The sequence below is a fragment of the Macaca mulatta genome, chromosome 11 (genome assembly GCF_049350105.2).
Source record: "Macaca mulatta isolate MMU2019108-1 chromosome 11, T2T-MMU8v2.0, whole genome shotgun sequence".
Taxonomy (NCBI): domain Eukaryota; kingdom Metazoa; phylum Chordata; class Mammalia; order Primates; family Cercopithecidae; genus Macaca; species Macaca mulatta.
The window spans coordinates 76,321,026-76,438,914 of NC_133416.1; the positions used below are offsets into that span (position 1 = coordinate 76,321,026).

The window sequence follows — 117,889 nt, forward strand, 5'->3', positions numbered from 1 at the left end:
CCACACAGGAAGCTGAAAAACTGCTGGAGCACCAGGGTTTCACCTTTTGCTGGAACTCAGAGGTACAGTCGATGCTTAACGGACCAATGCTTTGTGACTGAGCTCCTCTCTACCCTGAATACAGGAGACCCTAATAGTTAGGCAGGAATATCATCGCTCCTATTCAGCATGAAGAAGTTGCAGAAGACGGACCTTCATCCTTCTGCAACCCTTAGGATTAAAGGTCCTCTTGTGAAAGGGAAGGGGGAAATATGTAAGACGCATTCAAACCAGAGCAACTCCATTTTGAATAAGGCCTAAGAAAAATGAAGCTGGATCACCAACTGGCAATTAAGGGCTACACAGCCTGCAATTGCCTTGCTCAATTAATTCAAAAACAAAAAGGAGATGTTGGAGGCTGCACAAATGTTTCTTATGATTAGGCATAATTGAAGCCTGTCTGTAACAATATGAACCTGTGATCAATTATGCAGCTGACCAATCGTTGCCTCCTCCTTGCTCTTGTTACCCAATAAATACAAAGGGCTATAGACGCTCAGGGGCTGCCTTTGCTCACTAGAAGCAGGGAGCTCTCTTCTTCTCCATGCTAGCCTTTCCTTAAAATAGTTACTTTTGTTTTTTATCATTTCTACTTTCGTCCCTTCGTTCAGTCCTGTAATGATGGTCTCAAGCAGTAACAGTAGTAACCGTGGGAGTTGGCCACACAGGTTCATCACAGTTTTATTCATATTAGCCAAAGTGGAAACAACTCAATGCCCATCAGCAGAATAGATACATTCATCATGGTATATTCATAAAATGAAATACTACATGGCAATCAATAGAACAAACTACTGACATAAGCAACAATGTGAATGACTCTCAGAGATATTAAGTGAGTGAAAGAAGCCAAATTTAAAAGAATACGTACTGTATGACTTCACTCATACATAGTTCAAAAATAGGTTAAACTACTTGATGATAGAAGTTGGAATAATGATTACTTCCCCATGGGGTTGGGATACAGACCAAGAAGCAGCAAGAGGAAACCTTTTTAGGTGATGGGAATTTTCAATAACTTGATTTGTGTGGTGATGACATAAGTGTATACACATGCAATAATTCATGAAGTTATTAGGATTGGTGCTTTGGGTGTATGTGTATTATCCATCTAGAAACAAAAAAAAATTACACATGAAACTTATTAGGTAAGCAAGGAACAGTATTTGTGACACCCACTTCAGGGGGGCCTGAGAACTCAGGATCTTAGTCTTCCTATACTATCTACCTTTGGTGCCTGTCCCACTGACCCTCTGAAGGAGAAGGATCTACAGAGCATGTTCTCAGGACATCTACCCATGAGGCTGGTGGGACTCTTGTGATTGCTACTTGAATTGGAATAATTGGAATGGCCACATGTAAAAGGAATGCAGAAGGACCAGACAGATCTCTTCAAATTTAAGCCTATGACTTAAAATTCAATTTCATGAGCACCGTGGGAGACCTGAGTTTTTAACTGCTGGAGTGAAGATAGATCTGGAAATGTAATTATCTATGGTAAGCACAAACAATCAGAATTTTGGTTGACAACTGGGAGGCCTCCTTTCCTTCCTGCTATCGTCATCCTAAGTCTACATTGAAGTATGTGGTTCCTAAGGTCTTCACTGGTTGGAACCGAGAAATATCTTCTCATGCATTTTATTTGGTTAGCAGGCTTAATTTAAAGCAGCAGGTGAAGACTTTCTCCTATGAAACGTATTCAAAGCCTCTTCTAAATGACTTCCTCCAAAATACAGACCCATCTGTTTGTTAAACACTTCATTTAAACTTAATGCCTATTTCTCCCTAAAAATGTCAGATTGAGGATTTCTGGGTCAGTATTTTACACAAGACTCAATAGAGTCGCAAGTCCTGATACTTCATTATTCCCTAATGGAAAAATGTATCAGGGATAATAGATTGTTAGTTGCTTCACTTTTTTCTTGAAATTAAATGGGCATAACTTTAAAAAACTTAACTAAGAGAATTAGAGTTGGTTTTTCCTGTTTGTTTTTAACTTACCTCTCTTCTGCCTTTAACTCTGGACAAGAATGACTCTAGGGTAAGCTGCCTGAGCGCAGTATTAACTTCCAGTTGGTTCTTCATTTTTTATTTTGAGACAGAGTCTTGCTCTGTCACCCAAGCTGGAGTGCTGTGGTGCAATCTTGGCTCACTGCAAACCCCCTGCAACCTCCTGAGTTTAACCAGTTCTGAGCAATTTTCCTGCCTCAGCCTCCAGAGTCACTGGGATTACAGGTGTCTACCACTGTGCCCAGCAAATTTTTGTATTTTTAGTAGAGGCGGGGTTTCACCTTGTTGGCCAGACTGGTCTTGAACTCCTGACCTTAAGTGATTTTTGCTTGCCTCCGCCTCCCAAAGTGCCTCCCAAAGTGCTGAGATTACAGGCATGAGCCACCGCGCCTGACCTGGTTCTTGTACAAAATCTGCATTTTAACATTTTAGCAAGAGTCAATATCTGCATTCTTAATAATCTGCCTTCTAGTAAACCAGGTAGCTAGATTGAAGGCCCTGAAGCAGAACTGTGAGTCTGACTCCCACATTTTTTCTGATTTTTTTTTTTTTTTTTTTTTGAGACGGAGTCTCGCTCTATCACCCAGGCTGGAGTGCAGTGGCCAGATCTCGGCTCACTGCAAGCTCCGCCTCCTGGGTTCACGCCATTCTCCTGCCTCAGCCTCCCAAGTAGCTGGGACTACAGGCGCCCGCTACCTCGCCCGGCTAGTTTTTTGTATTTTTTAGTAGAGACGGGGTTTCACCGGGTTAGCCAGGATGGTCTCGATCTTCTGACCTCATGATCCGCCCGTCTCGGCCTCCCAAAGTGCTGGGATTACAGGCTTGAGCCACCGCGCCCGGCCGCTGATTTTTTTTTTAATGGTAAAAACACATAACATTAAATTTACTATCTTAACCATTTTAAGTGTACAGTTCAGTAGTGTTAACTATATTCACATTGTTACGCCACAGATCTCTGGAATGTTTTCATCTTGCAACACGGAAACTCTATACCCATTAGACACAAATTCCCCCTCCCCGCCTCCAGCCATTGGTAATCACCTTTCTACTTTCTGTTTCTATTATTTTGACTACTTTGTTTTGTTTTGAGACAGTCTCACTCTGTCACCCAGGCTGGAGTGCAGTGGTGTGATCTTGGCTCACTGCAACCTCCAACTCCCGGGTTCAAGTGATTCTCCTGCCTCAGCCTCCCAAGTAGCTGGGATTATAGGCATGACCCACTGTGCCTGGCCTTGATTTTGACTACTTTGGATACTTCATGAGTGGAATCGTATAATATTTGTCTTTTTATGACTAGTTTATTTTGCTTAGCCTATGTCCTCAAGCTTTGTCCATGTCCCCACACTTTCTTTTTCACCACTCTTTGAATGGTAGAAAACTGTTGAATAACCTGGGTTCATTTCCCTCTGCTGGAGGCATGAACTAGGAATGGTTTTAATGTTGCTCAAAGTTGAACTGTTCACAATTGGAAGCATTTTGTGGCTTTTTCTATCTGTCATGAGTGATTGGTAAAAATTTCTTTGAAAATCTTCCATGCGAAGTCACCTCATTCATGCTCTAAAATGAAAAACTAGGGGGACTTGAATTTGTTCAGTTATGGAAGGCCCAGAATAGGCCTTTAAGAATGATCATCCCTTGATTATAGGAACTCTCTCAGTGTACCTTTTAAATGAGGTAGATTGTATTTTACAAAAATGGCTGCAACAGTATTTCTAGCCCTACATGCTCTTCTTAACCCTGCCACTTCCCCATCAACACTTGGAATTACATCCCCTTTCCTTGAACCTGGGCAGGCATTTGTGCATGCCTCAATGAACAGAATGTAGTATGAATGCATTACTTCCAAGGATGGGTCATAAAAGATAATATAACTTCTATCTGATTCCCTCTCTATCTCTCTCGGACATGCACCTTTAGAGTCCTGAGCCACCTTGTAGGAAGTCCGCTATCCCAAAGTCAGACTGCTGGAGAGATCACATGCAAAGACTACATAGAAGTGGAGTTGTCCAAGGAGCCAGTTGTTCCAGCCCCCAGCTGATTGAGTATTCCTAACCTGGCAGCAGACATGTGAGTAAGCAAGCCTTCAGATGATGCCAGCCCCAACCACTGTCTGACTGTAACTGCATGAAAAAAAGCTGAGCAAGAACTACCTAGCTGAGCCCTGTCAACCCCCACAACCATGAGAGATAATAATGACCACTGTTGTTTAAGCCACTAGGTTTTAGGGTGGCTTCCTAGGCAGCAATAGATAATGAAAACAGAGCACTAGTCATCCACTTATTCTAAAGAACGTTAGATGACTTATGTTTCATAAAATCTTGTTGTATTAGTCTGTCTTCCCACTGCTGATAAAGACATACCCAAGGTTGGGTAATTTACAAAGAGGTTTAATAGGCCCACAGTTCCACGTGGCTGAGGAGTCCTCACAATCATGGCAGGAAGGCAAAAAGGCACATCTTACATGGCAGCAGGCAAAAAGATAATGAGGCTCAAGCAAAAGGGGTTTCCCCTTATAAAACCACCAGATCTCATGAGATTTATTCATTACCACAAGAACAGTATGGGGGAAACTGCCCCCATGATTCAAATATCTCCCACTGGGTCCCCCCTGCCCACCCCCCACCCCCCCCAACACATGGGAATTATGGCAGCTATGAGATGAGATTTGGGTGGGGACACAGCCAATCCATATCACTTGTAAAAAATCCCATTTGTTAACTAAGATATACACTACCACCTTAAAGCAACAACAAAGAACCACCACCCTTCAAGAGTATAAACTCCAATGATCTGCTCCCAACCCCAATCAAAGGCTGATATGAATTGGCTGTGACCCCACCCAAATCTCATCTTGAATTGTAGTTCCCATAATCCCCACATGTAGGAGGGACCAAGTGGAGATAATTGAATCATAGGGTTGATTTCCCACATCCTGTTCTCGTAATAGTGAGTTCTCACGAAACCTGATGGTTTTATAAGGGGCTTCCCCCTTCACTGGACACTCATTCTTCTTGCTGCTGCCATGTAAAGAAGGACATGTTTGCTCCCCCTTCTGCCATGATTGTAAGTTTCCCAGCCATGCTGAACTCTGAGTCAATTAAACCTCTTTCCTTTATAAATTACCCAGTCTCCGGTATTTCTTCATAGCAGTGTGGGAAGGGACTAACACAAAGGTCTTATTAAGTGAGGTGATCTCTCTGGAGAAGTGTTTGAATGACTTGTACTCCTCTGGATTTTCTAGAAGTATTCTTTGATTTAATGACAATTTTAGAAAGTTTCCGTTTTGAGCCATATTTCCTTGGTCTGTGATAGAACTGCTCTCAGTGAGTTGGGCTGTAGGTTATGCTGCAAGTTTCGTGCTACAAGACAGCTTTAGGAAAGCTCTGTTACATTTGGAACGGGATTTTTTTACAAATATCATTGAGGACACTGTTTACCACATCCGTCAATGTCCCAGATATAAAATTCCATACTAGAAATTTCTTTTAGAGTTAAGTTCCAATAAAAGCTTGAGAAACTAAGGTAGGGAGTGGTGCTCACGCCTGTAATCCCAGCATGTTGGGAGGCCAAGGCAGGTGGATCCCCTGAGGTCAGGAGTTTGAGACCAGCCTGGCCAACATGGGCAAAACCCCATCTCTACTAAAAATATGAAAATTAGTCAGGCATGGTGGTGAGTGCCTGTAATCCCTACTCGAGAGGCTGAGGCAGGAGGATCACTTGAACCCAAGAGGCAGAAGTTGCAATGAGCCAAGATCACGCCACTGTACTATATCCTGGGCAAGAGAGCAAGATTCTGTCTCAAAAAGAAAAAAAAAAAACAAAAAAAACCTTGAGAACTAGAATGTTTTGCCTTTTGCCTTTGTAGTCAATAGAATCACGATTAGCCTTCATTTTCTGCTTTTTCAGCAAAAAACTCACATCCAACTCTGTGGCTCAGCTTTGAAAATTACGTGGAGCCCCATTGCTTGTATATCTCATTTTATTCCATTCACTCGTTGTTTTTTTTTTTTTTTCTAATGTATGTTTCTCATAATCCTGGCTTTATTATTTATATTTTATGTTTGATCAAATGTATTATTTTCAGCTTTTTCAAATCCCTTGTAGAAGAGAACATAATACTAATTTTTTTTAAAGGACAGAATCTCACTGAGATCCAGGCTGGATTGCAGTGGTGCAATCACAGCTCACCACAGTCTCGACGTCTTGAGCTCAAGCAATCCTCCCACCTCAGCCTCCCACGTAGCTGGGACCACAGGCAAGTGCCACCATGCCCAGCTAATCTTTTGATTTTTCTGTACAGATGGGGTCTCCCTATGTTGCCCAGGCTGTTCTTGAACTCCTGGGCTCATGTGATCTTCCCATCATGAGCCATCATGCCTGGCCCATAATAATTATAAAGAGAGATGGATGAAGATATGAATAAGTAAATTACCCTCGTGAGACCTCAGCAAATTATAGGCCTCCCATAGTCTGGTTTAATGATTTAAATGTGGATTAAGACAGGGTGCCATGGCTCACGCCTATAATCCCAGCACTTTGGGAGGCCAAGGCGGGTGGATCACCTGAGGTCAGGAGTTCAAGACCAGCCTGGCCAATATGACGAAATCCCATCTCTACTAAAAATACAAAAAATTAGCTGGGCATCATGGCAGGGGCCTGTAATCCCAACTACTCAGGAGGCTAAGGCAGGAAAATCACTTGAACCCAGGAGGCGGAGCGTGCAGTGAGCCAAGATTGTGCCACTGCACTCTAGCCTGGGCAGCAACAAGAGCAAAACTCCATCTCAAAGAAAAAAAAAAAATGTGGACTAAGCATCTACTTTGAACCAGGCATTATATTAGGGAGAGTCACAGCTGAAAAGATTTTTTTTAATGCACAATTTTTGCTCTCAGGGAAACAGAATGTCTGAGGGTGGTCCAGAAATTTAGCGCTCAGTAGCAGCAGGTAATGATTTCAAACAGTGACATCTTCGAGGTCCCATAGACATCATAAAACCAGATCTCTTAATCTGTCTCATAAATAAGCTGAAGGAAGTAAGTGGGGAGCAGATATTAGATGAATATGATCTTTAGGTTCCTGGCCAGAAACTTCCAGAGGCTACCATCTCAAAAATTCCTCCCAGTTTCAGAGAAATTGTTTAAGTTGTCCCTTTGACCTGGATCACCACTTCTATGCTGACCAATTTGTTTATCCTCTGTGAGGCCAACACTTGTAACTCCCTGGTTTGTGACCTGGCTGCTAGGTTCTACTTGCATACTGATTCTTTGATTCCTACACAGGTCTTCTATAGTCTTCATTTGTATCAATTAGGTAAACTTTTACGCCTGTCTTTTAGGACGCACCAAGGTGTCCTCCAAACTTGGGAACTCTCAGCTTCTCCTCTTGCCAATGGTGACAATAAATCTAATCTTCCTTGCTAACCTTAAGCCTTAGAGTTCTGGCCCATGTCGTTATTGCTAACAGTGTTTCTGTGAAAGTTTCTACTATCCTTCAGGCTCTGTTCTCTTGTCTTTTAAAGTTCTTCCTATTACTTAAGATATTTTGCCCTTTTTCTAAGAGAGCTTTTCCTTACCCACTCTGCAACATTCCTAGAAAATGTATTTATTAATTCCATTATTCTAGAATCTAGATTCCAAAGCAGATGCTTGATTTGCTAATGTAAATATTCATAAATGCTTTGTAATTAAACAAAAAAATCCCTATTGGCTTCTCTAAACACTGGGTTCCAGGCACTCGTAACAAAAATGCAAATAAGCCTGCCCTTCTGTAGGCCGTTGTCTATGGAGTTTTAATAAACTATAGTACTCTCAGCTAAATTTACATAGGTCTACATTACTTTTTTAAAATATTAATATGCTGTCTTCCATCGACCTAATAAGAGATATGTGACCTCAGCTAATTTCCCTGGCAAATCATTTGTCAAAAAGTGTGAATATTCTTCCTGGCAAATAATCTTCATGGTTGTCATTTTTCTAAATGTAACATAAAAAGAGAAAGCATTTCCCCTTCTCATATATAGGAAAATCATTTAGAGGTGACTTTAGCAACTGTTCTTTGACACACCCACATCATCTGCCACTGAGCATTCTGTGCTCAGTGGTTGCTCGAAGTGATTGCTCGAATTGCAGAATAAAACCACATTCAGGTGATGATGGCCCCATGACTTCAACACACCCCAAAGGCTGAGGATACCCCTCTCTAATATGGTATCTTTCATCTGCTCTAGCCTTTCAATAATACCATCTACCCTCCCTTCCCCTAACATTTTGTCAAATTAATATCCAACGTTAAGAACTATCTAAATGACTTTCACTGCTGTTCTGAAGGATACAGTTCAAAAACATAATTTGCATCTTCTTGTCCTCCCAGTTGGTTGTATTAAGAAAATCTTAGACCAAAACCTCCACGCTGTGCTTCTACAGAGAATAATTAGGTCTATCCCATAACCAAAGCAGATTTTATATACAACTCACTGCATTTCTTTAATCGGAACACTCTTTTTCATAGAAACTGTTTCCACATCTGCTTTTCCCCCTTAAGCACCCCTATTACCTCAGCAACAGGCCATTACCCGTAGAAGCCATAAGTCATTAGAGAAAGCCTGCAGGAAATCTCCGGGCAAAGAGCAATACGTGTTAATTGCTACTGAGCACTAAGAAAATATATTCAAGTGGGAAACATCTAGTTATTTTTCTTAAGCAAACATAATTACCCATGATAAAACTGACATGACCAGCACTGGGGTTCCTCAAGGTCTTAAAAAAAATATTGACTTCATAGCCTATTCTATCAGCCAGAACACTTTGTATTGTAAGTGACAGAAAATCCATCTTTTTTTTTGAGACAGGGTCTCACTTTGTCACCCAGGCTGGTGTACAGTGGCACAATCTCGGCTCACTGCAACCTCCATCTCCTGGGTTCAAGCAATTCTTATGCCTCAGCCTCTTGAGTAGCTGGGATTACAGGCACCTGCCATCATGCCTGGCTAATTTTTGTGTTTTTAATAGAGACGGGGTTTCACTATGTTGGCCAGGCTGGTCCCGAACTCCTGACCTCAAGTGATCCACCCACCTCAGCCTCCCAAAGTAATGGGATTACAGACATGAGCTACCATACCCAGTCAGAAAATCCATCTTTAAATGATTTAAATAACAAAGGCAAATTTTTGGCTCATGAAACTCACAGGCTAAGAGCGAGAACTAGTTCTAAAAAGAGGCTTGAGCCTACAGTACAAACCATGTCACCAAGGGCCAGATTTCTCTCTCTCTCCACTCGGTGTGGGCTTCATCCTCCATTTCCACACCACAGCCCTCGGGTGGTTCTAGAATTTTCTTTTTCTTTTTTTTTTTTTTTTGAGACGGAGTCTCGCGCTGTTGCCCAGGCTGGAGTGCAGTGGCCGGATCTCAGCTCACTGCAAGCTCCGCCTCCCGGGTTTACGCCATTCTCCTGCCTCAGCCTCCCGAGTAACTGGGATTACAGGCGCCCGCCAACTCACCCGGCTAGTTTTTTGTATTTTTTAGTGGAGACGGGGTTTCACCGTGTTCGCCAGGATGGTCTCGATCTCCTGACCTCGTGATCCACCCGCCTCGGCCTCCCAAAGTGCTGGGATTACAGGCTTGAGCCACCGCACCCGGCCTGGTTCTAGAATTTTCTTGATAACAAAATGGCTGCAGCAGTTCCAGCACATTCCATCACAGCACACCATCCAGCCAGATGAACGTAGTTTCTGAAGAACTGAGAGGCTCTTCTAGAAGCTCAAGCAGACATTTCGTTGAGCTTCATCAGCTGTATTGAATATGACCATCCCTAAACTAATAACTGGTACCTAGGAAATGAGGTTGGAGCTGAGGGTAGTTGTCCCCAAAGAAAATCAAGATAAGGAATGAATTTGGGGCAGTGGAAACAATGTCTATCAAATCTTCCTACCCTGTGTACATTAACCCTGTTTTCCATAATTTCCTGCTCTACCTGAGAACCCTTGCTCATCTAAACTGATGTAATTTTGCTGTTTTTAACTCAGGGGGCCACTTTCACTAGGTCATCTCATCGACTGCCAAGGCCTTAAATACCATCCATGTGACGAGGCCTCTTAAAGAAGTCCTTTCAGTCCAGACCTTTCTCCTGAATGTAAAACAAGATGTTCTCAACCGTCGGCTAGATACCAACATTTGTTTTTCTCAAAAGCATTTCAAACTATTGTGGGGTTTTGTTTTCTTTTTGCGATAGAGTCTCACTCTTGCTGGAGTGCAATGGCATGACCTTGGCTCACTGCAGCCTCAGCCTCCTGGACTCAAGTGATCCTCCCACCTCAGCCTCCCGAGTAGCTGGGACTACAGGTGTGTGCCACCATGCCAGCTTAATTTTTGTATTTTTTTGGTTGAGACAGGGTTTCACCATGTTTTCTAGGCTGGCCTTGAACTCCTGGGCTCAAACAATCTGCCTGCCTTGGCTTCCCCAAGTGTTGGGATTACAGGTGTCAGCCACCACATCCAGCCACCAAACTATTGTTTTTAAAAAAGAAGCCTTATCTTTTAAAGGTAGATGGTAAAATTTTTACAGAAGAAATGATAATGACAGTTGGGATTTGCTTCAGAATATTTCAGTGGAAGGAGAGGGAGTAGTGTCAGTATGGCTGAACCATTAGATAAATTGTTGAAGCTGAAGGTGAGTACATATGATGTTATTATGCTCTTCTTTGCACTTTTGTGTATATTTGACACTTTTCATAAGAAACCTTTTTAAAGGCACTTTGAACTCAACATGTTTGTGAAAGTTAAGGTATAGATTCAGCCTGACACAGTGGCTCACACCTGTAATCCCAGCAGTTTGGGAGGCCGAGGCAGGTGGATTACCTGAGGTCAGGAGTCGGAGACCAGCCTGGCCAATGTGGCAAAACCTCATCTCTACTAAAAATAACACAAATTAGCTGGGCGTGTTGGCAGGTGCCTGTAATTCTAGCAACTTGGGAGGCTGAGGCAGGAGAATTGCCTGAACCCAGGAAGGGGAGGCTGCAGTGAGCCAAGATCATGCCACTGTACTCCAGCCTGGGCAACAAAAGCAAAATTCCATCTCAAAAAAAAAAAAAAAAAAAACAAAAAAAAGATACAGATTCAGCCACATGAAAAGAGACCTAAAATAATATTACACAGTTTTAGAGGAGAAAAGATCTTTTTCTCTCATGTAAAAGTCTAGTATAGCACTCCCAGGTCAGGGGCCCAAGTTCCTTCTATCTTGTTGCTCCACTATTCCTTTGGTCTTCATGGTCCCACATCACTCAATATCACATTTTGACCAGCAAGAAGGAAAAGACAAAGCAGGCATGCCTTGTTTTGTTTTGTTTTTTTGTTTTTTTGGGTTTTTTTTGAGATGGAGTTTCACTCTTGCTGCCCAGGCTGGAGTGCAATGGTGCAATCTCGGCTCACCACAACCTCTGCCTGCCGGGTTCAAGCAATTCTCCTGCCTCAGCCTCCCGAATAGTTGGGACTACAAGTGCACACCATCATGCCCAGCTAATTTTTGTATTTTTAGTAGAAACGGGGTTTCACCATGTTGGCCAGAATGGTCTCGATCTCTTGACCTCGTGATCTGCCCACCTCAGCCTCCCAATGCGCCCAGCCTGCCACTGTTTTTAGAGCACAACCCAGAAGTTGCAAACATCACTTCCACTCAGATCCTATTGCCTAGAACTTAATCATGTGAGTAATCTAGCTGCAAGGAAGGCTGGAAATACAGTTTTTCTAGGTAGACACATGCCAAGCTAAATACTTCTAATACAGGAAGAGAAGGGATATTGAGAGGCAACTAACAGTCCCCGGCCTATTCTGCCCTTTTAGTCACCCAAATATCCATGTGTACCTTCTTTCCACACATTTATTTCCTCTCTTGGGTCAGAAACTGCCAAACCATCCAGTGTTTGCATCGAGCTCAAAGTTCAGCCTCTGGTTAATTCTGTCCTCTTTCTAATGTCTGTATGCAATTCCTCAAGTAACTGGTAGCCTGTAAACTAAAACATGAGTTACCTGCCCCACACCTTACTTTTATAAATTGTGGAGTAGGAATGGGATCGCTAGTATTTGTTTAAAAAAATTCTTTGAAAAAGAGAAGAATGGGAAACACACAGCAGCCTCAGGTTCATAGCAATCATCAAACCCCACAGAGCAGTAATCACAAAGATTTCCTGCCCTGGTAGCGGAGGAAGCCCCTAGATAATCCCACCTGGCATTTGTTCTTCCTGCTCCCTGGGCAGTGGTAAATGGGGGAAGCTGAGACTTCTCTCATGAATCTTTGTCCTTTCCTTTTCATGGCCCCAGGTTTGTCCTATGGGAAGTTCCTTTTCTCCATTCCTCTCTATGGCTGCATCTGAAGTATGCTTTGTAGAATATACCGTACTTGGGGCTGCCCAGTTTTCAAAAGAGGCTTCTGTGGTACAGGTTTGGGGGCCTTCATGCAACTAATCGCACAGCCAAAGGTTTCCCCTAAACATTTAAAAAACTTTTTAAAATGTTTTATTTTTGTGGGTACATAGGTATACTACACGTTTCTTAAGTCAGAAGACTGATCTTTTATGGAAGAGACATGGAAACAGATTCTCTGAAGGAATACAGTCCTGCCAATGCCTCGATTTTAGGCCAGTGAGATCCATTTCAGACTTCTGACCTGCAGAACTGTAATACATTTGTGTTAAGCTATTAGGTGGCTGGGCGCAGTGGCTCATGCCTGTAATTCCAATACTTTGGGAGGCCAAGGCAGGTGGATAGCTTGAGCTCAGGAGTTGGAAATCAGCCTTAGCAACATGGTAGAAGCCCGTCTCTACCAAAAATACAAAAAATAAGCTGGGCATAGTAGCATGCACTTGTAGTCCCAGCTACTAGGGAGGCTGAGGCAGGAGTGTCACTTGAGCCTGGGAGGCAGAAGTTGCAGTGAGCCAAGATTGCACCACTACACTCCAGCCTGAGCAACACAGACCCCATCTCAAAAAAAAAAAAAAAAGCCATTTGGCTTAGTAATTTGTTACAGCAGTTATAGGAAACTGATACAAGAGCTTTCTATTAGTTAACACATGGAGCTGTGATACTACCAAACCCTTAGAAGGAGGTGAGTTGGAGAGATGAGAAGAGGCATGTTTGTGACAGCTCTGCCCTGGCTCTTTTTTTTTTTTTTTTTTTTTTTGAGGCTGGGTCTTGCACTGTCTCCCAGGCTGAGTGCAGTGGTGCGATCACAGCTCACTGCAGCCTCAACTTCCTGTGTTCAAGCAATTCTCCCACCTCAGCCTCCTGAGTAGCAAGGACTGCATGTGTGCACCACCATGCCCAGCTAATTTTTTAATTATATTTGTAGAGATGGGATCTCACTATGTTGCTCAGGCTGGTCTAGAACTCCTAGGCTCAAACGATCTTCCTCCTCAGCCTCCCAAAGTGTTGGGATTATAGGTATGAGCCACCATGGCTCTTTAAGCATACCTTCTTTTGCCATGTAGAGACAAGCACAATAAGTCCAGCAGTAACAACCTCCTACCAGGTACAATTTGGACAGGCCCAGACTCTGGACTCCTCACTGCATCTATTTATTTTTCTCCACTTTTAGATCTCTGGCGTGTGTGTGTGTGTGTGTGTGTCTGTGTGTGTGTGTGTGTGTTTTGAGACAGGGTCTCGCTCTGTCACCCAGGCTGGAGTGCAGTAGCATGACCATAGTTTACCAAATCCTGTATCTCCCAGGCTCAAGTGATTCTCCTATCTCAGCTTCCCGAGTAGCTGAGACTACATGTGTGTGCTACCATGCCCAACTAAATTTTTTTTTTAAAGACAATGTCTCATTATGTTGCCAGGGCTGGTCTTAAACTCCTGGGCTCAAGCAATCCTCCTGCCTTGGCCTCCCAGGGAGCTGGGATTACAGGTATGACCCACTGTGCCCAGCCTGATTCCTGGCTTTTAAATTCCTGAAACAACTCTCTAATTTCTAACTTTATTTTTTTTAAAGAGATGAGTGTCATGTTTTTGCACAGGCTGGAGCGCAGTGCCACTACCACAGCTCACTGTAGCCTCAAACTCCTGGGCTCAGTTGATACTCCTACCTCAGCCTCCGAAGTAGCTGGGACTACAGGTGTACCACTGCACCTGGCTTTTTTTTTGGAGACAGGGTCTTGTTATGTTGCCCAGGCTGATTTGGAACTCCTGGCCTCAATCTATCCTCCCACCTCGGCCTCCCAAAGCACTGGGATTATAGGTGTGAGCCACCATAATATCTGCCGATGCCACTTGCCCTCAGGTTGCAAAGATCCAGATTTCTCTTCTGCTCACTCAGCTTAGCTCTCCATATAGCTGTGTTTGGCATGTTCCCTTGATTTCTGTGACATTTACAGCTTCAGGCAACAAACCTTCTGCCTCACCATCCTTGGTGCTACAGAACTCCCACCAGCCTGACTCGTCCTTAGGACTAAAGGAAGCAGAAATTCAGGGGAAAATGATGCACTGATTGGGGGACTGTGTTACCAAGGATTTAGCAGGAAAACACACACAGATTTGATCCATGAAATATCCAAAAAGCACATAAACAACTGTAAAAGTCTATGACAACTAAAAATTGTAATATGCTGCTCAAGCCTTATAAAACACAAAAAAATGCCTATCTGCATAGATTTCCTAAGATTGACTGTACTATAAAGATTATAGTCAGGCCGGGCACAGTGGCTCATGCCTATAATCCCAGCATTTTGGGGGGCTGAGATGGGAGGATTGCTTGGGCACAGGAATTCAAGCCCAGCCTGGGCAGCATGGCAAAACCCCGTTTCTACAAAAGTTAGCTGGGTGTGGTGTTGAGCCTATAGTTCCAGTTACTTGGGAGGTCGAGGCAGGAGGATCACTTGAGCCCAAGAAGTTGAGGCTACAGTGAGCCATGATCACACCACTGCACTCAAGCCTGAGTGACAGCGTGAGATCCTGTCTCCAAAAAAAAAAAAAAAAAAAAAAAAAGAATGCAGTCATTGGGAGGCTGAGGCAGGAGGATTGCTTGAGACCAGGAGTTCAAGACCAAACTGGGCAATGTAATGAGACTCCATCTCTACAAATACATTAAAAAATTAGCTGCACATGGTGTCACATACCTGTAGTCCCACCTGTAGTATGGTGTCACATACTTTGAGGTGGGAGGATCACTTAAACCCAGGAGATTGAAGCTGCAATGAGCCATGATCACGCCATTATACTGCAGCTTAGGCAACAGAGCAAGACCCTGTCTCAAAAAAAAAAAAAAAAAAAAAAAAAAAGATGGATATAATCAGCCCATTACTGGATATAATCAACATTACTAAGTCATAAATTTAACTTAAGCAAATATGCTAAGTACATAAATATTAATTACTAGTTAGACATTCAATTAATGCTTTGCTGGTGGCTTTCTTGTATTTAAAGTAATTTTGAGGAAAATCTAGGGGACCCAAGTTTTATTAAAAGTTATTCTCAAAAGTAATTATTGTTGTAGTATCTGTTATGGATTAATGTCCCCACCAAAACTCATGTTGAAATTTGTCAATGTAAAGGTATTTGGAGGTGGGGCCTTTGAGAGGCTCTGACCCCATGAAGAAATTAATGCCAGTGTCCATAGGAGTAGGTTATTTTGCGATTGGGCTTCTGATAAAATAATGGGTTAAACCATGGGATGATCCTTGCCAGATGCCAGCATCGTGCTTTGGACCCAGGCTGTGATATTCTGCTTTAGCAGCAAAATGCAAAGACAGCACCTATAAGTGAAAAATTGTGAACAACCTAAATATCCAACAATAGAACAATGGCTAAGTAAATTTGCATACATATAAAATAAAGTATTTGATCATTCAAATATATCTTTTAAAAAATCTTAAAAAGTGTTTTATAGTAAATGAAGAAAGCAAGATGGAAAATGATACACAGCATTATTTCAACTTTGAAAAATTATGCATGGAGAGTTAGACGCTGTAGCTTGTGCCTGTTAATTCCAACTACTCAGGAGGCTGAGGTGGGAGGTTTACTTGAGGCCAGGAGCTCAAGACTAGTCTGAGCAACATAGAGAGACCCTGTTTCTATTAAAAATTTAAAAATTAGCCTACACGGTGGTTCGTGCCTGAAATCCCAGCAAGAGCATCACTTGATGCCAAAATTTCAAGACTGCAGTGAGCTATGATGACGTCACTGCACTACAGTTTGCAGGATGAACTGAGACCTTGTGTCTAAAAAAAAATACATTGAGAAATATTAGGGTAAATCATAGAATGGATAATATATATACATTAATGTATGTATTAATATTTATATAATATTGATATAGGAAGATGTCTACATTGCATCATTGGGTGAAAAAGGGACATATATTAGGATGCTTTTTTTTTTTCTTGATACAGTGTCTCACTCCTGTCACCCAGGCTGGAATGCAGTGGCACAATCATGGCTCACTGTGGCCTTGACTTACAGGGCTCAGGTGAGTCCCACTTCAGCCTCCTGAGTAGCTGGGACTACAGATGCACACCACCACACATGGCTAATATTTTGTATTTTTAGTAGAGACAGGGTTTAGCCATGTTGCCCAGGCTGGTCTCAAACTCCTGGGCTCAACCAATGTACCTGTTGGGATTACAGGAGTGAAGTGGGGCACCCTACCTATAATGCTATTTTTAAAAAAGAAAGTATATGTATACATGTGCATAGAAATATCTGAAAGGATATACATGAAACATTTATAGGATTATTTCCAGGCATAAGGCTAATTTTTATTTCTTTCTGCTTTCAACATTGTCTAAACTTCTTTATGATTGTCATATATTAATAGATTAGTTTTCTACAGAATTTTAAAAATATATAGTTATTTCTAGTCAGGGGAAAAAAAGCAAAAGAAAATATTGAAACAAAATACCCAACATGTTAACAGTAGTTGTCTCTATACAGTAATTTATTTTCTTTTACCTTATACTTTTATATTATTCATGCCAACATTTCTTTCCTTCTTTTTTCTTTTTGAGGAATGGTCTTGCTCTGTTTCCTAGGCTGGAGTGCAGTGGTACAATCATGGCTCGATCTCCTGGGCTCAAGTGATTCTCCCACCTCAGCCTATCAAGTAGCTGGGACTACAGGTGGACACCACCATGTGGGGCTAATTTTTGTATATTTTGTAGAGATGGGATTTTGCATAATGCCCAGGCTGATCTCAAACTCTTGGACTCGAATGGTCTTCCCACCTAGGCCTCCCAAAATGCTGAGATTACAGGTGTGAGCTACTGTGCCTGTCCAACATTTCTTTAAAGAAGATACATTTAGTTCTTCAATGTAAATATGGTTAAAAAAAAGAGAAAAGAAATATTAATAAAAATGTTATCTTAAATATATTTTTATTAATAATTACTCCTTAAATTTTCATTTATATGATATTACTATGCCTACGTCACCTTCATTTTGGCTGATATTTGCTTCCTACACCCTTTATTTTTAACCCCCTGTGAGCCTTTGTTTGGGCATGTGTCATGTAATTTCAAGATCATATTGATTCTGATCATCTCTGTCTTTTAATTGGTGAGTTTAGCTTGATATGCATTTGCTATGTCCCGATGTTTTCGGACACACTACCATCTTATTTTGTGTTTTCTATTTACATTTTTGTTTTTCTTTTTTTTCTCCTTTTGTGGTTCCTGTTAGGTTAACAAAAAGTTTCCATTAGCCCACATTTTTTTATCCTCACTGATGTCAAAAGCTCTAAGTTATATCTCTGGTTTTGCACGTTACCTTTAATTTTTAAAGAACATATTTAACTTTATATTTTTAAACGATGTCTGACATTATTCAATAGTTCTGTCATACTCCAGAACAGAACCTTAGCACAGACTATTTCTATTGCACTTTCTTTACCATGGTCGCTTTTGCCTAGATGTTTATTGCCTCACAGTTACAATACGGAGGCTATAACTCCTTTAGGTATCAAGTTTACATGCAAGGCAGAAAAAAGGAGAAGAAAGGATAAAAGTCATATCCATCCCATTGATTATGAAAGCAAAAATGTCCTTATATGCTACAAGTAGAATTCCAACTAGGTTGCATTGGTCAGAACCGAATCAAATGGCTACCCTAACTGCAAAGAAGCCTAGGAAAGGAAAGGCAATGAAAGTGTTTGCCAGTAGATTAGAATTCCACTCCCACTGAGTAAAACTTGAAAATGGTGCATAAAGACGGAACAAAATACATCCCTTCTAATGTCTTACAGTAAGTCACCTCCCTCCCTTGTAAAATTAACACATTGGATTAGATTATCTTTGCTGGTGATACATGGTAATGAGGGCCTGGATCAGAATAATAATAGCAGAATAGAACGTATTTGAGAAATACTGAAAGGAAAATTCAACATAAACTGAGTGAACCCAGGCTTTTCAATAATTTGTACCAGCAGTGCTTTACTATCAACCTTTTTAGGATTCAGTTTCCTCTTCTGTGAAAAAAAAAGGGGGGGCTGGGATTATATGTCCTTTTTAGATCTGAAGTTGGTTGATTCTTTTTAACAATTCAATTCAGCCAACATTTATGAAATACTTTATACACCTAAGACATTCTTCCAGATGCTATGGGTGTATAAAGATGGATAGGATATGTACTCTGACCTCAAGGAGTTTACAGTATAATAAGTATGACTTAAAGATTTATCCACATAATCATCAACTATGTTCAGGCCTGCTCACTTCCAAAGCCTATGTGAACATTGTTAGCGCCTAGAGCACAGACATTTTGTAATTTGAACCTAGCTATTTCCATTTCTGCCTCCATGTAATTGAGGTTAAGAGTTTTTTGGAAGAAGAGAGACAGTATACAAAAAAGGAGTGGCAAGATTGCTTCATTTTGATAGAGCCCATGAAAATGCAGTGGAATAGGGGATGCAGTAGCCTGTTAGTTAGAACTCATGCTTCACAATGGCTTACCAAGCAAGCTCTTGAGAAGAAACATTTCTTGGTTCTGAGTGAGAAAGAGACTTTTTGTTTAAACTTGCCTAAGTGCTCCCTGTTTATTGAACAATATAATAACTAAATAGGCCATGTTGAAGGTTTCACCAAAGTTGAATAAACCACTTTAATCACATCACTCCTGAGTTAGAATTTAGAATAGGGCAGGTACTGAGGTAAAGCCCAGCCTGGAATGATCCCTTCTCTGAAGTTCTTAGTCTCCAAAAGCGGATTAAAGCTCCTTGATCCCACAAGTGAACATACATGGGAGGTAACATTTTCTCATTTCTATTTTCTGTGCCAGATATTCTGCTCTGCCTCTCCAGATTCATTTCCCCAGCTTCTCCAGCCTGCTCTCTGCCCCAGGGGGTGATCGTTATAAACTCTATCAATGGTTACCTCGTCCTTTCTGACTTGGGTTCAACCAAGGGGCATGCCTATCAGGAGATCTAAGGTCAAGAGGAAGTAACGTTCAGGTATTTACCTCCCAGGTTCTCCCAACTGTGGGGCTCTACTGAAGGCTGAGGTTGAGTCAGGCATCCTTCTCCTACAGTTACAGTTCTCCTGCTGGGTTTTGGTAACTGATTGTTCCCTTTGTCTCTTCAGGCTCCTGGCCCTTACTTACCCTACAGAGCCTTATCCTCCCTTATTATTTTCTCTTAATCCTGCCCTCATCCTCATAAATGGTTACTCCTTCAAATTCTCCATTTTCCCTCTTCTGTGTGCCATCTGGCTCCTGCCAGGCTCTGACTGATACATTTTCCCAGGGAATTTCAAAGTAGCATCTGTGCTTCCAAGGATCACCAGCTCCCTCATCTCCCACACTACATAGAGTTTGTAACTTGAGTAGGTGCTTGTGAGGCACTTATCTTAGGAGTTGGTAGATATTACTATATACTTGATAATTGTTACCTCCTTTCCATTCCTGTCATCCCCAACCTAATACACGATTTAGGGTATTTATTTGTATTTTTAAATTTTTTGTAGAGATGGGGTCTCACCATGTTGCCCAGACTGGTCTCCAACTCCTTGGCTCAAGCGATCCTCCTGCCTGAGTCTCCCAAAGTGCTGAGATTACAGGTGGGATCCACCGCACCCAGCTGAGGTAGGTATTATTATCCCTATATATATTTTTTAAACAGGTCCCATTGAGGTTAAGTAACGCTTGCCCAAAATGCCCAGGAACAGAGTGACAGAGTTGGATCTGAAACCAAGATCTATCACGTGGACCCTTATCACACCACTTCTCACCACATCATGATGGAATCTTATTTACATTTCTTTCCCTCTGCACTGCCTCCTACAGTGGCCCCCACAGAGTAGCACATTAAAAATATTTGTTGAATAGTGGAATGAATACATTCTGTCATCACTTACACATTTATTTAGTTACTATATATGTTGAGGGAAAAAATAAACAGTATGATTACTAGTTTTGAATCTCATTAGCAAATAAAGGTCAATTGGTGATGTTGAAAAATAGTCCCACTCCTATTAATGTTACTGTGTTTGCTGATGTCCAGCCCTTCACTTGGACTTTACATTCCAATTTCACCTTCAGTAATTTCCAGAAATAAATCATTAAAAACCACAAAGACAAGTATAATTTTACAAAGCACAAAATGACCATTTGTAACAAGCAATATGCTTTAAAGTTATGTTAAGAACTGTTTATTTTTCAAACACATGTTCATACAAGTGCTGAAAAAGTATGGTACAGTACAGAGTAGCTTTCAGATTATTTTATTTTTTAAATCGGGTGTGTGACTTATGATTACAAGTTTTAAATGCCAAGCTCCATCTTAAGTCCAAATGTATGGTTATAATGCATAATAACATACCAAGGCTATGCCTTTTTATTTTAAATAAAGTTACAAAATGTTTAAATTATAAAGTCAATAAATATATATTGTAACAATACTGAAAGCATAGAAATGTGTAAATAAATACAAAAATAAGGCCAGATATGTTGGCTCATGCCTGTAATCCCAGCACTTTGGGAGGCTGAGTCAAGAGATGCCTTGAGGCCAGAAGTTGGAGACCAGCCTGGGTAATACAGTGAGACCCTGTCTCTACGAAAAATTAGCTGAGTGTGGTGGCGAGAGCCTATAGTTCCAGCTACTTGGGAGGCTGAGGTGGGAGGATCCCTTGAGCCCAGGAGTTTGAGGCTGCCCTGAGTTATGATCACACCACTGCAATCCAGCCTGGGTGACAGAGCAAGATCTTATCTCTAAAAAGAATTTTTAAAAAAATAAAAATAATAAGAAAATAAAATACCTATAATCACACTGCCCAAAACTAATACTAACATTTGGATGTATTTTTATTCAATATTTTCTTTATAAGAAAAACTTTTCTTGGCCGGGCACGGTGGCTCAAGCCTGTAATCCCAGCACTTTGGGAGGCCGAGACGGGCGGATCGCAAGGTCAGGAGATCGAGACCATCCTGGCTAACATGGTGAAACCCCGTCTCTACTAAAAAATACAAAAAAAATAGCCGGGCGAGGTGGCGGGCGCCTGTAGTCCCAGCTACTCGGGAGGCTGAGGCAGGAGAATGGCGTAAACCCAGGAGGTGGAGCTTGCAGTGAGCTGAGATCCGGCCACTGCACTCCAGCCTGGTTGACAGAGCGAGACTCCATCTCAAAAAAAAAAAAAAAAAACTTTTCTTTTGGCCAGTATCTGATCACCCTGGTAGTATGTATAAGAGCATGTGATATGGGCTTAATGTGCAGCCTCCAACTTAGAATCTGGAGAGAATGTGTGAAGGAACCAAATTCAGAGTTATATGAAGTGCCTACAGCTGTCAAAGTTGCAGCAGTCTGGCAGTGAGTGACCACAAGTAGTGGAGTACAAAAAAGTGACATCAAGAGTCCAGTGACGTGATACAAGTAGTAGCTTTCTAAGCAGTTTATCTCTGTGGCATGATCTTGACTCTATTATGCCTCATTTAGTTTCTGCCTGTTTTCCAAGCTTGGTTCTCAAGCTGCTTAGTTAATTTTGTGAGTTCACTGATAGTCTCACAATAAATCGCCTTACTGTTTATATCAATTTGAGTCTTGTTTCTTTTACTTGCAGCTGAATGATATATAAAAATATATAATATATAATAATATATGCTTTATTATGTATTATATAAAATGTATTTATATGTAATTATATATTATATAAAATATATAATATATATTTATATAAATTTATATTATATATTTATATATAAATTATATATAAATTTATATAAATATATATTATATAAAATATATAATTGTATATTACATATTATAATGTATATATAATATAATATTACATATAAATATATATTATATAGTATATAGTATATAGTATATAATATAATATATAGTATATATTATATAATATATAATTTTATATAATATTTAATATTTATAATATATAATTACATATTATAAATATTATAATATATAATATATCTAATATATATAAAAATATGTAATATATAACATTTATAATATATAATATATAGTATTATAGTATATATAACATATAAATATATAGTATAATACTTAGATATATTATATTAGATTATAATATATATTAGATATATTATATATTAGATATATATAAGATATATAAATATAATATCTATTAGATATAACATATATTCTATAGAATATAATATATCATTTATAATATAATATGTATTATATAGTATATATTATATATTATATACTATATAAATTATAAATTTATTTTATGTAAATTTATAATTTATATTATATATTATAGTATATAGTATATATAGTATATATTATATATTATATACTATATAAATTTATAATTTATTTATATAATTTATAAATTTTTATATTTATAATATTTATATAATTATATATAAATATATAATTTATTTATAATATATTACATATACTATAGAATATAATATATACTATAATATTATATATTATATATAATATTATAGTATATATATAATATATTATAGTATATATATTATATAAAATATGTTATATATAATAAATATATGTGATATAATATATAGTATATTATACATAATTAATATATATTTATCATATATAATATATCATATATATTTTTTATCAATATATATTTATAATACATTATATATTATATTATATATAATATATATTTACATATATTATATTATATAATATATATTTATATATTATATTATATAATATATATTTATATATTATATTATATAATATATATTTATAATACATATTATATTATATTTAATATATAATAATATGATATATAATATGTATAATATTTAATATGTTAATAATAAAAAGTAGTATGTATAATTATATATAATTATATATAATATATTATTTTATATTATATATTATAAATTATACTATATATTATAAATTATATTATATAGTATAAATTATATTATATATAACATATAATTGTATATTATAAATTATAATATATATAACATATAATTGTATATTATAAATTATAATATATATAACATAATGATATATTATAAATTATAATTACAAATTATAAATTATAGTAATAATATATATAATATATTATATATTATATATTATACATATTATATGTAATTATATATTATATATATGTAAATATATATATAAAAACTGCTCTCTTGGCCAAGCATGGTGGCTCATGCCTATAATCCCAGGACTTTGGGCAGCTGAGGCAGGTGGATCACGAGGTCAGGAGATTGAGACCATCCTGTCTAACATGGTGAAACCCTGTCTCTACTAAAAATACAAAAACCAAATTAGCTGGGCGTGGTGGCGGGTGCCTGCAATCCCAGCTTCTTGGGAGGCTGAGGCAGGAGAATGGCGTGAACCTGGGAGGTGGAGCTCGCAGTGAGCCGAGATCGCGCCACTGCACCCCAGACTGGGTGACAGCGCGAGACTCTGTCTCAAAACCACCAACCAAAAAGCTGCTCTCTCATATGGTTCAACCTAACAGAATTTGGTAACAGGAATTGTAGTGCTTGAAATGTGGGATTGACTGAATCAAGGAGGGTTAGTAGAACATATGATACACTTCTCTGAGCTTAGAATGTTTTTCAAATTTAGCCATAGTAAAATAATTGGTTTAATCAATTGTCTCGAAGTGAGGTATACACATCTATTCATTGGAATAACGAAAGTTACTTGATTATATACTTTTATATTTTTATTTTAAAAATTAAATAATTAGGCCGGGCACGGTGGCTCACGCCTGTAATCCCAGCACTTTGGGAGGCCGAGACGGGCGGATCGCAAGGTCAGGAGATCAAGACCACCCTAACATGGCGAAACCCCTTCTCTACTAAAAATACAAAAAAATTAGCCGGACGTGGTGGCGGGCACCTGTAGTCCCAGCTACTCGGGAGGCTGAGGCAGGACAATGGTGTGAACTCAGGAGGTGGAGCTTGCAGTGAGCTGAGATCGCGCCACTGCACTCCAGCCTGGGTGACAGACCGAGACTCCACCTCAAAAAAAAAATTAAATAATTAATATTTAATATATGAATTGACACTGATGTCCTCACTCACTGATGTCAAATGGTTTCACATTGCTAAGGGATGAGGCAGACATGAATCTAGGTTTTATGGGGCCTAATATTTCTATCCTTTGGGGGCTTTCTTAAAGAAAAATAATTTTTTAAATGAATACAAAATAAGGTATGAATATAAATAGTTATTTTACAAGGAAAAACAGAAATTTCATGTGATTTTATCACAAAGAGGAAAAAAAGTGATTATTTTATGTGCCCCATTATTTAGTGTACTCCCTCCACTAGAGATTTCCATTTTGAGTGGGCATTAATGAAAACCATATCTTCCACTTACAATTTTATGTCTCGTGATTAAACTACTTTTTCACCTAGTAATATCTGGCTCTAGACATTTTCAACTGTTTCTCCTCCACTGCACACATACTTCTAGAGTCTACCATGTTGGACATACTCAGATCACAATACGATCCCTGGCCTTGTATCTTTGTATCACAGAAGCTGTGTAAGTCAGCACAGTGGCAGTAAAAATATTTCTGGGAATTATCACTATACCAAGATGGCTAACAATAACACAGATATTTCCTATTAAACCCAAGTAAATGTATCCCTTATTCAAATTCCACTTAAATACAAAAAGATGCTGCTGCCCCTCCAACTCTACCCTACATGAGAGGATTTATGAAAGAGGAAAGTGGAGTGAAAGGAAACAGTCATCTTAAACAAATTGTGGAAGGTACTCATGAAAGTGAGGAGTTTTAAATCATTAACTACTTTAGCTGCCCAGTAATCCCTCCTCTGGTATTTGCGCAATTACAAGGGAAGAGGAGAAGTTCTACAATGCAGAGGATTCTCAGGTGATTCCCTCACCCAGGCACATAATACACCTCGTTTGCAGTGTAGTATGATACATGGCAGTTTATGAGAGCTCACATACTTAGACTTACAGACCATATTTTCTAGATTACCTAAATTAACCATCCCAAAGTACCCATGCCCAAGTGTCTTATGAAGATTCCTAAAAAACCATGGTTCAAAGCTAATACCAATAATGAAAGTACAAGTGAAAGACAAAAAAATGGCAGGGCCAATGCCTGTGTTATTTCTGGTAAGAATTTTTATGATGTACATAATGAGACGAAAATGATAATGTAATCAGATTTAACAAGATTTGGTCCCAAAACATCAAAAATTTAAGAATATTTGATAGAGTGGCTGAATGTATAAAAAACAAGACCCATTGATCTGTTGCCTAAAAGAGACACACTTCATCTGTAAAGACAGACATAGACTGAAAATAAAGAGATGGAAAAAGATATTCCATGCAAATGGAAACCAAAAAAGAGCAGGCGTAGCTATACTTATATCAGACAGAATAGATTTTACGACAAAAACTATAAGAGACAAGGTCACTATATGTATTAGTCTGTTCTTGCACTGCTATAAAGAAATGCCTGAAAATGGATAATTTATAAGAAAAGAGGTTTAATTGGCTTATGGTTCTGCAGGCTGTACAGGCTTCTGCTTCTGGGAAGGCCTCAGGAAACTTACAATCATGGCAGAAGGCAAAGGGGAAGCAGGCATGTCTTACATGGCCAGAGCAGGAGGAAGAGAGCAAGTGGGGAGGTGTCACACACTTTTAAGCAACCAGATCTCATGAGAACTCACTTATTATGATAACAGCAAGGGGGAAATCCACCCCCATGATCCAATCACCTCACAGCAGGCCCTACCTCCAACATTGGGGATTATAAATTGACATGAGATTTGGGTGGGGACACAAATCCAAACCATATCACTATATAATGGGGCATATAAAGGGGTAAATTCAGCAAGAGGATATACTCATTTTAAATGGATATGCATCCAACACTGGAGCACCAAGATATGTAAATATTATTAGAGCTAAAAAGAGAGACAGACCCCAATACAATAATAGTTGGAGACTTCAACACCCCACTTTCAGCATTGGACAGATATTCAAGACAGAAAATCACCAAAGAAACATTGGACTTAATCTACACTAGAGACCAAATGGATCTAATAGATACTTCCAGAACATTTCATCCAATAGCTGTAGAATGCATATTCCTTTCCTCACCATATGGATCATTCTCAAGGATAGGCCATGTTAGGTCACAAAACAAGTATTAAAACATTCAAAAAATTCAAATAATATCAAGCACCTTCTCTGACCATAATGGAATAAAACTAGAAATTTATAAGAGGAATTTTGGAAATTATTCAAATACAAAAAAATTAAACTATATCCTCCTGAATGACCAGTGGATCAATGAAGAAATTAAAAGGGAAATTGAAAAATTTCTTGAAACAAATGACAACACAAACAACATACCAAAACATATGGGATACAGCAAAACAGTACTAAGAAGTAAGTGTTTTTGTTTTTTTTTTTTTTTTTTTTTTTTTTTTGAGACGGAGTCTCGCTTTGTGGTCCAGGCTGGAGTGCAGTGGCCGGATCTCAGCTCACTGCAAGCTCCGCCTCCCGGGTTCGGGCCATTCTCCTGTCTCAGCCTCCCGAGTAGCTGGGACTACAGGCGCCCGCCACCTCGCCCGGCTAGTTTTTTTTTGTATTTTTTAGTAGAGACGGGGTTTCACCGTGTTAGCCAGGATGGTCTCGATCTCCTGACCTCGTGATCCGCCCGTCTCGGCCTCCCAAAGTGCTGGGATTACAGGCTTGAGCCACCGCGCCCGGCCTAAGAAGTAAGTTTACAGCTATAAGTGCCTACATCAAGAAAGAGGAAAACCTTCAAATAAACAATCTAACAATGCATCTTGAAGAACTAGAAAAGCAAGAGCAAGCTAAACCCAAAATTAGTAGAAAAAAAGAAATAAAGATCAGAACAGAAATAAATGAAAACAATACAAAAGATCAATGAAACAAAAAATTGGTATTTTGAAAAGTTAAACAAAATTGACAAACCTTTAGACTAAGAAAGAAAGAAGATACAAATAAATAAAATCAGAAATGATAAAGGAGATATTAGAGCTGATATGGCAGAAACTCAAAGGATTATCAGTGGCTACTATGAGCAACTCTATGCCAATAAATTGGAAAATCTAGAAGAAATAGACAAATTCCTAGATACATAAAACCTAGCAAGATTGAACCAAGAAGAAATGTAAAACCAGAACATATTAATAACAAATAACAAGATTGAAGCTACAGTAAAAAGACTCCCAGTAATGAAAAGCCCAAGACCTGATGGCTTCATTGCTGAATTCCACCAAACATTTGAGGAATAACTAACAACAATCTTACTCAAATTATTCCAAAAAATAGAGGAGGAGAGAATGCTTCCAAACTCATTCTATGAAGCCAGTATTACCTTGATACCAAAACCAGGTAAACATCAAAAAAAAGAAAAAGAAAACTATAAGCCAATGTCTCTGATGAATATATATGAGATAAACATATATACATAGATATTTTATAAATATATATACACACACACATATATATATTTTATTTTGAGACACAGTCTCACTCTGTTGCCTAGGCTGGAGTGCAATGGTGCAATCTCAGCTTACTGCAAACTCCACCTCCTGAGTTCAAGCAATTCTCCTTCCTCAGCCTCCCAAGTGGCTGGGATTACAGGCATCCACCACTACACCCAGCTAATTTTTGTATTTTTAGTAGATATGGATTTTCACCAGGTTGGCCAAGCTGGTCTCAAACTCCTGACCTCAAGTTGATCTGCCCACCTCAGCCTCACAAAATGCTGGGATTACTGGCATGAGCCACTTTGCCCAACCTCTGATGAACATTAATTCAAAAACCCTCAACAGAATACTAGCAAACCAAATTCAATAATACATTAAAAAGATCATTCATCATGACCAAGTGGGATTTATCCCTGTGATGCAAAGATGGTTCAGCATACACAAATCAATCAATGTGATATATCAACAGAATGAAGGACAAAAAAACATAATCATTTCAATAGTTGCAGGAAAAGTGTTTGTTAAAATTAAATATCCCTTCACAATAAAAACCCTAAAAAAACTGTGTGTAGAAGGAACATACCTCAACATAATAAAGGCCATATATAACAGGCTTACAGCTACTATTATATAGAATGGAGAAAATCTGAAAGCTTTTTCTCTAAGATCTGGGACACAACAAGGATGCCCACTTTCACCACTGTTATTCAACATAGTACTGGAAGTCCTGGCTAGAGCAATCAGCCAAATAAAGGGCATCCAAATTGGCAAGGAAGAAGTAAAAAAATCCTTCTTTGCAGATGGTGTGATCTTATATTTGGAAAAATCTAAAGACTCCACCAAAAAAGTATTAGAATTGATAAACAAGTTCAGTAATTTGCAGGACACAAAATCAACATGTAAAAATCGGTAGCATTTTTTCATGCTAACAGTGAACAATCTGAAAAAGAAATAAAAAAGTAATTCTATTTACAATAGCCACACATAAAATATAGAAAGATCTCCATAGATCTTTCACTTCTTTGGTTAAGTTAATTCCTGGGTATTTAATTAAATAAAACTATAAAAACTATAAAACACTGATGAAAAAAATTAAAGAGGACACCAAAAATATGGAAAAATATTTTATGTTCATGGATTGGCAGAATCAATATTGTTAAAATGTCCATACGATCAAGCGAGTGAATTCTCATGAGATCTGGATGAAAGCATATGGCACTTCCCCCTTTACACTCTTTCTCTCTCCTGCTGCAATGTAATATGTCTCTTGCTTCCCCTTTATCTTTCCACCATGAATGATAAGTTTCCTGAGGCCTTCCCAGACATGCCTCCTGTTTCAGGAATCATGCCACCCATGATTCAATCACCTCCCACCAGGCCCCTCCCTTGACACATGGGGATTACAAGTTGAATGAGATTTGGGTGGAGACACAGAGCCAAACCATATCAGAGGTGATTGGATCATGGGGGAAGATTTCCCCTTGCTGTTCTTATACTTGTGAGTTCTCACAAGATCTGGCTGTTTAAAAGTGTGTAACACTTCCCGCTTTACTCTCTTTGTCTCTTGCCACCATATAAAGACATACTCACTTCCCCTTTGCCTTTCTGCCATGATAGTAAGTTTCCTGAGGCTTTCCCAGCCATGCCTCCTGTACAGCCTGCAGAACTGTGAGTCAATTAAACCTCTTTTCCTCATAAATTACCCAGTACCAGGTAGTTCTTTATAACAAGTGTGAGAACAGACTAATATATGGAAAATCAGTACCAGAGAAGCAGGGCATTGCTATAAAGATACCTGAAAATGTGGGAACAACTTTGGAACTGGGTAATGGGCAGAGGTTGGAACAGTTTGTAGGGCTCAGAAGAAGACAGCAAGATGAGGGAAAGTTTTGAACTTCCTAGAGACTTGCTGAATGGCTGCGACCAAAATACTGATAGTGATATGGACAGTGAAGTTCAGTCTGAGGATGTCTCAGATGGAGATGAATAACTTATTAGGAACGGGAGTAAAAGCTGCTTTTGCTATGCTTGAGCAAAGAGACGGATGGCATTGTGCCCCTGCCCTTGGGATCTGTTGAACTTAGCTTGAGAGAGATAATTTAGGGTATCTGGTGGAAGAAATTTCTAAGCAACGAAGCATTCAAGGTGCCACCTGGCTGCTTCTAACAGCATATGCTCATATGTGTTCACAAAGAGACAGTCTGAAATTAGAACTTATATTTAAAAGGCTTAGAGCATAAAAGTTTGAAAAACTTGCAGCAGCCTGACCATGCAGTAGGAAAAAAAAATTTCTGGAGAGGAATTCAAGGTTGCAGAAATTTGCATAAGTAAAGAGAAGCCAAATTTTAATAGTCAAGACAATGGGGGACATGCTTCCAGGGCATTTCAGAGACCTTTGCAGCAGCCCCTCCCTTCACATGTCTGAAGGCCTAGGAGGGAAAAATGGTTTTGCAGGCCAGGCTCAGGGCCCTGCTGCTCTGTGCAGCCTCAGGATGTGGCACCCTGCGTCCCAGCTGCTCTAGCTCCAGCCATGGCTAACAGGGGTCAAGATACAACTCAGGTCATTGCTTCAGAAGGTGCAAGCCGCAAGCCTTGGCAGCTTCCATGTGTTGTCAGGCTTTTGGGTATGCAGATGCCAAGAGTTGAGGTTTGGGAGCCTCTGCCTAGATTTCAAAGGATGTATGGAAATGCTTGGATGTCCAGGCAGAAGTCTGCTGGAGGGGCAGAGCCCTCATGGAGAACCTCTACTAGGGCAGTGCAGAGGAGAAATGTGGGGTTGGAGCCCCCCCTACACAAAGTCCCCACTGGGCACTGCCTGGTGGAGCTGTGAGAAAAGGGCTACTGTTCTCCAGTCCCCAGAAAGCTTGCACTGTACACCTGGAAAAGCTGTAGGCACTCAACACCAGCCCATGAAAGCAGCCACAGGGGTGGAGCTGCCCAAGACCTTGGGAGCCCACCCCTTGCATCAGTGTGACCTGGATGTGAAACATGAAATCAGACAAGATTATTTTTGAGCTTTAAGATTTAATGACTGACCTGCTGGGTTTTGGACTTGCATGGGGCTCCTTCGTTTTGGCCAATCTCTCCCTTTTGGAATGGGAGCATTTACCCAATGCCTGTACTGCCTTTGTATCTTGGAAGTAAGTAATTAACTTATTTTTATTTTACAGACTCATAGGTGGAAGGGAGTTGCCTTGTGTCAGACGAGACTTTGGACTTGAATTTTGAGTTAATGCTTGAATGAGTTAAGACTCTGGGGGACTATTGGGAAGGCATGTTTGGTTTCGAAATATGAGAAAGACATGAGATTTGGGAGGGGCCAGGGGTGGAATAATATGGTTTGTGTCTGTGTCCTTACCCAAATCTCTTGCTGAATCGTAATCCCCAATGTTGGGGGAGGGACCTGGGAGGTGACTGAATCACTGGTGGGGTCAGATTTCCCCCCTGGTGTTCTCATAATAGTGAGTGAGTTCTCATAAGATCTGGTAGTTTAAAAATGGCACTTCCCCCTTCACTTGCTCTCTCCTGCCACCATGTGAAGACCTGCTTGCTTTCCCTTCACCTTTCTGCCATGACTGTAAGTTTCCTGAGGCCTCCCCAGCAATGCCTCCTGTACAGCCTGTGGAACTGTGAGTCAGTTAAACCTCTTTTTTTCACAAATTACTCAGTCTCAGGTAGTTCTTTATAGCAGTGTGAGAATGGACTAATATAACAACCCACAGAATGGGAGAAAATAGTTGCAAACTACCCATCTCTATTATCCAAGGATTAATAAACAGAATATATAAGGAGCTCAAATAACTCCATAGAAAATATCTAATAATCTGATTTAAAAATGGGCAAAAAGCCTGACTAGACATTTCTCAAAAGAAGAGATACAAATAGCAAACAGGTATATGAAAAATTGCTCAACATCACTGATCATCAGAAAAATGCAAATCAAAACTACAATAAGACATCATCTCAACCCTGTTAAAATGGCTTTTATCTCAAAGACAGGAGATAACAAATGTTGGCAAGGATGTAGAGAAAAGGAGACACTTGTACACTGTTGGTAGGAATATAAATTAGTACAACCACTATGGTCAACAGTTTGGAAGTTCCTCAGAAAACTAAAAATTGAGCTATCATATGATCCAACAATCCCATTGCTGGGTATATACCCAAAAGAAAGGAAATTAGTTTATCAAAGAGGTATCTGCACTCCTATGTTTGTTACAGCACTATTTATAATAGCTAAAATTTAGAAGCAACCTAAGTGTCCATCACTAGATGAATGGATAAAGAAAATGTGATACGTATATACAATGAAGTACTATTCAGCTACAAAAAAAAATGAGATCCTGTCATTTGCAACAGTATGAATGAAACTGGAGATCATTATGTTAAGTGAAATAAGCCAGGTACAGAAAGACAAACATTGCATGTTCTCATTTATTTATGGGATCTAAAAATCAAAACAATCGAACTCATGGATATACAGAATAGAAGGGTGGTAATCAGAGGCTGGGGAGGGTAATGAGGGTTTGGGGGTCAAAAGTGGGTACAGTTAATAGGTACAAAAACATACAAAGAATGAATAAGACTTACTATTTGACTAGGGTGAGTATATAGTCAATAATAACTTAATTGTATATATATAAATGGCTGAAAGAATGTAATCAGATTGTTTTTAACACACAGGATAAATGCTTGACCATTCTCTCCAGGATGTGATTATTTCACATTGCATGCCTATATCAAACATCTCATGTACCCCATAAATATATATGCCTACTATGTACACACAAAAATTAAAAATGTTAAAATGTTAAAAAATCAAAATGAAAACTATTTGAAATATGGATTAAATCCACTAATAATAATCTAAGGCCTTTATGCATGGCAAGATACTAAAAAATCTCATTTCATGATTTAAAATTTTATATTTGTATTGTGTTCATGGTGTTAGCATAAAAAGTTTTAATAAAATAATGTTTACATTTACATATATTATGGCTGCATGTTTTCAAATGTTATACTAATACAGGTATTTTAATTAAATTTTTTTCTTTTTTTTGTTTTTTGAGATGGAGTCTTGCTCTGTCACCCAGGCTGGAGTGCAGTGGTATGATCTCGACTCACTGCAACCTCTGCCTCCCAGGTTTAAGAGATTCTCCTGCCTCAGCCTCATGAGTAGCTGGGATTACAGACATGTGCCACCACGCCTGGTTAATTTTTGTATTTTTAGTAGAGATGGGGTTTTACCATGTCGATCAGGCTTGTCTCGAACTCCTGACCTCGTGATCCGCCTGCCTCAGCCTCCCAAAGTGCTGGGATTACAGGCATGAGCCACCGTACCTGGCCAATTGATTTTTTTTTTTAATTTTTTTTTTCTGTTTTTAGAGAAGAGGTCTCACTTTGTCACCCAGGCTGGAGTGCAATTGTGTGATCACAGCTCACTACAGCCTCAAACTCCTGGGTTCAAGAGATCCTCCTGTCTCAGCCTCCTGAGCAGCTGAGATGACAGGTGCAAACCACTGCGCCTGACTACAGGTAAGTATTTTTTAAAGTTTGGGGACCACTGGGCTAAAATATGGCCCGTAGTATATGGGAATGCAAATCTTGTTCCTATGGATACTATGGCATTGACTTGTTTGGTGTAAATTGGAATTATAGCAAGTGTAAAATATTTATGGATTTGCATTTGTCTTCCCTAACCATGATGACTTTATATATTGTTGTCTAATAAGTAGAATGTGTTAGACATTCTTTGAGATGTCTGTCTGGCTCAAAGCTACCATCTTTTATGGAGAATTCTCCACCATTTCCTGACTTACAGGGTAGGATTTGTCAGCCATGTTTTTACTCTGGACTCCATTCCCTTTAAAAACCTCGATTGGCATGGGAATAGAATCTCATAAAAATTGGGTTAATCAGTTCCTTTTTCCCTAAATTTTTTTTTCCAGCACAGAGAACCTTACTTTGACATTCCTTAGATTTTGTAATTGAAACTAAGACTGCTGAATATTTGCTTAAATAGTGGTTGTTTGAACCCTGGAACTTGCATTGAGGTTTCATCGTTGCATTGCCATGCACACGAAAAAGAAGAGAAAGTTCTTCTGCACAGAGAAAAAGCAGACATATGGAGAACCTTAGAACATTACCTGCCTTCCAACCTCTTTCCTGCTCTTCTTAAATATTTGAGTTTACATTATTTTGATTGCTGGAAGTGAGCCACAGTCAGAATATATAACACATAGCAATCCCAGTGGAATTCCAGATATGGGAATTATCAGAGACCCCAGATTGTAAACCAATGATGCCTACTATATTCAAAGAGATGAAAGCCAAGACTGACAATTTTGGCAAATAATTAGATGCCATAAAAACGAACCTAAGAGATTTTTAGAAGAATCAAGTAGAAATTCTAGAATCGAAAATTATAAAAAACACAAAATTAATGTCTCAGTAGATGAGATTAACACCATAGGAGGAAGAATTAGTAAACTGGAAAATATATCACAAAAATGAGTGAAGCATGGAGACCTACAATGAAGCATGGAGAGACAAATGGATGGAAAACTTTTAAAAAGAGGGTAAGAGAAATAGTGCATAGAATAAAAAGATCTAACATACACACACATATGTATGTATATGTACATTTTATACTAAAATATATATAGCATATATAATATATATTAATATACATAGCATATATATGTGTATATATATATTTTTGAGATGGAGTTTCGCTCTTATTTCCCAGGTTGGAGTGCAATGGTGCTATCTCGGCTCACTGCAACCTCTGCCTCCCAGGTTCAAGTGATTCTCCTGCCTCAGCCTCCTGAGTAGCTGGGATTACAAGCATGCACCACGATGCCTGGCTAATTTTGTATTTTTAGTAGAGATGGGGTTTCGCCATGTTGGTCAGACTGGTCTTGAACTCGTGACCTCAGGCAATCCACCTGCCTTGACTTCCCAAAGTGCTGAGATTACAGGCATGAGCCACTGTGCCCGGCCACATATATTTAACTGGAGTCAGGAAAGGAGAGAAGAGAGTGGGGGCAGAAACAAAATTTGAAGAGATAATGGTTGAGAATTTTCCAGAACTCATGAAACACATCTATATATATTCAAGAGGTTCAGTGAATCCTGAGCATCACAAATAACAAGAAATACACTTCCAAGCACACATGGTAAGAGAACAGAAAACTAAAGTCTAAGAGAAAAATCTTAACAACCAGAAAAAATAGGACCAATTAACTCCAAAGAGGCAATAGTCAATTGACAGCTGACTTTTTACAGACAACAATAGAAGCCAGAGCCTTGAAATAATTTTTTTTTTTTTTTTTTTTTTTTTGAGACAGGGTCTCACTCTGTCACGCAGGCTGGAATGCAGTGGTACAATTATGGCTCACTGCAGCCTCAACCTCCCAGGCTCAAGTGATCCTTCCAACTCAGCCTCCCGAGTAGCTGGGACTACATGTGCACACCATTATGCCTGGCTAATTTTTTTATTTTTTTGTAGAGACAAGGTATCCCTATGTTGCCCAGGCTCGTCCCAAACTCATGGGCTCAAGCAATTTTCCCTCCATGGCGTCCCAAAGTTCTGAGATTACAGGCATGAGCCTCCATGCTGGCTGGAATGGTTTTTAATTGTATTGAAAGAAAATAAACTGCAATAGAAATCTTTGCATCTTCTCTGATTCTACTGCTTCCCTCTCTCACTTCTAAAGACCCTTGCAATTACTTTGAGCCTACTGGGCAATCAAGGTATCCCTATCTCTATCTCAAGATCCTTAACTTCATCATATCTGCAAAGGTAACATATTCACAGATTTCAGGGATAAGAATATGAACATCTATGGTGGGCCATCATTCTACCACACCACCAATCTAGAAAATGCTCTCATCTTTAAACTTCAGTGTCTCTTTTCTTCTATAACGCCCTATGAAAGAAAGTGAATCAGTATTTAAGTACTGATTCTTGGAACAGGACAGGGCACTTTGCATATTAACTCATATTAACTCATTTAAAGTATCACCAACCTTCAACCTTGGTGAGGTAGATATTATTGCCTGGATTTTAAAGATTCTGAGATTGATTATGAGAGTTGAAAACTTGACTGAGGTCATTTAGCTGATAAAATGTCTGATTAGAAATGGGTACCCAGATCTGGTCTCCATGACTGCAACCAAGCTTTTTCCACCATACCAAGTGCAGATTGAGTCTTTTTTATGCAAAATGCTTGGGACTGGAAGTGTTTGGATTTTGGATTTTGGTGGATTTTGGAATATTTGTGTATACATAAGATATCTAGGGGATGGGACCCAAGTCTAAACGAAATTCATTTATGTTTCACATACACCTTATACACATAGCCTGAAGATTATGTCATACAATATTTTTAGTTATTTTGAGTTTTGATTGCATTTTGACTGCAACCTGGCACATAAGATCAGGTGTGGAATTTTTCACTTGCGGCATCATGTCAGTGCACAAAAAGTTTCAGATTTTGGAGCGTTTCAAATTGTTGGATTAGAGATGCCCAACCTTACAGATGTTGTTTGGGTTATTCTATGGATGATTTCTCGCCAGTTTCTCAGGAAACACGCTCTACTATAGTATATTTCTTAATGAGTGAAAAAGAAATAAAGAACGGAGGGGAAAGTTTCAAACTGGAGAGACATCCTTGAGTAAAGTATCGTGGCTGAATGTTCCTACCTTTATTGACCATGTGACCTGGTTAAATCACTTAGGTTCTATTAGGCTTCAGTCTTCTCCTCTGTAAAATGAGATGTTTGGACCTAAGGACACCTTTCCAGTTCCCTTCCCGCTGGGACATTCTAGGATTCTGAGAAAGAAGCCCCTGGCCTCAAGAGACCTCCACTCTCTTGGGTGTGCTCTAAGATGACTGCATTCATTTTAGAAGCATCTGAACTATGCCAGAGACAACCTACTGTAGATCTAAGGAAGAAAAAATGAAGGGCAATGAATGCGAGAAGAAGGGGAGAGGAAAGAAGCCCATGAAGATTAGAGATGGAAATGGCAACATAAACAGCGTGCAAATATAACCACTGACGGGTATCTAGCGTTTACATGCAAATAAAATTCTGCTTGTCTCTGAGGATGCAGAAACAACACATTGTTTTTGGCCTTAAGCCGCTCACAGAATGCCCGGGGGTTACACTTTGTATTTAACCATGAACATATAACTTCCACCTTTAGAAGTCCTGCATGTGTGAAAGGTAAGAAAAACGGATAAATGAAAATATTAACAAAACGTTTGAGTATGGCAGAGGCCACGTGAAAAGACGATGTGTGGAAACAGGTGGGACCCACTGGTAAACTGGATGCGCGAGGAGGACAAAGAAATTGCCCCCCACTCCCGGGCCTCACCCAGACACAAAAGAAACGCCCTCTGCCCTTAGAGGAGCAGCCTTTCCTCAGCCAGCCGAGCGGCTGGGTTGCACAGTCCCCGCCCCCGGCCGGCCCCTGTCGCTCCCGCCTCCATCCCTCGGGCCTCGGAAGTGACGCAAGCGCCCCCCACCGCCGCTAGATCCGCTGCTGCTGCCGCGGCGGGCGGACCTGCAGGAGGAGGCGGCGGCGGCGGCGGCGGTGGCGGCCGAGGCTGAGGGAAGATGGCGGACGGCGTGGACCACATAGACATTTACGCGGATGTGGGCGAAGAGTTCAACCAGGTACGTGAGAGCCCGGGTCCCCGTCGCCCATGCGGGCGGCGCTGCGGCTGGGACGCTGACCCGGGGCCCGCTGCGGCCGCGAGCCGAAGCGACTGCAGACTATGCGCCCTTGCCGCCTCTGGGCCGCGCCGCCGACCCCCGGCGTGGCGGCCCCCCCCCCGCCCTTCGTTCTACCGCGTCGTTTCACGGGCCGCGGGCGCGGCGACCCGTCGCGGGGCCCGGAGCGCGGATGCGGGCGGCTGTGCAGCTGCCGCCGGCTCCTCCCTCGCCGGCGCTGCCTCGCTCCCTATTGTTGGCGGCACCCGGCTGGCGCTTCCCGCCGCGCTAGGCCCGGGCGGTGGGGCCGCGTGTAAGCGGCGGAGAGAACTGGCCACCGCCGCGCCCCCTCCCCCGTCGCCGGCCGGAGGAGGAAGCCCCGGCAGGGCGCGCGCCCGCCGCCGCCGCCCCTTCCCCGCCGCTGCCGCTCGGGCTCAGATTCCTCCCATTGCTCCATTTTGTCTCCCTACCCGCGCACTATCGCCTCATGGAAGGCCGCATTCACGGCCCTTTGTATCCCGCGCGCCCAGTCCCTGGGGCTCTCCTCGGGTTTGCGACAGGTTTCGGCGTGGCGCCTTCCTCCTCCCTTCACACTTTCTGAAGGCGGCTGAGGTGCAGGCTTGTTTGCAACAAGTCATTTGACTTTTGGAGCCACAGATAAAAGTCGGTGCGCTGGTCCTGCCTTGTTAATCCAGGGCTTGCAATGCCTTTGAAGCCCAGTCGTTTTTGGCCTTTGTTATGAAAATACCTGTGAAGATGGGTGGCCGGGGACCTAAAGGAAGATTGGAAGCGCGATGTTTGGATGGAACAAAAAGATGTTAGCTCACCCACAGGTCTCATAGTGATTAAAATGAAAGAACGTTCACCCCAAATCCTATGATGTGGTTTAAAAATAGAGTTGTAGATAAGACCCTGTTTTCGAAAACAAAGTGTTAAATCCCCCGGCCCTGCATTACCTTTTGAAAGGTTGAGCGAAAGTGAGAATGCAAGGTTTTCCTGAACGACGTTGCTTAGAGGTAACGCGGAGCTGTGATGTCTGATAATGGGCATCCTTGCAAAAGATGTCGTTTGTTGCTAGAGTAGTGACGTTTAAGGTTTGAACCTGCTGGTCGTATCTTTACTGCATTTTATGTAGTAACACATTTAAAACAAATTGTGCCTAACTGCCGTGTTCCTAAAAGCTTTATTTTTTTGTATTCCCCAGGTCCTTATGAGAAGCTTAATAAAATAATACTGGCTTAATGTGTTTTTTTCCCCCTCCATTAACTGTCATATTCGTGACTAGTTGCTCAGGCTTTTTAAAAACAAGGAAACTCAGGAGCTCTTTACTGTTTTATTTTTCAGGAATGACTTTGTTCTGGTTTAAATATTAGAAAACAGAAAACTACTAGTTGGCTTTAAATGTTTGCTACTCCGTTGAAGACTGGATTTGTTTAAATGTAATACATTGTAATGAAAGGTTAAGTTTTTAAATTTTTGTGTTTTTAAAATTGTGCTTGTTTTAAATAATAATGCTTGAATTGTGTCAGTTACAAATCAGATACATTCCTCGACTGCAACACAGATTCTAACGCTTATAAGACCTCTAGGAAATTTTTTTCCTTTTATTTATCAAGTGAATGTAACAGTGCGTTTAGAAGAGGGCCGTAACTGCAAGGAACAACGATTAAGTGTTCAAGGCTGCCCTTGTTAGCTTTTCTTACAAGAGAATACTTTGCTTCACCTTTCTATGCACAATAAAAGAAGAATTGGGACACAATTTTAGAAGTTAAACTTTTTTCAGTACCTCTTAATGAAATATGTTTGGGCTTTTGCATTCTTAATTTGAGAGGGACATCTCCCTTTTCCGGATAGCTGGGTGGATTGTTATCCCTGTGCAGTAACAAGTGCTGACTGGGTGGGAGGTAAGAAGAGATTAGTTTTGTGGACCCAATGAGGGACTCCTTTTAAATGTAACTTTTCAACGATTTGTATAAGGTACGTACCACATATCTAACACAGTTGTATAATTTTGCCAGTAAGATCTTTATATGTTTGAATAGATTGATGGCGAGGATACATAGAGGCATTGTTTTTGCTACTTTGCATATCGTTGGCCAATCAATGATTGATTGATTTGTATATCTTTTTGCAGTACCACTGCTTGCTGTGGTTGTTCCTGTACCAAAAAAAAAAAAAAAGTCACAAAAGGATAGTTGGTTATTTTCAGAGCTTATCCTGCTTTTAAAAATGTTACTGTCATTGAAATGTTTTTCCAAAATTTTGCCACCATTAGAGGCAACCACAAAATAATTTACAACTGATTTAATCTTTACTAGCTGGTGACCTTATTTCTACTAGTTGCTATAGTAGACTTGACCTCTTGTTTTATTGTTGAGTAAAATACTTTCCTAAGTATTAGCCAGTTTTGACTTATTTTGGCTTCAAAACTGTTGTAAACATTAAAAAAAAACTTTGTTTTCCAGTGTAAACTGCAGTTCTAATTGGATTTGTGTACTTTGAAATTCGGCATAGTCTTTATTTCCATTTTCTACTATTTTTTTGTCTGTATCCTGCTGAGTCTCATATTTTAAATGTCATACTTTTATGAAGCTTGTTTGTATTTTGGTAAGGTACAATATTGTTTCAAAACGTGATTTGCATCTATTGAAGTAGAAAAAAGTGAGGCATTCAACAGTCTTAGCAGAAACTAATTTGTTTGGGGATAGATTGAGAATAATAATTTAGTGAAGCTCTAATAGAGTTCTTTTCTTCACCAGGTGAACTTAAGAATGGAGAATGAAGGGGGAGGAGGCACAAGGGACTGACTAATCCTTATGGGTTCTCTTTAATTCTTAGAGGTCTTTGGATGTCACCAAGTTGAGAACAGTTGGAAGGGCAATTTGAACGTCTTCCAAACCTCCATATTACTTGAAGTTGAGAAGAAAGTGATTCTGTCTCACACTCAATAGTGTGTCAGTTCAGTTTAAACTGGGATTTATACTCAAGTGTAGTAATTACTAGCCCAATATTTAGTAAATGTAGATTTTAAAATTCTGGCCAAAACTAAATAATTTAAAAGTTGAATTGTTTAGGACGAGTGTGGTGGCTCATGCCTGTAATCCCAGCACTTTGGGAGGCCGAGGTGGGCAGATCACTTGAGGTCGGGAGTTCCAGACCAGCCTGACCAACATGGTGAAGCCCCATCTCTATTAAAAATACAAAAATTGGCCGGGCATGGTGGTGCCTGCCTGTAATCCCAGCTAATCAGGAAGCTGAGCAGGAGAATCGCTTGAACCTGGGAGGCAGAGGTTGCAGTGAGCTGAGATCAGGCCACTGCACTCCAGCCTAGATGACAGAGCGAGACCCTGTCTCAAAAAAAAAATGTTGAAAATACATTTCTTAAGTGTCTGTTATGTGCCAGCAACGAGGGATACAAAGTTTAGGTAGTCTCTACCCTTAGAGTACACTGGAGGGGAGCTGAGAGATACCTACATACAGTAGTCCACACATATCCACAGTTCCACTTTCTGTGGTTTCAGTTACTCGTGGTTCTGAGGGCTGAAAATATTACATACAGTAAGGTACTTTGAGAGATACTATATTTAGGTAACTTTTATTACAGTAAACTTATACAATCGTGTCGCTTCATGATGGCGATATGTTCTGAGAAGTCCATCTTAGGTGCTTTCATCATATGTGATCATAGAGTGCTTTTGCATTTCAAACCTAGAAGGTACACCATATATGTAGGCTATATGGTGTAGCCTGTTGCTCCTAGGCTACAAACTTGTACAACATATTACTGTACTGAACACTGTAGGCAGTTGTAACACAGTGGTATTTGTGTATCTAATATATCTAAACATAGAAAAGGTAAGTGAAAATCTTGGTATAAAAGATAAAAAGTGGCACACTTGTATAGGGCACTCATCATGAACCTGCATGACTGGAAGTTGCCCTGGGAGGGGCAGCAGGTGAGTGGTGGGTGAATGTGAAGATCTGGGACGTTACTGTACGCTGCTGTAGACTTCATAAACACTGTACAGTACACTCAGGCTACACTAAATTTATTTAAACTTTTTTCTTCAATGATACATTAACCTTAGTTTACTGTAGTGTTTTCACTTGATTGATTGATTGATTGGTTGATTGAGTATTTTCTCACTGTCATCTAGGCTGGAGTGCAGTGGTGCAATTGTGGCTTGCTGCAGCCCTTATCTCCCAGGCTCAAGCAGTCCTCCTGTCTCAGCCTCCAGAGCAGCTGAGACTGCAGGGGTGTGCCACCATGCCTGGCTAATTTTTATTTTTTTATAGGGATGAGGTCTCACCATGTGGTCCCAGCTAGTCTGCAACTCCTGGGTGCAAGCTGTCTTCCTGCTTTGAACTACAAAAGTGTTGGGATTACAGGTGTGAGCCACTGTGACTGGCCCATTTTTACTTTATATACTTCTTGGACTCTTCAATAATAACAGTTTAAAACATAAACACATTGTATAACTATATAAAATATTTTCTTTGTAGCCTTATTCTATAAACTTTTTTCTTTTTTGTTTTGTTTTGAGATGGAGTCTCGCTCTGTCACCCAGGCTGAAGTGCGGTAGCGCAATCTTGGCTCACTGCAACCTCTGCCTCCTGGGTTCAGGCACTTCTCCTGCCTCAGCCTCCTGAGTAGCTGGGATAACAGGCACTCACCATCATACCTGCCTAACTACTGTATTTTTAGTGGAGATGAGGTTTCACCGTGTTGGCCAGGCTGGTCTCAAACTCCTGACCTCAAGTGATGCTCTCGCCTTGGCTTCCCAAACTGCTGAGATTACAGGCGTGAGCCACCACACCTGGCCTAAACTTTTTTCTATTACATTTTTTAAAAAAAACTTTTAAAATTAATTTTATTTTAGAAGAGACAAGGTCTTAGTGTGTTGCACAGGTCTCAAACTCTTGGCCTCAAGTGATCCTCTTGCCTCAGCCTCCCAAAGGAGGCTGGAATTACAGTCATGAACGACCACACCTGGCCTTTTTTATTTTTATTTTTTAACTTTTGTTAAAAACTGAAGACACACACACACATTAGCCTAGGCCTGCCCAGGGTCAGGATTATCAATATCACTGTCTTCCACCTTTGCATCTTGTCCCACTGGAAAGGTCTTCAGGGGCAGTAAGAAGCATGGGCTCTCCTCCCAGGAAAACAATGCCTTCTGTAATACCTCTTGAAGGACCTGCCTGAGGCTGTTTTACAGTTAACTTTTTACAGTAGAAAGGGTACACTCTAACATAATGATAAAAAGTATGGTATAATTGGCCTTGTTGTGGTGGTTCACACCTGTAATCCCAGTGCTTTGGGAGGCTGAGGTGGCAGATCACTTGAGGCCAGGAGGTCGAGACCAGCCCGGCCAACATGTCGAAACCCCATCTCTATTTAAAAAAAAAAAAAAGTAAAAACAAAAAAGTATACTATATATAAACCAGTAACACAGTCGCTTGTTGTCAGGTATCATGTACTGTACATAATTGCATGTGCTATTCTTTTATATGACTGGGAGCATAGTAGGTTTGTTTACACCAGCATTACCAGCCCAAACGTGTGAGTAATGCATTGGGCTAAGATCACTAAACAATAGTAATTTTTCAGTTCCATTCTAATCTGACCACCTGGACCAAAAACCTCGTCATGCATGACTATTAATTGTTCTCTTTTATTAGTTATTTTTTACAGTGCCTACTTTATAAATTAAACTTTATCATAGGTATGTATAAGGAGAAACATAGTATGTGGGGTTCCTTGCTTTCCTTGGCTTTAGGCATCCACTGGGGGTCTTGGAACATATCCCCCTCAGATGAGAGGGGACTACTGTAATTATAGCACACTGACAGGTCCTATATTGTAGTTGCCATTCCTTTATGTTTAATCTGTAGAGTTTTGTTGATCTGGAGAGGAAAGTCAAAGAAATCCTGTGAACTTTACACTGCGTTCATTGAAGTAGTGTATTTTGTTGCTTGTTTGGGAGTCAAAAACTCTTAATGTGGGATTTAGTTTCTGGCCTGTCAGGCAGTTAGTCGCTGAGCACAAATTTAGTAATCTGACCACCCAACTTTAAAATGGAAGTGTAGGCCAGATGTGGTGGCTCATGCCTATAATTCCAGCAGTTTGGGAGACTGAAGTAGGTGGATCACTTGAGGTCAGGAGTTTGAAACCTGCCTGGCCAACATGGTAAAACCCCTGTCTCTACTAAAAATACAAAATTTAGCCGGACGTGGTGGTGCACACCTGTAATTCCAGCTACTTCAGAGGCTGAGGCAGGAGAATTGCTTGAACCTGGGAGGCAGAGTCTTCAGTGAGCTGAGATCAGGCCATTGTACTCCAGCCTGAGTAACAGAGCAAGACTTTGTCATACACAGAAATAATTACTTTTTTAAAAATGTAGGTGTATAGAGGTGGTAGTTGAAACAAAAAATTCACTTAGGAGTTACGGACCTGGACATCCGATAAGTCAGTTTTTATGTCATGAAGCATTTTGCTTTACATTCAGTCATTATGTATGTATTCTAGCCAATTGTTTAGCCAGTTAATGAAGTAAGTTTCTTGGACAAATATCAGAGAATCGTCGTTTATGATTTGTTTATGTTTACTAGGAAACCATCTGAAATAAAGCTGTCAGGTTGCGAATGAGCTAGTTAGAATTGATTCAGAAAAATGGATAGGAATGTTCAGGGAAGCTAGAACTCTTCTCTGTTTTGTTATTTATGGGTACAGTTAATTTAGTTGCCTATGAATTGTCCACTGTGGTTTATGTGGCATATTTTTAGTACCAAATTGGCTTCCTTACCATTAGTTAAGGAAGGGATTTTTACAGGGATTACTAGCCAATTTTAATGCCTACTCAGAACATAATTAGATAAAACCAGAAAATGATATGTTTTCTTTAAAAATATATGCATTAGGTTATTTGCTATTGGATTTTGCATACTAGTGTTTCTTTTCCTAGGTACAGGATATATTTTGTAAATGCAAAATGTAACTTTTCCCCCCTTCATATATTTCTTTAAATGGAAATAATTTAAAATAGGCTTTGAAACAAGTGGCCTTTGCTGTGTATTTACTGATAGTATCATGTAATGCACGAAATTATGTGTGTGTGTGTGTATATTTGGGGAGGGGCGGGTAGAGATGGGATCTCCGTAAGGTGCCCAGGCTGGTCTTAGACTCCTGGACTCAAGGGATCCTCTTGCCTTGGCCTCCCAAAGTGGTGGAATTAACAGGCATGAACCACCATGCCTAGCCTCGAGCCTCGAATGATGTTACTGTAATTTTAGAACCATCAAAAAAATGTCAGGCCTGTCAGGGAGAATGATGAATATTTTGACAGCTAGCAAGTTCATCCCAATAGTGGTATACAATATGTATCATGTATCTGTGATATTAAAATTGTAAGACGGGTAATTAGGGGAAAAAAATGTCTAAAAGTAACTTGTTGAAGGGAAGTAGACAGGGATAATGAAAAGGTTGAGAAGCCTTACTTTAAGGGAACTAATAGGATTTTGGTCATTTTACCATCCATTTTCTCTGGCTTGGCAACAGATACTTGTATGTCATGTAGAACATAATCTTATTTCGTAAAATGTTGAGAAAATACCTTGCCTTTAGAATGATTGTAGTGATTTAGAATGGTAGGGAGTGAAAAAGATTAGTGAGTTTTTTTTTTTTTTTAAACAAACCCTAAGAGCTGTTGTTTATTCCCATCTTTATGTAATGTAGCTAGCTAGCTACTATGAACAGCAGATAAGATTGGGCAGCATTTGGAATCAGAGATAACTAGAGGGATGATGATATTTTCTTGTTTTTGAATGTCATTAAAAGTAATAATTGAAAAGACCCTTCATGTAATAAAAAATGATACTGTTAAATATTTCTTTAAAACTGGAAACCTTTTTTTTAGTTTATTTAGTAGCTTGCAGAGCGCTATTTCTATATGACCTGTGATATACATTTTTCATAATTTCTCATGCAAACATCATGCATGTTTTCTCACTTTCTGAAGTAAGAACAAAGTTCAGTGTGTTCTGTATTTTTTTACTCTGGAGGATTGACGTGATATGAAGCTGATTAAAAGGAAGATTACTGATACTACATAAGAGTGTGCTTTGAGTTTCATTTTTAGTAATGGCAGCAAATGTATTCAGATTCATTATATTTTTTTCACAAAGTTTAAATGTATACCATTGGGGCTAAGTGTACAGGCTGTGGCCTTGGAACAGAGAAGCTAACTAGTCCACATGGACCCCGGGACCATGGTCTTAATTAGGATCATACTACAACCACTTGGAAGCAGTACAACTGCCAGACAAAATGGCTGATCCTAAATATTGGTAGAATCATATCAATATGGAAAATTGGTTTGTGTCAACATAGGAATTCATGGATGGACAAAAATAGTGATTGTGGTGTACCAGGTTAGTGTAGCTGCAATTATGCTTATAAATTTTTTGTCTACTTATGTAAACATTTTCACAGGTTTGTAGCTAATAGAAGAAAAATAATCTGTTCACCTATTTATGTAAGTGAAAGTGTAAATTTAAAAATACATTTAGTACTGCTGTTAATAACCCTTCCATTCTTTTTTACTTTCCCTCAGACCATATATTGTGATTATAGTTTCTGCTGAGGAGGATGGAAACTCAACTCCCTTTGAATAATATTAATAATTCTACTTGATGTACAGAATCGGATTTCAAGAGAGATTAAAGTGCCCAACACCCCTTGTGGGAAACTGTTTAGTATCTTAAGTGCATGGAACTACTGCTGCAGCCACATCGCCTGAAGCTTCAGCTACACTGAAACTTCATAACAAAACTTACCCTCTTTTTTCCTAGTTTCTGTGGTCATTGAAATTTAAGCATGTTACTTTAACAAAAACTCATTTCTTAAAGATGATTTTAGATTGCTGTACAAACAATAAAATTATGGCATTATTCGGTGACTTGTGGTCTTAGTTTCTGCCCTTCGTTAAATTTAGCTTTGTTCTCTGAGTTAACATTGAGATCCCAGACCCCTTGTTAAATAAGTCTTTTAGATATTCTACCTCATAACAAGTAAAATTGGTATGTAAAGATCCTGTAACTAGTAAATTGGATAAGTCTTTAATTACATAGATTACCTGATGATTACTTGAGGTCCCTTTATGTATATAAATGATATTTCCCCTTCTAGGCTTTTTTCTTTTTCTTTTAAAAAGATCTTATTCTGGCTGTCTTTTAAATAACAAAACAGTAGCCCGGGCCCATAATAATATCTTGTTGCTCTGTTTACCATCATATAACAAATGCTTTTCTCTGGGTCATTCTCTATCCATTTAGGGACTATTTTGGCTCATGATACCTAAAACCATTAGCTCCTCCATATGTGCCATTTGTATATTTCTGTAGTAAATTGTATTAATGGGAGAATCTGTAAGTTATATCTGAACTTTTAAGTTGTCTTGTAATTGTCTTTTTCCTTATGTCAAATGTTCTACGTCATAAGAATAAAATGGTTCACACCAATACAGGTACTTAGTTGTGGAAAGGGAGAGTAGAAGATAAAAATGGAAATTTTCCTGTGCTACAGGCTCAGTCAAGCTTATGGTCTAGTAATGATTATCAAAGGCAATTAAATAGTGTTGAGTATTCTGCTTTTACCTACATTTCGTTTTTCATGTACTTAGTCACAAATTGAACCCTCTTTTCTATTTTTTTCCTGCTCCTATGTCTGTTTCATTTTAGTTTTCCTTTTCCCTAATTATCATTTAGGCATGTGACACCCAGTAGCATTGCTTTGATTGGTTGGTGACAGTGCCAGGGCTTTACTCTTTGTTTTGTGGTCTGTTGCTTTTCTCTTGCTAATTTACTTGACTAGATAACTAAGAATTCAGGTAAGCATTAGCTCTTTGTTCACTGAGAATGATACAACTTGGAAGATAATTAATTTGGATAGTTCTACATGTATTTCATTTGTTATTTCTCTTTCCCTTGTTCATTATGATGTTTTGAATTATTTATGTGCCCATATTCTTTCCGATGCCTCAGCTCACTATGCTTTTTAAAAAAGTATTAGATTCCTCAAGGTTGGAAAACAAGATCTGAATACTATAGAACATAATAACTATTTTTCTGTGATCAAATATTAAAGATATAATGGCTTTGGATTTTGGGGTGATTTTTCTAATGTCAGTTTTTTAAAAAACTTGTCTATTTGCATTTTTATGTGTTATTACTTAAGAGTATTTCCAAGGAAAGTTTCATGTTGTTTGTCTCCATGTCTTTCTTTTTCCAAAAGAACTTATTTTTTATATTATAAGTATCAGTGGAAAAGTAGGATTCATTATATGGAAATTAACTTTAGGCTGGGTGCCGTGGCTCAAGCCTATAATCCCAGCACTTTGGGAGGCCAAGGCAGGAGGATTGTTTCAACTCAAGAGTTTGAGACTAGCCTGGGCATTGTAGCAAGACCTGGTCTCTACAAAAAATAAAAATAAAAAAGGAGATTCACTTTTTTATTTTTGAGATGAAGTCTCTCTCTGTCGCCCAGGCTGGAGTGCAGTGGCACCGTCTTGGCTCACTACAACCTCTGCCTCCCAGGTTCAAGCGATTCTCCTGCCTCAGCCTCCTGAGTACCTGGGATTACAGGCGTGAGCCATCATGCCTGGCTAATTTTTGTATTTTTACTAGAGACATGGCTTCACCATGTTGGCTAGGCTGGTCTCGAACTCCTGACCTCAAGTGATCCACCTGCCTTGGCCTCCCAAGTGTTGGGATTACAGGTATGAGCCACCATGCCCGGCAAGAAATTTACTTTTTAGGCCTGTTCAAGAATACATCTATTGCATAAAATGGAAAAAAATTGGTACTGAAATCCTTGACCTTTTTCTATCAGATTTTTAAAACAAAAAATTGAATTTGTGTTCAAATCTGTTTTAGTAGTATTTTGACTTTTGTATAATCTAGAACATTATTTCTGATCTCAGGAAGCTGAATATGGTGGGCATGATCAGATAGATTTGTATGACGATGTCATATCTCCATCTGCAAATAATGGAGATGCCCCAGAAGACCGGGATTACATGGATACTCTCCCACCAACAGTTGGTGATGATGTCGGTAAAGGAGCGGCACCAAATGTTGTCTATACGTATACTGGAAAGAGGATTGCATTATATATTGGAAATCTAACATGGGTGAGTGAAGTTAATATATGAATTAAATTATTGGTAATTGATTTTGAACTGTTCTAGTAATTAATGTTTTTCTCCAGATTTTTATAAGTTTGAAGTTACTGTGTTTGTTTTTCTATACGTGTTTGCTTGTCCAGTGAGGAGGGAAATACAGATATCTTTGCAACATCATTAATTCCAATTCTTCTAGTTTTGAGTTTTGTGGTCGTTCAGCTTTTCTTGGTGGAGATACTAGTTAAATATAGTTAAATTAGTTTTGTCTTCAGTTACCTTTTTTATGCTACCACTTTACCTTGCTTCAGATAGCCTAATTTCACTAAAAATAATGCTCACATGGGGTCTCAAACCAGGATTCAAGTGTAAAAGGCAAGAGACATAGTGTCACTCCTGGTTTAAAAATAGTGTCCATTTAATTTGTATTACAAATTTGAGTTTTATTTCTGCTCTTAAATTTGAAATCTGATTTATAGAAGCACTGCTATATGTATTATATTTTAATTTGGGTTGTCATGAGACTAAGATTATTGATTTAGAGCTTCATTAAATGCACATATGTATATTTATATTTTTATTAACATTACATTTTAAATATCATTAAAATAGTCCTATAGAATTTTTGTATCTCTACTTAGTTATTATGTATACTTGAAAGTTTAAAACTTGTATATCCAGAAATCAGTAAAATTTGGCACCGTTGCATTTCCTTAATAACACTGTATTTTTAACCTTTTTATTTACATTTCTTTTTTTGGTGGGGGAGACAGAATTTGCAAAACTATCACCCAGGCTGGAGGACAGTGGTGTAATCATAGCTCACTGAAGCCTCAAATTCTTGGACTCAAGTGATCCTCCTGTGTCAGCCTCTTAAGTAGCTAGGAACACAGGCATGTGTCACTACACCTGGCTAATTAAAAAAACAACAAAAACTTGCTATATTGCTTCAGGCTGGCCTCAAATTCCTGGCCTCAAGGTATCCTCCTAACCAAGCCTGTTAAAGTGCTGGCATTATGGTGTCCAGCCTATTCACATTTCTTTTAAAACTAATTTGTAACACATCTCCCACCACCCAGTCTGAGTATTCTATAGTATTGGAAACAGTAGCAGTGTAGTTATGTAAGTATGGTTGCTAAGTAAGTATTTGGATCTTAGCTCCACCATCTATTATTAGTTTTGTCACCTTGGGCAAACTCTAACTTCTATTGTATTGTGTGTAAAATGAGGATAATAATAGGGTTTATAGGGTTGTTATAAGAGTTAAATAGTTAATACATAAAGTGTATGGTAAATATTAAATACATGTTAGTTTTTTCTTGTCTATGTTTTAATTCAAAAACAAGATGAAATTCAGAATATTTTCCTTTAATGGGAGGAAGTGAAATTGGTTTTATTCACAATTTAAAATCATAGCAATTTAAAGCTGTAAGGGACCAGAAACTCTTGAGAGTCAAATCCTATTGTAACCCCAAGGGTACTGTCTAGTTTCTGAAATATGTATCAGGGAATGAAGTTAGGTTCCCGGATGTTTTTTGTGCTGTTTAAAAATTGGAGCCTGACTGGCCGTAACTAGACTTAGATTTGCACTCAGCATTTATTTTGTATGTCCCAAATTTCCCCTTAAAAACTAAACTGGGATAATAAAAATCTTGGTTATATTTTAATGGTTAATAAGGGGAATAATATCTTGCAGTGGACAACAGATGAAGACTTAACTGAAGCAGTTCATTCTTTGGGAGTAAATGATATTTTGGAGATAAAATTTTTTGAAAATCGGGCAAACGGCCAGTCAAAGGGGTAAGATTTTTTTCTTTCTTTTTGATTTAGTAGCTAGTGATACAGTTTTTAACAAGTTAACTTACCTGTAAGTTAATGTTAATTACGCGTGCATACAACACATGATTGTTTACATTGGAAGGAGGTTCTTGAGCAGAGATTGATACTGTTCACTTTATGTACCCTATTACCTAGCACACTAAAACCAATAGAATGGAGATGTGGACAGATCTATTTTCTAATTTTCCCAAGTTTTCTCCATCTGTGGTTGAAATGATTGTTGAAATCACAGTTTAGGAACCATTACTCTCCCTGTGATTAAGAGATGGGAGAAGATGGGCAGCTGAATACCGTGTGTTAAATGAATGTTTTGCTGTATTTCACTAGTAAACTATACAAGTGAGATAGGATCAGAATGAGAACATTATAAAATATAGATATCCAAAAGTAAGAAAATAAAATGCCACTATCCTACCATCCATTGATGTTTACTTTTAACATTTTAGTGAAGATTCTTTTGGGCTTTTTCCTAAAAAATAATTAATTAATTAATGGAATTATAATTAATGTGTTTATATGTTTGATATAAGGAATAAAAATAAATACACATCTCTAATGTCTAATTCTTTCGCATCATAGCTGGTATGCTACCATAATTTACCTCTTATTTTTGGTTATCATGGTTGTTTCCACCTTTGCCTATTGTAAATAATGTTGCAGCAGACATCATTTTATATAAGTCTTGGTACAGATTTTGGATTTTCTTTTAAGGATAAATTGTTAGATGCAAAATGATAAAGAATATGCTTATTTCGTATATTGCTTAGTTATCTTAGAAGGTTATACCACGTTATACTAAACTGAGAATATTTTCAAAATGTATGTGGAGTCTGAACACTTACCACTAACTTCACTTACACCACTTGGTCAAAGCCACTATCATCTCTCACTTAAACTTGGCAGTAGCTTTCTAACTGGAAGTATAGACTGCCCCCTACAGTCTATTCTCCACATTATAGAAGTTCTAAAAAAAAGATGACATTCTTTCTGCTCAGAATCTTCTCATGGCTTCCTGTCTGTCTCAGTCTTTACCATTGTCTACAAAGTACTTTGTGATCTGTTTTCCCACCACCTTTCTAACCCTATCCTACCACTGTCTTGCAGCCACATTAGTCTCTTTGCTGTTTGCCAGACCAACTCCTACCTAGAACCTTTAGCTGTTTTCTCTTCTTGGTTTACTTTTCCCCCTCAAATATCTACATGGCTTATTCTTTCACTTCATTCAGAACTCAAAATGTTCAAGAGTTTTCTTCCATGACCACCTTGTGCAAAGTAGCACCTTCCTATCCTGTTTCCTTTATTTCCACTCTGATATATTTTACTTGTTTGTTGTCTCTTCCAAGACTTTAAGCTTAATGAGAGCAGAGATTTTTTGTTCGCTATTACATCTCCAGCTCTAGAATGGTACGTTGCTTATAAGAAGTGCTTAATAAATATTTGTTAAATTAATTTAGTTGTTTCTAAATGCTGTGACCCAAGATAATCCTGGTGCAAACAGCAGAACTTGTTGACTGGAATAAGAGGTATAGTTTACAAGATCATATTGAACATTAGGGGGAAAAGAGCTTAAGCTTCTTAAGCTACTAAGACCCTCCCTCCCTCAAATAATTTAGAATATCCTGTAACTGTACAAATTGGTAATCATTCTGATTATTTTAAATTTATTTTTCTTATTGAGGTATAATTCACATGTCATAAAATGCACCCTTTTAAAATGTACAATTCAGGATATTTATTATATTTATGAAGTTGGGCAAACATTACCACTGTCTCATTCCAGAAAATTTCATCACCCCAAGAAGAAACCTTGTACCCGATTAGCAGTCACTCCCATTTCCTATCTGCTGGTAACCGCTAATGTGCTCTGGATATGCCTGTTCTGGACATTTCATCTAAATGGAATCATAAAATATGTAGTCCTATGTGACTGGCTTTTTCCCTTAGCATAATGATTTTAAGGTTCATCCATGTTGAAGCATGCATCAGTATTTCTTTTTATGGCTGAATAATACTCCACTACATGGATATAGCACTTTCGTCTTTTAATCTATCAGTTGATGGACGTCTAGGTTAATTCCACCTTTGGCTATTAAGGAAAATGCCCCTGTGAATATTTGTGTACCCATTTTGCGTGAATGTGTTATTTTAGGTTCTGTTGGATGTGTACCTAGGAATGGAATTACTGGGTTATATGGTAACTCTGTGTTTAAACTTTTGAGGAATTACCAGATTATTTGCCAGAGCCATTGTGCCATTTTATTAATACGTGCTCATCAGCAATGTGCAAAGGTTTCAGTTTCTCCATTTCTTTCTTTCTTTTTCTTTCTTTCTTTCTTTCTTCCTTTCTTCCTTTCTTCCTTTCTTTCCTTTCTTTCCTTTCTTTCCTTTCTTTCCTTTCCTTCCTTTCCTTCCTTTCCTTCCTTTCCTTCCTTTCCTTCCTTTCCTTCCTTTCCTTCTTTCCTTCTTTCCTTCTTTCCTTCTTTTCTTTCTTTTCTTTCTTTTCTTTCCCTTCCTTCCTTCCTTCCTTCCTTCCTTCCTTCCTTCCTTCCTTCCTTCCTTCCTTCCTTCCTTCTGTCTTTCTGTCTTTCTGTCTTTCTGTCTTTCTGTCTTTCTGTCTTTCTTGTCTTTCTTGTCTTTCTTGTCTTTCTTGTCTTTCTTTGACAGAGTCTCACTCCATCGCCCAGGCTGGAAGTGCAGTGGCAGGATCTCGGCTCACTGCAACCTCTGCCTCCCAAGTTCAAGCGATTCTCATGTCTCAGCCTCCTGAGTAGCTGGGACTACAGGCGTGTGCCACCACGGCCGGCTAGTTTTTGTATTTTTAGTAGAGATGGGGTTTCACCATGTTGCTCAGGCTGGTCTTGAACTCCTGACATCATGATCCGCCTGCCTTGGCGTCCCAAAGTGCTGGGATTACAGGCCAGCCACCACACCCAGCCTCTCCACATCTTTAATACTTGTTGTCTTTTTTATTTTTGCCATCTTAGTGGGAATGTGATGGTATCTGTGGTTTTGATTTGCACTTCCCCAGTGGTTAATGGTATTGTACATCTTTTTATTGTAGCAAAAATTGGAAGCAACCCAAATGTCCGTGTACTAATGGATAGATTTCTTTTAATGTTGTATATTTATGATGGAAAATTATTCACCCATAAAAATAAATGAAGTGGTGATGCATGCTGTAACAATGGGTGAACCTTGAAAACATGCTAAAGAAAGCTGGTCATAAGGGACCTCCTATTGTATGATTCCATTTAGATGAAATGTCCAGGATAGACCAGTCCAGAGACGGAAATTAGGTTTAGTGGTTCCATAGGGTACAGGGATGGGAAGAAATGGAAGCGTTGGCTAATGGATATGGAGTTTCTTTTTGGGGTAATGAACATGTTTTAAAATTGATTGTGGTGGTGGTTTTAACACTGTGAAATACTAAAAACCACCAAATTACATATTTTGAATGAATTCTATGGTATGTTATAGAATATGAACAAAAATGTGTACTCATATAGTTTTAAGAAATATTTTCAGTTTTTAAAATTACTTATTTATTTTTAGAGACAGGATCTTACTCTGTTGCCCAGGCTGGAGTGCAGTAGTGTGATTATAATGTGCTGTAGCCTCAAACTGCTGGGCTCAAGCAATCCTCCTGCCTCAGCCTTCTAAGCAGCCGGGATTACAGGCATGAGCCACTGCGCCCAGCTGTTTTTTTTTTTTTTTGAGACGGAGTCTCACGCTGTTGCCCAGGCTGGAGTGCAGTGGCGCGATCTCGGCTCACTGCAAGCTCCGCCTCCTGGGTTCACGCCATTCTCCTGCCTCAGTCTCCTGAGTAGCTAGGACTACAGGCGCCCGCCACCGCGCCCGGCTAATTTTTTTTTTTGTATTTTTAGTAGAGACGGGGTTTCACTGTGGTCTCGATCTCCTGACCTTGTGATCCGCCCGCCTCGGCCTCCCAAAGTGCTGGGATTACAGGCTTGAGCCACCGCGCCCGGCCAGCTGTTTTTTTTTTAAATAAAAGCAGATTAAGACCTTTTTACAGAAGGATAACAGTAATAATATTCATCTCTTTTTACTTTGTATCCTCGCCCCTTAAACACCTTTTAGGTTTGCCCTTGTTGGTGTTGGATCTGAAGCGTCTTCAAAAAAGTTAATGGATCTGTTGCCTAAAAGAGAACTTCATGGTCAGAATCCTGTTGTAACTCCATGCAATAAACAGTTCCTGAGTCAATTTGAAATGCAGTCCAGGAAAAGTAAGCAGTCCTCAGAGGCTTTTATTAAAATATGTACATTTTAACCAGTGCATTTGTTAGGCGTTTTATACTAGAGAAGTCATCTTAATACTTGCTCACTAGAAACTCCATTTCACAAAGTCCATGCTTTGAATTAGATTTAATCACTGGTTATGACTGTGGGCCTGTGTACTAGAAACCTACTCTTGTTCCATTTTTCTCCAGATATAACAGACCCAATACTACACAACAATGTGCAAGTTCTGTAGCCCTGCCATTCTTGTCCTGTTATTTCCATCTTAGATACAGAAGGAAACTACATTCTAATTCTTAGATTAAAGGAAAACTATGTGAATATGTATTATGGTGGGGGAGAGATCACTGATAACCAGAAAGTGTTCATTGATTTTTCTGCCTGGCAACAAGACCTTTCACCACTTGGTAAACTGAATATAGAAAAGATTTGTCATTACACATTTAAGGATGTTATCATATAAAGAGATAAGATGGATGATTATGTAATTAACAGAAATTCAAGTGGTTCCTTTTCTTTTAATGTTTTAGCACTTAAGACTTAAGAAGAAGTATGTTACAAAATTTAAATGATGTAATACTGAAATTAAGATATCTATTGAAGAATTTCGGTCTTGGCTGCTGCAGAGTGCTGGTATTTTGAAAGTAACTCATGATTACTTATGGAAAATATATTTAAACCTGAAAAATTTGAGTCTTTAAAAGTACCCATATAGATGTGAATGTTTTTCCTAACCCATACTTCCTTATGTAGTTTGCATAGGCACAAGGCATTTGCAAGTTAATATGTTAGAAATAGAGTTGTTTTTAATAATAATGGTTGCATTTCAGAATACTATTTTTAATAGTTGCTATTTATGAGTATTTGGATATTTGCAGCTACACAATCAGGACAAATGTCTGGGGAAGGTAAAGCTGGTCCTCCAGGAGGCAGTTCCCGTGCAGCATTTCCACAAGGTGGTAGAGGACGGGGCCGTTTTCCAGGGGCTGTTCCTGGTGGGGACAGATTTCCTGGGCCAGCAGGACCAGGAGGGCCACCCCCACCTTTTCCAGGTAAAACTTTTCTTAAATTACCATGTATAAAACATGTCTACCTAATACCTCTTTTCCTTTTCTCTCTTTTTCAAGTAATGCATTATTAATGTGACTTACTCTCCTTGTTATGCTATTTTTGGAATCCAGGAAATTTGATCAAGCATCTTGTTAAAGGAACTCGGCCTTTGTTCCTGGAAACTAGGATTCCATGGCATATGGGGCACAGCATAGAGGAAATACCCATTTTTGGCCTAAAAGGTCTTTATTTTTCTCCAAACTTGCTTGACTTATATATAGAATATTTACATCCGTCTTATTTTCTTACCTCTTAAAAAATCCTTTCAAGATCATTTTTCCTTGTTTCACTTTCTAGCTTGGCATCAGAGTAGAATATAAGGTGGGTGATTTCACTGTAAGAAGTGTGTGTACACTGAAAGATGGAAAATATCTCTAGGCATTGTAATCTTTTTTATTAAAGTTTTTGTTTCAGTAAGTTTTCTTAAGCATAAATGGAGCTAGTTAAGTTTGTAAGGATATACTTCATTGTAGTTGGTAGTGTAATATTTACCATATGGGTTTTATTTAAAGACAAAGACTTGGTGTATGCTTTATGCTTTTAAAGTATAATCTTGGCATATGAAAGAAAATATCTTATTAGTGAAGTGGTTTTTTTTTCTCTTTCTCCTTTGTTTTTTAGCTGGACAGACTCCACCACGTCCACCCTTAGGTCCTCCAGGCCCACCTGGTCCACCAGGTCCTCCACCTCCTGGTCAGGTTCTGCCTCCTCCTCTAGCTGGGCCTCCTAATCGAGGAGATCGCCCTCCACCACCAGTTCTTTTTCCTGGACAACCTTTTGGGCAGCCTCCATTGGGTCCACTTCCTCCTGGTCCTCCACCTCCAGTTCCAGGCTACGGCCCCCCTCCTGGCCCACCACCTCCACAACAGGGACCACCTCCACCTCCAGGCCCCTTTCCACCTCGTCCACCCGGTCCACTTGGGCCACCCCTTACACTAGCTCCTCCTCCGCATCTTCCTGGACCACCTCCAGGTGCCCCACCACCAGCTCCGCATGTGAACCCAGCTTTCTTTCCTCCACCAACTAACAGCGGCATGCCTACATCAGATAGCCGAGGTCCACCACCAACAGACCCATATGGTCGACCTCCACCATATGATAGGGGTGACTATGGCCCCCCTGGAAGGTAGGTTAGTGTGTATCTGTGCAAGTACTTGATGATAAAAGATAGGAACAATGACTGTAAATAATTAGATTGTAGCTATATAAATATGTTATTTCTGCCTTCCAAGAAGATGAGGTGTTTAAGCTGCTACCCTGTTTTAGCTGAAAGATACTGGTATAGGAGAATTTTTAGACATTCTCTTTGTAGCAAAAGTAGCATGCTTCAATATGGAAAAGTAACTACTATTGCTAAAGCACATGTCAGAAGCAGCTAGTGTGAATTGCTATACACTATTGTGACTAACTTAGGAAATCTGTTGAGTATGAGTTAAGGTTTGTGTTTTTATTTTACAGGGAAATGGATACTGCAAGAACGCCATTGAGTGAAGCTGAATTTGAAGAAATCATGAATAGAAATAGGGCAATCTCAAGCAGTGCTATTTCGAGAGCTGTATCTGATGCCAGTGCTGGTTTGTATATTTCTTGTATTAATATTTCTTATTTATGTTATTAGGAATGACCTAAAAATGTAAGTACAATCTAGAAGATAGGTCATTTACATGTTCTTTTTGTATTCCGAAATCATTACCTGTGATTTATTTAAAAAGCATTGATAAAAGCTCTGTGTCACAGTGTAGTGGGGAAAATCCAAATTTTAACTTATTTGGTATAGATGTAAGTCTTACCCTTGACATTTAAAGGTTCCGGGGCCTTATGACAGCTTATTTATTCTTATATTTGCAAAGTGATAATGTGCTTTACACACCTGTAATAATAAGTTGAGTTAGTATCATCACCATGAAAGTCTTTTGCAAATGGTGAAACAGTAAAAGAAGACATTGCCTTGCATAGTTATTTTATAGCACAGTACTTTTGTAAAATGCCTTATCACTCTTATCTCAAGTGGTTTGATGGTATTTTGAAAACAAAATTTGTTTGACTTGAAACTCTTTCCTTTCCCTCACAGGTGATTATGGGAGTGCTATTGAGACATTGGTAACTGCAATTTCTTTAATTAAACAATCCAAAGTGTCCGCTGATGATCGTTGCAAAGTTCTTATTAGTTCTTTGCAAGATTGCCTTCATGGAATTGAGTCCAAGTCTTACGGTTCTGGATCAAGGTAAAACTTTCCTGTCTCATTTCCATTTAAAAAAACTGTTAGTTTACAAATGGAAAGAATACTGTGTTTGAGACTTTAAAAAGAGGACTTTGCTTTTACTTATTATTTAGCATCTGGAGTGTTTTTTCTTTTTTAACTCTAAATGTTAGTTGCTTGCTTAAAACCCTTCAAAGACTTCTACTCAGTCTTAAAGCAAGACTAAAGATTGAGGGACTGTGTGATAAAGCCCCTTCCTATCTTTTTAGCTTCATTTGTACCTCTTCCTTACTGTTCTCCAGCCATATTTCTCCTTTTTCTCTAGATACATCAAATGTTTGACCACTTCACTTTATATTCCTTCTCCTGGGAGCAGTTTTCCCTGTCTCTTCACATAGCTGGCACCTTATTCTTCACGTCTCATTCTAACTTCTTAGGAGGGGGCTTCTCCCAAGTTAGTCTGTTATATTGTTCTTTTTATTTCTTCCATAGTACTTACCGTAACCAATGCTCATTATCGAGGCATATTTTTTCCTCATTAGAGCACATGTTGAATAAACACATGTTGAATAAACATGTGCTCTAATGAGATAAAGCAGGGGCTTTATCTATCCTGTTCACTGTATTTCTTTTCTTTTAAGAGATGCGGTCTTGTTAAGTTACCCAGGCTGGTCCTGAACTCCTGGGCTCAAGTGATCCTCCCAGCTTGGCCTCCCAAAGTGCTGGAATTATAGGCATAAGCCACTGTGCTCAGCCATGCTGGTTATAATATTCCTAATGCCTACAGAGTGTCTGGTATAGAATGAGTGCTAAATAAAAATGTCTTGAATGAGGGAGTGACTGAATAAATTACTGATCTTATAGGTAGTTCCCTTTTTTTTTTTTTAAAAGCATTGCTGCTAACTTTTAAATTCTATGTATTTTTGAAAGGCAGACCTTTAAGCTTCACTTGGTATTCTTAGATGTGTCTTTAGTGTACTGTATCTGGTAGTAGTCTTCTTTAAGTTAAGAGAAAGGAGCCTGCCTTTGACATGGTCCCCAATTTTGTAATTATTACCTTTTTGACCCAGTGTAAGAATCTTTGTGTCTGAACAAATATGTCATAGATATAGGTATCTTGTATCATTTTTTTAAGTTTTAAAGTCCAAAGTAATAATTTTTAAATCCCAACACTTTGGGAGACCAAGGCAGGAGGATCACGTGAGCCCAAGGAGTTTGAGACCAGCCTTGACAACATAGGGAGACTTCATCTCTACAAAAAATTTTTTTAAATACCTGGGCCTGGTGGTGCATGCCTATAGTCCCAGATACTTGGGAGGCTGTGGTGGGAGGGTTGCTTGAGTCTCAGAGGTTGAGGATGAAATGAGCTGTAATCGTGTCCCTGCACTCCAGCCTGGGTGACAGAGAGAGACCCTATCTTGAAAAAAAAAGTAATAACTTAGGCCTTGATCAAGGAGCTTAGCTGTCTGGTGTAGAAATATAAGACATAAATATTATTTAATAGACAGTTATTATTACTGTAAATTTAGCAGAATTTGTAGAAGTCTTTTAGGCAGTAAGCATTGGTTAAATTATTTGTTTTTAAAAAATGGCAGTTCATGAAACATTTCTACATACTAAATACAGTGTGAATACTGTATCAATTCTTTTTACTGGTCGCAATTGTTAGCCCTCTCCTGTGCCTCTTCTCCTTCCCTAAATATAACATGCGTATTAGAAAGTTTCTTTGTGTTGGACGCTGCTCCTCATGAACCGTATGTTAATAGGTTGTCATTTTCATATATTTAAGCCCCATTGTATGTTATGACTTCATGACTCTTATATCTAAAAAAGTCGTATTGTAGATGTTGTTTAGCTTAAAACACGAGTGCTTTGAAATTTTCCCTGTACCTTTCTATTTGTTCATTCAGTAAATACTACACATCTGTTTTAGGCTACTAGCTTAAATAGATGATGTGATGCATTTCTGTGATGTGTTCGGTTGCTGATTTTTTGGTAGTGTTTTTAATAATGAAATTTCTGGTTCATGCTTACTGGTGAGTTGGTAAATCATTATTGGCAGCTCAGGATAGTAAGTTTAAACCAGATTTATGAAGAATTTTTTGCTCCCTTAGATTTTTTTAGACATCAAAAAATTGAATATTTTTAAGCTATCTAATTATGGAGAGCATTAATCCAGTAATTTCTTTTAGAAGACGTGAACGATCAAGAGAGAGGGACCATAGTAGATCACGAGAAAAGAGTCGGCGTCATAAATCCCGTAGTAGAGACCGTCATGACGATTATTATAGAGAGAGAAGCAGAGAACGAGAGAGGCACCGGGATCGTGACCGAGACCGTGACCGAGAGCGTGACCGAGAGCGCGAGTATCGTCATCGTTAGAAGGTGGGTATTCCTTGTTCCTGTTAAATGTGTGTGTATTCTTAACAGTAACTATAACTCCAAGGCTACTGTTCGTACAGTATATACCTACATTTTAAATGGTCCAACTACTTGTGAATGTAATCTTCTGGAAACATCTGAAACAAATTATGGGTAAGTAATGACAGGTAAATTTTTGACCCTTTTATCTTTGAATATTTTATTGCTGAGTTATTACTTTTAGGTTTCAAATAGTTAATGGTCTTAACAAAGCAAGGAAATAATCAAGAGGACTCATTGTGTACTTCTAAAATCTAAAAATTGGGATTCTTGTAATCACATACTTAGGTTGTGTGTAATTTTGAATACAAAATAGAGTTATTTCACATATATATTATGTGTTTGGATTTTTAAAAATAAATGGAAAGTTACTATTCCTGAACTAGTTTTATTTGTCCCTAAAAATTTATGAGAAAATCTGACACAATAATAGTTTATGATACAGGAGGATGTTTTCTCAACATTCAAAGAGACTTTTCCTTTTAAAAAAAAAAAAAAAGAAAATTTTTTTTTTTTTTTAGAAGAGACACTATCCTGACATCTGGTTTTTGTTTTTAAAAGAAACAGTATCCTTTAATTTGCAAAGAAGATGTAAAAGTTATTCAATTAAAATGGGTTCAGGGTGCAACCATATCTAAAAAATTTTAAATCGTGTCAAGCCATATACCCAAGTTTAGAATAACTGGAAATAATTTTCTTTGATGTTTCATTCATAAATCATAATCATTGTCTTTTTTCTGTATTTTAAAACTATTTCTTGTGTACATTTTTCATAAAGTGGGAAGAGTTGTCTGTTTATGCTTCATTTTCACATGTAATTTTATTTTTTATATTTGTTAACAGCATTTATTCATGTGAAGAGCTGGGGGGAGGGCACTATAAGGCTTATGCATGTGACACAAAGGTTATTCTGTAAATTAAAATATTTTTTTCTTTATATGTTGGTTGGCATATTCAAATTAAGGCTAAACAAACCCCTCATAGGTAAATACTCTTTATGTGATTATTTTCAGTAATCATGGGAAACTTACTGAAAATTCAGTAATGGTAATTGTTAGTATTTAAATTGTTATGGGCACAGTTAAAGGCTTTATCAAGTGTATGTAATTCTGTGACAGCATAGCAATTTCTTTAACCATAACAGATATGCAAATGAGGTCCTTAAATGCCTAGAAAATAAGCATGCTATTTTTATGGAACACAAATAAGCTCTTAACACTATTTACAATTTTAAGGACTTTTTAAGTTAAAAAGCTGGTTTTGATACTTTGCATTTTGAATATGCAGATTGAATATCAAAACTTTGATTTTTGTATAGTTTTCCATGTATTACAAAATTTAATGTAAACTCAAAACATTCTTTTAATATGAGGCAAAACATATCTTATACTTTTAAAACTAAGCTTATTGAAATCGATATTGTTTTTGAATGTAAAAATTGAATATTGTGTTATGAAAATCTAAACACTAAATTTTAAAGATGTAGCACTTTTTTCCCCTGAGTTAAATACATCTGATCCCATCTTAATGAAAAAAATTCTCAATATCCATCAGTTGCTTAAGGTGGATTGTGACTGGGTTATTAGTTGAAATGCTTATCTATGTTACTCATTTCCATTATAGAAAGGTACAGGTTCTGTAAGTTACCTATTTTTTTTTTAGACTTTATAAGTTATCAGCAAGCTTCTAGTTAGTCAAGACATGATAATGAAACGAATTCATCTGCAAAATTGGATGTGCCCATCAAGGGACCTCCAAACCAATTTAAACCCAAAGTTAACTAATTAAATTTCTTACTGGTTTTAGTAAAACTAGCATAGTCAGCCAAGTAAACAAAATCCATTGTTAATCTTAAAAGTATTTGAGTTAGCTAACATTACTTTCTAGTAATGGGTACACCTAACTATATCATGACTTGAGTTTCATTACATTCAGACATTAGCTACAAATTCCTAATGTGCAAACTATTGTTGACATTTTTCTTAATCACTGATGTACCATACCAGAATTTCCATGTTTTGTTTGTACATTAATCAGAATTGAGTTGTAATACTGTATGTGCCTTCATCCAAGCAAAATTTTACATAAGCATTTCTAGTGCAAAAAATTCTGTTATCCTGGATTATTGTACATTTGCTATATCAATCAGTATTTATTGTGGATGTAGACATGAATAAAGGGGTGGGGACTGCGATTAAATATATTCAAGTAAAACTTTTTAATAAAAACAAAAGCTATCTGCAAATTTGATCACCATCATAATAAGGTCTGTTGACCTTTTTAGAAGTTTTAAAATATGAGTCCTTTTGAGCTTTCATGTAAATCTTAAATGGACTAAATGGAATGAGTGATTTGAAAGCTAAAGTGAATGTCACTAGTAAGGCTGTATACAAATAAAATACTAATGTAATCTATTAAAGTGATGATGAATGGCTAAAAGGGCAAGTTCTTAATTTTTTAACTGGAAACTTAATGATCTTGGCAAGCTGTTAATGTCTGTCCCATCTTAATTTTTTTTGTGTTTGAACTGTTGGTAATGTTAATTGCATTCTCTCATTTTAAAATGTATTGGTTTTTCTAAAAGTATTCAATATCTAAGTTCAAATAGATAATATTTTAATGAGAAAATACCAATATTGTAAATTTCAGTATGTAAATACATTGTGCTTCATATTCTGTAATTTCTGCCTCTATTCTCAGACCACTCTGAGCAAAATAAAAGTAGTTCAGTGCTTTAAGATTGTACATTTCTTACTGAAATAATTATAGTTTCATAGTTGAGTTACTTAAAAGGTTGCATTCCTCTTGTTACTTCTTTGGAACATCTCTGCTCAGCAAATTTGTGTTAACAATTCAGCTTTTCTTTGTTTACTGAAACCAAATTATTTTTTTTTAATACTCTTTATTCAGGCTTTTCCTCTCCCTACTTTATGAGGTTTTACAATTCTCACATCTTTATTATCCATGACAGTTTTTAAGCATTGGGTATGGGGTCTGGATTAAATAACTTGCCTTTGCTGTCCGATTACATTTTTTTTTTTTTTTTTTTTGAGAGGGAGTCTCACTCTCGTTGCCCAGGCTGGAGTGCAATGGTGCGATCTCAGCTCACCGCAACATCCGCCTCCTGGGTTCAAGCAAATCTCCTGCCTTAGCCTCCCGAGTGGCTAGGATTACAAGAATGTGCCACCATGCCTGGCAAATTTTGTAATTTTAGTAGAGACAGGGTTTCTCCATGTTGGTCAGGCTGGTCTCGAACTCCCGACCTCAGGTGATCCGCCCACCTCGGCCTCCCAAAGTGCTGGGATTGATTACAGGCATGAGCCACCACGGCCAGCCTCGTCTGATTATCTTTCTACTACCTTAAATATGATCTTAGGATCGTAGATTTTGTTATTGCCCAATATTTAGGATGCTTTGCATTGTGTGTTCAGCTTAACTTTGTGTTAATTTGAAAACAACCAAAAAACGTCAAAAGAATAAAAAAAATTCTTACATGTTGAAGATGTTCCATTTTCTTCTTAGTGTTGCTTTGAGGCTTATGTGAAAACTAAATTATCTTAATTACCTGGTGAATGATACTGGTTGTAATAAGATTTTAAAATTGTTTCTGCAGCTCTTAGGTTATGTGAGGTCTGCCTTATAGCTCCCAGCCCTGTTTCCATATGTTTTCTAATATAGCCTAACTACTCTGCTTCATCTGGATATGTATGCTAGCTTTCATTGCTTTAGCTCTGATTTTTCTTGCTTTGAGTATTACAAAACCTGTCTCACTGCACAGCTGACTTAATTGAAGTTACAAGAGGGAGTAGGAAGTGATCCCTTGAATGGATGTATAGTGTGTTTTGCTCACTGTGGTTTAAGAATATAGTTTTGTTTACAAATGATTAATGTTCCCTGTTGAAAAAAAAATTCAATGCCAGTGTGAGTCATCTTGCTCTCTCACCTTCATCTCAGTGTTAAATTTACTACCATTGTTTTAGTTTGTAAAATAGATTGTTTTGAATAAATTTTGTCTTGAATGAATATTTAGTTAACGTTGTTTAAAGAAACCTAATAACCAAAAAGGGGTAAGGGTGCCATTTATGCTATCCAAATTTTAAGAATTTTTCTTTTGTGGTAGCATGTTTTAACTCTTCATGAATTATAAATAACAGGTTATTTTGGGATGTTCATTTTGTAAATATTTTGGGAACAAAGCTCATTTTTCTTTGAATGTGATTAAGTTTATTTCTACTATTTTACTGGGTTGTAAGAGCAACAATTATGTATGTGTTTTATAGAGTAATAAAATGCTTTAGTTAAAATGAGGTAAGTACTATGTACAGAGGTAGAAAGATGAAAATATGAATGTTTGGGTAGTGAGAACTTGTAAATATCTACAATAACTAGAATTGTTTTTATGTAATATGTTCTAGTCAACACCAGAAGGAATTTTGATTTTAGAGTTAACTCGTGTGTAGATAATTATTTCTCTTGCCCACCTCATTTCCATTCCTCTTAAGAAGTTTTCAGATAGAGAAAAGTGAATTATATTGAGTTAATAGTGCATCTCTAAAATTATATGAGAATCCTTTTAATTCAGTATATTAATGTGAAAATCTATAAAAGTGCCCTATCAAGTATTTATTTGAATCTTAGAAGATGAATTTACCATTAATTTAAAATACTAATTCTAGCAAATGTACGTAAATTTCTAACAGAAACAATTATAATTTGAGTTGTTAATAATGGCTTGATATATTAAAATACAGGTACTTCTCTGTGTGTTGAAATTTTACTTAGTGTTCACTTTAGTTTACAGACTTTATTAAAAAGGTGTAGATTCCATTTATCTTTTAGTTGTTTTAACATCTGTTTACATAGGCCTTTATTTTATAATTAATACCTAAAGCAAGTAATTGTGTGGCTTTGACATTACAGATTTTACCAAATGATACGTTGAAAACATGGGCATTGAATGTATTTGTCACTTTTAAGCTGGTTTTTGCTATCTTTGTTGATGTAGTTGCCTACTTAGACATTTGAGAGTATAATATGGAATTGGATTATTGGAAATGGGTTGTATTGCCTTCAGAGTCACTTTCATTTAAGACTGTAAAATTTGTATTTCCAAGTGCATAAATGTAAAGTGTTTAGAAATAGAAATAAAAATGGCTAGACTCTCCCCCATATTTTATGTCTGTATGGTGAAAATTAGATTTATTAATAGAAAAGATCTATCTATAAAGTATAATCAAACAAATGAGTGCATTAGTCCTGGAAAAAGATGTGTGTTGCAATTTTACAAACAGGATTCTCTATATAAAAATAGTATTCTCCACTGGAGTGATAATGATACAAAGATGCAGTGTATGTGATATGTTTTATGGAAGAATGGAATATTTTTGTTTTGCTATGACTTTGAATAATTTTTCCCTCTTAATGACCTGATCTCTTTTTATCCCTTCCAGCGCAACAGAAAATTTAGGGAGATAGCATTCTTTTGCAGTTAAATTTATTAATTTCCCAGTAATTATTATTTAAGATTAGAACATATGCCTTGTCTTTCTTTAATACATAAACCAGTTTTTTAAAAGCATATTGCACATAATAAAAATAAAACATTTGAAAGCTGCCGTTTTAGATTTTTTTCCCACTAAATAATTTTGCTAAATAGCTTCATCAATATAAGATGAAGATGCAATAAAAGATAACAATAGCAATGGCTGAAGTTACCTGAAAAATATGGGTATATAGAAACTATTATATATAAAATAGAAAGTCCTGGATTGTACCATCTATTTTTTTTCTTTTGCAGTTTTAAAATTTTATGTTATTACTGCTAGGCAGTATGCATTCATCTATGTACTGATGTTCTTAAGATACTTACAACCTAGTTGGGGAGGAAAGGACATAAAAGAAAAATTTATAACAGTGGCAGAAATAACTCTTAATTGTAGAGCAGAAAGTATTTTTCAGTTATTTTTATGGCAAAATATCACTAAACTGTGCCCTATGAACATGTTCAAATTGAAAAAAGTTTTTTTGAAAAACCTTCTGCCCTCTTGACTCTTAAATCACTTTATTATTGAAGTGGTTTCTTGTCATTTATACTTTAATTACCTAATGTTTCAATGGTTACTTATATCCAAGTTAATTGAATGTTTCTTGTGAACCTCTACCTGAAGTTTGCATATATATGTATTCTTGAAATTTTAATTTATCAACTTTATTCTATTTTTTTAATTTTATGTGAGTTTTAAATGAACTTCATCATTGTAGATTCCCATTTAGCTTGTTTTGGTTAGTTTATAATACTAAATTAGATATTTCTATATAGGTGGAATAGAGTAAAAGTAAAGTAAATGTTTTAAATTTGTATTATGTCTAAAGATTTGTACGTGGATGTCATTAATTTAAATGTCCATACTCTATTTATAAATCTTATTTATAAATTTTGTAACATGGAACACCATTTGATTTATAATACTTGCAGAAGTTCCTGTATGCTGTTAAATAAATTAATTTGTAAAATAATTTTGAATTTTATATTTAGTTCAGCATTTAATTGTTAAATGAGTTTATAGACTTGATAATGTGGGTGAATGAAAAATATTTACATTAAAATCATCCAAGCATTTTCCATTTATTTTTGTAGCTTGCATATTTTAGAAAATGACTTATGAATGTTTCCATCATCACAGAAACAGTAGCTGCTATGTTTTCATTACTGCTTCAGTCATTAAATTTATAAGGCAATAATATCTAAGAAGAATGAAATCAGAATGTCTCAGTTTAATCATCAGGTAAATTGGAACATTTCACCGCCACAAAGGCAGCTACTGTTTCCGTTAATTCTTACTTTGTGTTAGAATACGTAACAGTGAAGTAGATGCACGACTTGTGTATGTATAGTTAAGCCAGCGTTTTTCTGTGTATTTTGGGGAATAGCAAAATCTACATCACAAATTTTGACACATTACAGCTGAAGGAAGAGGATCACCTTCCAAGACAAAACAGTCTTCATGGGGGAAAAATGACGCTTGTCCAGCAGTTTGCTTCTTGTGATTGAACTGAACCTGTAAGGATTCATGGATAAAATGAACAGGAATAGATCTGAATAAAGCAAATCTGCATAAATGGTAACCAGTAGCTCTACTTTTATTTTTTATGTTGCTTAACTGTTTTATTTGAAGGAAACCTGTGTGATTTAAAAAGTTATAGCTTTTGCAACTTTATTACTGGTTATATACATTTGGCCATTATAATGTGCAAGCAATTGGAAAAAAAGTCAAGTAAATGCTTGTTTTTGTAGTAGTTTGTTCTTGTTAAAAATGTTTATATGATAATGTCTGTAAACAGCATCACTTTGATTACAATAGATGTAGTGTTGTAATAAACTGTTTAATGGGGCTGATGTGTAAAGCTGTTCAAGTTATTTGATGTTTACACCTCAGGGAAAGTCTTGTGTTCAGCAATATCTTAAGATAATGTTACTATGACAACATTTTTACTGTCCTTTAAAGCATTGCAATAGCGTTTTTGGATATGCATCAATCTAATCTTGCGTTCAGCGAATTAAACATAGTAATTAAGTGTCTTTTGCCCTTGATTTTGGTATTAGAATAGGCGATCACATGGATATTTAATATTTCTATATTCTGCTTTTCTAGCTGTTTTTACCTAGTTAGCTTGTGACTTTGCTGAATGGTATGTAAACTTGTAAAAATTGAAATTTGACAGACATAGCAATCCAGTCAATGTGTAAAGGGGTCAAAAAAGCAGAGGTTTTAATACATAAGTAAAAACCCATACATATTTGATGTGTAATGCAGGTTAATTACAATACAGATGTACTGAAACAATTGTGAACTGCTAACATTGAAGAAAATTTGACAATTCTGATTGATGCTGCAATTACTTGCTGTTTTTATTGATCTTATGGTTTATTTCTTAAGCCATAGGCAGTGTAAATACAGCCCTGCAGCAGATAAATGTGAGTAAAGAGAGCCTTAGTTTTATTTTCCAATTGGTATAAATTTTTGAAGGATGTGATGTTCATTAACATTCGGTTGTATTCCCCAGTATTTGTAATGGGAAATTACAGATAAACCGTGTCTGCATAGTTTAAGGAATACTATGTGTATTCATGCAGTGTATTGATTCATGCTATAGTTATGTAATCAAAGATTTTTCTCAAACCTGCCTTACATACAGGCCCACTTTAAAAGCACCTGGCTAGCATGTGTTCTTGATTGCAAAATTGGCAGAGGCAGGGTGTCAACTTGATTAGGTGTTTTTATGGGAATGTAATTTGAAATCACTACTTCAGAAATTTGAGTTAAAATTCTTGAGCACGTTAATACATTTTTAAGATCTGATTATCTTTGAGAGATCTTATGTTGATACACATTGGTTGTTAAAGTATACCCAAATTCTAGGACAATGCTTAAAGTGTTAAAATACCCTAGATACTATGTTATGTGCAACTGTAGAAACCCTCCAGAAATTTCCACTGCTGTTCTTCACTTTCATCTTGTCTGCTATCAAACCACTTCTGACAAAATTAGCTGTTTTGAATTACCCATATCACTGCCAGTTTTATTTTAAAATATTTTGTGTTTGAAGTATCTGCATGGGATCATTGATATTTATCAAAACTGTTCCCTTTCAGAAATGATTTTTTAAGCACTTTGTTGAAAATGCAGTTGCTTTTTTAACATTATTTTACAGTTGTATCAAAACTTTCCTGTTTTCTGTATATTGTTAGTTTTTGTCATTTCTTGGCTTTTTAATATTTTGACTATAATACCCTAATGTGAAGAAGTATGGACATATAAATATTACAAGAGAAATTAGTTAATAGTAAGGTTAAAAGGTAAGTAAAATGTCCATGAAAATAAAATTTCTTTGAACAATTTGAAAATGTAATCACAAAAATCTAACTGCACTTGAAATGAAACTGGAAATTTTATACTAATTAAATCCTTTACCTTTTCATTTTTTATCAGTGGAACCTTTTAATTGCTCCTTCTATATTACTCTTCTCCCTGCTTGGCTGATCTCATTACGTGACTTTGTTGCAGACAGTGTGAGTGTACTAGATTTGTTTGCTGCTAATCTGTTATTTTAAGTGTTGTCAGAAGGAAATAACTTCTTGGTTTGACCAAGTAATTTTGCAAAGTCCTTCTCTACCTGATAACACATGAATGTATAGCAGTAAAGGTGAAAATTGCAAGCCTTGTTTCATTCTTCATACCCCCTTCAGTTGTTTATGGGTTGATGTTATTTGAAAACTCTTCCGTTTTTTTATGTGTAAAAACAATCCAAAGAGATAAATCCTTGCATAGACACCAAAAACAGTGTCTCAGAGACCTTTTCATTTTTTCCTTAGTTAATAACTGTAGTGGATATGAAAACAAACGAGTTGAATTTTAAAACATAGCATTTATTAGTGCTATACAGTCACATTCCTTTCAGCCAGTAGTAAACAGATGAGTGATACGGTATCTGAATGGTACTGCTTCTCAGACAGCACTTTGGATTGAAAGTGCTGCTTTTGGTTAAAGGAACTGTGTTGTGGAATGCATATTCCAGTGTAAATTTGCAGATGTGCATTTTATTTTGTCAATTTTCATAAGATTTGGAGTAAGTTGCAGTGGCTTTTGATCATAGTTTAGCCCGTTTAATGGTCCTTTTACCTAGAATGTTCTTAAGCAGTTAATGACAATTGGGAATATACAGATAACTTGTAGCTTAAGATACTATTTTCATTTAATTCTCCTGTGGAGAATATTGCTTTATTTTTTACTAGTTCAGGTCAGTTATTAAAATAAACGTGGAGGTTTTAATGAATGTTGTATAATATTTTATAGTGAAGGAAAATTGTTGAAAGGGTAAAGACTTTCTCTTTCCCTTATGTATTTAACTGTGCCAATCTAAATACATACTGTTTTATACAATGAGATGCATTACAAGACTTTTCTGTTGGAGTGCTCTCGACATTTTGGTTTTCATACCTGAATGATCATTGCATTTTCTGTATTTTCTACAATGGCTCCAATTTTGTGTTTTAAGCTTCAGCTTAAGAGGAAGTTTATGTTCTAATTCTTGACTGAGAATACAGTATTGAGATTCTCGCTGTTTTACAGATAACTGGTTTTTAAATTTTACTCATTAAGTTCATTTGCATCCCATAGCCCTCTGTAAATGTTGTATGTACGTAAATGCACGCTTACCCACTGTGTATAGTAGACATTTTTGTGCTAAAATATATTAAGTGGGATTTTTGTAGCAAAGCATTCTATTTTTCTGTTCTTACAGTGTGTGTGTGTGTGTGTGTGTGCGCGCGCGCACGTGTTTTTTTTAACCTTAACCTTCAGTTTAAACACTGGTGTATTTATTTTCTTTTTAAGCAACTTGACTCTTAGAAGCCTTAGACTGATTTTTTTTCAATAAATATTCAACCAAAAATTATAAATTTATTAAGATGTGGCCTTACATATGGCATTCCTTGTGTTCGTAATGTGAGATTTTTGATTTAGAGAAATCAAGATTCAGGATTAAAGTTTCATTGTAAGTTGAAATAGAAAATGTATTGAAATGTCTAGGCTTCTGGGAGAAAGTTCTTACACTCTTCTTTCTTGGCATTAGAAAGAAGCAATAGGAATTTTTGTGAATATTCTAAATATTCAGGCAACACTGTTCAGATTGATTTAGGTTTGTCTTAACCAATGTTCTTTTTTTAGAATTTCAGGTTGTTGGCATTCACTGAGTATGCAGCTACTATGGTTTTTGTATGGGACGTATACTTGATTATATACATTTTAATGTCTTTAAAGACTTCCTGCTATATTAGTTAACATATTGTAATGGGAGTCTTAAATACTAGGTTGAATTTAAATGAAGTCACACACACCTTGAAGTGGTAACTGTGCATAGTAAATACTACCAAGAGTTTTATTCATGTGGGAGTATCCTAAAATTCTGCCATGGGTGTAAATGTTTTACAATAATTTCATAATTGGACAGACCCTGCATTTAGCAAAAACATTTTATTTTGAAAGTGTGTTCTTTTTGTCGCACTGTTACTGCGTAACACTTCTCAACATTCTGTAATTTAAATTATTTTAAAATACTATGGTGAATTCATGTTTATTTTTTTACTTTGAAAATTGTACTCAGGTGGTATTTAATGGGAAAGGATCCTTTGGGTATAAATCATAATGTATTTTAAGGAATGCATCTATAATATTGATAACTTTAGCCTTAAAAAAAAGGTCTATTATTCCTTCCTCTGCATCCCATGGTATATTAGCAAAGTAGTTTACAGCCCTGTACAGCCTTACAAAGTTGTTTTACAATTTTTAATGGAAAGCCCTTAACAAAAAAAAAATTGTATCATATTACCAATATCCGTGAATTACTGATTACAGTTTGTAAATAATTTGTTTAATATCAGAAGGCCAAAGAAAGTCTTAAAATTTTAGCTATTGACTCTATGGTGACTTCACAATAAGATTTCTGTGCAAAAAGGTAAGGTGATAATTGATCAAATAGACTTTCTTTTTTTTTTTTTTTTTTTTTTTTTTGCTGTCCATGAGAATTAGACTTCATATTAGCTTCTATTAAAAAGCTCATTCCATTTTATTAAAATGTTTGTAATTGCAATTTTGTGTTTAATGTTTACTTTGTCTTTCCTTTCTTTAGCATTTAGGTGACTGTTCGGCAGTTTGATATATGGCCATTGTCGGCCTTAAACTGCACTGGTAACAAGCATGGTGTTATCTTGTATTGAAAATAAAATAAACTTTTGATAAGACTTTGCAGTTTGTCCTTTTTGTTTGATTTGTGATTTGGTAACCATTGTGTATGGTTTAAATAGTTAATATTTATTGGCAGTATGCAGTATAACAGAAATTGGACTGTTGTCTGTATTTTGTCTTTAAGCCAGCCTCCTAGATAGTGGTTGTTTTCTTGTGTATTGACATTTTGGTGCTCTTTAAAGCAACTGATAATTGGGCTAAAATTAGGATTAAGAGGCCTGACAGATTTCCAGGCTGTTATATTGTTTTTAAATCAAAGATTCAGAAAGAATTTGTCTAGTTTTAGAGGATCATTAACCTCACTAGAGTTTAATCAAGTAGAAATGTTTGCAGCAAAAATATTTTACTAGTTAGCTTGGAAACATTATGGGGTACTTTTGAAACAGTAACAGACTTGTGATTTCAATAGATATTTCTGTTTCAGCTGTTAATATCAGGTCTCAGATTTCAACCTGCAAGCTTCAGAGTATGTTAAAGGTAACTTATAAACAAGTGAATATGAACATGAGAAATAATATTACCATCACTGGGATCCCTTTCCATGCTTCCACTAAAATTATGGTTCAGGTTTTTGTTAGATTTCCTATTACTGTTTGTTACATCTTTCCATTGATCAATCCCCATTTGTGTTGAATTAGTTGAGACTCTCGTCTCTGCCCTGTGAGGGCATTTAACTTTAAGAGAAGATCATTAGGAATATTTTTTGGCCAGATGCCACAGTACGTAAGACTCAGTTCAAGACCTGATTTAGTGAAAGAGAGATGCTTTTTTTACAAAAGATTTGTGGACAGATTTTTCCCAGTCTTCCTAGTTTTGTTTCAGAGCCATTACCATGAAATAATAATTATTAGAAATGATTTCCAGTGCTGTTCTTGGTCGTTCATAGTTCATTAATAGTTCTTGGATTTTCGTATGGTATATCAGTTCTGATAAGCTATTGTCAGTTTCAGATAAATGATATATACTTTACCTGTCAAAAATCTATATTCATTTTATAGAAAAACTTTTTAAAAATTTACTGCTTTAATGTAATGCTGAGATCTGTAGGGAAAAAAATGACTTTACTTGGTGAATGGGAGAGGGAAGTACCTTTTAAGCACAGACTTGCAAAAAGGGCTTTTGGCAAGAGGAGCATTCTAGTAGGAACTGAAAGAATGCCAGTTTGGCTGAAGCAGGGAGTGAGGAACATAGCCTTATGTGTGGAGCTCGAGCAGTTGGCAAGGCTAGGCTCTCCAGAGCTTGTAGGTCATATTAAAGATTGTCCTAAGAGTCATGTGGAATCACTGAATTGTGTGAAGTGTCACAATCAGCATTTCAAAAAGCTTCTTGGCTGCAGATTAAATTGGTAAAAGAACAGATAAAAGAGAAACACCCCTTCCTGTCAGGAGAGAAGATAAGGGTAGATAAAAATAGAAGTTTGTGGGCTGTAGGTGCGTGGTAGAAATTTTAAGATGTCATATTTAGTGACTTATGTTTTCTTTGAAATGGAAATTGAGGGCATTGTGGTGTGGGCATGGCTTAGTTTAGAAGTAACGGTGTTGATCTGTGAGGTTGTCAGGATTTGCTATCTAAGATTCAGCGCCCATTTTTATGGTGGCAATCCACCTAGTAACACATTCGTCCCCTGGGAGAGGGTAGATGGATCAAGCTATGGGACGGAGACGGCAGTAATTGTCTTCCTCAGTTTTCAGTTTAACGGTTGTCAACCCAGCTGAAGAACACACTGATGCTGTCCTGTTGTTTTTAAGGGATTGCCATGAACACTATTTTTTGAGACAGTCTTGCTCTCTCACCCAAGCTGGAATGCAGTGGTGTGATCTTGGCTCACTGCAACCTCTGCCTCCCAGGTTCAAGTGATTCTCAAGACTCAGCATCCCGAGCAGCTGAGATTATAGGTGTGAGCCATCACGCCTGGCCAATTTTTTTTTGTAGTTTTAGTAGAGATGGCTTTTCATCATGTTGGCCAAGCTGGTCTTGAATTCCTGGGCTCAAGTGATCCGTCTGCCTTCGCCTCCCAAAGTGCTGGGATTACAGGCATGAGCCACTGTGCCTGGTCACCCATCAGTGTTTTTTAAAAATAGTTTTTGTACCTATTGCTTCATTAGTTTCTTAATTATCCTGTAAGACAGTATTCTTTTTTTGTTTTTCTTTTTTTGAGAGAAGATCTTGCTGTCACTCAGGCTGCAGCGCAGTGGTGTGATCATGGCTCACTGCAGCCTTCCCCACGCTCCAGCAGTCCTACCTCTGCCTCCTGAGTGGCTGGGATCACAGGTGCATGCCACCATGCCTGGCTTTTTTTTACAGTTTTGATAGGCATGGGGTTTTGCCCTGTTGCCCACGCTGGTCTCAAACTCTTGGGCTCAAGCTATCTTCCTGCGTTGGCCTCCCAAATTTTTGAGATTACAGGCGTGAGTCACCAAACCTGGCCAGTGTTCTACTCTTAAAAGGGAGGCAGTGGGCTCTGAAAGGTTATGACTAGCAGAATATAGTGAGTAGAGGTTAGAATGATTTTTCAGTTATTTACTGAACGTCATGATACTAAGCTGCCACCACCATAAGATTTTAAGCTTTACTGATACCCAAACTAACCATTTAGGAACACATGACTTTAAAATGTTCATTTGCACCAATGTTGAGTACCTACTCTACAAGATACAGTGTTAGATACTTTTGTGTAAGATAGGCCATAGCATTTTAGTGTGGTATCTTGTAGTCTCCTGTAAATACTTCTACAGGTTCTACCTACACAATTACTATGGCTGTCATATTAGATATGAGGTAGGTGGGTATAACGTGTGGGAAATGTTGGCACTGATCTAGAAATTGGACCCCTCCCCAGTACAGTATAGGAACCAGCCATGTGTACCACTTCAGCTCTTTATTCCCCCTGAAATAGATTATTGTTTTTACATCATGACCTCTTCAACTTTCCTCAAGTGAGGGGAAAAAATTACCTTAACACAAAATGCAAGAATCTTCCTAGGCATCTAACCTAAGAATACAGTCAAAAGTGATTTGCAGAATGTGAAAACTGGAGCTACTAAGTTATTAAAGGATTTTAGTGATGGCTGCCTTTTCACAATGGTGTATCTTAGATTATCTATTGTAAACACTTTTCTGATGAAGTCATTTTTATACAACTCAGAAATTGATCCAAGGATACTGGAAGCCCATTCTACTCCAAGTATGTAAACTTGAGCCTTTTATATTTCACATTGTAAACACATGCTATGTTTGTCTGTGTACAGTGAGAGACTGCCTACCTATAAACTTCTGTAGCAGTCCATTTTATGTTTTCCTTGACTTACTACATCTATGAATGAACACTAAAAGACGAATGGCCCAACTTCTCTTACCTCTATTATGCGTACCTGGGCAGTAAGTTATCTACAGTAATTTATCTTCTAATAGTTGTTTCTTCCGCTTGCACACACACGGACAGAACGTGTCCTCTAATTAGATTTGGCCAAGACTAGTTATTTGATCGGTTAATAGAAAAGGTTAAAAGCAGGGAGTCAAATTTATATTCTTTTTAGTTTCCTTTGCTGTTTCCCCTAACCTTTTAATTTTGAGGGCACTTCCAGGGGACTTGTCTCTACACTTGGTTCTCTTATCCAGTCTCATGGCTGTAGGATTTATATGCTGTCAGTTTCCAAATTTATATTTCCAATTCAGATGGGCTAATATTTCAGCCCCTCCTCTCCCGTACCACCTACCTGCTCAACCCACAGTCTTACCCAACAGCGAATATAAATACTATCATTTCATTTGTGTAGACCCAAAACAGATCACTCTTGACTCCTCACACTCTACATCTACAGGGAAGTACTTTGTCTCTACCACCAAAAGATACCTGCGACCTCTTACTAATGCTGGGGTTGCTCTCTGTCTTTGCCACTGCACAGTCTGTTGTCAGTATAGCTTTCAATCTATATTGTTTCTTAAAAATCCTGCAGTGGCTCCCCATTCATTTAAGAGACAAGATCTCTGTCACCCAGGTTGGATTGCAATGGTGTGACCGTAGCTCACAGCAACCTTGAACTCTTGGGTTCAAACAATCCTCACACCTCAACTTCCCAAGCACTAGGATTACAGGTTTGAGCCACTTCACCCAGCCCGCTCTTCATTTCTATCAGAGTAAAGCTGCAGTCCTGACAAAAGTTCATGATTTGCTCTCCTTCCCCCCCCCCCTTTTTTTTTTTGAGATAGAGTCTCTCACCTTGGTTGGAGTGTAGTAGCATAATCTCAGGCTCACTGCAACCTCCATCTCCTTATCACAAGCAATTCTCCCACCCCAGCCTCCTGAGTAGCTGGAGGTGCGCACCACCACGCCTGGCTAATTTTTGTGTTTTGTAGAGATAGGCTTTTTGCCATCTTGCCAAGGCTGGACTCAAAACTCCTGAACTCAGGCTCCTCCTGCTTCAGCCCCCCAAAGTGCTGGGATTACTGGCGTGAGCTGCCGCACCAATTTGGCTCCTCTTACCTCTGACTAGATCTGCCAGTACCTTTCCCCATGCTCACTCCATTCTAGCCACTCTGGCCTTTGTTTTTCAAACAGGCGAGGTATCTTGTGTCTGAGCCTTTGTGTGGGCCATTTTCCCTGACTGGAATGCTGGAGATAGCTGCCTGAGAAGAATCTCAGTGAGGTTTGTTTTTACCATTCTATTGAATGGAAACTGCTACCTCCCTTAACTCTGTTTTATTCTTTACTCTTCACAAGCATTTACAACCTAACTATATATTTTGCTTGTTCATTCAAATATAAAGTCCCATGAAAGCAAGGATCTTATTGTAATATCTGTTAAATCCCAAGTGTCTGCATCAGTGTGGGGCAAGCAAATGTTAATATTTGAATGAGTGATCTTGAATTACAGTTCTGCCTCACTGTCTTGTTAGCAACTATTGTAAGAGCTGTGTCAGCATGTTTAAAATTGTAAAGCATATGGAAGTTGGCATTCTAACCATTTTTAAGCATACAATTCAGTGACATTAAATACATTCACAGTGTTTTGCAACCATCACCACTATCCATTTCCAGAACTTTTCCATCATCCCAAACAAACTCTACCCATTAAACAGTAACTCCCCATTCCCACCCTATCCCCAGCCCCCGATCATCTCTATTGTACATCTGTCTCTGAATTTGCCTGTTCTGGGTACATCGTATAAATAGAATCATACAATATTTGTGTTTTGGGTCTAGTTTATTTCACTTAGTATGTTTTTGGTTTTTTGAGATGGACTCTCGCTCTGTTGCCCAGACTGGAGTGCAGTGGTGCAATCTCAGCTCACTGCAAGCTCCGCTTCCCGGGTTCACGCCATTCTCCTGCCACAGCCTCCAGAGTAGCTGGGACTACAGGTGCCTGCCACCACGCCCAGCTAATTTTTTATATTTGTAGTAGAGACGGGGTTTCACCATGTTAGCCAGGATGATCTCGATTTCCTGACCTCGTGATCCGCCCACCTCGGCCTCCCAAAGTGCTGGAATTACAGGCGTGAGCCACCGCGCCCGGCTATTTCACTTACGTTTTTAAGATTCATTCATGTTGTAGCATGTGTCAATATGTGGCTGAATATCATCCCATTTTATGTACATATATGCCACATGTTTATCCATCTGTCAGTGGACAGCCTGTTTCTACCTTTTGAACATTGTGAAGAATGCTACTATGAACATAGGTGTACAACTATCTTTTAAGTCCCTGTTTTCAGTTCTGGGTATATAGGAGTGAAATTGCTGGGTAATGGTAATTCTATGTTTAACTTTTTGGGGAATCGTGAAACTTTCCCACAGCCACTATGCCATTTTACGTTCTCACCAGCAGTGCATGAGGATTGTAGATTCTGTACATCCTTAACAATACTTGTGCTTTTCTTTTTATCTGATAGTAGTCATCCTAATGGGGACAAGTGGTTATTTCATTGTCAATGGCAGTTTTTAAAGCAGCTCATTTTTATTGAGACTTCACAAAGTACTTGCCAGGCACAGTGGCTCATGTCTGTAATCCCAGCACTTTGGGAGGCCAAGGCAGGTGGATCGCTTGAGCTCAGGAGTTCTACCCTGGGTAACATGGTGAAACCCCATCTCTACAGAAATACAAAAAATAGCTGGGTGTGGTGGCACAGGCTTGTGGTCCCAGCTACTCAGGAGACTGATGTGTCAGGATTGATCGCCTGAGCCTGGTAGGTCGAGGCTGCAGCAAGTGAAGATTGTCCCACTGCACCCCAGGTTGGGCGACAGTGAGACCCTGTCTCAAAAAGAAAAGCCAGGCCGGGCGCAGTGGCTCAATCCTGTAATCCCAGCACTTTGGGAGGCCGAGACGGGCGGATCACGAGGTCAGGAGATCGAGACCATCCTGGCTAGCACGGTGAAACCCCGTCTCCACTAAAAAATACAAAAAACTCCAGCTACTCGGGAGGATGAGGCAGGAGAATGGCGTAAACCCAGGAGGCGGAGCTTGCAGTGAGCTGAGATCCGGCCACTGCACTCCAGCCTCAGAGCCAGACTCTGTCTCAAAAAAAAAGAAAAGCCAGAGTAAACTTAGTTTTCATCAAACCAATTCTCTTTTGCACTCAGTGTTTCATTGGTTTACATAATATTGTGATGAAATCACGACAAAATTACATTGTTTAGAAATAAACACAGCTGGCTCTAAACATTACTAGTAGCATGAGTTCTTAGATATGATGTATTTTGTGTGACTAAGTCAGTTTTATAGAGAGAATGTAGTTAGGTTATGTGGGGCCAACTGAGGGCTTTTAGAGTATTGACATTTTCTTAAATGCTCTTAAGTTTGCTCCTGAAAGTATGGTCTGCAGGGTAGCAACATTGGCATCACCTGGTCTGGGAACTGGTTACAAGTGCAAAATGTACCATGTGAAATCAAAACCTACATTTGAGCAAGATCCCCAGTGATTTGTATGCACATCAAAGATTGACAGATTGTGCCTTTAAACTACTTTTAATGGCTACCTGCTGTTTCAACTTGTAACATAATTTTAACCAGTTCTTGCCACTGGGTGTTCGGGTTATTTCACTAGGTTTTTGAGTATTATAAAGGATGCTACAATGAATTTCCTTATAGGTAAATCTTGGTGCAAATACCTGTTTTCCAATAATGAATTTCTTGGAGTGCTTGATTCAGAGTATGAATATTTGAGTTTTTTGACACAGTAAATTGCCCCGATTTACTTTTACCCTCAATGTATGTGAAAATGTGTATTTCTCCACATTCTTTTCAATAACTAGTGCTTTAAAAAAAATTATTTTAGTGGTGGAAATTGGGTATCTTATTTTTAATTATTTCTTGATTGTTACAGTGGCTGAAATATTTTTAAATGTTGTGTGCTTCCATCTAGAGATAGGCATATATATAAAATGAATCAGTAAATAATGATTTGGTAATTCCATTTTAATAATTGAAGAAATAGTTCAGTAATACAACCAGTAAAGGGCAGACCCAGGAACTGAAGATCTGATACAGGAACCAAGAAAGATTTGAAAGATCCTTTTCTAATCTATCAAACCAGAATTAACCTAATAATATTTTGACTATTATGGTGGAGTCAGCTAATCAAATCAAACCCTTTTTATTTCCATTCTTATACTGAAAATGTTTCTAAGTTTACTTAGTGCACACAATGAGAGTCATTTAAAAAGAAGTTATTTTGCATTTAGATTGTCACCTTAGAGAATCCTTAGATAATAGTTATTTTTTTTGTAGGGTCTCACTCTGTCACCCAGGCTGGAGTAGAGTGGCATGATCATGGCTCATCGTAGCCTCAACCTCCTGGGCTCAAGCCTTCCGCATAGCTGGGACTACAGGTGTGCACCACCACACCCAGCTGATTTTTGTATTTTTTGTAGAGGCAGATTTTGCCATGTTGCCCAGGCTGGTCTCAAATTCCTGGGCTCAAGTGATGCACCCTCCTCAGCCTCCCAAAAGTTCTGGGTTTGCAGGCATGAGCTACTGCACCTGGCCTGAGAATACATTTAACTTTTTTTTTTTTTTTTTTTTGAGGAAATTTATAGTATCTTAACATTCTGAATAGAATTCTTGTGGTAGGTGTAAGAAAGTGGTCTTAATTTTATTTAGCTGTGTAATGCTGCTTTTTGTTTTTAGCCCTATGTCAAAACATAGGCTGTATATATATATATATAATATATATATTACATATATGTTTTATATATATATATAGCATTTGAATGTCTATGTGTGTGGTATTCAGGAAGGAGATATAAAGCCAATGAATATTACTTCTGTTTTTTTAGGAGCCAGGAAATGAAATAATTTTCATTCAGTGAGTAACTCAAAGTGATTTCAATGTGCAAAATACCTTGAGCATACAAAGAAAAAACAATTGACTGTCTGGAAGAAAGGAACTAAAGAGACTAATACATGCTGGTCACTTTCCCATATGTTGTTTCATGTAAGTGTTAAAAACAGTACTATTGGTGTTCCTCGTTTACAGGTGAGGTAAGATACCTTGTAAGATTCAGTAGCAGAGCATTGATCCACGTTAGGAGTCAGAAAAGCCAACCCAGAGAATATGACAGTAGAACTGATTCTTAGAGGTCATTATTTGAAGATATGAGGTGATACATATATTGTGAAAGAATCTACATATAATGTTAATAGACTTAAAAATTTAGCAAGATCAACTAATATAAAGTCAATTTGGAAGCCAGATATAATGTAACTAGTGTTTAATAAGAGGTGTGCAAAGTTCTCTTTGTAGAAAGTTTTAAACCTTTACTGAGAGACATTGAGATAGACCCAAATCAATGGACATCTGCTCCTGAAAGTGTGTTCTATAGACTGGCATTGTTGACATCAGTATTTCTGTTGTTGGGCAGGAGGAATCAGTATCATTAAATGTGACAGCTCCTCCCAAATCTATAGCATCAATGCAAATCAGAATAATATCCCAAGAAGTTTGTTTTTGTTACTGAATATGACTGTCTGGTTCTAAATTTTATACAGAAGCTCCAAAGCAAATGATAACCGAGAGGGAGATGGAGTGAGACTTGCCTTACCAGATACTAAGCTGTATTGTAAGTAAGATAATACAGACTTGATGCAGGAATAGACCATGGAAGAATATACAGAGACTAGAAACCACATATTATGAAAACTAGATTTATGATAGAATGGGAATCTCATATGTAAATGTCAACTTTAGGTGGATTAAATGTGGACTTAATGTAAGAGGCAAAACCAGACTCTTTTAAGAATAAAATATAGGAAATAGTTGTATGACCTTGGATTGGAGGAGTTCTTAAGACTCAGCTCACTGCAAGCTCCGCTTCCCGGGTTCACGCCGTTCTCCTGCCACAGCCTCCGGAGTAGCTGGGACTACAGGTGCCGCCACCACGCCCAGCTAATTTTTTGTATTTTTAGTAGAGACGGGGTTTCACCGTGTTAGTCAGGATGATCTCGATTTCCTGACCTTGTGATCATGCTGGGTTCACGTAAAAGTAAGACGTAAAAGTACAATAAAGACATAAAAGTACAAATTATAAAGGGAAAGATTGATAAATTTGAATAAAATTAAGAACTGATTATTAAAAGAGTGAAACGAAAAGTCCCAGACTGGGAGAAGATATTGGAACGCAGATAATTGACAAAGGACTTTTATCAAGAATAGGTAATAAACTATACATAAATGAGAACAATAGAAGCCCAATAGAAAAATGGGCAATTCGGGCCGCCGCCGCTGCTGCTGAATTATTTGGGCTGCAGCGGGCAGTTTCGGCTCGTGGCCGCAAGCCACTTCTGCGGCTGCCCAGAGAACCAAAGGTCGCGGATCCCAAGTCTTCCTTTCCGCCCCCCAGGAGGAGCGAGAGGGAGCCACGGCTGATATGAGAAACAGACTTTCGGGAAATGGCCTCTAAATCCTAGCTGAATTTGTTAGCCTTCCTCTGTGGATCGGCAATAGGATTTTTTGTGTTTTTTTAATGTTCTCAGCTATTTAGTATTTTGTTGGGAGAATAGGGTGGCACTCAGCCTAATACGCTTCATAATGATTCTCATGCGAGGCATTCAGATGATAATGACACAATCATCTAGAAGGACAAATGAACTTCAATGCAGATTCTAGCCAACATAAAGATGAGAACACCGACATCGCTGAAAACCTCTATCAGAAAGTTAAAATTCTTCGCTGGGTTTTGACAAGCCCTTAAAACCTAGAGAAAAAGGCCTCAAAGTTACGTGGGCCTAGCATTGTCACAAAGTGTTGTTATGAGTTCAGAAGAAAATAAAGACTTCACTACTGTGAGATTGAAAACCAAAGAAGGGGCCGGGCGCGGTGGCTCAAGCCTGTAATCCCAGCACTTTGGGAGGCCGAGACGGGCGGATCACGAGGTCAGGAGTTCGAGACCATCCTGGCTAACACGGTGAAACCCCGTCTCAACTAAAAAATACAAAAAAACTAGCCGGGCGAGGTGGCGGGCGCCTGTAGTCCCGGCTACTCGGGAGGCTGAGGCAGGAGAATGGCGTAAAAACCCGGGAGGCAGAGCTTGCAGTGAGCTGAGATCCGGCCACTGCACTCCAGCCTGGGCGACACAGCGAGACTCCGTCTCAAAAAAAAAAAAAAAAACCAAAGAAGGCAGAGATCAGCCATACTGGAAAACAAAGCTTTTCAGTATGTTCATGAACATTATTTAGAAGATGCTGATTGGTGTTTGAAAGCAGATGATGACACGTATGTCATACTAGACAATTTGAGATGGCTTCTTTCAAAATATGACCCTGAAGGACCCATTTACTTTGGGAGAAAATTAAAACCCTATGTAAAGCAGGACTACATTGAGTGGAGGTGCAGAATATGTACTAAGCAAAGAAGCCTTGAAGAGATTTGTTGATGCATTTAAAACAAGACAAGTGTACATTTAGTTCCTCCATTGAAGACAGCACGGGGAGATGCATGGAAATTATAAATGTAGAAGCAGGAGATTCCAGAGATACCACTGGAAAAGAAACTTTTCATCCCTTTGTGCCGGAACATTTAATTAAAGGTTATCTACCCAGAACCTTTTGGCACTGGAATTACAACTATTACCCTCCTCGAGAGAGTCCTGGTTGCTGTTCTGATCTTGCAGTTTCTTTTCACTGTGTTGATTCTACAACTATGCATGAGTTAGGATACCTTGTTTATCATCTTCGTGTATACAATTATTTATACAGGTATCAACCTACCTTACCTGAAAATATACTAAAGGAAATTAGTCAAGCAAACAAAAATGAAGATACAAAAGTGAGGTTAGGAAACCCTTGAATGGAAGTTGTGATGAACAAAGGTAAAACGTCTAGCACGGCACTGAAGAAGGACTTCTGCATTTCTAACAGAACACTGGAATCCCAGTGAGGAATTCTAAGTGAACATTCCATGGAGAGATTTTTCACATGAATGACTCTAAACTGAAGCTTTAAATGACCTGTGAAGTCTGTTAAAATGTGTTTTCATACAGTAATACATAAATATATCTATATATATGAAGAATTTGTGTTTTTAAAATGGTGGCCAGGTAAAGGAACTAGAAAAGAGATTTTGTTGCCTGTTTTTGACCATCTGTATTATTATTGTCACTGAGAAACAAACAATTAAATTTGCTAAAACTATACTGCACCATGTTAGTAATAAACAGATCTGCCCCAAAGAAAATTTTTTTTAAATGGACAACAGACATGAACTGACATTTCACAGAAGAAAGTTTATAAATACATGAAATAAAATTTAATTTTATTCTGGAAAGTGCATATTAAAATCACAGGTGCCATTTTTTACCTACAATATTGGGAAAAAAATGTTCAAAATGTAATCTATTGGCTAGTATATGGTGCAAGGGAAAATACTGCTGGAAGGGGTATAAATTCATATGACGATTTTGGAATCTAGTTTAACATTACTTGGTAAAGTAAATGTGCATATATCCCCAGGAGAAGCTCATATCTTTACACTAGGAGACATTTACAAGAATGTTTATAGCAACACCATTTGTAATAGCAGAAAACTGGAAACACCTCAAATATCCACCAATAGAATAGATAGTAGGACATTCATACAATAAAATAGTGTGGAACCTGAAAATGTAAGAACTAGTTATACACATGAACATAAAAAGATCTTAACATTGGCCAAGTGCGGTGGATCACGAAGTCAGGAGTTCAAGACCAGCCTGGCCAAGATGATGAAACCCCGTCTCTACTAAAATTACAAAAATTAGCCGGATGTGGTGGCAGGCACCCTGTAATCGCAGCTACTCAGGAGGCTGAGGCAGAGAATTGCTTGAATCCAAGAGGCAGAGGCTGCAGTGAGCCGAGGTCACGCCACTGCACTGCAACATGGGAAACAGAGCAAAACTCTCAGAAAAAAGAAAAAAAAAACCTTCTTTACTGGAATAAGCAAGTCACAGACGAATTCACACAGTATTCCATTTATGTTAGAGATTCTAACATTTAGAGACATATTAGAAAAGCAACGTAAGAAACCATTAATAAAATTCAGCATAGTTTTCTAGGAGCAGGAGGGTACAGGGATGTAATCAAGGAGGAGGTCTCACAGGGCATCTAATGTGCCGTAACCAACCAGAATGGCTGGCACCCAAGCCTTTTTACTCTTTGGACAGTATGTATTTTAATACACAAGTATGATGTATTTTATAATCAATAAAATGATAGAAATATGCTTACTATTGTATGTCTAGCTGAATTCTAGAGTTTGACCATCATACCTAGAAGGTGGTAGTAATATTTAAAATAATGCTTAGGTATTTTTCCAAAAACATGACAAATACTACTTTTAAATAATTTTCTATTTATATTATCTGAAATTTTGTTTTAGTACATTTTACTTGAAGTAGGAGATAATAGTCCAGTGAGCGCATGGAAGTAACAAATAGTTAATGTTATAAACAGTCTTCTGCTCTATCAGAGAATCTCAACATGAGAGAGAGGAACATGTAGTTTGCAAAAGCATATTTTGAAACTTACTGCTTTGATATATTTTCTTTCAAATAATATCAAAGGAGAGTATAAGGCTTATATTTATCAGAAGTGAGCATATAACACCACTTCTCTCCAGATAGCCATAAAATTAGTCTTCATACAGCACCAGGTGGACAAAGCCAAGGGCCTGATCACCAGCATCCCAAGTACTGGACTGGGGGTTGGGAGGACTTCAGTTACCAATTATGGTATCTCTAGGTCCACAACAAGGTAAACAGTTTGAAACTTTGATTTGCAGTTGATGCCACACAAAAATTTCTCTATTTGTAGTCTTGATTGGGACATAGTGATCAGTACAATTAATGTACCTGAATGGGGACCTAACAGTCATCCTCCCTTATGAAGCAGACAGCTGTAGAATTCCATGCAACTTGGGGCCACTCTGCTAAGCCTGTATATCTTCCTGACATGTTTGCACCTGGTGGTAATCTACCTGTGCCAAACCATTTCTGCCCTTGTGGTGGTGTGGTATCTCGTTTTTCCAAATACTTTTTAGAGTCCTAACAGCTCTCAAATCTCAGAATGATGACCTCAATTGGAGCCTGCTTCCTGGAGAAATTGGCCAAGGTAGAGATTACCAGAACCATAGTCTTTCTAGGACAGATTAAACCTTAACATTGTTGAAAGCAACTACCATTACATGACAGCTTGCCAAGATGTGTTGGGGAAGCCAGGATTTTGGTGATGATGAATAGTGTCTTCCAACATTTGAGAAACCTTAAGTACTGTTGGGTTCTGTGTATTCATTCATTCAGAATTACTGAGTTGCCCATTAGATGTCAGGCACTGTGCTAGGGTCAAACTAAAAACTCCACTTCAAGATTAGCTAATATTTGCATGAAGCAGTGAATATTTTAATCTTCTTAGAGACAGGGTCTCACTATGTTGCCCAGGCTAGACTTGAACTCCTAGGATCAAGTGATCCTCCTGCCTCAGACTCCTGAGTAGCTGGGACCACAGGTGCGTGCCACTGAACCCAGCTATTTTGCTCAATCTGTAGGGCTTCCAATCTGCTATGTCTGAGATCTTGTTGAATCTTATAGAAATAACTTAGAAAAGAGGCCGGGCGCGGTGGCTCAAGCCTGTAATCCCAGCACTTTGGGAGGCCGAGACGGGCGGATCACAAGGTCAGGAGATCGAGACCATCCTGGCTAACACTGCGAAACCCCGTCTCTACTAAAAACACAAAAAATTAGCCGGGCGAGGTGGCGGCGCCTGTGGTCCCAGCTACTCGGGAGGCTGAGGCAGGAGAATGGCGGGAACCCGGGAGGCGGAGCTTGCAGTGAGCTGAGATCTGGCCACTGCACTCCAGCCTGGGCGACAGAGTGAGACTCCGTCTCAAAAAAAAAAAAAAAAAAAAAAAAAAAAAAAGAGGAAAGATGTAGCTCAGGAATTTCATTTTTTGGGCTTTCACATATATGCACTTTTCAGGGTTAGCCAAAAAGAGGTGGTGCTGCAGTATTCAGGATGTCTTATGTCTTGGAAGAAGAGTTTATGTGAGGTCATGGGATCTGAATCAGATAAGATATAGTTAGTATATCTTCAGGTAGGATTCATTTAACAAATATTCTGGTCGCATATCCAGGTGCCAAAATGAACATAGCCGTGAATACAACATAACATCCCTCATCTTTTGAAGATTATTTATAGTCAGGAAAGGCAGACAGTGATCAAATATATCGATTTGTGTTAAAAATTATTAAGCAATATGAAGCAAGGTATTACTATATGTTTGTCATGGGAGATCCTTATAAGGTGTGATTTGAACAGAACTGAAAAGAGAGAGGGAGTGATAGTCATGTGGCTATCAGGGAGAAAACCACTTTTTTTTTTTTTAAGATGGAGTTTCACTCTTGTTGCCCAGGCTGGAGTGCAATGGCGCGACCTTGGCTTACTGCAACCTCTGCCTCCCGGGTTCGAGCAATTCTCCTGCCTCAGCCTTCTGAGTAGCTGGGATTACAGGTGGCCGCCACCATGCTGGCTAATTTTTTTTGTATTTTTAGTAGAGATGGAGTTTCACCATGTTGGCCAGGCTTGTCTCGAACTCTTGACCTCAGGTGACCCACCAACCTTGGCCTTCCAAAGTGCTGGGATTACAGGTGTGAGCCACGGTGGCCAGCCAGAGAAAACATTCTCGCAGAAGTAATAGTGCAAGTGCCCTAAAGTGTAATTGAGGCAGCAAAAGGCTGATAGAATGAGGGAAAAGAAGAATGACCAGAAATGGTTTCAAGAAGATATTTGGGGACATGATTTTGTAGGGCTTTATATGGGAATGACAAAATTTGGAAGCATATGAGCAGATAAGGTATAATCCTATATTTTATCACTGGTTACTATTTGAAGAATAAGCTGTTAGGGAACAATTCCAGAAGCAGGTGGACCAATTGGAATTAAAGCAAAGGCTTTAATATGGGTAAGAGAGAAAAGTATAGTTTCTTAGATTAGGGTAATAGCAGTGGAAACAAAGATTCCGAGTTTATTTTTAAGGTAAAACTAACTTCATCTGTTGCTGTATAGGTGAATATGAGGAAAAAAAGATCTCCAAAGTTTTTGACTAGGAAAATGAAGGAAAAAATAAGTCATCTAATACTGAAAGAAGACTGGGGAATGGGGTGGAAACTTTTGAGGGGGTAGGTATCAAAAATTCCATGCTGGGTATGTTGAGTTTGAGAAAACAGACCACCAAGTGGACACATCAGGTAGTCCTTTGAATATACATATTGGGAATTCAAGGTCAGTGTCAGGGCTAGAGAGAGAACTGTGGGAAGTATAAGGCCAGGCGTGGTGGCCCAAGCCTGTAATCCCAGCACTTTGGGAGGCCAAAGCAGGCAGATCATGAGGTCAGGAGATCAAGACCATCCTGGCTAACACGGTGAAACTCCGTCTCTACTAAAAATACAAAAAAAATTAGCCAGGTGTGGTGGCGGGCACCTGTAGTCCCACCTACTCGGGAGGCTGAAGCAGGAGAATTGCTTGAACCCAGGAGGTGGAGGTTGCAGTGAACCGAGATCGTGCCACTGGGTGACAGAGTGAGACTCGTCTCAAAAAAAAAAAAAAAAAAAAAAAAAAAAAAAAAACTGTGGCAACTATGGGTGTATAAATAGTATTTAAAGCAGTGGGACCAGATGAGCTCACTGAGAGAATGATAGTTAAAAGGTCAGCAGGCTGAACCCTGGGGTTCTATATTTAAGATAGAGAAAATTAGAGTGACTCAATAAAGAAGACTGAGGGGACAACCTGTGAGGTATGAGAGCTGAGAGAAAGAGAAAAAAATTTAAAGTTGGGGAGTTGGGTGGCCTTGAAGCAAAGTTTCATAAAAGAGGGAGAAACATTAAGTGTCTGGCATACTACTGAAGGATTGACTAAGATGAAGACTGAATTGACCATTTGATTTGACAATTAAGTTCATTAGTGGCTGAGTAGTATGGTTTGAGTGGAGTGGTGAGGACAAAAGGATGATTTGAGTGAACTGAGGAGGGAATAAGAGGGGAGATAGTGAAAACAGTTTTATTGTTTGCTTGCTTGTTTGTGGAGATTGGGTCTTGTCCTGTCACCCAGGCTGGAGTGCAGTGATGTGATTATGGCTCATTGCAGCCTCAACCTCCTGGGCTCAAGCAGTCCTCCCACCTCAGCCTCCCAAGTGACTGGGACTACAAGTATTCACCACCAAGCCTGGCAATTTTAAAAAATTTTGTAGAGATGAGGTCTTACTATGTTGCCCAGGCTGGTCTTGAACTCCTGGACTCAAGTTATCCTCCTGCCTTGGCCTCCCAAAGTGTGAGTATTACAGGCGTGAGCCACTGTGCCCATCCCAGAAATGGTCTTTAAAAGAGTACTGTAGCATGTCAGCAAGGTGATGGAACAGGAAGCCCAAGACCCTTCTTCTGTCATGGATAAATGCATTTAACAATAATAGACCAGATTCCTCTGTGAGAAGTCCAGAAACCAGTTACAGGTTGCTTTACCACAGGTGAGACTAAAATCAACGGCATCAAATCCAGGTAGGTAAATTCAGCGACTTGTCGCTTGCCAGAGCCTCCCAGCCCCCCAACCCCTACACAGCGTGGAGCAATTGGGAGGAAACCTTCAAACTTCTATCTGCAGAGGGAAAGGTATATATAGAACATACATATATAGAACAGATATATATAGAACATACATATCCAACATTCTAAGTTTTGGGGGCCTGGCTGAGGGACTGCTTTCTGTATTTTTGCCTGAATCTGAGCACTAACAGCAACGGGGCACCAGCTGTAATCTCTGGGAGCCAACTGCTCTGGAGTCTGCAGTACCACAGACAGACACTAGGCGAAGCTCCAGTTCCATGACTTGCTATAGCACCCAAGATGCCACGGTATTGCAGGGGAACTTCTGATTAGAACCGCAAACCTCTTCAAGCAGAATTCACACACAAGCCTAAAGAGGATGCATTCCCAGAAAAGGCTTAAGAAGCCTCTAGAATCTCTAGCCAGGCTGAATGGAGAAAGTCTTTGATATAGAAAACGAGATGAGAAAATCTGGGTGAGATGGCTGATTCTTCAATACTAAAATCCCAACAAAAATTAATGAGACATAACAAAGAAATGGAAACATGGCACATTTAAGAAACCAATTAAATTTCCACAAACCAACTTGAAATAAATGGAGGTAAATGAGGTGCCAGAGAATTAAGAAATACCATTATAAAAATGCTTAATTAAAATAGAGCATAGATAGCTAAACAAAACCAAGAAAATCATGGATAAACAGATTGAGAGTATCATCAAAGAGACAGAAACTGTAAAGAAGTACCAAACAAATTCTGCAACTGAAGAATAACTGAATGGAAAAAAAAATCTCTATAGGAAATGAACAGACTTGGAAAGGCAGAAGAAAAAATCAGTGAACTCAAAGACAGGACTTTCAAAATTGCTGAGGCATAGGAGAATGAAAACATATGAAGAGAGCCTAAGGGGCTTATGGGACGCCATCAAATAGAACCACATTATGGGAGTTTCAGAAGGAAAATAGAGAAAAAGGCACAGACCTATTTAAAGAAATAACAGCAAAAAAATTTCCTAGATATGAGAGAAACCGACATATAAAAGAAACTAAGAAAATGCCAGCAAAGATAAATCTCAAGAGACCACACCAAGACACATCATAATAAACTATCAAAAACGGAGAATCAAGAAAGCAGCAAGAGAAGCACTCATCATGTACAAGAGGGCTTTTAATTATTAGCAGATTTCCCAGCAGAAACCTTGCAGACTAGAAGGGAATGGGATGATATATTCAAAGCACAGAACTTCCTGATAAGGTAAATGCATAGAAATATATACAGACCTATAATATTGTAATGTAGGTGTGTAAATTACATTTAATTCTAGCATAGAATTTATCATTTATTATTTTTAAAGGTGGGGTCTAGCTTTGTTGCCCAAGCTGGTCTTGAATTTTTGGGCTCAAGCAGTCCTCCTGCCTTACCCTCTGAGTAGTTGGGGCTACAAGTGTGCACCACCATGCCCAGGTACCGGTTTTGAATACAAAAAACAAAAGTGTAAAAAGTAATTATATATTTGAGTTAATGGATACTCATTATGAAAAAAAAAAAGGAAATTGTGTTATTAATTACAAAGTGAAGGGGGGCAGAGATGTAAAGGAGTAGAGTTTTTATACATGAATGAAGTTGTTAGCTGTTTCAAATAGAATGTTACAATGTTTAGGTGTTTTATGTAATTGCAATGGTAACTTCAAAGAAAATACCTACAAAATATACACAAAGGGAAATGAGAAGGGAATCAAAGCGTGTCACTACAAAAGAAACAAACAAAAAACACAACAAAACAAAAAAGACAGCAAGGGAAGAAAGTAGGGACAAAAAAGCTACATGACATACAGAAAACAACAAAATGGCAATAGTGAGTTATTTCCTATCAGCAATTACTTTAAAGGTAGATGTGATGAACACTAATTAAAGACATAGATTGGCTGAATGGATTTAAAAAAAAAAAAAAAACAAGGTACAACTATATGCTCTTTACAAGAGACTTACCTTAGACTTAGGGACACACAAAATCTAAATGTGAAGGGGTGGAAAACAGTTCCATGTAAATAGGAAGCTAAAAGAGAGCAGGGGTAGCCATATATAATATTAAACAAGATAGTCTTTAAATAGAAACCGTCAGGAGGACAAGAAAGGATGTTATGTAATGATAAAGGGTCCATTCATCAGGAACGTATAACAACTATAAATATATACACACCTAATGTTAGAACTCCCACATAGGTGAAGCACTGACAGGACTGAAAGAAGAAATTAACAGCAACACAGTAATAGCAGGAGACATAATACTCCTCTTCCATTTATGGCCAGAACAACCATACAGAAGATCGACAAGGAAACAGAAGACATGAACAACAGTATAGATCAGTTGTCTCTAACTGATGTCCACTCAATAACAGCAGAATACACATTCTTAAGTACTCGTGGAGCATTCTCCAAGATAGACCACATGTTAGGCCGTAAAACAAATCTTGACAAATTTAAGGAGATTGAAATCATACGAAGTATCTTCTCCAATCACAATGAAATAAAACAATAAATCAATAGCAGAAGGAAAACAAAGTTCATGAATTTGTGGAAACTAAGCAGTGCCCTCTTGATGAATGGTCAGAGAAGAAAACACCAGTGAATTTAGAAACTATCTGGAAATAAATGAAAAGAAAAAGGCAACATATCACACTTAATGGAATGCAGTGAAAGTAGAAGTGAGAGAGAGGTTTATAGCAGTACCCTGATACTGAAAACAAAAATACAACAAGAAAACTATGGACCAACATTTTGGATTAATACAGTAGCAACAAAATAGGTAGATAAGGAATTCACCTCAATCGAATAAAGGTCACCTGGGCATGATGGCACATGCCTGTATTCCTGGCTACTCAGAGGCTGAGGCAAGAGGATCACTTGAGCCCAGAAGTTCTGGGCTGTGGTGCGCTATGCTGATCAGGTGTCTGTATTAAGTTGGGCATCAATATGGTGACCTTGCACAGTGGGGGACAACCAGGTTGCCTAAGGAGGGGTGAACTGGCCCAGGTCGGAGAAGGAGCAGGTCAAAACTCCTGTGCTGATCAGTAGTGGAATCACGCCTGTGAATAGCCACAGTGCCCCAGCCTGGGCAACATAGCGAGACCCTGTCTCTTTATATATATGTATATATAGGTCATATATGACACTCAGTGGAGAAAGATTGAAAGCTTTTTCTCTAAGATTAGGAATAAAGCAAGATTGTCCACTGTCACCACTAATACCGCTAATATTTTGAAGGGGTGGCCTGCCCCGCCACACCTGTGGGTGTTTCTCATTAGGTGGAACGAGAGACTTGAGAAAAGAAATGAGACACAGAGACAAAGTATAGAGAAAGAAAAAGTGGGCCCTGAGTTCCCTTAGTATTTATTGATAGTTATCTTCACCATCTTAAAGAAAAGGAAGTGGCAGGACAATAGGATCATTGTAGGGAGAAAGTCAGCAGTAAGACATATGAATAAAGTTCTCTGTGACATGAATAAGTTTAAGGAAAAGTGCTGTGCCTTGATATGCATATGCAAACATCTCCATAAACCTTTTTACTGCATAAAGAGCAGCATTGCACTAGCAAGTCCCACCTTTTGCCCTAAGTCGGTTTTCTCCTTTCTCAGTAAACAGAACATACAATCGGGTTTTATACTGAGATGTTCCATTGCCCAGGGACGGGCAGGAGACAGATGCTTTTCTCTATCTCAGCTGCCAACAACCGCCAAGAGGCCTTCTTTCCTCTTGTACTAGTCCTCCTCAGCACAGACTCTTCACGGGTGTCAGGCTGGGGGACGATCAGGTCTTTCCCTTCCCACGAGGCCATATTTCAGACCATCACATGGGGAGAAACCTTGGACAATACCTAGCTTTCCTAGGCAGAGGTCCCTGCGACCTTTGGCAGTGTGCGTATCCCTGGGTACTTGAGATTAAGAGAATGGTGATGACATTAACCAGCAAGCTGCCTTCAGGCACTTGTTTAACAAAGCACACCCTGCACAGCCCAAAATCCTTTAAACCTTGAGTCACCATAGCAGGTGTCTCTTGCAAGGACAAGGTTGGGGGTAGGGTCACAGATTAACAGCGTCTCAAATACAGAACAAAATGGAGTCTCTTATGTCTACTTCTTTCTATATAGACACAGTAACAGTCTGATCTTTCTTTTCCCCACATTTCCCCCTTTTCAACAAAACCACCATTGTCATCATGGCTCGTTCTCAATGGTCGCTGTCTCTTTGGAACTGTTGGGTATACCTGCCGACTAACAGCAGACAGACTAGGCACACAAGGATTAATATGAAATTTACAATAGTAGTACTTTAGATGGTCTTAACCAAAGTGACAGAGTTAAGATTTGCGAGGCCATCAGCAACTCCTGCAATTGCCTCAGTTTCTGGTACCAACACAGAGATCACATACTTCACAAAGTAATAAAATATCACAAAGCAAGTGGAGGCAGGATGAGATCACAGGATGGCATTAAAATTAAAATTAAAATTGCTAATGAAATTTCGGGCAAGCATTGTCATTGATAACATCTTATCAGGAAACAGGGTTTGAGAGCAGACAACCTGTCTGACCAAAATTTATTAGGTGGGAATTTCCTCGTCCTAATAAGCCTAGGAGCACTACAGGAGACCGGGGCCTATTTCATCCCTTCGGCGTCAACCGTAAAAGGCGGCACGCTTCCAAGGAGGTCGTTTATAGGCCTACCCTCAGAGCTCATTTTCTTTCTCAGGGATATTCCTTGCTGAGAAAAAGAATTCAGCGATATTTCTCCTATTTGCTTTTAAAAAGAGGAGAAATATGGCTCTGTTCCATCCCAGCTCACCGGCGGCCAGTTCAAGGTTACCTCCCTTGTTCCCTGAACATCGCTGTTATCCTGTTCTTTTTTCAAGATGCCCAGATTTCATATTGTTCAAACACACATGCTCTACAAACAATTTGTGCAGTTAATGCAATCATCACAGGGTCCTGAGGTGACATATATCCTCTTCAGCTTACAAAGATGATGGGATTAAGAGATTAAAGTAAAGACAGACATAGGAAGTTATAAACGTATTAATTTGGGAGAACTAATAAATGTCCATGAAATCTTTACATTTTATGTTTTTCTGCCATGGCTTCAGCCAGTCCCTCCGTTCAAGATCCCTGACTTCCCGTAACATCCTCTCTCCCTTTCCGTCTATATAAATGTGCCATGGCGACGAAGGCTTGTTCGTTCTCTCGATTTTGACGCAGGATTCTTTGACTAGTCTGGCACACTACCATCTCCGTGTAGGCACTTTTCTTTGCATCTCCGATGGGTTCTTTGTAGAACTTCAAATGTCTAGTGGGTATCCAAACAGGAAGCTGATTTTCTCCTGGTGAAACACAAGCAAAATTCCCCAGGTTATCACCTTCCCTATTTCCCATGTCTTATTTTTGTTGTCTTTCCACTAGATCAGTTTTCCTTCATGTGGACTGTTCTTTTTACCAGTAAGATGTTGTTCTGCAGAAGTTGTAGTCTGATTTCTATAAATGTTTAAAAATTTTAAAGTATAGAGTGCTAGATTAAGCTGCATCTGAGGAGTGGTACACTCCTTACTGTCTCCCCCTTCTTTTTGTTTAATTAACTGAGTTTTGAGTGTTCTATTAGTTCTTTCAACTATGGCCTGTCCTTGGGAATTATAAGGAATTCCTGTTGTATGTGTAATTTTCCCCTGATTTAAGAATTTTTGGAAAGCTTTACTACAATATCTTGGTCCATTGTCAGTTTTAATTTTTTCTGGAACTCCCATTACAGCAAAGCAAGATAATAAGTGTTTTTTAACATGGGAAGTACTTTCTCCTGTCTGGCAGGCTGCCCATATGAAATGTGAATAAGTATCAACTGTTACATGAACATATGATAATTTTCCAAATGAAGGTACATGTGTAACATCCATTTGCCATAATGCATTAGGACACAGACCTCTGGGATTAACTCCTGCCTCTTGAGTGGGCAGGTGTAGTACTTGACACTGAGTGCAATGTTGTACTATATCTTTTGCCTGTTTCCATGTGACATTAAATTTGTTTTTTAACCCTGCTGCATTTACATGAGTCAAAGCATGAAGTTCTTGTGCTTTTATGAATGCAGAGGATACCAGTAAGTCAGCTTGTTCATTTGCTTTAGTTAAAGGTCCTGGTAAATTAGTGTGTGCTCGAATATGAGTAATATAAAATGGGAAATTCCTTTTTCTTACAGTTTGTTGTAGTAAATTGAACAGCTGGTTTAACTGATCATCCGTGCTATATTTAATTAGAGCTGTCTCAACATCCCTTGTAGCCTGTACTACATATGCAGAATCTGATATAATATTAACAGGTTGCTTAAAATCTTGTAACACTGTAATGACTGCAACCAACTCTGCCCTTTGAGCCGATTGATATTGAGTTTTGATTACTCGCTCTTTTGGCCCTGTGTAAGCTGCTTTTCCATTGCTGGAACCATCAGTAAATACTGTCAGAGCATTTTCTAGAGGTTCATGTCTGATAATTTTAGGTAAAATCCAAGTAGTCAATTTTAAAAACTGGAAGATTTTTGTTTTTGGGTAATGATTATCAATAATTCCCACAAAATCAGCAAGACCAATCTGCTATGCACCAGAATTGATAAAGGCTTGTCTAACTTGTTCCTTGGTTAAGGGAACAACTATTTTGTCTGGGTCATTACCACACAATTTTATTATTTGTAATCTTGCCTGACCAATTAATGTAGCTATTTCATCCAAGTACAATGTAAAAGTCTTAATTGTACTGTGAGGAAGGAATGACCACTCCACAAGATCAGTATTTTGAACAATGATGCCTGTTGGAGAATGTGCAGTAGCAAAAATCAAAAGTTGGAGTGGGGCTAAGGGATCTATTTTACTTATTTGCACTGACTGAATTTTTTCTTCCACTAATTTAATTTCTTTTGTTGCCTCTGGGGTTAATATTCTTTTACTATTTAAGTCTGGGTCTCCTCTAAGGATAGAGAACAAATTTGACATGGCATAAGTAGGAATGCCTAGAGTTGGCCGAATCCAATTAATATCGCCTAACAATTTCTGAAAGTCATTTAATGTTTTTAATGTGTCTTTTCTTATTTCTATTTTTTGTGGCTTAATTTTTCTATTTTCTATCTGCATCCCTAAATAATGAAAAGGAGTAGAGGTTTGGATCTTATCAGATGCTATTTTTAGTCCTGCGTTGGCAACCTCTGCTTGCAGAAATGTGTAACAGTCAATTAATTTGTCTCTTGTTTCTGCAGCACATAAAATAGCATGAATATAGTGAACGATAGAACAATCTGAACAATTTGTCTCTAACTGGTTGAAGGACTTGACCTACAAAAGTATGACAAATAGTTGGACTATTAAGCATTCCCTGAGGTAATACTTTCCACTGAAACCTGGTGGCTGGTTCTTTATTTTTTATGGCTGGTATAGTAAAGGCAAATTTTTCACAATCCTGCTCTGCCAGAGGAATGGTAAAAAAGCAATCCTTAAGATCAATTATAATTAAAGGCCAGTCTTTTGGGATCATGGCCGGAGAGGGCAGTCCAGGTTGAAGAGGCCCCGTGGGTTGAATTACGGCATTTACGGCTCTTAAGTCCATTAACATATGCCATTTGCCTGATTTTTTCTGAATTACAAATACAGGAGAATTTCAGGGCGAGAATGAAGGCTCAATGTGTCCCTTTTCTAATTGTTCCTTTGCTAATAAATGTAAAGCCTCCAGTTTTTGTTTCAGTAGCGGCCACTGATTTACCCATACCGGTTTTTCTGTTTTCCAAGTTAATGGAATGGGTTTAGGCGGCTCTACAGTGGCCGCCCCTAAAAAGGATACCCTATTCCTTTCTTGATTTTTCTCAGTCTCAATTGGGACTTTAATGCCATTTTCATTTTTTCCTAATCCCTTTCCTGGTATATATCCCGTCTTAGTCATGATTTTTTGACTCGTGGGGCTGTATAATGGAGCGGGCATAATGATTTCCGCACCCCATTGTTGTAACAAATCTCGACCCCATAGACTAACAGGAATTGAAGTAATCATTGGCTGAACAGTACTTTCTTGATCATCTGGCCCTAAACAATGTAAAATCATTGTACTTTGATACACTTCTGAAGCTGTGCCTACACCGACAAGTCTTGTAACAGCCTTTTGTTCAGGCCAATTTTTTGGCCACTGATTTAAAGCAATGACAGAGACATCTGCTCCAGTGTCTACCAACCCTTCAAACTCTTTTCCTTGAATAATGGCCTTACACACAGGTCTGCTCTCAGAGACCTGACTTGCCCAATATGCAGCCTTTCCTGCCGGATCAGTGCTTCCAAACCCTCCTGTTCTTTTTATCTCACTGTTTCCAACTTTAATATAAAGTAGGAGTAATAATTGAGCAATCCTGTCTCCTGGACTGGCACTCCAAGGAATTGAGGAACTAATAACCAATTGAATTTCGCCTTTATAGTCTGAATCAACCACACCAGTATGAATTTGAACTCCCTTTAGATTTAAACTTGATCTTCCTAAGATTCCTCCTACAGTCCCCTCAGGCAATGGGCCGTATACCCCTGTGGGGATTTTTCATGGAGGCTCCCCTGGAAGCAGAGAGACTGCTTGTATGGTGCATAAATCTACCACTGCACTGCCGCTTGTGGCGGGGGATAACTGCTGTATTGTGATAACTGGCTTATTCCCTGAGACACTTGTGACAGTGGGGGTTGTTGTTCCTGAAAACCCTGAGGAACAAAAGGCTGAATTGGGAATGCCCCAGTTGGTTGCAGGGCCTGAGGCTGACCTCTCCTCTCGTTTCCCGACAGTGGTTGCCCATTTTTATCAAATTTAGAACGACATTGATGACCCCAATGTTTTCCCTTTTTACATCTTGGACATAGGCCAGGTGGCTCTTTATCTGTTGTTGTAGTAGCTTCAGTAGTTACATTTTGTTTATCTGAGACTAGGCAATTCTTTTTTAGATGACCAATTTGACCACAATTGTAACATTTTCCCCCAAATATTCTAACTTGTCCTCCTAAAGCAACTCCTGTGATTGCTTGAGCCATAAGCATAGCTTTATGCATAGCTCCTCCAATTCCATCGCAGGCTTTAACGTACTCTGAGATGGAACCCTTCCTATTAAAGGCTTAATGGCTGACTGACAATCAGGATTGGCGTTTTCATATGCCATCAACTCCACTATGACCTTACGGGCATTCTCATTGGTAATTGACTTTTGAGCAGCATCTTGAAGTCTTGCTACAAAATCAGGGTAGGGCTCTTTAGAGCCTTGTCTTATTGTATTCAAGGAGGGGCAGGTGGTTCTTGGGTCTTGGATTTTCTCCCAGGCCCTAAGGCAGGTAGCCGTAATTTACTCAATGGCCTCATTTGGCATTGTTACTTGTTGGCTAGCAGTGCTCCAATTTTGACCTATTCCTAATAGTTGATCTGCGTCTATGTTAATTGGAGGATTGGCAGTCCTATTTCTTCGGACCTGTTCTTGTGCCTCATCAATCCACCAAGTCTTAAATTGTAAAGATTGAGAGGGTGAGAGTGATGATTTTGCCAGAATCTCCCAATCATAAGGAATGAGTCTATGTCCATGAGCGATGGAATCTAATAATGTTCTCATGTAAGGAGAGCTGGGTCCATACTGTTTTACTCCCTCTTTCATTTCTTTTAGCTTTTTTATAGAAAAGGACTCATATCTGGCTTCAGCTATGGGAGGCTCTCCCTCATGGGCCCCTTCTCCAGGTGGTCTTGAGTCTAATATTACTAGGAATTGCCATGCTTCAATATCTCCTTGTTTTCTTGCCTTACACTACCCTGTGTACTAGGCGGTGCTGTAGGATTAAGTCTCATGGTGAGCGGCTGAGGATATGGCACCCTGTGCTGTGGCGCTGGAAATGTTCCTGGCTGTCCATACGGATTTTCTGGGGGCAGCCGATACTGAAGTTCGGCTGGCGGCCAGTATTGATAGGCTACTGGCGGCTGGGTCTTATTTTCTTCCGGCTGATATTGTGGACACTGTATTTGGATTGGCATTGCCATGACAGAGACTCTATCTTTTTCTATTTGATCTTCTTTTGGAGTTTGTACTTGACCTGCATTTGAGGTTGTAAAGTTACAGGCATCTGAGCTGCTGTAAGAGGAGTTGGCCATCGTGGTTTAGACTCTGATAGCTCTGCTAATTCTGGACCTCTCTCTTCTAATTTTAATGTTTCAGGATATATCACTTCCTGTAATTGATTATCGTCAACATTTTGCGTTGACCGAGCCATTACCGGCTCTGCTACACATTTACAGTGTGAACTTTCCGTTCCTTTCCGGGATTCTATCCCTGCCTCTTTTTCACAATCTACTACACAGCTTTCAGGGACATCAGAAACTGAAACGCTATCTTCTTCTGTTTGAAACAGTTCTAAAGCTACTTTAATAATGACCCAATCATTCCATACTGTGAGTGGGATGATTTTAGCTTCCCTACTTGCTTGTTTTAATTCTTTGCCAATTTTTTCCCAGTCTTTTAGATCTAAAGTTCCCTGTTCTGGAAAACATGGGCAAAACTGTTCTATTGTTTGAAATAACGTAATTAGATTTTTGGTGGAGACTTTAACTCCCCCTCTTTTTAAGAGAATTTTAATAAAGCTGCGATAAAGAGGCATATTTACTTTTAGTTTGCCCCATTATTACCCTAGGTTCTTCCTAGAGCACAAGCTTACCACAAGGCTGACTGTAGACGTACTCGGGAGTCTCTCGTCGACTTGTCCTCAATGACCACGCTCGAGCGTACCTTCACCTTAGAGAAAAGCACCCACGTTGGGCACCAGATGAAGGGGTGGCCTGCCCCTCCACACCTGTGGGTGTTTCTCGTTAGGTGGAACGAGAGACTTGAGAAAAGAAATGAGACACAGAGACAAAGTATAGAGAAAGAAAAAGTGGGCCCAGGGGACTGGCGCTCGGCATACCGAGGACCCACGCCAGCACTGGTCTCTGAGTTCCCTTAGTATTTATTGATAATTATCTTTACCATCTTAAAGAAAAGGAAGTGGCAGGATAATAGGATCATTGTAGGGAGAAAGTCAGCAGTAAGACATATGAATAAAGTTCTCTGTGACATGAATAAGTTTAAGGAAAAGTGCTGTGCCTTGATATGCATATGCAAACATCTCCATTTTACTGCATAAAGAGCAGCATTGCACTAGCAAGTCCCGCCTTTCGCCCTAAGGCGGATTTCTCCTTTCTCAGTAAACAGAACATACAATCGGGTTTTATACTGAGATGTTCCATTGCCCAGGGACGGGCAGGAGACAGATGCTTTTCTCTATCTCAGCTGCCAACAACCGCCAAGAGGCCTTCTTTCCTCTTGTACTAGTCCTCCTCAGCACAGACCCTTCACGGGTGTCAGGCTGGGGGACGTTCAGATCTTTCCCTTCCCACGAGGCCATATTTCAGACCATCACATGGGGAGAAGCCTTGGACAATACCTAGCTTTCCTAGGCAGAGGTCCCTGCGACTTTTGGCAGTGTGCGTATCCCTGGGTACTTGAGATTAAGAGAATGGTGATGACTTTTAACCAGCAAGCTGCCTTCAGGCACTTATTTAACAAAGCACACCCTGCACAGCCCAAAATCCTTTAAACCTTGAGTCACCATAGCACATGTCTCTTGCAAGGACAAGGTTGGGGGTAGGGTCACAGATTAACAGCGTCTCAAATAAGAACAAAATGGAGTCTCTTATGTCTACTTCTTTCTATATAGACACAGTAACAGTCTGATCTATCTTTCTTTTCCCCACAATATTTAATGTGAGAAGTCTGGCAAGAGCTATTAGGCAAGAAAAAGAAATATAAGACATCCAAATTGGAAAAGAGGTAAAACTACCTCTGTTTGCTGACAGTATGCTCTCATATTTAGAAAATTCTAAAGATACCACAAAATTACAACTAATTTCAGCAAAATTACAAGACACAAAGTCAACACATAAAAGTCATTTGAGTTTTTATGCACTAACAGTGACCAATCAGAAAAGGAAATTAAAAATACATACCATATACTGTAACATGAAAAAGGATAAAATACTTAGGACATGAAAGACTTGTATACTGAAAACTACAAAACATCGTAAAGAAATCAAAGAAGATTCAGATAAGTGGATTAAGAGCCCATGCTCGGCCGGGCGCGGTGGCTCAAGCCTGTAATCCCAGCACTTTGGGAGGCCGAGACGGGCGGATCACGAGGTCAGGAGATCGAGACCATCCTGGCTAACACCGTGAAACCCCGTCTCTACTAAAAATACAAAAAACTAGCCGGGCGAGGTGGCGGGCGCCTGTAGTCCCAGCTACTCCGGAGGCTGAGGCAGGAGAATGGCGTAAACCCGGGAGGCGGAGCTTGCAGTGAGCTGAGATCCAGCCACTGCACTCCAGCCCGGGCTACAGAGCAAGACTCCGTCTCAAAAAAAAAAAAAAAGCCCATGCTCATGGCTTGGAAGACTTAATATTGTTAAAATATCCATACTACCTAAAGCAATCTACAGATTCAATGCAATATCTATCAACATTCCAATTCATTTTTTACAGAAAATAGAAAAAGCTCTAAATTGTATATGGATCCTCAAGGGACCTCAAATAGGCAAAACAATCTTAAAAAAGGACTGAGTAGAAGGCCTACACTTAAATGATTTCAAAACATACCACAAAAACTGCAATTAAGATGATGTGGGCCAGGCGCGGTGGCTCAAGCCTGTAATCCCAGCACTTTGGGAGGCCGAGACGGGCGGATCATGAGGTCAGGAGATCGAGACCATCCTGGCTAACACCGTGAAACCCCGTCTCTACTAAAAATACAAAAACTTAGCCGGGCGTGATGGCGGGCGCCTACAGTCCCAGCTACTTGGGAGGCTGAGGCAGGAGAATGGCGTGAACCCGGGAGGCAGAGCTTGCTGTGAGCTGAGATCCGGCCACTGCACTCCAGCCTGGGCGACAGAGCAAGACTCCGTCTCAAAAAAAAAAAAAAAAAAAAAAAGATGATGTGATGATGGCATAAAAATAAATATATAAACCAATGGAACAAGTTAGAGAGCCCAGAGATAAGTATTTGTACATATGGCCACATGAACTTTGACTGTATCTATGACACTTTTCCACAATAGGGAAAGGAGTATCTCCACTAAATGGCGTTGGGGAAACTGGATGCAAAAGCGTGATGTTGGATCCTTACCCTGTACCACATACAAAAATTTAAAAGGATGGATCAAAGACTGAACTCTTAAGACTTGCAAATATAAAACTCCTAGAAACTATAAAACTAGAAAATTATGGGAGGAAGTCTTCAGAACATTGGATTTGGCAATGATTTCTTGAATACAACACCAAAAACAGGCAACAAAAGCAGTAATTGATAAATGGAACTACATCAAACTTAAATGCTTTAGCACATTAAAGGAAACAGTGAAAGGCAACCTATAGAATGGGAGAAAATAATTGCAAATCATGTACCTGATAAGGGGTTAGTATCCAGAATATATAAGGAACTTACAAGTCAGCGACCAAAAAAAAAAAAAAAAGTTAAAAATGGATAAAGGACCTGAACAGACATTTCTCCAGAGGTGATATGCAAATAGCCAATAAATGCACAGAATGATGCTCAATATCACAAATCATTAAAGAAATGGAAATCAAAACCACAACGAGGTATTACCTCATACATATCATTATGGCCACTATCAAAAGAACAGGAGTAATATATGTTTGAGAGGATGTGGAGAAGTTGTAACCCTTATGCATTGATGGTGGTAATGTACAGCCACTGTGGGAAACAGTATGGAGGTTCCTCAAAAAATTAGAAAAACCATATTATCTAGTAATTTCACCTCTGGGTATACATGCAAAATAATTGAAAGCAAGGTCTCTAAATTATACTTGCACACCCATGTTTATTATGGCATTATTCACAATAGCCAAGAAGTGGAAGCAACCCTAATGTCCATTAACAGATGAATGGATAAGGAAAGTGTGGTATATTTATATAATGTAATACTATGTACCCTTAAAAAGAAATTCTGTCATATGCTACAACATGAGTTATCCTCAAGGACATGATGTCAAGTGAAGTAAGGCATTCATAACAGGACAAATACTATATGATTCCACTCATATAGAGTAGTTAGAGTGGTCAGAAATCACAGAAACAGTGTAGAAAGGTGGTTTTTAAGGGCTGTGGGTGGGGGAAGAGGGCTTAGTGTTTTGTGGATATAGTTTCGGTTTTGCAAGATGAAACATTCTAGGGATCTGTTGCACAATAATTTGAATATATTTAACACTATCAGAATTAATCATTTTAGGTAAAAAATGATTAAGATAGTAAAGGTAACATGTGTTTTCTTTTTTACTACAATAATAATAGTAATAAGTGTATTGTAAACAAGAGCTGTGAATCTGGCCGTGGAGTCATGCACTTGTAGTCCATGCTACACAGGACGCTGAGGAGGAAGGGTTTCTTGAGCCCAGGAGTTCAAGTCCAGCCTGGGCAACATAGCAAGACCTCATCTCTAATTTTTAAAAATTGAAAAGAGAAATGGGAAAGTAACTAGAAGGGAATGTTATTATTAAGCAGTGGGTGTTTGGAATTTGCACAAGCCAAGTGTCATGATGATAGATTCAGAACAGTCAAGCCACATTTGGAAGGCCACCTTCCACTTCTTGCCTTTCTTTATATAAAGTTGAAGCCTCAAGAAGTACACATTTTTACAAAATAGTCACCTCCAATGAGCTACTCCTTGTGGGGAGTAGTGGGAGTGTAAGAAAGGTATGGAACAGTGAATACGTTGAGGCCTCCAGAGTCTTCAATGGAAAACATTGTCTCCATATGGGACTGGGAGGGCATCATGGACTTTTAGCACAACTTGGTTATGTTTACTTACAGGTAGCCTCTGTTTCTAAGAATGCAAAAACTTTGCAAGGACACAAATGATCTCACAATAGTGCAAACACCTTCCATATTGCAGTCATATGCTATGGAGAAGTTTAGTTGCCTCCATATATGAAAATTCTTCTTATATATATTTATTCAGGATTTTTGTGGGTTAATAGATGGAACAGAAACCCATTCCTTTTAGGGCAATCATGTAGACAATTCTAATCTCATAATGCTGCAAATGTGGCGAATCATTGACACTAGTAACTTGATGACATCTTGGATCCAAAGTTTGATCTTGTAGAAATGAACCAAAGCAACAAGAGACAGGTAAAACACACTGTATAAGTTTCTTAGTGCGGTCATAACAAAGTACCACAAAACAATAGATACTCATTGTCTCTTCAGTTCTGGGACCTAGAAGTTCAAAATCAAGGTGTAAACAGGTCTATGCTTCCTCTGGAAACTCCAGAGAAGTCCTTCCTTACCTCTTCCCAGCTTTTGGTTTACTGACAATATTTGGCCTTGTTTGAAGTTGCATAACTCCAGTCTTTGCCTTAGTCATAACATGGCATTTTCCATGTGTGTCTCTGATCTCCCTTGACTGTCTTCTTGTAAGGATACCATTAAGATTGGATCAGGAGCCTACTCTATTCCAGTATGACCTCATATTAACCAATTACATCTGCAATGACCCTAATTCCAGATGAGGTCACATTCTGAGGTACTAAGAGTTAGAACTTCAACATATCTTTTACTTACATGGGAACCCGATTCAACCCATAACACCAAGCAAAACTGGATACCAGATGAAGATCCTCAAATGTAAAAATAGTTAAGTAGTGTTGACAGGTGGTGTGAATGGACTGTTGGCATAGTGGGCTGGGGAGGGATTGTAGCAGCTCCTAGAAAGAACAAATGAGGATATATGATCTGAGATATTGCCATTGCACTGGTACATAAGGATACTAGAGGAAAATAAATGTGAAAAGAGCAGTCAAACATGGCATCAGACAAAATTAACCAGAAAAACACAGTATAGAGAAGATGGAAAGTACCAAATACCAGTATCACCCATCTACCCAGAAAAAAGGAGCCCCTGCTCTGGGTTCCACACTTCAGAGGGACCCATATATCACAAGCACATGTATTTATTAAAGAACACATAGGCATCTCTGTACTTTTGGGTTTGATGCTCAGTGTCAGCACAGCATGAATAATAGTTCTAAATTTTTGTGAACAATGCCATTGGATCCTCAGAGAAATGCTTCTCCAAATCCTTTGCCCAGTATCTTTAAAACAATGGGTAATTCTGCCCAACTTTTATTCGGGTTTATGGATTGACTGCTACTGGCACTGCTGCATAGATCAGCGAGGACTGGAGTGTCAGAAGTTTCAGGAAGCGGAAATGACAACCTGTCATATTTTGCCTCAACATAAATGCAAAAGATTTTTGCATAATACAGTATTGTTTTCCACTAAGTGCCCTACTGATTTTATTGCTTCTCTTTGTGTTCAAAGTGTACACATTTTTAACCCCTTTGTGGAAATTTGGTACACTTTGAATAAAATGTTTCTTTTGTAATCATCTAGATCATTTCTGCCAATGCAACAGAAATTATGTGAAAACAGTATAACATTTGTTGTGATATATTGTGATTGTGCTAAAATGAAGGCCAAAAAATAACAAATATAATTTATGAAATGCATGTGTTTATTTTTTATGCAAACATTGCTTATCCATGAACAGAACACCTAGACATGTGCAGTAATAATTAAATTTAGTTCTCTTTTATATTGACTGCATTTCAATCATATAAAAACCATCTCTCTGCATATTTTAATCTCATAAAGGTATATTGGCCCAAGTAAGAGAGCAGGATGTGGTTTATTTAATAGCTCCAAAGCTTGCTTTATAACCTTTACATTTAGACATGTGGCTGGGGGTTCCGTTTTTACTCTTGCCTCAGGCCCTGCAAATGTAAAGAGTGGGGCCGCCAAACATTTTTACTATGAATTGAAATCAGTAGACAATGAGACACCTACTGCTGTTGTAAAAGAACACAATGCAAAAGTACAACATATATGGTCAGATAATTGAAGGAGATGAAATAATAAATGACAGATGGAGGGAGGAAATAAAAGAAAAAAGGAAAACCATCATAGAAATGAAAATAATTTTTTTTTTTTTTTTGAGATGGAGTCTCGCTCTATCACCCAGGCTGGAGTGCAGTGGAGCCATCTTGGCTCACTACAGGTGTGCCACTATGCCTGGCTAATTTTTTTTTCTATTTTTAGTAGAGATGGGGTTTTGCCATGTTAGCCTGGGTGGTCTCAAACTCCTGGCCTCAAGTGATCTGACCATCTCAGCCTCCCAAAGTGCTTAGATTACAGGTGTGAACCACCGTGCCTGGCCTAAAAACGGTATTGAAAGAAAAGTGAGTCAATTTTTTGTTTTTGAGGTGGAGGGTCTTACTACATTCACCAGGCTGGTTTCCATTTCCTGGCCTCAGGTAATCCTCGCACCTCAGCGTCCTAAATCCCTTTTTAAAAAGCAGTAGTTCTTAAACCTTTTTTAAAAAGTAAGCTGAGCACCATTGAGTTACAGAAATATAAGAAGGTAGGCAAAGGAAATTTAACAGTCACAATTAAAATTCTTAGTAGAAAATCCAAATGTAATTTTGCAAACTGAAGGCTCAAATGTATACATTGAAAAGGTGCACTATAATAGGAAATATTGACCCAGAATGGTTGCCACAAAGAGAGCTCTGTTTCAAGCTATGGTAAAATTGATGGTTTAGGCTTCCTCTCTCACTGAAGACAACCAGAAAAGCTGGAGAAAATATATCTGCCTGAAGCCTCAGAAAGCAAGTAATGCATGAGGAATTGTGGGGTTAGTATCTAGGAAAGGAGAGAACCCCAAAGAGTCTGGTATTTGAGGCCACCTCTTCCTGCCAATTCTGAAGGAGGCCAAGAGGTCTAGAAGCTCAATAGGGGTTTCAACAGATGCATGGTGCTGAAGGAACAAAAATTGAAGATGAAGGCTGCTAAGAGAAGGTGTACACCTCAGGTTTTCATTTGGAACCCCAAAAGACTCATTTAGCTTCAGATTGTCTCAATCCTTGTTGGTTTATGGGAATTAAGAGGAACTGCTAGTGACATTGTTCTACTTGCCTACCAAAAGCAGAAGTAAGTTATCTGGAGAAGATTAACATCATACAGAGTTTCAAACTATCTATAGTTCTTCAAGTGCTATTCTGACACTCAATAAAAAATTATTGGATTTACCAGAAGACAAAACATGGATAAAAGCCAAGAGAAACAATGAACAATGGAAACAGATCTATGAGGGATCTAATGATGTAAGCCAGGGATCAGCAGAATGTGGCCCATAAGCCAAATCCAGCCCCCTGCTAATTTTTGAAAATAAAGGTTTATTCTCTATGAGTGTTTTTACACTCTGACAGCAGAGTAAGTAACCTAAAATATTTACCACCACAAAGCCTAAAATATTTATCATCTGGCCCTTTACAAAAAAAGTTTGTTGATTCCCTGATTTAAGCATTTCCTGCAATAAGATATCAAAAGAATAGAAAATTTTTAAAAAATTAAAGAAAATTGTAGAGATAACAGGAGAAATTAGTGAAGTGGTAAACCGAGATTCAACATAGTGAACCATTGGTGTACTTATCCTGCCCCAGATTTTCAAAAGGATTTGATCATAGATGAATCTGTCACATTTTTAAAAATCTATGTATGTCAATAGAGTGAATAAGAATGTTTATATTTGTACATCCATATTCATAGCATTAGGCACAATAGCCAAAACGTGGAAGAAACCCAAGCGTCCATCCAGGGATGAAGGGTTCACAAAATGTGGTAAAGCATCTACAATCAAATGGAATACTATCCAACCTTAAAAAGGAAGGAAAATCTGACACATGTTACAACATGGAATAATCTTGAGGACATTCTGCTTAGTGAAATGGCAGTCTCAAAAAGACAAATAACTGTATGATTCCATTTCAATTAGAGTAGTCGAAATCATAGGAAGTAGAATGGTGGTTGCCAGGTGCTGGAGATGGGGAGGGAAGAATTGAAAATTATTGTTTAATGGGTAGAGTTTCAGTTTTACAAAATAAAAAGAGTTCTGGAGATGGATGGTCGTGATGGATGCACAACATTATGAATGCATTTAATGCCGCGGTATTGTACAATATGTTAAGATGGTAAATTTTATGTTTTGTATATTTTACCACAATAAAAAAAAGAAAAACCATGTACCCTTTAGCTATTACCCACCTATCCTCTAACACTCCTCCCACACAGACCTAGACAACCACTAATCTATCTTCTGTCTCTATAATAATTTCCCTATTTTGCGCATTTTACAAGAATGGAATCGTACAATATGTGGTCTCTTGTGACTGACTTCTTTGACTTAGCATACTTTTTTCAAGGTTTATGCTTGTGGTAGCCTGTATCAGTACTTGTACTGATGAGTACAAATATCAGAATTGAGTAATTTTGGTGGGGTTTTTTTGTCTGTTTTGTTTTGTTTTTGACACAGGGCCTCGCTCTGTCATGCAGGCTGGAGTGTAGTGGCACGATCTTGGTTCACTGCAACCTCCGCTTCCCATCTCAAGTGATCTCCCAGCCTCAGCCTCAAGTAACTGGGACCACAGGCATGGGGCACCACGACCGGCTCATTTTTGTATTTTTTTGTACAGATGGGGTTTCACCATGTTTCCCAGGAGGGTCTCAAACTCCTGGGCTCAAGTGATCCGCCTACCTTGACCTTCCAGAGTGCTAGGATTACACACATGAATCACTGCACCCAGCCCTGTACCTTGCTTTTTAATGTTTAAATATATATTGCAAACATACTATATCTGTATATAATTAACTTCCTTAATTTTGTGTATGACTACATATTATCTCATTGTATATATGTGTGACATAATTTATGTAATCAGTTTGCTCTTCAGTGCATGTAGGTTTTTTCCAGTGTTTTCCTGTAATAAATGATGCTGAAGCGGAACCTTATGCGTGTCATTTTACACATGTGAAACTGTAGTGGACAAAATCCTAGAAATGAATTGGCTGAGGAAGTGTGTAGTTTTGACAGATAACAACATAGCCAACATGATCCTGAGGAGACTGAACATTCTTCCACCAGCAATGTATGAAAGTGTCTGTTTCTCTATATCCTTGCTAACATAGGATTTTGTCAAGCCTTTTGATTTTTGCCAATGTAATAGACCAAAAGTAGCATCAGATTACAGTTTAATTCACATTTCTTGTATTATGAATGTCATTAAGCATCCTTTTTTTCCTTTTAGGCACCCAAATTTTTATTTACCAAACTCCTGCTTTATTTTAATATTACAAACACTATATAGACATTATAAACCAAATTACTCTCTTTTTGACTGAGAGTTGTGATAAGAACCATTCTTGTTACAAAATGGTGGCAGGTCTATGCCTGCTTTTATGTTTTTCTGGCCTCTCTCAACCTCAAGCTGTCACTTCCCTGTCCTTTCTTGGTTGTCACTTAACTATTCTAACCCCTGTAAAATGGGGACTAAAAGTACCAACCTCATTGTAAGGAGGTTTAAGGGAAGGCCCAGCACTAAGCCAGGCTCTCAGGAACAGTTCTTCCTTGCCCTTCAGTTCTCCCTTGCCCTTCAATATATATAGCTCTCTCTCACCTGTCATGGGCTGAAGAACCAGTGAACCTATAAACCAAGCACCACGGGCATAAGTCTGTAGGCCAAGTGAAGCACTGGATGGTAAAGTACATTGGCTTTGTGACCCCACTGCCAACTTCAGGCTAAGGAAGGACTAACTTAGCAGTTCCAAGACCACTGAGCTGGTTCCCAATGGATGTCTCCTTCATACCCCCATCATGACCAGGGTTTGAGGAGGTGCCTCTCAGCTTCCCCTGTCACACTTGGAACCATATGAGGGATGCAGTAGAGGTCAAAAACTGAGGAATCAACCTTAGGGAGTCAATGGGGGACACTGCCAAACACATCTCAAGGTTGGTGTCATTTGCTCTTGGGGAGGAAAGCTGGGGCCTGGGTAAGGACAGCAACTGGAAGGTGAAGGGCAGGCCTGCCTTTAAGCAGTAGTAGTGATCAGGCTTGAAGGGCCATCATGGGTCATGCCCAGGTACTGGGCCTGCTTCGTGGTCAGCTTGGTCAGCTTCATGTTCAGCTTGCACAGGCGGGCTTCAGTCACTGCCTCATCCAGCTGGGGCTGGATGTTCACCTTCTCCACAGCATTCTCGTTGAGCTACTTGACATTGATCTCCATGTCAAAGGGTCCAATGTTATTCACTGGCAACATCCTTCATCTGCTCAATGTGCTGGCCAAGGATGATATTGAAAAAGTCTGGTGGTGTCAAAGATGTTGCCATCCTGGCAGGCCTCCTCCATGGTAGTCACCTCATAGCTCTCAGTAGCAGCCTGCAGTGTGTTGAGTGGGTTGATTTTGGTGATGATTATGCAAGCCCCAAAACCTTTCAGGGCCTGGACACAACCATTGCCCACATCACCACAGACCACCACCGCAGCTACCTTGCCAGCAATCATCACATCTGTGGCCCACTTGATATTATCCATGTGGGACTGCTGGCAGACATAGAGGTTTTCAAACCTGCTCTTCTTGATGGAGTCACTGACATTGATGGTGGGCATCCTCATGATCCCGCTGGCCATCATCCTGTGGACCCAGTCATGGTCTCCTCAAAGATGCCTCAGCTGACTGACAGAAGCTGTGGGTACCTGGTGTAAATGAGGTTGGTTGAGGCCACCAGCATCATCCAGAATCATGTTGAGGGGCCTATCTTTGAAATACAGTACCTGCTCGATGCACCACAGGTACTTGTCATCTCTTCCACCCTTCCAGGTGCACACTGGAATGCCAGCCTTGGCTATGGCAGCTGCCACATGGTTCTAGGTGGAGAAGATGTTGCAGCTGGACCACTGCATCTCAGCACTTGAGGTAATGAGGGTTTCAATGAGGACAATGGTCTCCATTGTCATTTTCAGGCAGCTAGTGATGTGAGTGCCTTTCAGTGGCTTGGAGCCAGGAACAACTTCCTCATGTACATCAGGCCCACCACATCAGCCTCCACAATGTCCAGGGCCTTGTGTCCCCAGGCGTCCAGGCTGATGTCAGTGACTGTGTCAGGCAGTTTGTCAGACATGCTGGTGGTGCTTGTGCATGGAATGATGGACACAGGCGAAGGGGGCTGGGACTCTGACATGGGGCGCGCAGTGCTGGGCAGGCCTAGCAACTTTTTATGTGCTTAAAATCCATATGCATTTCCTTTTTTGAGTCATGTGTCTGTTTGTTACTCATTTTTTCATAGTGTGGTTGTTTTTGTTTTTTTTCTTATCAATTTATATTTGCTCTTCCTTCATGGGCAACATAGCAAGACCTCATCTCTCTCCAAAAAAAAAGGAGCCAGGCATGGTGGTGCATGCCTGTAGTCCTAGCTACTTGGGTAAGTGAGGCAAAAGGATTGCTTGAGCCCAAGAGGTTGAGGCTGCAGTGAGCCATGATCACATCACTGCACTCCAGCCTGAATGATATGAGACCCTGTCTTGAAATAAAATAAAATTGAATTTAAAAAAATTAGAAGTAATTATGTATGTATATTACTGGATACTAATTATAAAAAGAGAAAATTTGTGTTATTAATAACATGAAGAGGGGCAGGATGTAAAGGAGCAGAGTTTTTACACATGAATGAAGGTAAGTTATTAGCAGCATAAAACAGAATGTTACAATGTTAAGATGTTTTATGTAATTGCAATGGTAACCACAAAGAAAATATCTACAGAATATACACAAAGGGAAATGAGAAGGAAATCAAACTATGTCACTACAAAAAAATCAACAAAACACAAAAGGAGACAGCAAGGGAAGAAAGAGGGGCAAAAAGCTACACAACAAACAGAAAACAATTAACAATCTGGCAATAGTGAGTTCTTTCCTATCAGCATCACATTCAATGGAGAAGGACTGAAAGCTTTTCCTCTAAGATTAAGGCAAGGATTTGCACTGTCACCACTAATATTTAATATGGGAAGTCTGGCAAGAGCTACTTGGCAAGAAAAAGAAATATAAGACATCCAAATTGGAAAAGAAGTAAAATTATCTCTATTTGCTAACAATATGATCTCATATTTAGAAAATTCTAAAGATTCCACAAAAATTACAATAAACACTTTGAAAAAAATTGCAGAATACAAAGTCAACACATAAAAATAATTTGTGTTTTTATGCACTAACATTGACCAGAAAAGGAAATTACAAATCTCTTGACCCAAAGTGCTGGGATTGCAGGCATAACCCACTGCACCTGGCCTATAGTCTGGTTATTTGTCTCTAACCAAATCTCATGTTGAAATGTAATCCCCAGTGTTGGAGGTGGGGTCTGGTGGGAGGTGTTTGGATCATGAGGTGGATCCCCTATGAATGACTTGGGCCATCCCCTGGTGATAAGTGAGCTCTTCCTCTGAGTTTGCATGAGATCTGGTCATTTAAAAGTATGTGTCACCTCTTCCACCTCTCTCTCTCTCTCTCTCTCTCTCTCACTTTTGCTTTCACCATGTGATGTGCAAGCTCCCACTTCACCTTCTACCACGAGTGAAAGCTCCCTGAGGCCTCCCCACAAGCTGAGCAATGTTGGTGCCATGCATTGCTCAGCTTGAACGGCCTGCACAACCATGAGCCAGTGAAACCTCCTTTCTTTATTGAAGGGGGCCAGCCCCTCCACACCTATGGGTATTTCTCATCAGGCAGGACGAGAGACCGAGAAAAGAAATAAGACACAGAGACAAAGTATAGAGAAAGAAAAGTGGGCCCAGGGGACCGGCGCTCAGCATACGGAGGACCCGCACCGGCACTGATCTCTGAGTTCCCTCAGTATTTATTGATTACTATTTTCACTATCTCAGCAAGGGGAATGCGGCAGGAAAGCAGGGCGATAGTGGGGAGAAGGTCAGCAAGAAAACATGTGAGCAAAGGAATATGTGTCACAAGTGAGTTCAAGGGAAGGTACTATGCCTGGATGTGCACGTAGGCCAGATTTATGCTTGTCTCCACCCAAACATCTCAGTGGAGTAAAAAGTAACAAAGCAGCATTGCTGCCAACATGTCTCGCCTCCCACCACAGGGCAGTTTTTCTCCTATATCAGAATTGAACAAATATACAATCGGGTTTTATACCGAGACATTCAGTTCCCAGGGGCAGGCAGGAGACAGAGCCCTTCCTTTTATCTCAACTGCAAGAGGCCTTCCTCATTTACTAATCCTCCTCAGCACAGACCCTTCACGGGTGTTGGGCCAGGGGACAGTCAGGTCTTTCCCCTCCCACAAGGCCATATTTCAGACTATCACATAGGGAGAAACCTTGGATAATACCTGGCTTTCCAGGGCAGAGGTCCCTGCAGCTTTCTGCAGTGCATTGTGCCCCTGGTTTGCCGAGAATAGAGAATGGTGATGACTTTTCCCAAGCATACTGCCTGTAACCATTTGGTTAACAAGGCATATCCTGCACAGCCCTAGATCCCTTAAACCTTGATTCCATGCATCACATGTTTCTGTGAGCTCAAGGTTGGGGCAAAGTTACAGATTAACAGCATCTCAGGGCAAAGCAATTGTTCAGGGTACAGGTCAAAATGGTTTCTTTTGTCTTCCTTTTCTACATAGACACAGTAACAGTCTGAGCTCTCTTTCTTTTCCCTACACTTTATAAATTACCCAGTCTTGGATATTTCTTTATAGCAATGCAAGAATGGCCTAATACAGAAAATTGGTACTGAGGAGTAGGGCATTGCTATAAAGACGCCTGAAAATGTGGAACTGACTTTGGAACTGGGTAACAGGCAGAGGTTGGAAGAGTTTGGAAGGCAGAGAAGAAGATAGAAAGATGAGAGAATACTTGGAAATTTTGCAGCCTAGCCATGTGGCAAAGAGAATAAAAGGTTTTTCGAGAGAGAAATTCAAGCAGGCTGTGGAGCAACATTTTGCCAGAGATATTTGCATAACTAAAAGGGAGCCAAGTGCTGATATCAAAGAGAGTGGGAAAAAGACCTCAAAGTCATTTCAGAGACCTTCATGGCAGCACCCCCATCACAGGCCCAGAGGGCTAGGAGGGAAGAATGGTTTCGTGGGCAGGCCCAGGGCCCCATTGCCCTGCACAGCCTCAGGACACTGTTCCCTACATTCTGGCCACTCTGGCTCAAGCCTTGGCTCAAAAGACCCCAGATACTGCTCATGCCACTGCTCTGGAGAGTGAAAGCCACTGTAAGCCTTGGTGCCTTCCACATGGTGTTAAGACTGTAGGGTGAAAGAGTGAATGAGGTGTGCCAGCCTTCATCTGTATTTCAGAGGATATATGAAAAAGCCTGGGTGCCCAGGCAGAAGCCTGCTACAGGGGCAGAGCCCTCAAAAAGAACCTCTGCTAGGGCAGTACTGAGGGGAAATGTGGAGTTGGAGCCTACACAGAGTTCCCACTGGGGCACTGCCTAGTGGATGGGACCACTGTCCTCAAGAACCCAGAGTGGTAGATCCACTGGCAGCTTGCACCCTGTGCCTGGAAAAACTGCATGCACTCAACAACCTGTGAGATCAGCTGTGGGACAGAACCCATAAAGCCACAGGGACAGGGCTGCTCAAGGCTTTGGGAGCCCAACCCTCATATCAGTGTGCCCTGGATGTGGGACATGAAGTCAAAGGAGAATGTTTTTGGTTTTTTTTTTTTTTTTTTTGAGATGGAGTCTCACTGTGTCGCCTGGGCTGGAGTGCAGTGGCCAGATCTCAGCTCACTGCAAGCTCCGCCTCCTGGGTTTACGCCATTCTCCTGTCTCACCCTCCCGAGTAGCTGGGACTACAGGCGCCCGCCACCTCGCCCAGCTAGTTTTTTGTATTTTTAGTAGAGACGGGGTTTCACCGTGTTAGCCAGGATGGTCTTGATCTCCTGACCTTGTGATCCGCCCGTCTCGGCCTCCCAAAGTGCTGGGATTACAGGCTTGAGCCACCGCGCCCGGCCCAAAGGAGAATGTTTTGAAGCTTTAAGAATTAATGCAGGGTTTCTAACTTGCATGGGGCTTGTAGCCCCTTTCTTTTGACCGATTTCTCCCTTTTGAGATGGGAATGATTACCCAATGCTGGTACTTCTATTGTATCTTGAAACTAAATAACTTGTTTGATCAGGCTGGCTCATAGGTGGACAAGACTTGGCTTGTCTTATTTGAGATTTTGGACTTTTGAGTTAAAGCTGGAACAAGTTAAGACTGTGAGAGACTATTGGGAAAGCATAATCTTATTTTGCAGTGTTAGGAGGACATGAGAAGGGGGATGCAGAGATGGAATGATATAGTTTGGACATTTGTCCCCACTCAAATCTCATGTCGAAATATAATCCCCAATGTTCGAGGTGACCTTGGTGGGAGGTGTTTGTGTCATGGGGGCAGATCCCTCATGAATGACTTAGGCCATCCCCTTGGTGATAAGTGAGCTCTTGATCTGAGTTCATACAAGATCTGGTCATTTAAAAGTGTGTGGCACCTCTCCCCACAATCTTGCCCCTGCTTTCAGCGTGGGACATGCAAGCTCCCACTTTGCCTTCCATCATGAGTAAAAGTTCCCTGAGGCCTCCCCAGAAGCCAGCTGATGTCAGCACCATGCTTATACAGCCTGCAAACTGTGAGCCAAATAAACCTCTTTCCTTTATAAATTACCCAGTCTCAGGTATTTCTTTATAGCAACTCAAGAATGGCCTAATACAAAGATGATAAATACAACACTGTGTTTTTTAACCACAATAATAATAGTAATAAGAGTATTGTTCTAAGGAAGAGCAGAGAAGCTGGGCATGGTGACATGCACCTGTAATCCATGCTACTCAGGAGGCTGAGGCAGAAGGATTGCTTGAGCCTAGGAGTTCAAGTCCTGCCTGGGCAATATAGCAAGACTCTATCTAATTTTTAAAAAATAATAAACAGGTAAAGAGGAGGAGAGAAATGGGAAAGTAGCTGTCAGAGAATGTTCTTATTAATCAATGGATGTTTGGGATTTGCACAAGCCAAGCATCATGATGATAGATTCAGAATGGTCAAACCACATTTGAAAGGCCACCTTCCACTTCTCGCCTTTCCTGATAGAAAGTTGAAACCCGGGCCTGGCATGGTGGCTCACGCCTGTAATCCCAGCACTTTGGGAGGCTGAGGCAGGTGTATCACGAGGTCAGGAGATCTGACCTACAAAGTACCACAAAACAATAGATACTCATTGTCTCTTCAGTTCTGGGACCTAGAAGTTCAAAATCAAGGTATAAGCAGGGCTACACTTCCTCTGGAAACTGCAGAAATGTCCTTCCTTGCCTCTTCCCAGCTTTTGGTGGCTGACTGGCAATTTTTGGTGTGCTTTGGTTTGCAGTTGCATAACTCCAGTCTCTGCCAGATGAAGTCACATTCTGAGGTACTAGGAGTTAGGACTTCAACATGTTTTTTACTTACGTGGGACCACGATTTAACCCATAACACCCAGCAAAACTGGATACCAGATGAAGATCCTCAATGTAAAAATAGTTAAGTCGTGTTAACAGGTAGTGTGAATGGGCTGTTGGCACAGTGGGCTGGGGAGGGATTGTAGCGGCTCCTGGAAAGAGCCAACGAGGATATATGATCTGTAGTATTTGCCGTTGCACTGGTAGATAAGGATACTAGAGGGAAAAAAATGTGAGAAAGAGCAGTCAAACATGGCATCAGACGAAGAAAACTAACCAGAAAAACATAGTATAGAGAAGATGAAAAGTACCAAATACCAGTATCACTCATAGACTCAGAAAAAAAGGGGCCTCTGCTCTGAGTTCCACACTTCAGAGGGACCCATATATCACAAGCACACACATTTAAAGAACACTCTTGCCGGGCGCGGTGGCTCACGTCTGTAATCCCAGCACTTTGGGAGGCCGAGGCGGGCGGCACGAGGTCAGGAGATCGAGACCATCCTGGCTAACACGGTGAAACCCTGTCTCTACTAAAAATACAAAAAATTAGCCGGGCGTGACGGTGCGCGCCTGTAGTCCCAGCTACTGAGAGGCTGAGGCAGGGGAATGGCGTGAACCCAGGAGGCGGAGCTTGCAGTGAGCCGAGCTGCACCACTGCACTCCAGCCTGGGCGACAAAGCAAGACTCCGTCTCAAAAAAAAAAAAAAAAAAAAAAAAAAAAAAAAAACACTCTTATTAAAGAACACTTATTAAAGGCAGTTCTGTCACTTTTGGATTTGATGCTCAGTGTCAGCACAGCACAACTAATCTAAACTTTTTGTGAATAACTCCAGGGAAATGCTTCTCCAAATCCTTTGCCCAATATATTTAAAACAATAGATAATTGTGCCC

At 39.0% G+C, this 117,889-nt stretch overlaps 1 protein-coding gene and 2 pseudogenes across 4 annotated transcripts; 2 read left to right on the plus strand and 1 right to left on the minus strand.

Annotated features, from left to right (window-relative positions):
• The first annotated feature begins 37,498 nt into the window (after window positions 1-37,498).
• Window positions 37,499-69,667, plus strand: CPSF6 (cleavage and polyadenylation specific factor 6). Of its 4 annotated transcripts, none has more exons than XM_015152234.3 (11): window positions 37,499-37,642; window positions 48,658-48,867; window positions 50,552-50,655; window positions 54,793-54,938; window positions 55,830-56,003; window positions 56,133-56,243; window positions 56,683-57,187; window positions 57,520-57,635; window positions 58,133-58,286; window positions 60,455-60,647; window positions 67,648-69,667. In XM_015152234.3, the coding sequence occupies exons 1-10, from the start codon at window positions 37,583-37,585 to the stop codon at window positions 60,642-60,644; spliced, it is 1,770 nt and encodes a 589-aa protein (XP_015007720.1). In that variant the 5' UTR covers window positions 37,499-37,582; the 3' UTR covers window positions 60,645-60,647; window positions 67,648-69,667. The 4 variants fall into 4 exon arrangements, with proteins under 4 accessions (XP_015007720.1, XP_001117360.1, XP_015007721.1 ...); XM_001117360.5 differs by having other exon boundaries at window positions 60,458-60,647; XM_015152235.3 differs by lacking the exon at window positions 56,133-56,243.
• A 12,571-nt stretch (window positions 69,668-82,238) lies between these two features.
• LOC100428230 (glycoprotein-N-acetylgalactosamine 3-beta-galactosyltransferase 1-like) lies at window positions 82,239-83,915 on the plus strand (annotated as a pseudogene).
• A 26,501-nt stretch (window positions 83,916-110,416) lies between these two features.
• Window positions 110,417-111,682, minus strand: LOC100429083 (adenosylhomocysteinase pseudogene; annotated as a pseudogene).
• Window positions 111,683-117,889: the final 6,207 nt, after the last annotated feature.

Bases quoted from the DNA above. Each gene is read 5' to 3' on its own strand.
- CPSF6 (XM_015152234.3), top strand. From the start codon at position 37,583: ATGGCGGACGGCGTGGACCACATAGACATTTACGCGGATGTGGGCGAA. The intron at 37,643-48,657 runs GTACGTGAGAGC...TTCTGATCTCAG, and splicing joins TGGGCGAAGAGTTCAACCAG to GAAGCTGAATATGGTGGGCA. The intron at 48,868-50,551 runs GTGAGTGAAGTT...AATATCTTGCAG, and splicing joins ATATTGGAAATCTAACATGG to TGGACAACAGATGAAGACTT.